Source organism: Rhea americana, unplaced genomic scaffold (genome assembly GCF_003343005.1).
Source record: "Rhea americana isolate MKP2758 unplaced genomic scaffold, rheAme1 scaffold_5, whole genome shotgun sequence".
NCBI classification, from domain to species: Eukaryota; Metazoa; Chordata; class Aves; order Rheiformes; family Rheidae; genus Rhea; species Rhea americana.
Genome location: NW_028186645.1, coordinates 13,241,074 through 13,380,081, shown reverse-complemented (window position 1 = coordinate 13,380,081; position 139,008 = coordinate 13,241,074). Strand labels below are relative to the sequence as shown.

Here is a 139,008-nt window from a genome sequence, read left to right as displayed (position 1 = left end):
CTGAGTTAAGGATATAGGTACTAGCAAGAGCAAGGGAGAAACCAGAAAGCCCTTTTTGATTATGTGTTTCAAAGATCAGTTAAAAGACTTACTTGATCTTTATTAGTTTTATGGGCATTCTCCTGTCTTTCCAGAATTCACCCAGGGCATGATTTTGCCCACAATGAATGGTGAGCATGTGGAAACAACACCTCATGTGACACTAAAAGCCGAAGAGTGCAAGGTAAACAAAACTATGTAAATGTGTTTCGGGGATCTCTAAAGAAATATGTAACATGTAAGATACTGCAGCTTACAACAACTTGTTCTGTTTATAGAATATATATTTGTATACGTGTATATAGGATATATATTCGCAATCTGTGGTGCAAGTCTTAATGTTTCTATTTGCAGCATCTAATATTTTTTAATTCAAGTGTTAAATCTGCTTTATAGACTCCAATATGGTGTAATTCCTTCTTTTCCATACAATTTTTGTTTCTCTCTTGGATATGCGATTGCTTGTTGAGGTTTGGTGGGTGGGAAAGTATGTGTGTGCTTCAGTGCTCTTTGTTTTGTTAGACCACTGCTAGCAGCAGTACAGCCATACTGCAGTCCAAATCCATAGGAGTCAAGATTCCTACTTGTAAGATCAGCTTGAGAGACACTTTCTTAACATCTCCTGAGGAGCTCTACCGGGTATTTGTTACTCAGGAGGTAAGTCCATGATTGTTCTCAGAACAGCTGCTCTTTGCACAGAAAATGCTGTTCCTGAAAGCTTTTTAAGGTGGCCTGTAGGACAGTCATGATGCATGAGAGTGGAATAAGAAAGTTGATCTATAAAACAGTTGCTTAAAGCTCCTTTTCACCCAGTTTAAAAAGAGTGCATTAATGCCAGCCAGAAGCCAATTCCAGGTGATTCTCAGCACCTGTCTGTAGGTGCATCCCTTTCAGCATGTGATCAGATCTTTTGGGATATACAGTTTTGGTGGGTTGGTTGGTTTGTTCCTTTTAAAGTTAGACGGTCTCAAAGCCAGAGAAATGCTACTTAAGGAATAGATTCCTCCCTGCACAGTACTGTGTGATTAAGAAACTAGGGATTCTTTTCTCTTGGCAAGCAAAATGCTGCTGTAGTGGCTCTAGCTTTGCTCCTTCTCACTGGAAGGGGGTTGTCTTTTCTTTTTTAATAAAGACCTTATATTATAGACTTTCTTACTCCTCCAGAAGTTGTGGAATTTTTGTAGTTAGGTGGGAGGCCTTAAGCAACAAGTTTGCAAGCAGATAATGTCAAGTAATACAGGTCTCCTCATGAATTCTTTGCAGATGGTCCAAGCTTTCACCCATGCACAAGCAGTCTTGGAGGCTGATAAAGGAGGCAAGTTTCAGTTGCTGGATGGCAGTGTCACAGGAGAATTTGTTGACCTAGTAAGTACTAGCCAGTGTTAACTCTATCTTGTCCAGGAGGGAGTGTGTTAGTTTTTGATGCATCTGTTCTGTAACAATTCTTCAATTCACTAATCCTGAATCTCTCCCTGATGCCAGGTAGTTGCATATAATCACTGCAGCTACTGAAAGTCTCCTTATTGCTGAAAGATAATATGAGTACAAGATGTTAGCTTGGGGGGAAAAAATGATTTCTAGTCCTGCATCTGTCTTGTTATTGTGTGTGGGTGGTGGTGGAAGTTGTTGTTTTTTATTATTATTATTTAATTGTGAGAGTATGGGGTGGAGCTCAGAAGCAGTGACTGACTCTTTTCCACTTTAACCCTCATGATACTGAATTCTTCTGAAAAGGGACACTACATCAGTGTTTGAGACTACTATGACAAGAATTAGTCTTCAGTGACTTCCTTGTAGCAGTATGTAATATCTGAACATGATGCACAATATTCAGAACTTACTCCTGTATTTCATGGTTGTACATGGGAGTCTGAATCTGAGATTTCCCACCTTCCTTTCTGTAAGCCCTTAACTTACATGCTTCGGATCTAGCCTGGCCTGGCTTCCTGGTAAAGGAGTGGAAAGAACAGTCAGCTTTAAGATACTGTTTTTCATGTTTTTCAAGGGATGATTGATAAGGCTTCAGATCAAGCACAGTTTTAGTTATTTTCTATTAAAAAATGCAAGGTTTGCAAGAAATACTAGTCTTCAGTCATTTATCTCTTTCATAGATCCCTGAGAAGCAACTTATTATGAAATGGAGATTTAAATCTTGGCCAGCTGGTAAGTAGTCCAAAAGTGGACTATGGTATTTTTGCAGCCCTTGCCAGTGTTCAAAGAATCAGTCTTATCTACCATACTGCCCTCCAGCTAGTGATTGGGAAGGAATGGGAGGGTGCATGCAGCACTCTAGGAGCTGCACCATTTTTATTCAAATTTCATATCCCAAATGACTAGGTCAGAGCCATGAACCACTGGTTAGGACAGCAGTGAGGGATTAGGAACAATGAAGTAGCTTGCTCTACTGCAGCTGCTTTGAGACATGAAAAGGGAGCCCTCTCCTCCCTCTGTTTCTAAGGAAGACCTGCTGCTGTCATAAATAGATCCCTCTGGGAAGGATCCTGGAGAGTATTATTTTGATTTGGTTTTTTGTTTCTCTTATGGTGTTTTTTTTTTTCTTCTTTTTTGGTGCTCTGCAAAAGGAGGAGCAGAGCAGCTCTTTGGGGCAGCTGATACTATACCATGCACTGCTGACAGATATGCTTTGGTTTCCCTAGGGCACTTTGCAACAATTACCTTGACCTTCACTGAAAAAGGTGGTGAGACAGAAGTGTGCTTGGAAGGCAAGGGCATTCCTGCCAGTGAGGAAGAAAGAACAAAGCAAGGCTGGCAGCGCTACTACTTTGAGGGCATTAAACAGACATTTGGTTATGGCGCCCATTTGTTTTAACACTGGCTGCTGGGAAGGCTCTGCTCCAAGGCTCTGCTGCACGGACTGATAAATTTCTTACCTGTCCCTTTCTAATCTTGGCCCTCTGCTTGGAAGAGTAGGATGATGGATGATAAGGAAGGCCATTGACCAGCACCACTGTTGGCCCCTAACTGCTTTGTGCACGTCTCATGCTGTAGGGGATTCTACATGTACATACTTCTATTCCTAAATAAACCTAACTTAAAAAAGAAATTTGTGTGTTCAGCTCAGCTTGAGTTCAGAGGATTGGTGGCTAGACCAAGGAAGGGATATGGCTGGAAAAACACTGATCAATGAAAAGTGATCCCAACATGATTTACTTCACTTCTGAGTGAGCAGAGAGCGTGAGTTTGATGCAGTTTTTAGTCTGAGCAGCTGCTCAGTTTCTCTCTACTTTTGATCTTCTGATAGTAAATATTTCAAATCCTTCCATTCTGAAGGAATTTAAGGCCTTGTTCAAGCTATTTCTCTTCCATTGCACATCCCCCTCTTCAACACCATCCTTTTTACACTTAGCATACTAGCCTGCTCTACAAGAATGCATATCATGTAGTTGCCCAGTGTCCGAGAAAATAAGCAAACTACAGCTAGGAAAACTCTTACCTATAAGAGAGTGTTCTAGTAAGGGTGTGGAGTCTAGGGACAACCCCAAGAACTTCAGGCCAATGCTAACTAGGCTCTCAGTGGGGGTGAGATTTGTTCTGTAAAATAAACAAGGTGCACTTCAGCTGTTCATCCTACTGGTAAGGAAGGGAAATCACATGTTTTTTCCTGCTAGTACAATTCATGGAGATTTCTTCTGTGCTGACTAAATTTCTTGCTGGAGATGGGAGAAGGGAATGGGGAAAACAGTTCCAGTGAGAAATGCCAATCTGCTTAACAGCTAGAGTGACTGAAGTGCTTAATTTTGCCTTTGAGGGATGAGCTATTTGTTGCGTTTTCTGATAGTATAGTTTAGAGTAATCTACAGAGCAGCTCTAGCTAACTAAAAGTAAGTAATGTTACTCAGTAAGAACTGGAGGTTGGTTGGTTTGTTTTTTCTTGATGGCGTGTCTTAGCTATCAGCAGAGAACTCAAGAAGACAACTTTAATGCCTATTTAAAAGGCAACTCAAGTATATTTGTTTATCAAAATAGAAATTATTTCTAGTTTTGTCCCATCATTATTCCACAGTGGTTATTCACATATTCACAGTGTGTCTGAACATAAAGTTACAGAATCACAGAATAGTTGAGGTTGGAAGGGACATTTGGAGATCACTAACTCCCTTGCTCGTGCCCAGGTTCAAGAGTGTGGCATAAAACTAAATTCTGTATTGTGTATTTATCTCTGCTGAATAGTTGGGGTTGTAAGGGACATTTGGAGATCACTAACTCCCTTGCTCAGGCAAGGTCAGTGAGAGCAGATTGTCCCAGACTATGTCTAGTTGGGTTATGAATATTTCTGAGGATGGAGACTCCATAACCTCTTTAGGCAACCTGTTACAATGTTCAACCACCGTAATGGTGGAAAAAATACTTACTTATGTTCAAGTGGATTTTCCTGTGTTTCAGTTCGTGCCCAGGTTCAAGAGAGTGGCATAAAACTAAATTCTGTATTGTGTATTTATCTCTGCTGAGCTATGGCTGAAACTGAAGTTGTATGAAGGACCAGGCACTTGTAATATGGTAGGGCTTCCCTGTGTCCATGATTCCCTCTTTTGCTAGAAAAGTGAGTGTAGGTATTTTGCAAAGATGCTTATGCGCAGATGTACTACTGTAAGCAGCTGGTAGACTGCAGGAATCTAGCATGTTATAAGCACTCTAGCATTATTTAGAGTGCATGTTTGTTTTTTCTTTAGGAAATGCTAGACAGAAATACAGAAAACCTTAAATAGCAGATTTGGCAGATTTGTTCACAGGCAAGACAAGAGCTTTGGTGTAAGTAAAGCAAAATTATTTCAAAATAGAGAAAATAAGCTCATTCTGATTTAACTTGACACAAACTTGATACCTGAATCGTAGCGTCTTCATTGTACTTTACTAGCTGTGGCAGCAGCTGGCCACACTGTGGCAGCAGTGCTCCCAGCAGGTAGATTTGCTCTGCCCCATAGCTGAGCAGAGGGCAGCAGAAAGTTGGCTGCACTAATCACCTGCTGTTGGAAGGTTGGGAAGTGGAACAGGAAAGCAGCTGAAGTGGAATTTTAATTGCTTTCCTTTCATCACAAACATGGTTTACTTTGGGCTTTCTGCTACTACTGTGATAGGACACAGTATGGCCTCTGCCAGCAGTCCACAAGCACATAGCAGTGCAGACTTAGGCTTTTGCTCACATGCAGTTTGAGAGCTGTGGTAGACATTTTCTAGCAAAACTGCCTGCCATAAGTTATGCCAGTGGTGTCACAGCTGACTCCCAGCCTTTTGAGCTGAAAATCACCAACCCCAAAACAGTAGAACAGGATGTATAGCCATGCTTTGGCTGTTCACAACAGAATGTACTGGATTAAACCACTGGTGAGTGAAGGCCTGTGCTAAAATACTTGACTGTGAACTAGCAGTTAGTCTGAGATGCTGAACATACTGGGATACGTTAGCTCCAACTGGATACAGCCGTGGTAATCTCTTGCAGTACTTCTGCTTCCTTAGTGAAGGCAATCCAAGCCTTAAGTTGTCGCATGATATGTAAACGTTCCTGTGCTGAGAGGTCAGAGGTGGTGCTATGTTAGATAGCTGGACAGTTATGAGGCATATGGACAAGTAAAGAGCAACCATCAAATGAAAAAAGCCAGAGTCAAAACAAGCAAAGCTAATAGTTCTTTGAACACACTTAACTGTTCAGGAAAGTCCCAGGTTCACTACAGGTATTATGGATGCTAAAAGTTTACATGGATTCGGAACAGGAGTGGACAAATTCCTGGAGGACAAAAACCACCAAGGGATATTAAACAGAATAACTATTGTATCTGGCGTAAGAAATCACTTTGCTACCAGATGCTGGCAGCAGAGAGATTATTTCAGGAAAGTAGCAACATATACTTGCCCTCMTCTTTACTCTTCCTTCCTATTTAGCTGCTGTTGACTGCTGTCAGAGACCGGATGCTGGTTTAGAGATCTATGATATGATTCACTTTGCCCTTCTAATGTACTTAGTAGTTATTTATGTACGTGAACCTTCAAAAGGGAAAGTGAGGTCACAAATCAGGGACTGAAATCCCCTAACCTAGGTAACTATAAAAACTATTTTGAAACATCAGCTCATCCCTACTTCAGTAACAACGTGGTAAGAATGTACAGATAAAACTAGGATAGAAATAATTGGTTATTTGCAGCATGACTGGGCTTGAGGCAGCTTACCCTAAGAGACCTACTTGGAGAACTGGAGCAATTTTAAAATTCAAAAGGATGGGAGGGAAGGAGACAGAGGGGAGAAAGGGAGAGGAGAAGTAGATAAGGGAATTAGACCAGAGATTCTAACATCAATTTGTGAAAAAATACAGAAAAAATACAATCAATAAATTTGTAAATACCAAGATAATCAGGCCATAAACAGTCAGCACCCTTGTATCAAGTGTGATTTATATCCAGTCAATCTAACTTCTTTCTTTGGCAGGGTATCTGGGCTCTATTAAGACTTTAGGCACTGCTTCCTATGATGTTTCTATTAGCAAATCAAGGAAGGCCTAATAGACTCATAATGAATCCAGTATTTTTCAGTACAGAAAACAACATAATTGATAATATAAAAATCTAACATAATTCATAGTAACAGAAGTGCTGCAAACCCTTAGAAGATGAATTTAGAATTGAAAATAATCTTGATCGAGTGGAAGAGTGATCCAGAACAAAAAAATTGTATTTGACCTTACTGAATTGTAGTTTTGCATTGAGGCAGAAGCAACCAGTAATATATATGCAAGAGGGGAAACAACAGACTTGGTAACACAATCGTAAATTACATTTAAGTTGGACAGGTTAGGGTGGATTTTCAAAGGAACATAAATTTAAAACAAAAGCTGCCTGGACAGGTTGTTTCATGTAGGCCTCATGAAGAGATCTTTCCATGTAGCATTAAGAAAGCCTCCAATGAGATTCTGTGTCTTCAGTTTAGGGCTCCATACTTCAAAAAAGACGTGAATTACTTGGAGCAAGTCCAGTGGTCTAGAAATACTGCTTATAAGGGAAGAGTGAAAGCATTGCATTTTTTTAGTCTAGAGAAGAAAAGACTAGGGGCAGGGAGGAGGGAGCACAATGATAAAATTCTGCAAATATGTGAGAGGTAGGAGCAAATAAGGAACTGCTATGCTTTCTAGGACCACTGCAGATAAGATGTAATGGTATTAAAGCAGGAAGGATTTAAATTACCGTTAAGAAAATACTTCTTCCTGCAAGAACAGTAAAGCTGAGGGATACTGTGGCATCTCCATCTTTAAGATGCCAGAGATCTTTAAGCTCAGGAGAGAGAGAGAGAGACCCATGGGTAAGGAATGATTTGCTCATGTCCCTGTGGTGGGAAGTGGTCTATGTGATTTCTTGAGGTCTCTTCTAAACCTGTTTTCTGTGGTACGTCCCCCAGTGCGTAAAGGCTATGATGCCCTGTTGGGCTTTCTCCCAGCCTTTCAGCCACCAGCCAGCCACTCCACCAGCTGCAGCCTCAGCTCCCAGCACAACCACTGCAAACCAGACCTAGCAGTGTCCAAGCTGCCACAAATCACCCGTCACCAGTGGCAGCAGAGGGTATTGCTGTGCCAGGGTGCCATGGCACCATGGCACTTCTGTCCAGGCAGGCACATTTTGTCCACCAAAAGGGGTTATGAATATCTTCTGCTGCTGAACAAACACAAGATGGAGGTGGCAACGATAGCTCACATTTTCCAGACAAGTGCTAAGCCTCCCTGCAGTTGGGCCACTGCCAGCAGAGCTCTCCCTCCCCAGGGCCTGGCCAACTGCCTGCACCATGAGGGCACATAGCTGCCTCCCAGCTCACTGGGGCTGGGGCTGGGGCAGTCATAGCAGCACCCTCATCCCCAGCAACCCAGTGTCCTAGAGATTGTATCTAATACCTCTGAATCCAGCAGCAGTGCCTTGTCCTGGTTGAGACAGGAGGTGGTGGCCTCTTGGAGAGCTCAGCATTCACTCAGCACAGTGCTGGGGCTGCTTTCCCCTCCCTGTGGGGAGCCCACAGCCTGGGAAGGTCATCACCCCTCAGACTGGGCAGTGAGGGCTTGTGCAGGAGATGGGACATGAGTTTAGGCCCTTCCTCATGCACTTTGTTGCCAGGCAAACAGAGGTGGTAGCCAGTGGGGAAAGGCACTTGTTCAGGAACCGCAGACACCCCTGGTGACAGCTAGGGTGAGAGAAAGTGGAGGGACTCCATGAGGGCACAGAGCCATGGCGGCCAGTTTGACCCTTGCCTGGAAGGGCAGGGCTGGTGCCTGTGGGGTGCCTGGTGCTCCTCGTGAAAAATAACTTTATGGCAATCAGATCCGCAGCTGGTCTGTCACTGCTGTGACTTGAAAAGGCGAAGGGCCATGTGGATGGGGCAACAGCGGGCCACACTGTGCTTCTGGTGCTCCCTCCCTCTGCCTGCACAGAAGACTTTAGCCACTGACTGGTGAAAATGAGCATAGTTTATTGCTTCTGGCACCCGTATGTGTGACCCAAGGCCTGTTGGCAGGAGACGGGACAACTGCCAGCATGGTATCTGTGCTGGGGACAGACCCTGTGTTGCTAAGGCTGTCCTTAGACTTCTCCTCTACACCTCACTATTCTAAAAAACAGCATTCCCCAGCGGTAGTAGTATCTTGCTTTGTAAATGCACTGGAAGCCTTGAAATCTGATGCTGGTTGTCCCCAGTGGCTAGCTTCCTGCTTGGCCAGTCCCACCTGATGAAGAGCATTTGGGCTGGGTGCTGCTCCCTGCCAGACCCTGCTGCAGGGTCGAGCCTGCATCTGCCCTTCCTCCATGGTCAAGCTGCTTGGGTTAGGAGCAGGGTTACTGCTGGATTGCCATGCAGTGAGAAAAGAATAGCTGAAATGCTTTCAAGGACCTGGAACAAAGTGGGAAAGGACCTGGCCAGCTGGGCTCGTCTCATGCGTTTCCAGGGGGCAGCTGTCTGTGGCATCACTGTGAAAGGAGAGTGAGACATTCCTCCTCCAACTGCAAATGCATGGGGTCCCTCTTTTTCAGTGATGGATATGCTTAGTCCCAGCCCATGAGTACATTTGGCAGGATTGCGCCAGCATGACTGCAGCATCCCCAAGGCTGCAGTTTGGCTTTGCGTCTGGTGAGGGTATCAGTGAAATGAGAACTTAGAAAGGCATGGCCTGAGAGCAGCCAGGGCCAGGAGCAGGAATGCCACTCCATGAGGAGGGAATCTCAACACGCAGGATTAAAGCATGGCTCAGGAGACGAATTCCTGTCATGAATTCCTCATGAATTCCTCGTGAATTCCTGTCATGAGTGGCTCTTAATCCAGTATATATGCTGCAGCCAGAAGGTATTGCTGAAAAACTGCAGCTCATGTAATACTGTTACACAGAGAACTTGACAGCTGTGTGGCACACTGTCCCCACCAACATGTATCTCCAGAAGGGCACAATGTGTTGCACACAATGGAGACTTTCCACAGGCCAGGAAGGCGACTGCTTGATTTCTACCTGAAAGAATTTTTTTTTTCCTTGCCAAATCTTCAGTTTTAACTCAAGGCCCACAGCCCATCACTACCATTTTTATCGCTTAAGGCTAGGCCTTGTGGTTCAGGTCTGCTCCACGGGTTTTGGCTAAACTCATCTGGTTTTATCGGCCTCTGTCTTCTCTTTCTGGAGTGGCTCATTTTGGGCCCATTTGGGCTTTATTGTGCGTTTTCCAAGAAGTAGATTCTTGGAGTAGGAGCCCTGAAAACAAACAAACAGTTAGTGAGATCCCTGCTGTTATAAACACATTCCTATGAAATCCCACATTCTCTCCTGAGATATGGGCTGCGCTCACTCTCTTTGTCCCCAGGTAGCTTAACTATGCAAGGTTCCCTTTGAAATGTCATTCACAGTAACAAGCATTGTCTACTCCCTACTCATTTGGGGCAAAGATGGAAGGTCAGCAGGGGCAAGTACATGCTGACAACATTGTGCCTAAGAAAATCTGGGCACAGATCTGTCTATGTATAAATTAACTTAGCTATGAGTCAGATGTCAGAGAACTGTTACAGCTGAGACATGTAAGCTCTTTCTTTGGCATGCTGGCAAGGTAAATCAGCCAGTCAAGAAGTCTAGGGTTTAAAGCAGACGGCAAAAATCGAGACTCTAGCTTGCTAGAAACTTACTGTGTGACCTTGGGTAATGATGTCGCCAGTTCTTAATAATAGCTCCTTTCCACACTTGCAAATTAGGATATTAATTTTTTCTGTTTCCTCTCCTTTGGCTATGGGATTTCTATAGCTCAGGAGTTTCTGGAGCAGGACTCAGCACCCAGCACAACAGGGGCCTCATCTCAGGGGATAAAGCATTAGGCCCTTTATACACAGTAGTAACTCTTGACCACCACGCCAGAGTAACAGTGGTTTTTCTTTTTTTTTTTTTTTTTTCTTTTTTTTTTTTGTGCTACTTTTTCTGCACTGCCGAGTTCAGCCCATTCCCCCCAGACTGGACTGGGATCCAAGCAACAATGTTTTTGATGTTGCAGAAAGGTAGAAGAAAGCTCAGCGTGACAAAGCATACTTCACCAAGAGGAGCTGTCTGCTCCTCCTCAGACAGGGGCCAGCAATGGTGCGAAGCAGCAGTGGAGCAGCACCATGTGTTGTACTTGTAGATAAGCCTTGACAGATGTGCAGCCAGCAGAATGAAAAAGAGCGAGAGCACGAAAGAGAAGGAGGGAAAACAGTTGGAAATAGCAAGAGCTTGGAAATAGAATTTATGCAACAATTTAACAGCAACAAAAAGTTGTGATCCCTGGAAAGCTTTGCATATCCCTCTGCTGTCATTAGCTTTTGGCTAGGGAGGCTGTAGGCAGGAAACAATTTATCAAATCATATTTCCAAGTGCAGTGATACTGTTTTTTTCACCCACTCCCATGTTCAGCACCTGCTTAAAGCAGTAAGCTCATGTAGGGTCAGCAGGCACCCAGATATTGCTTGGCTGAGTGTAGAATAAAACCTGGCTTTGAGGTTCAGTTACTTAGCACTGACCCTGATAGTCTGCTCTTAGGAGATGTTTCGTTCATTGCGACCAGACTTTTGCCTTCTTGTGGCCATGATGGAGGGCTCTGAATAATACCTTTTATCCAAAATTCTTGCAGCACTTTCTAGATGTTCCTTTGTTTCCCATTCCCAGGACATCACTTCCCGTCTTCCAGGTGCTATTAGTTTTAGTTCATCAACACCTTGCAGTTTTATCAAGTCACAAGTAGAGAAATGCCTTGTCCTAAAGAGTTTAGAGACTAACCAGAGAAAATAAGAGGTGGGGGGATGATGAGCTAAGTTAATAGACACGTGGAAAAATGATGTGGCTTGCTGAAAGTCATACAATAAAGCATTGGCAGAATAATGAAAATTAATTAGTATTTCATCTATTTGTTGTGCTGTGGGTTACGCCATCTTCAGGCCCTGGCTAGTGCACAATCTACATCCAACTACATCACCATCTTCACCTACATCTTCACCTCTCTCCGAGGCCACTTTTGGAGTGTGAAGCCTTGGGATGATTCAGAAACACAGGGAAACCAGAGGCTGCTGAAGGATAGTCCTAAAGCTAAGTACCCAAATCCCTTCAAGCCTAATGTGGCTATTCTGCACAAAACTAAAACGTGCTCACATATGTGGGGCAACAGCCATCAAGTTAGGAGCCCCATGGGATGAAGTTTCCAAGCATTACAGAGCAGATATAAACTGGTAACAAAAATGTTTATTTTTAAGAGATGTCTATAATATATTTATTTGGGGGGGATGAAAGGGCAGAGGAGTAAGGGCTCTATATTCAGTTTACACACACACATCTCAACAGCATAATCCTTATCTCCCAGCATCACTTGCACCTGTTCTTAAACTATCATCAACATCACCACAAACAATAAATATTGTGTATGAATGAACCAGAAAATTTAATGTGCTAGGACTGAGCAAAGCACTTGGAAAGAATACCAACGTTCCGCACCACCTCACAATTGAAGGCTTTGGGATTTGAATCACTATTATTAAAGCAATTGAAAGTAGCCTTATTGTTCTCCTTCTCCGCTTTCTTCTGACTGGGAATGGGAGTATCAGAAAGTCACCAGGTCAGGAAAATCAGATTCCTCTGAGCCTTAATGATAAGCTGGAAATTGCCATCTGCAACATTCAGAAATTTCTGCATCTCTCTGCTATTGAAGTTTGCTTGGCACCATCAATTGCAAACGGTAGGAGAAGGAAGCAAATCCACCAGGGTTCTTGCAATACAGCTGTGGCTAGAGTGCCAAAGTATGCAGCATTAAACATGGTGTCATCCCTCTCAAACAAATCAAAACTTTCTGGCAACATTCATTTCAGTTCCCAACTAAATGACAACGGCAGCACATACATATTAAATAAAGTGCTTTATTGGAGAGTCAGATAAAGAATTCTTCTCTATGAATTTTTGTAGGAATAAAATACATTTTATATATATTAAACATATAAAATAATAAACTTAAGGAGTGGAAACTAAGAGATTCATCACTTAAATAGCAGTGAACTGGACAGAATCTTTGATGGGATACAAAAATAAATGCTCGCTTCGTCTCTACTTTTTTTATGGTGCTCTGCAAAGCCTCCTAGCATGTAAGGTGCTTGTGTGAGGAACAACACTGCTTCTTGTTTCTCATGCTTCAGTTTATGCCTGTGTCTTCCAAACCACAGAGACAACGAGGCAGAATAACCACTTGGCTTTCAACCAGGTTTTAATGGGGGCTCACTGTAAGAAAGTTTTCTACCTACTCTTAGACAGGAATAGCATTTGTTACAAAAATTATTGTTTCATTTTTAGGGAGTACGTTGATTGACATATTCAGTATAAACAGGGAGAGGGTGCAATTCCTGTGTAACTGTCCTTATTATAAGAGGACTTCCTCTGAGACCAGCCAGTGTAAAGAGATTGGTTGACCTACTGAAAGTCTTTCCAGAAAGACTTTATTTGCAGAGATCCTGCTTCCATGTGTAGGTCCAATATTGGACCCATGTTTAATGAGAGGTTATTTTAAAGAAGTCTAGATATTGATTCAAGACAAACTTGTCTGAGAGTCCTCTGTTGTTAGTGATAGCATTTGAAATGGGAGAAGAAATATGAGGATGCTCTACTGGATGACAAACGATAACAAGCTCAGCCTTCCATAGCCTCAGCCACTCAATCTGTCAGCTTCCTGTACAAATGTCTCCATGTCTTCTTCAGTAAGCCCCCTTGCACATGCATGTGATAAGCTCCCAGAACCAAGCTGTTCAATCACTGCCATCCCCTCATTACCACCTCCTTGTAAACTCCCTCTTTACAGGAAACTAGTCAAAAAATGACCACTTGGGCTAGGGAGCATGTAATGGTCACTGATATTTAATAGAATCTAGGTCTCCATCCATGCTTATTTGGTTATATCTTCTCATTCTTTGCATGATACTTGTCATCTAAAACTGCATGCTTTGGGGAAAAGCACTGTGCCTACTTACATTCTGATAGCACCCGTAACTTGTGTCTGCGGCTGAGTTGTGTACTAGCTAAAAGAGAACAGTTTAGTGACAATTTCATAAATGCTTTTGTTTTACCAGCAATGGAGTCCTATGCACTGATGACCGAGGATGCAATATTCTGTAAATAACAAAGGCAAAAGGATCAACAGATACAAGATAGTCCCAGAAAGACTCCCTGTAGCTTGGATATTTCCTGATCCAGGAGAAAGTTGTTCAAATGAGGATAGAAATTTCACAGACCAATCAATCTTCTGAACCTAGATAGATGCCATTGCATTTAACAGAATTCTGCAGAAAAATATGGAGTAACCAACTACCTTGGTTAAAGTCTTTAATCTAGAACTAATTCCAGCCTTCTTTATTTTTGCTTGATTTCCTCTTTTATTTTTTCTGCTGCATAAAGTTTGCTAAATGGAATCTGTGAACAGTTTTTGCCAGGTTTAGCTACACAATGATGTCCAAAGATTAAGATGTTCAGCCTTGTTTCTCTGTGGGAAGTTTGGGAGCTTTGAACCTTATTTCCCAAATGTACTGGAAGAAAACTGCCAAGGACCTGCGAAAAGCTGGAAACCCCAGGTAAGACCAAAGTGGCAATAAAGTGTCATATTTGTGACTTGCAGACTCCAAGAATTAATGACATCTTTGTTAGTGTACGCACATCTTCCTCAGTCGGAGCCACTTTTGACTCTCCTGTGACACTAGCTCTTCTACGTTCTACTCTTCACCTTTCCATCACAGGTGAGCAAAGAAAATGGCACGGTTCTGTGTGCAGAGCTGGTAACTGCTCTAGGGCTATTCCAGCTGCACAGGACACAACCACCTCGGGAAGAAGAATATACACAGGTGAAGAATGATCCACTACAATGGGATAAGATGGAAGAATGGGGAAAATTGAGGCTATCCAGAAAGCTTTCTTATTGCTCAGGGTAGGGGAGGAAATAAACAACTTCATTCCTTTCCTTGCTCCTGCACCTGGCATTGCATTGAGAAAATTGTCCCGTATACAGAGACTGACAGTAGATGCTAGGCAGAAGCAGCCCAAGTGAGACAGGCACACCTCAGCCAAGCAGGAAGGCTTAAGCATGACATGGTGTGACTACAGCTTGCTTTTTGGGGGCTGCCTCTTATTAGAGATCTGGGCAAATTCATCACAGAGAAAGGCCAGAGTGCTGAACAGTAGACTGGAAATGCAGTAACATTTTGTGCTCGCAGTAGTGAGTGGTTTGTTCCCATCACTATGGGGAACTGGTCCCTGAGGTCTAATGAGAGTAGAAGACAGCTAATATGGGCATTACAGTAGCCCCCAGCTGTCTCTGCTGCCACATGCTTTTGCAGGTATGTGGCATGTTGACTAAAAGGAATGAGTTTGAGGTCAAATCTCTGCTCCCCAGAATCATCCATGAGAATGCAGGATGAGCTGTAGTAGCCTGGAGTGTGTCCCAGCCATGGGCAGGCTGGTGAGAGTCCTGCTTGGGGCTGACTTGTAAAGGTGAGTGGAAACTCTAGGACCTGAGCCCTGAGCTGCCCCAGTTAAGGAAAACACAAGCTCCAAGTGAGCTACTGTGTTGTAAGACTAACATTCATTGAGTGGCCAGGTGGGCATCTCAGACTCAAAGAGAAGCACCAGGGCATAAACTGTGCTGGAGAGGGAGGCAGCCTTGATAGGGCAACCTCCAAGCAGCAACAGGGGATGTAGTTCATCTGCTCCCTTTAACCAAAACACTGTGGTATTGCTTTTTTCTTTCATAGCCAAAACTGCTGTGGAAGGTCATCTTGCACCTGGTCCTATGCACCTTCAGGAGCTCATGAAACCCTCTTAGACCTCTCCCTTTTCCTTCCCAATTGTGAATGCAAAAAGCAGAGAAGAGGGGAGGCCCCTGCTCTACATATTGCTGGGGAACAGCCCTGCATCTCCTAGGAGGGTCCACTCCAAGTTTTAGAATAGAGTCAGTACATGCCAAGGCTGGTATACAGGCATGACCAAGCAGATCCTTCTTGCACCCAGCCAACTCCTCAGATGTAGTGTGAAACCAACATGAACTGAAGCCGTTTTACACTGCAGAGCCTTAGCTTACAGGTGGCATTGAAAAAAATCATAGAGAATGCTTTAGAAGAAGTAAATGGGGGTAACCCACCTTCCACTTTACACTCATCACTGCCTCCCATTCCCTCCAGCTCCCCCCTGTCCAGGCTAGAGATCTAGCTGGGCTCTGTGCTACCCACAGGGAAGCAATGGTGTGAGATCTGCCTCCCGCATAGCACAGCAGGGATCACCCAGTAATAAACTCCTTCACCTTTGAAAATCAGAAAGGAACTGATGCACCCTTCTGAAAGGACAAAATGGATGGTAAATCCTCTGCCTGGCACCAGCAACGAGCCTGTGAGCAGGACCTGGAGCTTTGCCAGACTGCTGCATTCCCAGGAAAGGGATACACAAGGGATGACAGCTATTACAGCCTGGGCTGTGGTAGGAGCCACCAGCTGCTGGGGGCTCACCTGAGGGTGCATGGGAGACCTGCTGCTTTGTGGCTCCCCTGAGCATGGCAAGTGGCTAGTACTCCTTGGCCTCCTGCAACTGGGAGAGGTACTCCTCCTCAGCAGGATTGTCAGCACACTGCTGCCCATTGTTGGGAGGCCGCACAGCATGGTACCGGCTCCAGTCTCCCTTGCAGAGGATCCAAGGTAGCATGTCCACTTTGTAGTGCAGCTCTGGGGAAAACTCAGTGCTAATGAGGTTGGGGACACCAGCCCCTTTGCCCCGGGTGATGAGACGGGTGTGATCATCGTAGCAGCAGTGCTGGGCAGCAAGTGTGGTGCTGTCCAAGGAGAGCATGGAGCGCAGGCAGAAGCGGGCTGTGGGCTTGTAGATGTCCAGGCGCTCCTTGGGCCCACTGGCATCCCGCCAACGGAAACTCTTGCCCTGGCGCTCATCCTGCAGGTTCACAGCACTGTAAATGGCCTCCAGTGGGTAGGAGCAGGGGCAGCTGGGCAAATCTGTCAGCACCTTGCTCAGGTACTTGGTGAGGAAGTCGCTTTTGCAGTTCAGCCACTTCTCACAGCTGTCCACATCTGGTGGAGAAGCACCAAAACACCAAAATAGTAAGAGTATGATCAACCAGCCTAGCTCTGTATCCAGCCAGCATTTGCCATTTGCCTGCAATTAGACAAGCTAGCAGCCACTAGAAAGAAGCTACCACGCTACTTGATAGAGCAGGTGCTGAGGGAGGCTGGCCAGAAACATCATCTTGCTCCACCCTCAAGGGCAGTGACAGACCAAGAAGGAGCTTCCCTCCAGAGCAGAGAGTTGCCCCTAGCAGGGGACTCTGCCCAGTGCACCCACTGTTTGTCGCTACTGGAGGTAGGCTGGCAGTGTCAGCACCACAAGTAAGATTCAGGAGGGCACATGGCAAGTTAGTTTCAACTAGCACACCATAAAATAGGACTGTAAGGTAAATGGTATCCCAACATGACTAGCTACAACACAGCTGAGTTTATATGTAGCAGTGAAAAGACTGATTCTCATACCAGATCTGGGAGCCCTTGATCAGAGCACTCTGAGCTAGCCAGCTACATCTCCCATAGGGTTTTACACAGAAAGCACCCAGGCCCTGATTACGAGGAAGAAGCAAAGGCTGACCTGAGTTAAACAGCTCTGTTGTATTGTCACTTTTAAAAGGAGTCTCCTCTGTGGGGAAGGCCACTTCTCCCTCTGCTCCTTGAGAGAGAAAAGACAAAGTAAAGGGCCAGGATGAACACCAGGTAGGGTGACAGGGTCTTTTTTTTTTTACTCCATAAAGGTAGCAGATGCTGTCCATCTTTTAACCTCTTCTCTCCTTCGTGCCTTTGATGACACTGTCCTGTGCACGGAAGGTCCAACAGGAAGACATGCAGGACAGCCTATGCTAAAAGGGTCTAATACTGTGGGTTACACAAAGCCCAATGGATAGAGCTGGCTCACAGACAGCAAGAGGGCAGACTTCAAGCTCGCCTTGCTTCATGATCTATGGGCTATGGAGCTCCACCTGTTCTTAGTAGAAATGAGTCATCGTTTTCATTAACCAAGACCACAGTAAATATAACTAGTTCTTGAAGCATGAACAGTGTGCCCAGGAGAAGAGGAATATGGCATTTTAATTCTGGAGAGGGCAAAAATTATGGGGGCTGGTGTGTACATTTCTTGAATAAGCATCCCATTGTTACCTGTTAACAAGAGATCTCCCTGAGCCAGATGCAGCCTGTGCCCTGCGTAACCCTCCCTCCCCATCCCAGCAGAAAGCCCAGTCTGCCCTGCCATGACACGTGGACCACCAGCCCTGCACAGGGGCTTGGATGGCATCCAACAGATAAAGACTGAGGCTCACCAGGGCAGCGTGGCAGGTCACACGTCCTCGACTCTGTCGCTGTGCAGGCGTAGCCGCAAGACCGGGTCCTTTTCTGATTGCCACTGCCACAGGTGAGGCTGCAAGGGGACCAAGGGCTCCATTCCTCTTCATCTTCATAGTCTAGGAGAGGCAGAGAGCAGTGAATCTTGTGTAAAGCCTCAACAGGATAGGAGCCTGGAGCCACTCATGGTCCCTGGGCCACGCTCAGACCTGTCTTGTCCCTGAGATGCTTTTTAGAGGCAAGCAGGGCCAGTGCTGCCTGGGGCATCCGGATGGACCCTGAGGTATCCTGCCAAGTGATATCAAGAGCCAAACATGCCTTCACTAGCAACCCAGGAAAGCAACCTCAGAGCTTTGACTGCCAGGCTTTGCCACCAGCCCCATGACTCTCCTTAAAGCTGCAATTCTATCTTCAATAAATATTGTCTCAAAGCCAAGTCCTCGCTCTTGGACTTGCTGTAGGAAGTAATCAGGATTCCCACATAGTGGAGATGGCTGGAACCCTTGCTCGGTTGTGGTCTGAGTCTGGGAATATATTTGCAGTATAGGATTCACTCCTTCCCCTGCTGTTGCAGGGAGAAGTCAGACAGGAGGCATAGGAAGAAGCACTGATGTAAAAACCAGACTTTTAGTTTCTGTGGCTTTGCTCATGGCCTTACTGTTCCAGTAGGGCATCACTGCCTGCTCATCCTCTTCCTCACTGTACCTGCCCAAAGGACTGGCCATGACAGTTAAACAAACCGGCTGGTTGTGCACTCTTAGGTGAGAAACTCAAGGTGGGAGTTACTATGCTCCCAGGCCTCTCCACCCGCCCAAGACCAAGCACCTGATATTCTGCAGCTCCACTCCCCGGATATGTCCAAGCTGCAGCAAAGGCTTCAGGCACTGATGTAATCTCAGAAAGCTGCTTCAATGATAGTGACACTTGCCACTAAACATTTATACTTTTTTTTCTAGTCTGAATGTGCCCTCGCTAGAATCTGCACTCAGATCTGATTACATGCAAGGGACATCCCCACCATGACGCTGGCATTTTTGGCTGCCCACAGGATCAGGTGGATGCTGGGGTTGCTCCCCAGGTACTTGCTTATTTTTTAAACAGCCATTGAGCACCAGCATGTTCTGATCTTCTCTGCAAGGATGCTGGTCCCTCCTGTCACTGTTGGCTTGCTGTGAAGTACCTGGGAAATACTGACTGCTGTGCCTTTCCTAGCAGCACAGGGAGAGCTGTAGTCAGGCTGGGCAGGTGAGAACAGAGGTCTGCAGGGTGGCTGCTGGCTGCATGGGGCTTAAGGGGACTCACCGTAATTATATTTTTCCTTAAAGATCCAGTTCTTCTGCCTGGGCCACTGCTGGTCCCAGTCATCTCCCACTCCACTTAACATGGACTCTTCCTCCTCATACTCTGCCATGTAATCTTCTTCTTCCTCCTCTTCATCTTCTTCCTCTTCGCTGTCCCTTACATCTAGGTTGTTATCCTCTTCTTCCTCAATGGGGTCAGTGTACTCCCAGAAGAGGGGCCAGAAGAGGTCTTTGTGGGATAACCACCCAGAGGATGTCAGGGACCAGTCATTGCTCGTCTCCTTCAACAAGTCCATCTCCATCTCAGCCTGAGGATCATCTACCACTTCAATGGTCACCTGAGAAATAAGACACAGGCAGGGCAGTTAGCCAGGGCACAGCTGACTGCCCAGCTGCTGGACATTCCCTGAAGCAGGGAGAAATATTCCAGTCTGTGCATTGACTCCTGGCCTGAGAGATCAAAATTGCTTTGGTCTATGGAACTAGTGCAATGAATGTGATAGGTCTCACTCACCTGGAGGGACTGAGGAGGAGCAGAGTGGGAGGCACTGACTGCAGCATCTCAGTAGTTTGGCAAAGGTTTCTGGTGGTCACCAAAACAGTAGAGAGTAAGCACTTAGATACATACGCAGAAATGGAGAGACTGTCCTCTTAGGGACTTCTACTCCTGCTCTACGGAGAGGGGCTCTGGAGGGCAGGGAGAATGACCATGAATAAACTCCTTCTGCAAGGAGCTTATTTATCAGTGCCAGTTATTTGCACGTAAGAGATATTTATAAAGATACACGGCAGCAGCCACATGGAGTCCAGGAAATGGACTCCTGCTCAAAAAAGCATTCCTGTTAGGAAATCAAACAAGGCAATAAGGGAGCACAAGCAATGACTGGCTCACAGCACCCCATGGCCTGCTCAGGCCCACTCCCCACCTGGATATTTGGGTTCTGGGCACTCAGATCGACGTTGGCCAGCCCCGGTAAGCTCTGCAGGTCCAATACAAAGGGCAGGTTCTCCTCCTGGCCAGCACCGCTGGGCTGGGGCACCGCCACACTCCTCACAGCCTGTTGAACAGCCCAGCGGCGCCTGTGCTGCTGTAGGCCAGCCTGCCCGCTCTGCCTCAAGCCCCATGCCTTGCCCAATGTGGGCTGCTCCTTGTCCCTGGCCAAACGGGGATCAGACGAGGCAGATACCTGGACAGGGAAGAGACAGTGAGGACAGGTCCCCAGACATCTCCTTCAGGGTGGCAGTGCTGGGAGCAAACAGCTGCCCAGCGAAGGCAGCAGGTAGGAGCATACACACATATATGCCAGGGCCCACTTGTGCTCCCAGCGGGGGTTGCAGCGCGACCAGGCCAGTAGCAGCTGGATGAACCCTGACAAATGGAATAGCTCGTGCCAAGTTCCCACGATACTCGTTTCTGCACTGAACGTGCACTGGCGTGAAAGGGTGCAAGTCAAAGGGACAGCAGGCTTTAGTGCATCYGAGAAATCGGAGACGGCTGGTAAAGCCTCCCCCCACCATAGTCAGGGCCAAGGCAAGGCTGTCCCCAAGATTTGCAGGGCCCTAAGCCTCAACATTCAGAGTGGAGGGGCCCAAATCCACAGCATCTCCACAAGCAGCTGCTGTTTCTGGCTGCTCAGCTGAAAACCTCTTTGTTCCCAAGTTCTTGCCCCTTGCACCAGCTCAGGCAAGAGCTGTGGGATTAAGGAAGAGAGTGGAGCAACCCTCCCCATGAGGGATGCAAAGAGACATTTCTACCTGCAATTAGAGCCAGATGGGTCAAGGAAGGACTCCACTCCCTTTCATCCTGATCACTGGAGCACTTCAAAGGCAGCTGGAGCCAGGCCAGGCTCTCATGAGCACACACAGAGGCCTGTCTGCTAGCCCTGTGCCTGCACATCAAAGCTCTGCTGCCTGCATCCCCCTCCCCCAGGGAAGGGAAAAGAGCAGCAGGGACACTGCTGGTCTGAGCAGAGCAGAGTTGGATGTGGGGAAAGGACTGTGACAGACTTTAACAGATGGACCCTGAAGAGAGGGCTGTGGGAAGAGAGGGGAAGTTGCACTGCCCAGGAAGAGCCTTTGAAGCTGCCGTCTCTCCATAGCAGGGAGGACTTCCTCCAGCATTGACAAGCAACAGAAAGTTGGCAGAGTTGGACCCCTCTGCCTGCCCCTTCCCCTTCCACTCCTTTGCCTTCCCTGAACCCTTGTCTAAAACCATGCAGAAAGATGCCCAGCTCTGTGCCAGCCCTTCTGCCACTGGTCTCTCTGCTTCAGCCTATTGCCAGATCTCCCTGTTCTCCCTCTTATGCCCAAGGGCACCCTGGCTGGAAGCAAAAAGGACCCTGGAAGAAGGCAAAACAGCAAGGAGAACAGACCAGACAAGCTCTGCAAGTCAAGAAGACCACCTTTGCCCTATGGGTAGACCTACCATACTCCAGGGTGCCCTGACCCCTCCATGCTGCCCTGGAGTGCATCTCAAGCCAGAAGAGCTCAGGATGGGTTGCACTGGGGCAGAAAAACAATGGCTAGTGAGGAGGAAGAGATTTTATCTAATCTGTCATGGATCAGGGTCACCACCCCACCTTGACTTGCTGGACAGCAGTATGCCCTGGCCCCTACCCAGCCCCAGTGCAAGTTAGTCTGAGCAACCCTGTCGTAATAAGGTGCTGGTACCTCCTTGGCTCCCAGAGCTTGACTTCACTGCAGGGAGATGAGTAAGGAGGAGGCCTTGCTTTGGTGAATGGGAATGTGGTGATGGGGTGTGGGTCTGGCCACTCCTGAGGATATCTGACCATGGAGACTCTCAGGATGCCATCCTGGAGGTAAGCAGGCTGCCTAGCTCTGAGCAGCTCACAAGCATGGTGTTACAAGTCTGCTCCCTCTTAAAGGCCTCCAGTCCCATCTGGCTTTCCAGGAACATGGGAATGTAAACTAGGCCATATCCCGCACAGCCAGATACGTGTTTTGCTAGCACTAGCCACAGGACACTGGTCACTAGTGGTAGCTTTGCGTCCAGCTGCATGTGGCACTCCAGACTGTGCCAAACTCAAACTCTGTATGAGGGAATGCCCTACAATGCTGGCATTCATGGATAATTTGCAAGGAGCCTAACAAGACTGGGTAAGTTCATTTCACAGACAACCCCGATTTTATGCACATGGAAACTGAGGTCTGAGAAATAAGATTTGAGTTCACTCAAAGATCTCACAGTGATAGAGCCAGGAATGGACACCAAGTCTCCAAAATTACACTCAGTGCCCAATTCAGATTGTATACCCAAACATATTCAGGAAATTCAGAGTACTATTCTCACAGGGAAAATACAACCTGCTGCAGAGGAATTGGCTGAGAGAGTGTTGCAGTGTAAATAGCACTTTCTCTGCATCCAAATCCTCTGGAAGCACAAAGGCCCCTCAGGGTGTTCACTCTTGATGGCCCCACTTCTACTGCTGTGACCTCCAGCAATCTGGACTTCTGGCAAGGAGTTGTTTGTTCACTATCTGCTTCCACAGCCAGCTGCCCAGCTGTTGCCCCCAGCCCCAAAATGGCATTGTTATCTGAATCTTAGCAAGGAGCTTGACTGAGGGATGCTCCTTGCCCTTTACTGCATGTGCAACAGCCACTGAAAAGATAACAGCACCCGTGCAGACTCTGCAATACAAGGTCTCATGAGCATAGCTCTTTCAGTAATGGTCACTACACTATGCAATCCAGCTCTTCCCCAACACTATCATGTGCTTCGCTCTGAGGCTTCTCTTGGTTAAGATTTGGCCCTAAATCAAAAGATGTTCCTCATGATCAATTTCCCACACTACGCCCTGCCCCAGCCAACTAAGTTATCTTCTTGAACTGTGGATTGCATCCAGGTCTTACAAGGCCCAGCAAACTCTCCCATTCACTGCACTCACTGCATCATGATCCRTACTCACTGCATTGTGCTTACTGCACTGCCGACACATTGCTCCTTGCTGAGGAGCTCCCACCAATGACACAGACAGCCCCCCAGAGGCTTGCACCACCGCCATACAATACCAATTCTCTTCTCAGTCCTACATAAGGAACAGCTGGATAAAGCCGTCAAGCCTTGAACTAAACTATTACAGTGCATTAGCTAATGAAAAAGAAAAGTTTGCCTGTCTAGAGTGAAAATGGTATTTCTTTGCTCTGGGGCTCAGGGGAAAGAACGCATTTGCTGAGACCACTGGCTCCGAGTCTTTTGGTCCAGCAGAGTCCTCTCTGGTCTAAGCATGTGTCCCACTGCCTGTTCTCAGTAGGCATCCCAAAGCCCACTCTCAGTCAATTGGTCAGTCAGCTGGTACAACCGTATACATGCAAACTGCAAACAAAGCAAGCCTCGTCATCAGTAAACCATGGCAAACCTAGCAGTCAGCAGCTCTCATCTGTCTACCACTGGGAAGCATTTTTCCCATCAAACATCAGAAGCAGAAAGCATAGTGTCTGGAATTCATCAGTATCTCATGCCTGCTTCCCAATTCTAGCCTTTTTCTGCAACCAGCCAGCATCGAGAAAAAAAAAAAAAAAAAAGAAAAAAAAAAAAAACTGAGCAGGTAATTCCACTAGCCCAGCACCAGCTCCTTCTACACACACTTGATGAGCACATCAATATGCTAACTGGCTTGGAACAAAGATTTTATGGGGTTGGAACTCAGCTTTCCAGAACTCTAGAAGAACTTGTGGTTTCTATTTGCAAAAATCATGCTTAAACTGAAGACAACAAAATCCAAACACTCTGATCACACCTGCCTTCCTACTATTCCTGAATCCTTTCTGAATAGTCCCAGGCTATACTGCATATAGGACTATCTAAACCCTTTTGGGCACAAACTCAGCAAAGACATTAGGAAGTAGAAGAAACTGAATAGCAATTCACCCCAGTGTTGTGCCTGCTTTATATATGACAACATGGAATACGGGAAAGAGGAGGGAGAGTCCACACCTAATCGCTAAAGACTAAAAGCTGATGTTTTTCCATTTCTAGTCCATACACATTAAATGACACAAATGACATTGAAGTCATTTGGAAATCTGCAGGTGATTAAGAGAGCAGAAGAAATTCAAGGAATAAAAAGACTTTGCCAGTGATAGATTTGTAGAATTCAATCTATTGTTGAAAAGATAAAGCAATGACTTGATTTCCCAGTTCTTTAAGGAAATGACCTGACAGGCACCAGAGATTCTTTAATCCAGAACAGAAGCACATAATGGGAACCAACATTTATGAGTCAAAATGCAACAAATTCAACTGAGAAATATGAATCATGTTTTTTAATTCTGCAGGTGATTAACCATAGGAGTAAGCTAACAAGGAAAGTGCAACATCTCTTGTGGAGACAGTCAAATGCAAGTTACTGGGCTTAACAAATATGTACAACATCTGTGCTATGGAGGATATTGGAGGATCTAATGATTTCTTCTGGTCTTAAAATCTGCAACTTGGCTATAAACTTGTCTAAGACTCTAAACCAAACCTTTGTTAAGCAAGTAAAATTCAGCTTTTACATAAAAATGATTAGAGATGTCAGACATCAGATTCCACAGCAATTTAAAGCCTGGGAACATCAATAAATCAGTCCTGCATGCTGTTTTCCTATGACAATCGAAACCACAACTTCTCTGCTGCCACCAAAACCAAAAATATTCTTTGCCTCCAGCACATTCTTCAGTATCATCCTGGAGTCTGTGCACTAGTGGTGCAGAGTAAGCACTGCTATGTAACAAGCTCGGTGCAGCAGCTTCCACCCGTACCCTACCTTGAGCCAATTAGTGAGAACATAAACTCATTTAGCTTGAACCAAATGGGTTTGTGCACGCAGGAGTCAGATCAGAGGCAATATTCAGGTTGTACTTTGGGCTCGTTAACACTGCAATAAAAAAATGACATATCTGCTAACGGCCAGTGCAGCACTGTGGGATATAATTATAAGGAATGTGGTTTTGGTGCTTAATGACTATTGCTCATGTTTTATTTCCTTGGAACATAGTTTTGAAACAAGAACCTAGCCAGAAGAACTATTTCTTTTTTGTATATTCAGTTGAGTCTATGTCTTCCTACGCTTCCCTCAAGCTCTCTCCAATATTTTAAAATGCCTTGCAATTTGTAGCAAATCTGCCCACTTACAAATTAGCCAACTATAAAACAGAAAACATTTTTCCCCCTCTACATTCACCTAGATAAGCTGCAATGATTAGGAGTAAATTCTCAAAAAAGAAAATTTTCTTTGAATTGAAACCAAACGAGACTAATTCCAGAACAGAGTTTTATTATAAAGCTACTGGCATAGAGAGGCATTGGTTGTTTGCTTCAGCCTGGCTGGTGGTGGCAGCTCTCTGGCTTCAGTCAGATCATTTATAGAAAGATTCAGAAGAGTTTTCACTGGTAGGAGTGGGGGAAATGTGGAGATTATTCCAGTGCTAATAAGTAACAATGTTGACAGTCTTTAAAAGAATGGAAAATTCCAGCATTAAACAGCAGAGTAATCAGCAGGAACCAATTCAGTGTGCTGCTCTCTGTCCCCCTTCCATAGCACTGGGAATGTCTCAGGTTGATGACCCCATGACAGACACTGCTAAAAGAAATGTCTTTTTTAGCCCAGCCAACTGAGACTGCTTTAACCTCCAGAGTTTGATTCTCACGCCTAATAATCTGTTCACCGGCACAGTCTTCAGCTAGATGGAAAAGCAACTGGCTGCACATGAGGGAAGTGACCTCCACTATCAATTAACTCATTGCCTGTTTAATAGATTTTCCAGAACTGTGCCAAAACATAATTTGCTGCTAGTGGCATCAAAGCAGGGTGGACACATAAGAGAAAATTGGGAAAGCAAAGATGCTATCCTGTGCTTGTTATTGGCAGAGCTCCTTAGCTACAATCCCAACAGTCAGAAACAACATCTTTTGACTTATAAATGAGAGATATAATAGGAGTCATCACTCAAGGTTTTCACAAAGGAGCTCTGGTAGCTCCTTTGGCAAATTAAGGCATCAGACACCTCCAGTGCCCACTTCTGCACTTGGTTACACTTCTATTAGTGAAGGGGGCTTCAGTGCAGGTCCAGCACTGGCAATAGTATTAGCTCCATTCCTATGGGCATGGTCAAGGTGACTTCCACTGCAAACTGCCTGACACCGAAGGGTGCCGACACAGTCATTGTCTGTCAGTCCAGCCTTCTGCTGCAAAGCCCAAAAGAGAAAATCAGACTATGTACATCTGGATTAACTCTAGGGCTGCCTGGACTCCTGAGCACACCTAGCTGAGAAGCACCACCAGACAGGCAGGAATCACACAAGGACAAATTGCTAGGTCCAGCAGAGACCAATAAGAAACCACAAAAGCCCCTTCTGACCAGGACCTGTCCCTGATACTGGAAAGTCCCCTTCAGTGCAAAAAGCCAGCTTGTCAAAGAGAGAGATTTGGTCACAGCAAAGAGCAGGACCAGTATCTCTCAATTGCTGGGTCTTCACCAGTCCAGCTAAGGATCAACTGGCATACAAGTTTGGGTCTTTATTAATTTTAAATGAAGACCTGAACAACTTCCTTTATTTTTTGAAAGAGTTCTTCAAGTACTCATGGAATAGATATCACTTGTATGCAACAGTCCTGTTTATTATAGACTGGTGGGAGCTGGCAGTAAACTGTGAGTGGTGGAGATAACTATTACACCTTCAGGACTGTAATTTTCATGCAGTTATCAGAACACTTCAGAACATATGGAATCATCCTCTTTTCTAAATAGTCTATTCCACTTGTCTTGAAAAAGGACCTGCAGGTGTCAATATCAAGGAATTCCTCATTTTTCACATTTATTTTCACATTTGTGACAATTTTAATCACAAAATGCTTTCCATGGTCTATAACTACATTGCTTCCCAGATACAACCATATTTGRTGCAGAAGACACCACAGAACAGAGAAACAACAGTGTGCAGCACTGGGAAAGGAGGAAGGACACAGCATGGTTAGCTTTGTGTAAAACTGAAACTGGGGCAGCTGGCTGAGTGGCCGTGAGTGCTCCTTGCCACACATCCCATCTGCACAGCCTGCCCTCTCACGTCTAGCACCCTTTGCAGCAGGCACTCCTGCAGGTGCACAGCCAGATAGCTTGCTCTTGCCATCCTCAGACAATTTCCCAGGATACTTGTGACTCAAGCAGGACAACTAAGTGTCTAGTGGCTCTTCAGCTATTTTGATGCATTGTTGTTGCCCTCCTCAATGTCACAAACAGGTGCTTCTCTACCATAAATGTCTTCTAACTCCTTGCCCAAGGTCTCTCACATAGCCAGGGGCAAGGCCAGAGAGAGAGCCCATGCCATTCGCATGAAAGTAGCCTTCCAGGAAGGTTCCCCAAAAGCTGCCACCACTCTGTTTCTGCTCCTGACATGCTGCCCAGGACAGACTGCTCTGCCTCCCACTCTGAATAAACAGTAGGTTGTCACAGAAAAGGGAAGGCATCTATTTAGCAGCACAACAGCATCCCAGAGAAGCACCCTGGGTTCCACAGCCCTGTCCTTCCCCACAATGTGAGATTGTGCTCAAACACTGAGGTTTGGGGGCTAACCCTTGGCAGGTCCTGCCTGCTGAAAGAGAGAAGCACTGAACGCAGCAGCTTCCGAGGACAAAGTGGCTGTGAGCTTGGACCCAGGCACCTGGCGCCTCCTGCACACCACCCATTTCCCTGCAGAGGCAGCAGATGCACACCCATATCCTCCTATGCTCTCTGGCACAATCTCCACTAGGGCACATGCTTTCTGTTAACATAGTTGTTATAATACACATAAAATCTTAAGGCATCTGACTGAGTTGCTGTTAACTTGTTCCAGCTCTAAACCACACGTGCTTTAGTAACCATTAACTTGTTTTAGCTACTGATACACATTTGTTCACCTGTACACCGTAACCTTTCAGTTGCTCCAGCTGCTGCTACCATCGCAGCTCAGGCAAAATTGTGAAAGGAAGAAAATCCAAACACAGCAAAGCAAGCGCCCCTGTTCCCTCCACCCCCCTCTCCCCTTTCCAAACAACTTGCCGTCATTCCTGTGAAGCTGTCTGGATTTCTTTTTCTCAAAGAGAGTAATCGGAGGAACCAGACCAAAGTCTGCCACCCCAACCTACTGGAAGATGTTGAAGTGAGGAATGGGGAGGGGGGAATGCACGGCAGGTGAGACAGCTGGGTGGCCCTACTCCCCTTGCCCAAGCACTGCATGCCAGCTGCACCGGGAGAGTCATGGGCTTGTTTTGCAGTGGCAGCAAGACACTCTGTAACCCTGGCCTCCTTAAACTCACCAGCAATGCCACAAAGTGCACAGAATGGGTGCTCCCCAGCAGGCTTAAGGACCACAGTAAGGAAAGGCTGGGGAGGAACACTTCCAGGATGTGGTTGTCCTTGGGAGCAGGGCATGGCAGCTGCTGGGAGAAGCCAAGGCAAGAGTGGAAGCACAGGGCCAAGTGAAGGGACGAGCTGCATTTCTGTAGCTGGGGTTCTGATGCTTTTCAGATAAACCAGAGGTATATCCATCAGGGATTGCTTCAACAAAATGGGTGCCCAAGTTGGTCCCAGAGCAACTCTGTGCCCTGCAGGAAAGGGATCCAGGCATCTCTTGGCCTCTGCATCTCTACTTTCCAGGAGAGCAAGACTAGGGACATTTCACAGAAATCAGCCCCCTTGTCCCCTAGGCATTTAATCTGCAGCTCCCTAGCAATGACTGGCAGAGCAGAACAAGCTCAGCCTCTCTCTGCATCAGCTCCTCAGTGCCTTCCAATGGCCTGGCAGACAAGCTGGCATCGGCAGGGTGATGTCCTTGTAGGAGCCCTGCTACCTTGACTGTAACCTCGGCATTTAAGCAGCTATACCATAGGAGAAGGCCTTCCAGAGATACACTTTTCACAGCTGCTGAAGGCTTTGATGACAACCAGATGAAAAAGACCAGCACGTTAAGGTTTATCCTCCCCATGCCCTTGTGGCTACCACCTCCTTCACAGGCTAAAGCAACTCCCAGGGTCATTTTGAAGCCTCTTCATGGACATAGTCCCCTCAGTGGATGCCCCCATGTGATCACCCATGGTATGTTCAGGATAAAAGCACATGAGCAGCTGCCTTGTGCTGCCAAGTCTCCTCTCCAGTCAGGTGATGGGATTTAATGACTCCTTTCTGTCAGCATGTTGTGAAGAAAGGGATGCCAGGGTAAGGAAACCCTTCCCCTCTGGCTCCAGCCTGTGCTATTTTTAACTCCTTTGTTCATGAGCTTTTTGAGGATAGTTTCTACTATATCCAAGTGCCTCAGAAAAAATACCTTTTTTCTTACCAAATGAGAATCTGACACTTTCAGGGGTGCAGAGACAAGCCCAAAGTCAGAGATAAGCTAAGGTTCTCTCTAGAAGGAGAACTCTGCTTCCCCAACACCTTAGTCCCCACTGATACCTCCTTTATATTTTGGCATAATTTTCCAGCTGGACCTTAGCTGTAACCCCAGGACAGTGACAGCTCTGGGGGCTACAGCTAAGATCTTGCTTCTCATTCAAGTCTTAACGATTAAAAACAAATGATACATTTCAGTAAAACTTTAAAACGTTTTCCTCTTAGTCACTCCCAGAATGGGAGTTGTGCTTCCCACATGCTTCTCAATGGGGTGTACCTGGATATCTAACTCAGCACTTTCTCCTCAGCCACATTTCCAACACCAGAACCCCAGCCCACCCTGAGGGCCCAGAAGGAGAAGCACAAGGTTCCCCAGGGTAAGCTCAATAGCTGAGGTGTCATCTCAGGCACTGGGGAAGCCAAACTCCTCCTGAGACTCCAGCTGATGCTGACAGGCAGCTGCCAGACTCCAGTGCCCACATACCTTTTGCACCTCCCCCATCACCTTTTTGGCAGGCGTGCAGTGAGACACTCCACTAATGCTCCCTGGGAAAGAAGATTTGGTTGCTCCCTTAAGGGGAGCTTTGATTTTTAAGCCAGCTTAACTGTGCAATATACCTACAGTGTTGCCAGGATTGGGCGGGAGGGGAAGAAGGGAAGGCAGACATGAAGATATCTGTACAAAATCTTGTCTTACTGGAGATATCACACAGAGTGGCACACTGGGTTTTTGGCTGAGAGGTTGTGGAAGCCACTGCAAACCAAAGGGATGGAAGGCACCATAGTGCTCAGAAGAAAGCCTTGGAGGGGATGCAGACTCTCTGGCTATACCACCAGGAGTAATTGTAGGGGCTGGCTGGCTGCAGAAGCAGAGGGGGAGAGAGAAGAGCCCTTGGCAGTGTTATCTCAGAGAGATGAAGAGGTGCTGACCCTCTGCTCAGGGGACACTACTGGCCCACCCCACAAATACTTGTTATTCATCCCTCTGCACTCTACCATTTAAAGATGTCATGCCACTGCTTGGGCTGGCTGAGGCATTTGGAAGGCAGCATACCTTTGACATGTGCCATGCTCTCCCCTGCCTTGTATGTGACAAAAGCAACGTGCCTTGGATCCTGAGGCTCGGGATGTGTTCCTAGTCTTGCCTCACACCTTAAGTACTGTGCTCCAGATAAGGCCCAGCAGATCATGCCAGCTAACTACTTCTAATCCAAGGGAAGATAAACCTACTTCTCCCAGCTTACCTCCTCTGCCCTGCATGCAGTACTACTGCCTGGCTTTTTGCAGTTGGCTCCTGGCCTCACTCTCAACTAGTAATGCTGGAGACCAGCAGAAGGCAGCAATAATCAAATTTACTGCATTTTGTTCCCTTTGAAGCTTTATCCTTCTGCTGGAGACTGAAGAAAACAACTTACAGTCCAAGTGTTGTTGCCTCTCACACCAAGAGCCACTTGCAACCCTGAGGCATGGAATCACCAGCCTTTTAGCCTTTTCATGTCTTAAGCTAAGCAGCTTCTTAGACAAATCCAAAGAGTCCCTACACACATGGAACTCACAAGAACAGAGCAACTCTGACACATACCATGCAGGTTGATTTCTACAGCTGGCTATGTAAAAGTATCATAGAATCATAGAATCAGTAAGGTTGGAAGAGACCTCTGGAGATCATCTAGTCCAACCTCCCTGCTCAGCAGGGTCACCAAGAGTATGTTAGACAGGGTTGCATCCAGGCGGGCCTTGAATATCTCCAGAGAAGGAGACTCCACAGCCTCTCTGGGCAACCTCTTTCAGTGCTCTGTCACTCTGACAGTGAAGAAATTCCCCCTCACATTCAGGTGGAACTTCCTGTGCTTCAATTTCTGCCCCTTGCTTCTTGTCCTGTCACACAGGACAACTGAAAAGAGTTTGTCCTCGTCCCCTTGACACCCTCCCTTCAGGTACTTATACACATTGATAAGATCCCCCCTCAGTCTTCTCTTCCCCAGGCTGAAGAGGTCCAGCTCTCGCAGTAATCCAATAACCAATGAAGGTTCCCTGCAAAAATGTTCTGTTAACAAAAAAAGACAAAAAAACAAAAAAAAAAGGAAAAAAAGTCCTTACAGGTTTCAGTCTGAAACAGAAATATTTTCACATACAAACACTGCTGCAATCAATTCCCTGCTTCTTGGCTGTAATTTTCAGTATTTTCGATAAAAACAGAGTCTCTGGGCAACAAAACCTGCTTTGGAGGAGATCAACAGCACAGTCCACCTTGCTGTCATGACTAGCTTAGATGATTCTCAGGCTTCCTTATGGGAGAGGTGGTTGGGTGTCTTATTCAGGATCTATTCTCAGTGAAAGAACATTCATTCATATAATATGAAACAAAAGATTCCTGGTTTTCACTCCCCACGCCCAAGACACTGCCAAGAGCAGGGCAGATTTTGTTCCCCAGAACACTCCCCACATTGCCTTGCTTGTGTGCCTCAAATTGGCACGGAGGAGGCATGGCTGGAGGCACAGCAAGTCTCCCAGCCTGGTTTACATTTAAAGGGAAGATCATCCTGCCTTGTGCTCACCTGGTGTTTCAGCTGCTGGAAGGATAGCACAGAGGGAAGTATTGGTTACTGCCGACCACAAGTGAAACAGAGGTGAGAGTCCTTCCTAAAGAGCACCTTGCTTATTGACAATGGCTTTTCCCGTTGGAAATCCAAAGAGCCAAGCAATGCCCTGTGGGGCAATTTATGCCTAATCTCTTCCCCTTACATGTGCCTTTTACAGGATCCCCTTTGATTCTGACAATAGAAACTCAGACCTATTTGTGCAGTGAAAAGGGAAGAAGACCCCTTGTTCACAGGTTCCCTACACTCAGCTCCCCATTGTTTTTGCTCCTGACTCAGCCCCAGGGTGGGAGAGTTTCCAGTTGTGTTGGCTAAGATAATTTGGCACTCCTCAAAAGGAAATTTCTACAAAGGAGGCGCATAAAGAGCCCCTTTCAGAGTGGAAGGATGCTTCAGTGCATGTTTTGTACCCACAAATCCAATCTCCACCAAGGACAAAGCCAGAGACAAGAACGCTTAATTTCTGAAGAAATGAAAAGGTAAATAGCACATCTGTAGGCAAAATGACTCTGCTACTGCCACAACCTATAGCAGTCCCCTCCAGTGGGAACATCTGCCCACTCATGCCCAGGTGAGCCCTTGCAGGAAGAATGGCTTCATGAAAAGGGAGCTCCTGGGGAAAGCCAGGAAAGATTTGGGAGCTGTGAGGTGACATCAAGGTAGGCCCTCCCCACAGGCCTCAGCACTGCAGTGACCATGTACCCACTACTCCAGTGCTCCCAGTGCCAGAGTCTTCTCATGCACTGGCCAGATGATGTCAGGGTCCCCAAGTGACAGGGCTACCCCAGTTACAGTCTCCTGGCAATCCACCACTATGAAATTCTCCATTGGGCCCACCTGACTTTTCCTTTTAACTCCTTTGACTCTACTCTCCTTGGACTGCCTTCACTCCCCATTTTCTAGTAACTCAGCAACGTTGTACATTTGAAATACATTTGTATTATGAGACCTCCTAACTCAGAAATTTGAGGAATGTGCTTAATATTTTTATCTAAATTGTTTTAATACAGTAGTGCAACTCTGAGGTTCAGTATGATTACAAAAATTTCTCATTTAATTTTGAATAGAGGAAAAGTGTTTGCTTTAAATGATTACATTAAAACAGGTCAACTTTATGTAATTGTTTAATCATTTTAATTGCCTATCTACTCTTTCATTTCTATATTTTGTCTCCAGACCTGCTTCATTCTACCCACATCTGTATGGCATTATCCATAATGTAACCAATATTCCAGATGTGGTTGCACTGCTGCCATAGAGACAGGGCCTATCAGCTTCGCAACATGAACCATCTGTGCATATGACCCAAAAATCACTCTGGCTACTTTTTTTATTATTATTATTATTTTTAAACCACCACACTGTTTTGCTTGTATTGTTTACTCTAGTTCAAACAGGGCACGGCTACTCCAAAATCTCCAAAATGCATATGCACCAAAATTTCCTCCTAAAACACAGCCACTGCATGTTGGTAATTATGTTACAATAGCTACAATTTTATCTCTGCTGTGTGCATCCTTCAGGGCATAAAAGACAGAAATATGAATGCAAGCACTAACAGACCCCAAGGCAAATCATTTCTTATTTGTGTTTAACCTCCACTCTCAAACATTTACCTACAAACTTACTTTATGTTTGTATTTCTCCAAGAAGAAAATGTCCCAGGGCAAAGGCACTGCTGTGTAAGTGCTGTAACGCAGTCTTTGCCCAATCACTCAATGCTCCCTATTCAGAATCAATTACAGACCCCCTATTCTGAATCATTTACTGACAACAGCACTCGTTTCCCATTCTATTATAGACATCAGATAAACAAGGGCCTGAGACAGCCCTGTAGCGCCCTGTCCAAATTCAAAACATGGCATTTTTCACTATCCTTTGCTTGTGGCCTCTTCTGGATTTTTTCAGCTAGACTTTACAAGATACTAATCAAATGTTTCATCAGTTCCTATAGGTGTTTTTGTGTAAATTAGCGTCAGTCATAGTGCCCTGACATTGATAATAATTAATTGTATTCTGCCTAAAATCCTCCCCCTTCAAACTGCCAGAAGATACAGAAACAAACAGATCCAAATACGACTGAGGGCTGCACTGGCCCATTCTAATGCTGAGGGGAACTCCCACTAACTCTGCAACTGGGATACGATATTTTTCGAGATTTCAAGCCTAAGTTCTTATTCTGTCTGCAGCCAAACAGCCTGAGCACGTTCTGTCTGGCATTCTTCTGGTAAACAAAGAAGCATCTACACTTATGCTTTAAGTTTCTCCAGAAAAGTACATCATCAGCATACTATGAACTATCAGTGCAACAGCATGTAGCATCTACAGCAGTCTGGTTTTCATCTGTTTCTTCCACACTCCAAACAAAACTATTACCAAATTTAACTAGTGATGCTTAGCCTTAATACAACCTGTGCCCTCTTTTCCTTTTGCTCATTGGCCAAGTTTTAAGTGCTGCAGGTGTACTTTCAATGTTTGCTCCCTTTATCTTATACTGGAATGGAGTTCACGTGCTTGATAGGAGCTGCCGGCATCACTCCTGTGTGGATCAGCATTGAATTTTGAAAATAACTAGCAGAGAGGTAAATCCCCTGCCCCCCATAACATGCCTATCACTCAGTACATTTGTTATTAGTCTGACCAACCTGCTAGCTCAAACCTACTTCTTTTCACCAAGTATTGCCAGCAAGCAATTGCCCTGGCCTAATCAATCTCATATTGTTATTTTTTACAGTATTCTTTTTACTTACTTTCTAGCAGTAGCATTCTTACAAATAGTATTTTAAAAACACAGCTCTGTCTGAACCATTTTTTTTCTAGAGAAAAGTTCTAGAAGAAAATAGCTTGCCTTAACCATTCTCCTGTTACTGTTCTCACTTATTAAAACCCTTCCTTCTATTTCCATGCTTGCTTTTGTTTCTTCCCCATTTGCCTTTCTTCCATTCCCATCAGGTTTACCCATTTGTTCCCAGATCTAACAAGCCCCTCATCACCTGCCAAAGTTTTCCCTTCCCTAATCCCAGCTGTACAAGCACAGACCTCCTAAATCCAAGCTCGGCAGGATACAGCTCTCAGAGGAGAGGCATAGTGCAGGGACCTTTACTGAGTCCTGCAGCCTTTGGAAACTACAGAGGCAGCCTGCAGGGATGATCTGAACAGTGCAGGCTGCTGGATGAAAACAGAGCATGACCACTCTGGAATCTACCCTAGGCTCATCTCAGCGTGAAGGATGGATGGTGGCTGAAGTCTGTCATGTCTTATTTTTGTAGTGGAGTTTCTGAGTTCCTAGTAAGCCACAAACCTTGCTAATTTTACTGTAGGTCAGGTTATGCCTGGACTCCTCTTTCTTACGAGGGATATTGCCCCCTGGAGGTAAAAGATATTCCTGTGTGTTGAGTCACTGCATTTAGCCCGTCTCACAGCATTTAAAACAGCATGGCATGCCCCTTTTCCTGCAACATCTGTGCAAAGCAAAAATGTGGGGCTATATCAAAATCTGGGAGGTGGGGAAGGGACTCTGCCCCTCTATGAGCAAAGAGACAACCCAGAGAAGGATGGACACAAACCCACAGCTCTCCCCACATGGGGCCCATCTGTGGATGATACATGCTGGATGCGTGTTCCTCCGGAGAGGTACAACTGACCCCAACGAGTCCTGAGGCCAACCCAGACAGCAGGCTCCCTTCCTTGGCCTTCGCACCCTCTTCCTTTTCATGCCAAAGGGCTAGGGGGAGCTCCACAACCTCACGGCTGTCACTGGCGTCCAGGGCTCCCACAGCACCCTGTTCTGCCCCACCAGAGGTGACCCAGGGTGGTGGTGCCCCTTGGTGAGGAGGGAGCCTACCCCAGCATCCTCCCTGGCTCCCGAGGGGATCTTCATCCTCCCCCAGAGACCCACCGCGCCGGCTCCTTACCTCTGCCAGCCTGGAGCTGTGCTCCATGAGGCTACTCTTGCGCTGCTTCCTCACGGGCAGCCCTCTCACCGCAGTCAGGCAAGTGGTCAGAAAGACAAAGCCTAGAATAAGCACAACTTTCCCTCTAATCCAAGACATCTCTCCCTCCCTTCCCTCCCTCTCGCCCCACCTCGCACACACAAGGCACGCACACCCTCCCCACTACAGTCGAATATTGCAAAGTCAGTCCCTTAAGGAGAAAGGGAGTGGAGCAAGGCAAAGCCGCGCGAAGAGCACAGGTCGCTGCGGCGGGCGGCGGCTGGCCGCGCCGGGCTGGCGAGCGGGCAGGGGCTGCGGCAGCGTCTGCCCGCCTGCTCTGCTCCCTCTGATCTCTCTTGCAGTTTGCTGAGCACGTTTCGGTTTCGCTGCTCTCCCCAGGCTCGCCTCCCGGTGCCACTGATGCTGAAGGATAACTCTGAAAAGCTTCGCAAGTGTGTGTATGTGGGGGGGTAATTCTCCTCCCCACTACCCTTTCTAATCCTTCTGTCAATCTGATTTCTTTTTCTCCTCTTCTCCTCCTCCACCAGAGTCCCCTGATTGCGCCGAGTCTCTTCGGGCAACTCCAGACACCACTGTGTGCCTGCCCCACGGCAACTCCCCGCCTTTAGCCAGCAAAACGCTCTTTTTTTGCATGAGACGCGATCAAGCCCCTTCTGGGCGAGCAGCTCTGGCCACGGCCCCGCACGCCCTAGCCTCGCCGAGGAGCTCTTGGCGGTGCCAGACTTCCCCCTTTCTCCCACCAAACACTTCCCCCTCCGGGGCTCAGCCGGCCGCTCCTCCCCTCCCGGGCAGTGCACAGCCCGGGCCGCCGCAAGCCTCTCCCTGGCTGTGCCTCGCGGGTCGCTGCCCCTCTCGCATGGCGGGCCCGACCCAGTCCGGCGGGCTTTTTGTTCCACTCCTCGTGCAGCGCCCCTGTGCCGCGGCTCGCCTCCCCGGCGCCAGCCTGGCACGGGCTCGCAGCACCGGACGCCTTCCTCTGCGCGGGTGCCGCCGCAGGAGCCCTGCAGCAGCGCCCTCTCGCCGCAGCTCCGGGCCTGGCGCGCGCACCCGCCCGCTCTGCCGCAGGCTCCGCAGCGCCCTGGTCCTGGCGACGCCTCACAGCGCCCGGCCGCGGCTGCGGTCGCAACGACGTGGGCAGGAGGGTGCCGCCCGCACCAGCATGAATGAGCAAGCGGTGCATGAATGAAGCCGTGAGCACAGTAGAGCCGCGGCAGGCCGCGAGCGAGCAGGCGGAAGAGCACTGCACACGCGGCGGAGGAAGGGAAGGGGGAGCGGTGCGGTGCCTTCAAAGCAGGGAGAAACGCTTGGTTTTGCGAGACCAGTCTGCCTTCGCCTTTCCGGGCTAGAACTAAGGGCTGGGGCTCATGGTGCTGCTGAACATGGCAGGCTGCAAGGGAGTGGGGCTGCACCACCAGGAACGAGACTCCGGGGCTGGAGCAGCCCCACTGGAGAGAGGGATGGAGCAGCTTCCACCTGGCATAGCCTTGCGCCAAGCAGAAACAGGGTTCTGCTATGGCATCAAAGCGCCAGCTGTTCCTGCACTGCAGGAGCAAGTTTCTGTCCCTTGAAGTAAGTCTTGATTCGTTAACTAGCTCTCTCCTGCTTGCAACATCTTTTCTAGCCCTCAAAGAAACATAGTGTATGTATTAATTAGCAGCCTAGTAAGCATCTTTCCCAGGGTCTTCACAGGAGGTAATCAGCTTTCAAATTAGTGAAAAACACCAAAAGGCACGCTTTGAGGGGGAAAGAAGCCAATATTGACATAGATTGGGAAAACAGATGCCCAGCAGGGCAAAAGTCACGAGCCAATTCATGCACCCACGGGTGAAAACAGTACTTGAACCTCTTTATTCAAATACCAAAATCTGGTTTATGCAAACTTAGGGCTGAGATGAACAGAAGGGAATATTTAAAACAAGCCACAGACTGCAAGCATGTCTTGCAGCATTTCATGAGCAGCATGACAGCTGATAACAGTCTGACACTCAGAGTACTGGTGGAAATCCACTTCGACAGCATTGAAGGCCAGCAACCCACCTTCTGCAAAGAGCCAGCCTTATGGGCTAGCAGAGAATCCACTTCCTGACCTCTGAAACAGGCTAGACTTTTAGCCAGCCATTCCAATATGAAACTCTATTTTGAGGGAGGGCTTTTTTTGGGCACAAATCTCATTAGCATTAAGAAAAATCACAATGTAACAATGGCTTTTTTTTTGAATTCTTTATTATGCAGAACATAGAATACATTTGAATGGATTTTTTCCAAGCAGTTTTTCTTTTTTTTTTAACATGCATTGTTACCTTTTTAAAGCCAATGGATGGTAATCCATTTATGTTTTCCCTGCCCACAGAGCATCCAGAGCATCCAACTTCACGTTAATTCTGAGTGTAAAAAAAAAATTACAATTTTACTGGCATAAAATATTATGTGAGGAGAGGAGCACATTTAAAAATTTTATCTAAAATGCTTTATCTACAAAAAAATCCAATATATATGTACATTATAGCAACACAGAGGCATAGGAATACAGCACAATTTAAGACTTAGTGCTGTGACTTGGTGGTAAATCTGCCCAGGGCCTGTGGAAATGAGGGCCACCATTGGCTTTGGCGCTGCTAGCCTAAAGCCTCAAGCTCCAGTGGTACTCTGGCCTCTCTCAAACAGTTCTGAAGTTAATGCTGGAGCTGCATTTAACTTAATATACCATTAGGGGGTAGCAGAAATACTGTCTGAGCAGGCTAAGATTTGCCTCCCCCTCCCCCCCCCCAAAAAAAAGAGCGAGAGCGAGCGAGCGAGAGAGAGAGAGAGAGAGAGAGAGAGAGAGAGGGAGAGGGAGAGGGAGAGGGAGAGGGAGAGAACCATTATAGTTTTCAGATGGTTTAATGCATGTTTCACCTAGCCATGGGTATTTCTGGGTATTACTGCTGAGGAAATTAATTCGTTACCTATCACTGCTTCCAAACTCCCTGACTCTCTCAGTAAATCTGCTTTCAGCAGCCTTGGAACAAGTTACCAATCCTTGCTACACAGGAGCATGGGTACAGAGAACTGTACTATTTTTGGCCTTCACATGCAGATGCCTCTTCTGCTCTTTAAACAGCTGATAGCCAAGGTCAAGCACAAACTGAGCTGAACCCATCCCTCCCAACAAAACAGCAGTACGTACTGCTTAATTAAGAGCACAGAATATCTGTGGGTTAAAATCTACTGCATTCTTCAGGGTCAGTTTTAATTTCAATTCTTCATACCAAGAGTCACAGTTTAAGGTCTTCAACACACACCACAATACAGTTATCTTTTCCTCCTTCACCCAATCCCTTCTGGAGATGTAAACAGAACAGCTCCAATCTTTGCACTAAACACTTCTCTTTTTAGTGAAAGATGAAGCTTCATACTTCAAATAAACACACTGTGAGTATGCTTTAGAGCTTTAGATTCACATCCAATTTTTTGAACAGGAAAACAACTTGCAAGTCTGGGAATATTTACAGGGATACAAGCCATTACAATGTTATCTGAGTTTTTTTCTTTTTCCTCTTTCGAAACTATGTCAAAATTATATAGGTCATGACTGCTGCTTTTCCCAAACAATGATTCAATACCACTTGGGTGCCAGGTCTAGTGCTGAAGCCAGCAATTTACCCAGTGAGGGGTCATACTAGGCATTCACAGGCAGCCCAGTGCTTCACTCATATTAGAACAGACTGCAGGTACCTTAAGTCTCCATATAGCAGTTTCAGCCCACATGGACACCTGCATGCTTGGCTCCATCACAGGCTGAGCATAAACTGTAGTAATTTAGACTGAGCACATTGTGTATCGGACTAAATCTCCACAAGTTTTATTTAATGTGATGCAGCAAGGGGGCTTACACACAGCACTCCAAATACAACGCTGCAAGATGTTCTTTTGGATGAAAGGGACAACTCGTGGCTTTTCTCCAACCCTTCCTATAATCTGTATGAATGGATAATACGGTTTCTATATGAAAAAACTGCAATAAGCCAAATACTTTTCCAAAGATATAAAAAAATGAAAATTTGCATAGAAAGATAAGAAATGTTTGTCTGCTTCGTGTGGAAAAGTTTTATAGAAGTGTCCCTCTGAGCATGTAAAGTTGCATTCCTATTAAAAGGATCCTTGTTCCAGTACACATGAAAGATCCCTATATAGCTGAAAATAATTTATGATCAACTGCCCCTTTTCTCCATCTCTGCTATATCAGGAAGCTAGGTTTCCTTCATCCAAACAGCACAGGGCTGGATCACTAATTTCACTGGAACACTCCCCTTTCCTGCAGTTCTGAGAGCGGGTACCACTTCTGTACTCTGAGAGGAAACAGCAAAAGAAGGATAAATGATTTAATTCCTTCACTGAATGACTTCATTACACTGAAGTGTTTGGTCAAATCACTCCCCAGTCGTTGTCTAAAGCAGAAGCATGCTACACTGGTAGCTCAAGAGCCAGAACAACTCCTTAAGGATACTCCTTTGAGAGAGAAAAATATAGGAACTAAATAAATAGTGTTAAATACACCATATACACAGATACTATATATGAAGTTTGTGTCTGTGTGAAAAAAAGCCCTCCATATTTGGATACAGAAAAACAAAACAAAACAAAACAAAACACAACTTTGTTTCCATCCTGCCAAAGGATTAAAGAGAAATTATGAATCAGGCTACTTAACACAAACGTCTCCTACTTGAAGAAGCCAGTTTCTAACAAGAAGCAGATCTCCCACTCTTCACTGATGCTCAATAATAGGAGCTTCTCTATTTTCTTAAAGAGTAAAAATGTGGTCACCAGGCTTAAACTAGAATGATTATAAACTTTTCACTCAGCTCAGCACAGTCAAAATCTTGCTTGCTAAGTTCTTCAGAGAGGTACTGGGAAGGTGACGACTGTATGTTTATGAATGAGTTTAGCCTGTATACAGTATGATGCAAAATGCTTTGTTCAAGCACAGCCTTCATTTTCTTTTCAGCTTTGTGTCTCTTAAGACATCCCAGGAGTCATTTTCAATTAGAAGTTCCCAGAAAAGTTGTCAGGGACTGAAGTCTTATTTCTTAAGCAGCTTCTCTTCCTGTTTAATCTCTCAAGACTGGTTCTTTCATTTGCTTCTACCGCCAGGATTAAAAGGAGATGGTTTATAGCCAGTTTGTAACTGTAAAAATCTGCAATTTGTTCCACGCACCTTTGCCACCAGTCTTGCCTCATATAATACAATAATGCACTACCCTTTAGTTGTGGAAACCAAGTTTTTCGGTAAATATGAAAAGATTTTCCTGAGTTTCATGCTCAGTGAATTACTAACTTAAAAGTGCTAAATCTCAGACTCATAACTTACTACACTTTCAGAAGCAATAGGGACTGGTGTTTAGCAAAACAGGTTCCCCTTGAGTAGGGAAAGAAGGCAGGAGGAAATGCTTCCCCAAATGGATGTGGCAGGGCTGAAATGTAACCAAGCACTCTGCAAATGCTACTAACTGCCTGAGTGATTTCTGAAATGTCTTAGCAACTGAGAATTCAGTTATATGCAAGCAGCGTGACACAGCAGAAAGATACTAAATGGTAAAAGTTTAGCGTAAACACAGTCTCTGCAAACAAATGCAAGGGGAATCCCGGAAGATACCAATCATTTTAAAACACTGACAATCAATCATTTTGAAACATTGATAATTTCAGAAATGTTTTATAGCAGTTAACCAAATTACTGATATATAGCCAGCCTTTCTTTCTCCCATCTAAAGACAAGCTGCCCAGAACTAAATTCCAGAAATAAGATTAGGACTCAAGAGTTGTAGAATATAAGACAGCCACCTCTAACTTAGTATGTCACACTTTTCAAACTGACTGACCACACAGCAGACACAGCCACTGTACATTTGAGAATGCTCAAAATAGCTCTGCGCTGACCCATGCCTATGCCTATGCCTCTGCATTGGTTCCTTTTGTCAGCTCTCAAACTCTTTCCCGATCCTGCTGGAATGTTAGAAGTTGTCCTGGGCAGAGTGCAGATGAGGAGGGTCAAACTGACAAGGTAAGCTCAGTTAATTGCAGTTTATTCTATGGCTGAACAAATGAGATCACTCCATACCTATCAAGGTTGGAAATGCAGGTTATACACTTTCTAGATTGTGCACACATTTTGCTCCAGAAGACTAACAAATCAACATTAGTGGACTGACTAAATCAGAAACAGTTATCCTGACCTAATTTAAAAATAGCCAGTTTTATTTTTTCTCATCTAATTAAATTTCTGAACTGCAAAGGTAAAAATGGAATCAGTGTTTTGAAGTTCACTTAACTAAAACACATGAAGATAGATATTCTATAAAATAGAAGACAATTCTGCTTTAATTCACAAAATGTATTTGCAGAACTCTTTGGTTCTAGTGACTAAAGAGTTCCATCCCTGTTAGCTGCAGAGTGAACATAAACAAATTTTTAAAATAAATTTTTTTGCAGCACCAGGCATTGTTTTGAACTGCACTCTGCTTTAAGATGAGGAATTTGTTTAAAACACTCCACTGTCACCTACAAAAAGTATGACTAACTGAACTGTACAGCTAGCCAAAACCAAATTAACTTTCATGCTTCACAATGCTGAAATATTGCTGTCTTTGCAAAAAATTCACATGTCCAAGGTAAACATACAGGAACCAACAACACTGCAACTGACCCTTGCTGTAAACGTTTTGTTTCCTCTTCAAGATCCATTCTGCTTGCTGAAAGAATTCAAGATGCAATGACTAAGTAGCAGAACAGCTCTTATATGTGCTAAAGCAAAGGTGTCTAAAGCGTCTGTTCTATACTCAATGCAATTGTGAGCACATTCTCTCTTCGGGGAAAGCCTAGAAAGACATGCAGCTACCAATTGAGAGATTTTGTTGGTTACCTAAAAAAAATATGTATGATACAAGACCCAGGCTGTCTATACTGTTTGCATAAAAGCCTTGCACTGTGAGGCCAATGAAGAACATTTCTAATATGACAAAGTAGAGTGAATTAGTGTGGCGAAGGGTAGCAATCATTCTTTCACAGATTTGCATGAAGTAAGTGGTTTTCCTAGTAGTCATCCATTGCATAGCCCTGAGTTTTGTGTGGTTCTGATCTTACAAAGAAGCACAAGGCTTGTTATGGTTTATTTGATTCCAAGAATATCCTTCTAATAACTATTAGTTACCAGATACACTTGTTAATGTTTTTTATGATAGTTTCAAAGCAGAAGATAAATTCATCTGTAGATAAAAAGCAAAATTCACCGAACCCACTTAGAAACAAAACTGAAGTATGTTAGAAGGAAAACAAAACTCAGCCTATGAAAAAAATCTCTCCATCTTCAAAATCAGGAGACAATCTGGTACCCATACTGCRAAGGGAAAGAGGCTAGAGTCCCAGAAGACTTTCTGTTTGTGGCTTACAAAACTAAATAATGTTTGGGAACAATGGTCCTGTCAGTGACTTGTCAACAGCACATTTATTTTAAAAAGGCTAAAGTTTTAAACACAAGTAACTGCAAAAGAAAAAAGCTTTGGTTGATTATCCATCTTGTTAAATATGTTAAAGTTAGCAATCAACAGTTTCTCTAGGAGTTCCAGAATGAACAGACAGGTCAGCTCGCTCCTTACTGGGAAGGTCAGACACCTAGCAGTGACACTGGAAATGCTGCCGTGCCAGCATCACACATTACAACATCTCAGCCAGCATTAGGAAGGCTAATGGTGGATACAAAGTCTGATCTGTTCACCCACAGCCAACTAGGGTTGCTGTGAATTCATTGTGACAAATAAATAAAAAAGCAAAAAGCATTAAGGAAAAAAAAAAAAAAGCCAAGCACCTCTAGGGCCAGACCCTGAAGACACAGGAATCAAAGCTTTTGTTTCCTCTCCCTATTTACAAAATGCCGTTTAGAGCTGATGTGGCCACTTCAGTATTGTAGGGAAATGTCTTTTATGCTAAGCAGTCATAAGCGTGTTGTTCATGGGCTCTGTGGCCTGAGTGCCACAGTGTGTCCCACTGGGTGCATTCTTCCCACCAAGGCACATGGAGGAAGTTCAGTCTTCTGTTTCTTCATATGTAGTCTCATCAAATGGTCGGTCCAAGAGAGGTACCAACCGATGACGGGAATATTTCAGTTGCAAAAGGTCCCCAACTTCATTGATTTCTTTTAAAGCCTAAGAAAGAGACCACAGTGTTTCAGCAGAGGAAACATGCAAGAAAATTAACAGCACATTTTCCTTTTTGCATGTCTACAGACAGTGATCTTACCTGAATAAGATTTTACCATATGAGAAGCCCTTAGCTTCAAAGGTACATTGAATTTGCTTTAATTTTAGCAGCCAGAAGTCTCAAGATCAAGTGATAAGCACTGCTCACTTAACTAAGCCCTCTGTATCCACCTGACTACTCCAATCCCAAGGCAAGAATATCACATCCAGCAACACTAGCTCAAATTTTACTGTTATCTCAAATACAACCATGACCATTCATAGGCAGATTGACCATACATTCCTGTCTTCTTGGAGGTTTATAAAGCTGAAGCGGAGAAGATGTATTTAGAGGTTTAACTCCTCTGTATGGTTCATTCCAGTATGAAAACAAAATGTATGCATGCTGGAATACTATCTGTGAACTACTGAATTTTAATTGCAAGACAGTTAAAAGCAACACACATTATTGGGCTAACAGGTTTTATTGGTGCATTTGTTTTATCTGTAATTGGTTAACTACAGATGCTTGTATAGAACTAGAGCAGCAAGCTCTGTATCATAAATAATGTTGCATGGGAGATTCTTTCCACTATATCCAAGGAAAGCACAAAGCAGTTCCCAGGGTGGGATCCCAAGCTTTCTATCCCTAGAAAGCAAGTTTCACTGACTGCAGTCACCACAAAGGCGGCACTTAGAGGATTGATAGCCCAGAATACTGCTAGTAAACTAAAATCTTTTACCATTATGTCCAAAAGGCAAGTCATACAAAGTTACTAGGGATCAAACATCTGCTAGCCTGTAAAAGAGATGTTAAAATCCCTGCTCAGACAATCACACTTTGCATTCTCTTTGAGCAGAGACTGGTTTACCACAGAGTTTGTTGAAAATCAAATCCTAAGCTGCAGTTTCTTTGCAGAACAATTCTGCAGCAAGGTTCAAAACAAGCAAGTCACTGCTGTCAAATTTGCAACAGTATGTGATGCTAATCACCTTATATATGGCAAGTGACAAAGAGATGAGTTCAGAAGATGAATTCCAAGTTCAATGCGATTTTTGAACTCAAAGGCTGGCATTTTGCCCTCCTTTGAATTTAAAGTTTGTTCAGATAGATACACTCAGCTTTTCTTCAGAATGCCACTAATTCAACATTAATGCTCCAGTTTTAACACGTTCTGGGTCAAATGCCTGTCTCTTGAGAATAGTTGGCAGACAGGGGTTAATATCCCTACATGCTTTTCCTTCCTGGATGGATAGTTCAAGTCTTTGTTTCTTTAAACAATGGCTCCTCAAGTTTGTTATATCTGGCAGCAAGAATCTCTGCACTCTAAAATCTGGGGGAATGACAAGTCTAGAAGTTGGACTTCAGTAAAAACAACAAAAAAAAGTGTGGGCATGCTTTACTAGAGCTTTAAGTAAAGACTACATATGGAAACAATTTAAGGTTGAATTTGTGTTGAAAGATTCTGTTAACTGTTATTCTTGAACTCAGATTTAGGATTTTATTAATTTAAAACAAAATGGACCATGTGATTAGCAAAGACTACAAAGGAAATGGCACTGGTGAACTCTGACTTCAGGAGAGTGTAATGTATTTTTCAACACTGAAAAGAAAGCACCAGCCCACAGGGATGTAGGTTATAAGGAACTTCACTCTGATCTTGAGCCAAATATTTTCAGGCAAGGAAGTTTTATTTACATAAAACAGTGAAAACTGTAACTGAGAACTGCTCCCCATCATGTGAGTTCATTTAATAAGAACAAGGAAGCATTACAAATACCACCATTTACAAGTTGAGTTTCTCTCCACCATGCTCCAAACCTAGATGAAGTCTGTATAGAAAAATGCCAAGATAACAGCACTAGCTAGCATCCAGGCATGCACAGACAGGCTACCCAGTTCTCTTCTCTAGTACTGACTTTTAAAAGCCCTCTCCAGTTTTATTCATTTCACTTTTTCTCCTAGCCATTATGGCCACAATCACCAGAGAGATCAGTTCTGATGGTTGGCTTAATTATTGACTGTTTGAAACCAATCCTTCTTCACTACATCAAAAGAGAACACAAGAAATTGTCTGCACAACAAGGACCTGCTCCTTATTAACTCCACTTGCCAGTGCTCTGGGTGCAGAGTACACAGCTGTTTTGAACTTCAAAGTGGATTACGCTAATTTGGAATAAAGCTGCTACATGCCAAGTAAATCAGGATTCGTTCATTTATTTTGAAATTCGTAACTCATTTTATCCTGGATTAATTTTCCTCAGGTAGATATGCCCTGGTATATTAAATGAGCATTTCTCTTGATTTAGAGCATTTAGCACCTACAGAAGTGCTAAAGAAATGAATCTTTACAGTCAAAGCAAATGCACAAAACCTGAAACATTTTATGGGAGGCTGAAAGACTTGTAAATAGCATGACAGGAAAAGAGCTTTTTTAAGCAGAGCAATAAAAGTTACAGATTGKTTTTGGAAGGGAACAAACAGTACTTTATAAACACTCTGTGAAAGACCTTAGCTAAGAGAGAAGAAAGAATCCAGCCGACACCAAGACTCTGTGGTTGCTCATGCGATGTCAGAGCATATCAGGTTTGTACAGCTTAAGTTGTGGCTGTACATAACTTGCTCTATTTGCAGCAATATGACGTAAAAGATTTCAATTTCCCTTCCCCCCCCTCCTTCCCATTCATTTCTCCATGTCCACCTAGAAGTTACTGCTTCCTCATCTGTGTCCATGCATTCGTTTCTATTACCATGCTCTAAGAGAAAATCTATGATACTATTCATTTTATGTCAGGGTAGGAGGGAAAAGAGAGGGCCCACTCTGTACTTTCTGAATTTTATTTAGAACAGAAACTATTGAATTGAGATAATTCAGGGAAGATTAACAGGACAAGTAGCTGTGAAGGAACTCCTGAAACAGTCTGTTGCTGGAGTGCTGAGGCAGAATCTCTCAGGTCTTACAAGGCAGAAATAACACAGAAGCAGCAAGAACAGCACTGCAGATACATGACTGGGTATTTAACTGTAACAGAACTACACTAGACATACATTACCAAACTCCACATTCTATCGACTTACTGATTTTCCTAACGAGATTGACATCAAAAAGGCCTACTTTCAGCTGTTGATTTAAAAGTTCAGTGGCAGTGAAGTGCAAGAAGGTTGAATCTTGTTTTTTGAAAGATGTTAGTAAACATCTGCTTACATGCAAACTCATATGTGCTGTTCCTCTGCTGAAATGTTACCACCCAATCATACTAGACACTTTTGATAAAACAAATCTAACTGTACTCCATCTGAAACTGTTACATCCTCATTACAGCAGCCATCAGGGCAGCTGAGTGAACCATTCCTGTGTTTAAATATTCTTGTTTTCACTAATACTGTAGAGAAGTGATCTGGAATGTCCTTGCCATCCTTCTTTCTTCCCTCTACCCCAATCACCCTTGTTCTTCAACAAAAGCGTAAGAGGGTACTCTAAACAGTTTCTCAGCCAATTCAGGTAACTCCAGCTGCAGCATTCCCTAGTTTTGTCCTGAGCTACTTTCTGTGGTTCAATGTGAGGGGAAAAAAGTCACCAACTGATTCTGTTGGTCACTGAGGTACTTCCTAGGAGAAACAGGAAGTGGTAACTCCAAATCACAAAGTAGTTAGTTTGGATCTCTGGAGATCCAAAGACCCATTGGTAAGATCCCCCCGAGCCTTCTCCTTCTCCAGGCTAAACTGACCCAACTCTCTTAGCCTCTCCTCATGTGACAGATGCTCCAGTCCCTTAATCATTTTTGTGGCCCTTTGCTGGACTTGTTCCAGTAAATCCATCTGTCTTGTACCACGGAGCTCAGCACTGGACACTGCACAACAGAGGTGGCTTCAGTAGTACTGAGGGGAGGTGAAGGATAACCTCCCTTGACCTGCTGGCAACACTCTTCCTAGGACACTGCCTAGGATACTGTTGGCCTTCTTTGTTGCAAGGGCATAATGCTGGTTCATGCCCAATTTGCTGTCCATGAGGACCCCCAGCTCCTTCTCTCCTTCTCTAGTCAGTCAGTCCCAAGCCTGTACTGGTGCATGGGGTTATTCGTCTCCAGATGCAGAACTTGGTATTTTTCTTTGTTGAACTTCATGAGATTCTCATCTGCCCATTTCTCCAGCCTGCTGAGGTCCCTCTGAATAGCAACACAATCATTTGGTGTGTCAATCACTCTTCCAAGTTTTGCACTATTGGCAAACCTGCTGAGGGTGCAGCATCTCATTGCCTAGGTCATTAATGAAGATGTTAAACAGTACTGGCCCCAGTATCAACCCCTGGAAGACACCATTAGTGGCTGAACCCAGCTGGAATTCATGCCACCCCTTTGAGCCTTTTCTCAGTTCACCCAGTTAAATCCATCTCACCATCCACTCTTCTAGTCCACACTTCTTCAGTTTGTCTGTGAGGATGTTACGTGAGGCACTGTCAAAAGCCCTTCTGAAGTCAAAATAAACAGCATCCACTGCTCTTCCCACATCCATCGAATCAGTCATTTCATTGTAGAAAGCTAGCAGGTTGGTCATGCACGATTCCCCCTTTGTAAATCCATGCTGACTACTCCTAATCACTTTCTTGTACATAATATGTTTATTCCAAACATATATTTATTCCAAGTGTATTATGTTTGGAAATAGTTTCCAGTATTATTTGTTCCATCATCTGCCCAGAGATCAAGGTGAGGCTGCTCAGTCAGTTGTTCCCCAGATCCTCATTCTTGTCCTTGAAAACAGGAGTGACATTTCCTTCGAGTCCTTAAAAGTCTCTTCTGATCACCATAACCTTTCAAAGATAATCAAGTTGCCTTGCAATGCATAGGTTAGTTTCCTCAGCACTCACAGATCCTTTCCATTCATGCCCCATGGACTTGTGCATGTCCATGTTGTTTAAATATTCTCTAATTTGATCCTCCTCCACTGAGAACAAGTCTTCGTTGCTGCAGATCTTCCTACTGATCTCAGGGCCTGGGCTTCCTTAAGGCAAGTCTCATCAGTAAAGACTGAGACAACAAAGACATTGAATGACCTTTGTCACCAGGTCCGATTCAGAAGCAGGCCTGTAAATTCCCTCCTCTTTCTTCTACAGCTATTCTCCTTGCAAAGGCCCCTCTTGTTGCCTTTCATTTCCCTCACCAGATTGTTGAGGGCTTCCCTAACTTTGGCCTTCCTAACCCCAACCCTGCATGTTCGGACAGTGTTTCTGTATTCCTTCTGGGTCACCTGTCCTTGCTTCTACGTCTTATGTACTTCTTTTTTGTTTTAGTTATGTCAGGAGCTCCTTGTTCATCCATGCAGGCATCCATGCAACACCTTTAATTAATTTCCTGCACATCAGGGTGGACCATTCTCAAGCTTGGCAGAGGTAAATCCTTGAAAATCAACAAGCTTTCCTGAATTCCTCTTCCTTCCAGGACCATATTCCCTGGGATTCTTCCACGCAGATCTCTGAAGAGGCCAAAGCGTGCTCTCCTGAATTCCAGCATTATGACTCTGTCTAGTATAGGTTCTGAGTCACAGAATAGCAAAGCATGAAAAAGCATAATGAAGAACTTTGACACAGCCTAGGACAGCCCATGTGTATGTCTAATCAAAGAAAACACAAAAATAAATGTAATTACCACACTAAAACGTAGTAAGGACAATCAGACAATCATATAATCCCCAGGCAACTGGATTTGTCAAAGAGTAGAATTCCATCTTTAAATGTTAAGGCAGCATCTCCTAACTAAAATTCCCTTAAAGGGGACTGTCATTCCCATTGGAACAGGCTAACTGCAGAGAGGAGTCAGGAAGTCACTGCAGATGGCAGAACTGAAATAGTAGTCTTTGGAATAAAATTTGTCATAGGTAGGTCACATGCTGAAGTCTGCACTGGGTCTTGAGAAGAACTTTTTTTATATATACACACACACACACACACATACACATACATATTATTTATATAAAACTTTTGCATCCAAGGTCAGAAGGAGCAGAATTATTCTCCTTCTCAAAGATTCAGTTCTAGAAGTCCAATTGAGTCTTTTAAAAGCTAAAAAGAATTGTCTCAAAGGAATGAGACTGCCTCTTGGGTCATTTAAAATGGGAAGAGAAAGTCCCTGAGATTTACTGTAGGCAGTCATCCTCCATCATCAGGGTAAAGATCAGGTAGATCTGGAGTCATTGCCCGCTTTCCTACAGAAGGCTTTGAACATTCAGTTCAGTTAGTTTGTGCACCAAACATAGAACCAGTCTACAAAAAAAGAGACAACTGTTATCTCTGTTTATAGAAGGCATGAGCAAGAGGGAGACAAGACGAAATACTTACTGTATCAAGTATATCTTTGGTATGAGCTGCAGATAAACAGAATCTGGCTCTGGATTCAATGATTGGGGTTGCAGGGAAGCCCACAACCACTACACCAATGTTCCGCTTCAGCATCTCACGCCCAAATGCACTGCCAGAGAAAGCAAGGAACAACGTGAGACAGGTATCAAAGTGCAGACAAAGCAGCAACAGCCTGAAGGTTGGTACGTTAATTCATACAGGCCTTTGATGAAACAAGCCTGTAAGACTGCAGCTCAAAGATGCTAGTGCTTTCTTTCAGAGGTAGAATACCTGTTCACAAAAGCCTTTTCTTGTTCAGCCCTGTGGTGGTCTTCCTAGGAAGATTCCACTATATTAAGTTTTAACAAAGATGAAAGATTATATGTGGCAGGATCTGGTCTTTTTAGTAGGCAGTTTGGATTTGTAACTTAAGCGTGAGAATCTTTCTGATAGGAAACAGGGACTTAGGCTCAGAAGTTTGACTCTACAAGGAATTCCCCGCTGCTGCTCACCCCCAAAGCAGATACTCTTGCAGTTACAAAGTTTGTTTTCATTAATTTAATTAGGGTAGGTTGTAGAGTCACAGGAAGCCAAGCTGAGTTAGAAGAGGACTAAAGATGTTTTGAAGTGCTGAAAACGAAGCTACTTCTTGATAGTATTATGAGTGCCTAAATATGCTTTCCAAGTTTGAAGGTGTTGGCTGAGCACTGCATTATACATGAACACTGTAAAAAACAGCTACCAAAGCCAAGCTGTCCTTGAAATCAAGCTTTTGTTTAACATTGAAAAAAAAAAAAGAAATTAATGTATACACTTATCTTACTTGTAGAATTTTAGCCTTAATTATTCACACAGCAGTCTACAATTCTATAAGCATATATAAAGCAGTATGATACAGTTCTTCTAGTATTTGCAATAACAATACCTAAGCTATTAAACTCAGACCATTTAACAAATTTCAAACTTGGGATTCATCAATACAGTTTATTCTTGTCCTACTTCTCTCCTGCTTTTTTTTTGTTTTTTCTCCAGAGTTCATTGGTGAAAGTGTTGGCTGCTTCTGATCCTACAGTTGCTTGAAAAATTCCTCTAGTAACGCTCTTATGTGAAGGAATAATTTCCACTGAATTTCAGCTTCCCTTTAGTACATATATGCATTTTATATTTCAATGAAACAGAAAAGCTTTTAAAACATGGAACATAGTGTTAAAATTACTTCTCTGAAGAGCTTTGCCAGTACCTTAAGCTACAAGCCTGATTCTTTCTTGACCACTTACATAAGTTTCCATGTTTTATAAGACTCTGTAACATCCATAAAAGCAAAAAGTAAGACGATATTTTCTTTCAGGTAAATCTTGTTGTAGAGTCCCATCTTTCAAATAAATGGATCAGAAATTTTCCTGTTAAACCTACCCAATTTTTGCTGGCATGTACAGCATAAGAGGCACAACAGGGGAATCTTCATTTCCATAGATGATAAAGCCCATCTCTTTCAGTCGTCTTCTAAAATACCTTGTGTTCTCTGCTAGCTGCTGTACACACTCTTTCCCTAGAAAGAAAATAAAAGACCATGAACACAGTAGTTATACATCAAGCATAACTGCAACACAAGACCTTCAGCTACAGTACAGAATGAGTGCTCCTTTTGTGCTTATGGGAATGTTAACTGCAAAATGAAATGCAATGGAATTTGGAGTTTCTTCTTCATCAGTGTAATTAAAGTTAATTATTCATTTTCTGATTAGGCTGTAACTGAATAGACTAAGGCAAGTATAATCTTCAAGTGCAACCATTCTCTGGTTTTATCGTCAGTTACATTTGTATCCAGATATAACTTGCAAAACAGTATAGTTACCTACTTTAAATGAGAACGTTCTCAATACCTCAAAATTCACTAGTAACTGCATCTGAAATAAGAGTTTGCTTGCCTTTTGCATGATTAACGAAGAAATACTGAATCAGCTGATGATGTCTAGCACATACGTTCTTGATCTGTACTGATCAAAGATATGGAAGATACTACTTTCCTCCTTGGATCTGCTTGCTGAACTGATCATGTGGCTGCTCCCTAAGCCTTTTCAGTTAAATCGAGCTGGTTTAAATTAAATAGATTACTTTTGATAATCCAGCTTGCTTCACACAAGCAGTAATAGCCAATTTACTATGTGTTCAGCCAATTCTGTATTGAATTTTTGTATGCATGGCAAAACTAGCACACATGATATTAGATCAGTAAAAGTTAAATACACCAGCTATTTAGATACCCATAGAAATACCTCTTTACAGCTAATTTTAATTCTAGTTTAATATAGAACATCATATATATTTCTGTACTGCCTAGAAAAAGTTTCACATCATCTTACTTAAGCAGGTACCATAGAGTTCAGGATCCTGCGTGGAGGAAGCAAGGCAGTAAGTAGGATCACAACCCTATACTTCAGGAGAGCAGACTTTGGCCTCTTCAGCAACCTACTTGGAGAAATCCCATCGGTTAAGACCCTAAAGGAAGGGAGGTCCAGGAGAGCTGGCTAGTATTCAAGCGTCACTTCCTCCAAGCTCAAGATCGGTGCATCCCAAGGAGAAAGAAGTCCAGTAAAGGGTGCAGGAGACCTGCGTGGATGAACAAGGAGCTCCTGGCAAAAGTCAAACAGAAGACGAAAGTACACAGAATGTAGAAGAGGGGACAGGCCACTTGGGAGGAATATACAAATACTGTCAGAGTATGCAGGGGTGTGGCAAGGAAGGCTAAGGTCCATTTGGAATTAAATCTGGCAGGAGATGTCAAGGACAAGCAGGGCTTCTTCAGATACATCAGTAGCAAGAGGAAGACTAGGGAAAATGTGGGCCCACTGCTGAATGGGGCAGGGGCCCTGGTTATGAAGGATGCAGAGAAGGCAGAGTTAGTGAATGCCTTCTCTGCTTCAGTCTTTACTGCTAAGGGCAGCCCTCATGAATCCCAGAGCCTGGAGACGAGAGAGAAAGTCTGGAGACAGGAAGACTTTCCTTTGGTTGAGGAGGACTGGGTTAGAGATCTTTTGGGCAAACCTGACATTCACAAATCCATGGGCCCTGATGGGATGCACCTGTGGGTGCTAAGGGAGCTGGCAGATGTTGCTGCTAGGCCACTCTCCATCTTTGGAAGGTCATGGAGAAATGGAGAGGTGCTTGAGGACTGGAAGAAAGCCAGTGTCACTCCAGTCTTCCAAAAGGGCAAGGAGGAGGACCCAGGCAACTACAGGCCGGTGAGCCTCACCTCCATCCCTGGAAAGGTGATGGAACAGCTCATCCTGGATGTCATCTCCAAGCATATGGAGGAAAAGGTGATCAGCAGTAGTCACTGGATTCACCAAGGGGAAATCATGCCTAACACAACCTGATAACCTTCTATGATGGAATGACTGGCTGGGGAGATGAGGGGAGAGCAGTGGACATCGTGTACCTTGACTTCAGTAAGGTTTTGGACGCTGTCTCCCATAACAGCCTCCTAGGCAAGCTCAGGAAGTGTGGGTTAGATGAGTGGACTGTGGGGTGGGTTGAGAACTGGCTGAAAGGGAGAGCTCAGAGGGTTGTCATCAGTGGCACAAGTCTAGCTGGAGGCCTGTGGCTAGGGGCGTTCCCCAGGGCTCAGTACTGGATCCCATCCTGTTCAACTTGTTCATCAGTGACCTGGATGTAGGGACAGAGTGCCTCCTCAGCAAGTTTGCTGACGATACTAAGCTGGGAAAAGTAGCTGATACCCCAGAGCGCTGTGCTGCCAGAGAGACCTGGACAGAGTGGAGAGTTGGGCAGAGAGGAACCTCCTGAGGTTCACCAAGGGCAAGTGCAGAGTCCTGCACCTAGGGAAAAACAACCCTAGGCACTAGTACAAGCTGGGGGCTGACCTGCTGGAAAGCAGCTCTGCAGAGAAGGACCTGGGAGTGCTGGTGGACAGCAAGTTGACCATGAGCCAGCAATTTGCCCTTGTGGCCAGGAAGGCCAATGGTATCCTGGGGTGCATTAGGATGTTGCCTCCTGTTGGCAACCTCTGTTGCCAGCAGGTTGAGGGAGGTGATCCTGCCCCTCTACTCAGCCCTGGGGAGGCCTCATCTCAAGTACTGCGTCCAGTTCTGGGCTCCCCAGAACAAGAGAGACATGGAGCTACTGGAGAGAGTCCAGTGTAGGGCTATAAAGATGATTAGGGGAATGGAGCATCTCTCCGATAGGAAAGGCTGCAAGAGCTGGGCCTGTTTAGCCTGGGGAAGAGAAGACTGAGGGGGGATCTTATCAATGTGTATAAGTACCTGAAAGGAGGGTGTCAAGGGGATGAGGCCATACTCTTTCCAGTTGTCCCGTGTGACAGGACAAGAGGCAATGGGCACAAACTGAACCACAGGAAGTTCCGCCTGAACGTTAGGAGGAATGTCTTCACTGTGAGAGTGATGGAGCACTGGAAGAGGTTGCCCAGAGAGGTTGTGGAGTCTCCTTCTCTGGAGATATTCAAAGCCTGTCTGGATGCAACCCTGTCTAACATGCTCTAGGTGACCCTGCTTGAGCAGAGAGGTTGGACTAGATGATCTCCAGAGGTCCCTTTCAACCCCAACCATTCTGTGAGTCTGTAATAATTATGCATATCTGATAAGTTGATTCTTTAATGAGTTTAGGAGAATAAGCACTATGCCACTGATGAAAGTATGATAAGTAACATTTAGTATGGCTTATCCTAGATTAATTTCCTGTCTCTGGTCCACAAAGTATTTTTTGGATAACTGATAATTCAAACACTGTCTTTTCCACAAATAATTCACATACTGAAGCATTAAATATAAAGCAGTGCTGATCTATGCCACACAGGGAAGTTAGCTGCCAGGTATTAATTACCTTCTTTTAAAGTTGTAGATGACATAGGGTGATTTACCAAAGGGAACACCAGGCCTCAAAGAAACACCCACATAACTATGCTCTAGACCAGAACAAATGCAATTTTCTTTAAGAACCTATATAGTTTTCCTAGCCAAGAGTATCAGACATTCCACCCACACCATGCAATCAAAGAGAAAGCATATGAAAAAAAAGATAAAACCTGTTAAGCTTGTAAAACTTAAGTCTGTCATTAGGGCGCGTGAGTAGGCATTCTTAATTGCCCTCACTGCCACTTAAGACATTTTTTTCTTTTCTCTTCCATTAACATCATTATTTCTTAATTTCCACCTCCTCTCTAGAGTTTCTGCAGAAGTTTAATTCCTCTTCCCTCAAAACATAGTAATATTTCAGAAGGGGGAAAAAAAAGCACAAGCATCTCATGCTTATGAAACGTAATTTGTAATTGTCTCGCATTAAAGCGGATCCTCTTGCTGAGACTCAGCTTTTTTCTCTGCTTTAAAACAAGATATTTAGTTTTTTTTTTAAATGCCCCAAACTGCAAAATAAGGCTAAAGGAAAAGAAAAGCAAGCCTACTCTACGACACTAGGGAGAGTGGGCCGAATTCGTTACTTACATTTCTAACACTGAAGCAGTCAGCAAAAACAGAAGTGTCCAAGGACAGCTTGAAAGAGCAAACTACAGGCAGAAAGAAAATGCTATTATGATAACTTCTGAGAAAGCTGTACTCACTTATCTCTATGCAGAAATGCACAGCTTCTGACAACATTTTGATCAGTGGTTTATAATCCCCTCAATATGAGCATTAAATTTCACTACTGTGAAAGCAGTAAGGCAACATACACAGTTGGCTACAACTGCTGTGACCAGCCCTCTCCCATGACTGCAAATGCAGCTTCTCCCATACCACACAAGATGAAGTTTAACGGTGCATCAAGCAGCAGAGGGAACTTCAGTATCTTAACAGTTTTTTCACCTATATGCTCACACTCTTTCCAAATTGCTGGAAGCCTTTTGGGCTAAAGATTGTGCAGCAACCTTAACTTGTAGTTGGCAACTTCTTCATAATCTTCCCTAAATTCTTTCCTATGAAAAGAGTTTATGATTCTAAATATATCCTTATAGATGGAAGAATGCTTTGAAACGTGAACAAGTCCCACATGCAAGCCTCTCAGTTCTCTTTAGGGACATCATCACCTTTTACAGCAACAGATAGATTTGAAAGAAACTTGTATTCTTCAGATTTGCAGGCTCAGAAGCTGGTCTGCTTTAACTCTGCTCCAGAACCATCCATCAGATGTATTACTTCTCTAAAAATTTGTTATCATGACAGAATTACCAGGAACTTGAAAACATATTCTGTGATGTCTTCTCACTACCAGTGTGTCATTACCACCTTCTGAAGAGAACTGTAGTTGCAGTGAAGCTAAGCATTCAGGAATCAAAACAGAATTAGGCAGGAGTTACTTATCCTCTACTTTCACTTCTGAACAACTCCTCTCCTATTCACTTCAACATATTTAGTCTCCTACTCCAATATACAATCCTGAACTTGTGATTCCACATGCTATTTGAACAGGGTTTACAAGATTACGCAAAAAGCGCGCACACAGTCTTTTAAATCTTGGATTCATTCATCTAAAGACTTAAAGATGTATTTTACAATGTTGCTTTGAAAAGTGATGCCTGAGCAACGAAATCAGAACTATACACTCAAGCTTCACTTGTTGGCAAATAAACATTCCAGTTCAATGGAAAGTATTTCTCATGAGGTATCTATCATGAAGTTGTTATAGCTTTAAGATTAGTTAATAGAACAATGTGTTCTACACATTAGCACTTCTACTCTTGTGGTCTTAATTTTTTGTTGCCTACATGATTAATAAGGCCAGACTTACCAATTTCATGCCTCTACTGAAGGTAAGGAGGAATTTCTTCACTGTGAGAGTGACAGAGCACTGAAACAGGTTGCCCAGAGAGGTTGTGGAGTCTCCTTCTCTGGAGATATTCAAAGCCTGTCTGGATGCAACCCTGTCTAATACGCTCTAGGTGACCATGCTTGAGCAGGGGGGGTGGACTAGATGATCTCCAGAAGTCCCTTTCAACCCTACTGATTCTATGGGACTGTATATACTAATTGAAGGTTTCTAGGTTTAGTTTCAGTTATTAAATGGAAGATTTAGAATAAAGAGAAAACTCTTGACATGAACAGATTTCTATTTAGTACATGTAAAATTATTCTACTCATGACATTTTTATTGCCACAAGTACTTAGTCTCTCAATAACAGCTCAAGCTCTAATACAATGGAATGTCATCAGTTCCAGTTGTTATTATGTGATTAACAAAATAAAATACTTACTAGCAGGGATTTGTAAGAAATCTATAAGAATTTGTGAAGATGCGCTATGATAAGAGCATATAGCCTCTGAAGAGATTCAGTATGCAACTAGTAAGAAGAAGGCTTTGTCAAAAAGATCAGCTGTCATATAGTAAAGACTTCTAAATCTCCAGCAAGATGACAATTAGAGCAAGTTAATCTAAATATCAAATCCTTAGGCATATCTGAGATAACAACACTTCATTATTTTTTTTTCACAAGGCTTACTTTCAATCTGAGATGTATTTTTTCACATTTGGTTTTTCAAGCCAGTCTCACCTTACAAATTGCTGCCAGTGCAGAGGTATCAGAAAGAAGTAGCATTATACCACCTGTTGACAGATGTGCCAGCCAGTGTTTCTCTTGGTATAGGTTATTTCAGTCAAGGAAAGGTGTTTACCCTGGAATAAGTTCACGCTAACAAAAATCCCCCTAGATCTGCTCATGCAAGCGCAACCTCAGCAGGAGTACTTTGCTACAAAGGCTATCCATTCTGTAATACTGTTTACCTGGGTAGGTCTCTTACCATCCACTTTCCAGATAGCAATAATCTAGTGAATTTAATCAGCCTTCTTCCTCCCTTGTACAACACTTTCCTCAAGGTAACAGAAGTTAATCATTCATACATGAATACTTTTTCTGGTCTTTCTTGGCAAAAATTTAAGCTAACTTAGGTTAGCTTAAGGTACGCAGGGAAATGAGAATGCTAATGGGGATTATACTAGCTAGTACATGGGTGAGTGCGTGTGTGCACATGCCAAAATACCAAATAAAATACCAAAGCAGTAGATCTCAACCTACTTCCTCAGGGAACAATACTGAAAGGCCCTTTATAACCCTAGCAGTAGCTTTTACCCAACCTACAAGCCAACCCTTTTTTTCCCCCAGTGGTTTCTACTGAGAAAACATAAAAGAAAATAAAAATGCTTGGAGAATGAAAATTTTATTCTAAATTATGTACAGATATCACACCATTTAGAATACTTTTCATATTTTATTGTTTAAGTTGCAAGGATAAAATGGCTGCAAACGTACCCCATCTACTTCCTCTAAAGTTTGCATTCATGAATATTGCACTGCTGCCAATATCTGCAATAAGAATTTTAAATCCTTTACTTCAGATGCCATGTGTATATTTTCATTACAGATCTTGAAAAAAGTATCTAGATGCCATTTTATAATGTCACTGAAGATTACAGAATGTAATATTAAGATGTAAAGATCAATATACTATTTTTGCAGAGTTTTACATTCTAAAGCATCAGTTCACATAGGTACATGTCAAAACAATGAGAAACTTAAAAAACACAATTAGAGTCATCTCTTAATTCAGTTCTACAAACACCTATTACTATTTAATAGCTAAAACTCTAGTGTTCAGGCAAACTGCTTAAAAGAAGGGAGCAGCTCATTGGATTTTTCCAAGCTCTCCTGGCTGCATCAAGTTTAAAATAAAGTAAAAAACATGAACTATGCTTTTTGGTAACAGCCTGAGAACACTAGAAAGACAGAGCTGCTTCCACTAGGGGCCACTGCTACACAAAGGGAGATTGTAGCCATGCTCAGGTTCTGCAGCTTGCATCCTGAGCTGGATGCCAGAAAGCAGCTGCAGAAGAATCTGCATCACCATATTATGTTAGATCCCTGCTTAATTCAGTCAGAACTCAAGTACTAAAGAACTGCTGATGGGGGAGGACAGTTATTTTTTTTTATCCTTCTGACACACTTGCATGTTCCTCAAGTTCACCATGCAGAAGTTAAATTACAAATAATGTAGAAGGCATTACAAGACCTATCTGTGCCTTTTTTAAGCACACAGGAAAGCATGAACTAGGAAATCAAAAAACCATCGAGAGTTCATGTTGGTTGGCCATATGGCAGCAGGAGCATTAGCAACAATTCTGGGGAATAGGGTAACTGGCTTGGCTCATAACTATTCTAACCATTCTAATGTTGAACCCATGCCCATGGCTTTTCAACAAGACTGTGTGCGGAAGACTTGCATGGATTTCATGAAAGTACTGAGTATGGAGCCAACGTGTAGGAGAGAACAAAAAAAAATGTTTTAAAATAGAGAACAAAATAGTTAAAACTAATTTAAAAATTTGCCAATAGTGAAGTCAAGCAATTCCTGAATAGGAAAAGGAGAAATAAAGATTTATGGCTGATGTTATTGGCACTGAAAGGTCTCTAAGAAACAAAGTATGTTAGTAAGTGTCCATCATTGCACTTGTTATCAAACTGAATAGTTCCATGCCAAAAAACAGCTGGGTGCATGCATTGTGTACTCATGAAATCTATATATACTGGTGAGATTGAAGGATTCTGCTTATTCCAAAATCCAGAGGAATACTTTGTACTTTCTGATTTTGTTTGCAACTACCAGCTGCATGCAGAAAACTCCAAGTCAGTCCATCCCTATCACAAACTTCAGTATTAAGAGATTAAAGTTACAATATTAAGAGATCAAGCCTCTCTCTTGATGCAACTGGAAAGATACGATCTGTCAAATAACAACAATTTAAAATATATAGCCTTAAAGAGGATTTTAAAAAAAAACTTCAGTTGAGTATGTAATGGAGGCACTTTACCAGATGATCTTACTAATTGTTTAAAACAAACCCACACACCACATTTTATTATTCTATTAATAAAAACTTGATGTTGATGACTATAAAAAACTTTGATTAATCAGACTGCACATACTCACAAAATATCACAATGACAGTCGTTTGATATCTTTGTAGATGTCAAGACAACATTTTTATTAATAGGGTAGTCTCATTTCTTGGTACTCCCTTGATCTGTGTGCCATTTGAACTGCATATTCTTTACAGCAGAGAGTACCTCTATACAACACTGAGCACAACAGGGTTCTAGCTCCTGTCTAAAGTTTTCAGAGATGTAACACAGATGTTACCAAAAATATGGTAATAAAATCAGTTTAAAATGATTGCTCACTCATATACAACCATGACAGTGTTAAAATTATTTGATTGGCTGCCATTGTTTGCCTCAAATAGCAGACTGTTCATTATGTGAGCTGAGGAACTTAAGTAAGATTCAGGTGCAAAGCAGACCCATATGAACAAACATTTTAAGGTGTTAAGTAAAAGCAATATTAAAAACAACAGATCTAAACTGAGCCAATGTTTGCCAAACTACAGAAGAGAGCTTTTCTACAGCCAAGTCTCTCTTCTAAGACTCTGAAAACTCAGGCTTTAAAGAGGTAGAGGGACAGACCAGTGCTACTGGTATCACAACCACAAAAAACTTAAGACATAATAAGCGACCATCCTGCCTCCAAACTGGCCAATACTGGCTGCTAAAAGACACCAGCTTAAAACCGGCCTAAACCAAATATTTAGTAATAGTCACAAATAAACAAACTGAGTAAGCTTCATTAATCAGAGATGTTTATAAATGGTGTAACTTGGAATTTATTAACCTTTAAAGTGAGACTATAAATGTTATCTTATTGCCTAGACTCTGTCATTTTTATACAAATGAACAGCTAACAAAAAGCAGTTGTGTCTGACGGAAGAGCTCTAGAGCTAGCACATGGGTATAACTCCAGGTGTAACACATTTTATTGACCTACCATGTAGCAGATCATGATTCACATATTCTTCAGCTGGGCAACTGAACTTAAGGGCTCTCTACCACTGCCAACCGCACTTACTTATTTCTCCATATAGTTAATTAGACACCCCAGTGGTTAAAGCATATCCAAACTACTTAAGCATTCCTATCCAAGGAAGCAGCAGTGAGAAGCATCTAATGTGCCAAGTTTCAGCATGGAATAAGAGGGGCTAAAAAGATTCTGCACGTTGAAGTTACAAGAAAGAAGATGACTTGCTAATAAGCAAATTCATTAAATGTTTGGTCCATATGTATATTTAATCCTCTCAGTGCACATACACTACCAGCAAGCAACTTTTACATTTCCTTATTTGCAATTGGCACAATTATATTCCAACCTCTATCTTTCCCAGCGTCACTGAAGCAAAGTTAGAGTGTTCAACGTAATATAAAGTCCTTTATATCCTCTCAACTATGGAATTCAATAAGGAATCTTTGACAGAGAGATAAATACGCATGAGAACAGCACATCCTTAAGTATTTACGTTTCCTAAGAATAATTCATGTACACATTCATAGTACAGAAGACTCCAAGCAGCCCCTGTCATCCACAATGACCTAACAAAGAGTTCAGGTCTTTAAAGAGTGTAAATGAAGGGCTGTTTCATCAAATGCAGCATCATTACTGGAGGCTGCATCAGTGGCAGAGATTTTTGAAGCAACTGTGTCTGAAACATCAGGCAACTGACCTGCAGTTAACAGCAAGACATTTTTAGTTAGTTCAGGCTACGTCAGAATATTTTAGCAGAACATGCTTCCACCAGTAGAGGCAGATCTGCTGCAGTCAATCCCAATGGTCAGTGAACAGGCTGCAGCCACTGGTCCCATCTACTGATAAACCAATTGTTTTGGACAAAACTTTCTTGCTATCCATTGTGGGAAGTAAAAAGTCAGCCCTGAAGTACAAAGCTTAAACCAAAAATGTAAGAAGATAATATCCTGACTTGAGTGAAACCCAAATATCTTCAGGGAAAAAGAAATGACTACTAAAAGATATCACTCATTCAGAAAAGGCATGAACCAAAAAAGGCATCCTTATAGAAGGGCAGAGAAACACACACACAGATACCTCATCAGGGTAACTAATGGGAATTAAACTAGGAACTTGCTTTAGAGAAAAGTTTTTTCCCTGTGGGAAATATCTTGATTAGACTGCCTTGAAATTTCAGGACCATATGGTCACTGCATGTGAAGAAGGGCTTCTCAAACATGGAGAGCCAAGACAGGCAAGGAATCTATCTAGCCAGTGACTGGACTTGAAAGACAGTAACCAAACAGCTACTCCAGAACTGCTGAGCTAGGGAGATGTAGCAGCTGGCTGAGTCCAGGCATAAAACATTCTACTTTGCAAGATAAAATTGTTCCATTGAATCTTGCCTGTTTATCTTGCCTACACATCTTTTATAATGGTAGCAGTTACAGATGTGAGCAGCATTGAGCTGGGGATAGAGGGTGCCAGAGCTTTGATGATCAGCTCCAGAGTTCTACACAATCAGATCCAGAAACATCTCATACATCTACAGTCTGTCCAAGAAATGAAGTGTCCAAATCACATCTTGCACAGATGATGGCTCCTGAAACATTCACTCTGCAACTTTCACTCATGCTCCAACAGTGTTAAGCTGACAAAAAACAAATGTGGGTAAACTTGAATCCTCAAGCAAAGAAGAAACAGTGGCAAACTCTACTGGACAATGCCAAATTACCCAAGCAAAGGAAACAACTAAGAAATGGAAGCTAAGGATGTGAACTTTTGTGCCTCTGTACCGCTAGGGACAAAAGGATGATGCTAGTTATCCATTCAGGCCACAGTTAACAAGAAGTCTATCCAGCCCAGTCCATGGCACTTTCACTTCAGGGAGCACAGGGATGGAGCAAAGCAGATCAACTTCCTGGATAAGACAGGGGAAAAATATGGCAAAACTCTCAGAAATCTATGACAGCTATTTTTCCTGCAGCCAAAACCTAAGACTAGTGTTCTGCGCTCATGCTCAGTTTAAGATTTGTATAAGAAAGGACCAAGTGACACAGAAAAGCAATACAGTACTACAGTTGTGCCCAAACCTCTAAGATGAGGCCACAGTCAGTACCACACAGGAAGAGCAGTGTGTGATGCCAGTTTCCAAGTTCAGAAGTTATAAAAGTACTGATATTATAGGAAGCACTCATGTTGGGAAAAGTAGGCATTCATACAGCTTCATATAGACAAGAAACACACTTCAGGTGTAATTCTGTGAGAAAGGAAGCACTAAAAATTCCTCTTTTGAAAGCCACAACAGCTGAGTAGCAGCACTCCTACATTTGTCTTCAATTCTTCCTGTACGGACTGGACCACCATCACCAACTTCAAATCTGAGGCTGTCAGGTCTATGATTTAGAGAAGCTGGCAAAATAACCTGGAGGTCTTGAGGCCATCTTCAGAGATACGTGAAAACGCTTCTTACAAGCCTGGAGTTTAATTTTTAGAAATGCTGTGTTTCTCTGTGTACCAGGCTGCAATACCTGGAGTGCCCACTCATCACTGGAACGATGCCTGTTCAAAACATCAGCTCTTGAAACACTAACGTTTTGGCAACACTAAATTCTCCATGACAGTGTAAAAACAGAAAACAACAATAAATAAAACAAACTTAAAGAACTTTGTGAAAATTCACAAAGCTCAAAGAGGAACAAGTTAAAGAGCAGCCCCAAGCTGCAAAGGAGTGGATTCTCCTGATCCCACTTCGGAAAGAGAATCAAACACTCATTTTAAAAATATATATAATTTTATATATATATATATTATTTTATATATATATATATATAATATATTAGTCTTAAGATTTCTCAAAGCAATTTCAAACAAATTACTTGCTTGAACATTATTTAAGTAAAAGCCTTCTACATAGAATAACCAATATATTTTAATATCATCTTAAAAAACATGCTAGTACTCTTGCCCATTATGTACCATTCCCTTTCAGGGAAGCAATATTGTCATAGCTCCCAGCTGCTGAGTCTAATTCCACCAAGACTCATGAATTTAGCTCTGAGGGTACCCAGTTCAATTCACTGGTGCTTGAATAAAGGTTACGTAAAGGCCAATAACTTGGACATTTTCCCTCTTAGAAGTTACAAAAATGGAAACATTGTTGCAAGAAATTCACAGAATGTGCTGCATGTAGTTTCCATGCAGGTTAGGAAAAACTTAGAAAGTTAAAATTCCACAGCTAGCCACCTACCTGAGAACTAAAGCAAACAACCTGCCCCTCCTCCTCCCCAACCTTAATTCTGCCTTTGTATACAGGCCTCTTACAAGACTCCAAAGTCTGATGATGCTCAATTACAGTATGTTCAATATATTCAGGTACAATATGACATTTAATTGTAATAATATAGCAACACTAGCATACAAAATCTTGAACAGTTTATTCAATTTTAAACTTGCAAACTGAATTACCTTTACAAGCTAATCTCCAAAACCCTTTGACTATTTTAACTACTCAGTTTTGGTGGCAGAGTATTGTGGTTTCCTCACCCACAAAAAGGTCAAACCCTTGGTGTAATTCAGGGGAAACAAGAAAATCACTAAAACAAGTTTAGCTGATCACATACATGTCCTGTATATGTTAATAAGCATTTGCTAAACCTGCCATAGTGACCTTTACAATATGATTAGATTTACGGTACAATTTAAATGGGACAACTAGTAAGGCAATGAACACAACAATAAATAAAATTAGGTAGTGTGTCATTTCAGTTGGAGTTGTGGAAGATAAATACAGTGAAAATTTTATTTCAAGTTATCCTTAAAAACTTATCTTTTTAAGCACTTTTACAGAGAGGTTAGGATAAGTTGGCTTTAGAAGGGAAATCAGTTAAAGATTCAACACATTATTTCCTTCTCTCAACTCCTACACTACATCTGTACTCTCTTTAACAGAGATTGTAAAAGAAATACTTGCAATGTTTTTAACCTTGATCATTTCAATAATGTGCTTTATAGCACAATCCTATAAACAGCTGTAGAGATGAGACTAAGTGACAGAAACCTTTAAGCTTGTTAGCTAGCCAAAGAAAGCACATCACTAAGCATGACTGAAACTGGTCCCCCATCCCCTATATACCTGGCTGCCCAATGGACCTATGTTATCTTTGTAAGTTCTCAGTTCCCTGCAGGAAATATAGGAGTTTGCACGGTTATAGGAGTTTGATGCTGGTGGGATTACCCCAAAACCCTTCAAAAATGTGTCTGTATCCCTGAACATGAAGTGTACTGATCTTCCTTTGTCAGAATGGTAAACAGACATCTACAGTGTATGTTGGCTGATGAAGGAAAGTTGCACAAGGTAGGTAACCAGTCTTGACGATTCTCATCTGTAGAAATATGTCCTGTCCACTTCCACTTCCTTTCCCTCTACACTGTACTGTACAGCATTTAAGGCTGTCACAGATTTTCTCTTTAGCTGGTGCTGAGATGCATGGTATTCAGAAGCCTGTTTAGGCAATCTAAGAGTTACCTAGACTCTTCATTTCAGTCTCATTGTGCATTACAGACAAATCATTTGAATGCTGTGCAGTCCTAAAGAGCTGGAAAGATATCCACAGAATGTAGGAGGAGCTCTACAGGTTTATTATACTTTGTGTCAAAATATAAAATGCCCCAAGATACTAAAATAAAGAATGCTCTTGCTGCATGAGATACTGTTCTACCTTTTAGTTTTCAAAAACTCCTACACTTACCCTTTTAAATCTTTGATAATTCCTGAAGTTATCTAAAGTCATCATTTATTAGATACAGAAAGCAGCCCAAATGACCTACATTAATTCAGTTCTATCTTGTGTTTTCTGCCACCATCTGAACAGAATAAAATTTCCAGTCTATCATTTTGACAGAACAATAAGTGAGCAGTTTGCAATTTTTGCTCATTAACATGCTGTACAGAAGAGATACGAGGCATCTGGCCTAAATGGCTTGAAGCTGCCAAGAGTTTGCACACAAAATGCGAAGGCCAGAGCTGCCAAACCTCCAAATAATAACATATCCGCTTCCTATATATCCTGGCAGCCAAAGAGCAAGTCAAACTTGCCAGAATATTTTTCTCATTATGCATAAAATGTTCTGCTGAATTTTAGTAACAACTCAACGTGGCTTCAGAGTTATTTTAACTGGTGGCCAATCCCTACATGAATGTCCAAACTGCCTAGCCACAGAAATAACAAGCATAGCAAAGCAAAATTCAAAGTGCTTTTTCTTAACATTTAAATCTAAGCTAAATGTTATTCATGTCACATGGCAAATATAACACCAAGAACTCCAGCTCTAAAAATAGAAATGGTAGGAAAGTAAGAACTAGCAATGAGTGGTATCACTGCTACCTTTGCCAAAGTGAGAAAGCTTAAAATGCTTTGAACAGTTAACTGATGATGCTTCACAGCATCTACTTCACAAAAAGTGAAGCAACAAAAAGCAACAGAATTCAACAAGAAAAAGCTTCAGTCTGGAATTGCTTTTTTTTTTTTTTCAAATAAAGTAAATACAAAAAGTACATGGATAAAATTTCTAAAGCAATAATAGTTATGCCCAGCAAGAGAATTTAGAATCACATTCTGAAATAAAACAAAATCTGACAGGGGAATTCAACAAACATTCTCAGCAAATCAGACACTACAGTCCAAGTCTTATATTCAATACTTGCCACTCACAATCATTTAACCCTGTTTTAGAATGGAGTTAGAATTTTGACATTATGAGAACCCAAACTGTCTCTCCCCTCCAAAACCCTTGCAGACATTTTTGTTTAACAAACATCATTCACTTAGGTGATTTGTTTTGCTAGGGCACAGACAGAAGTCTGAATGTATCCATAATTAAACAGGTTAGAAGAAGCAGTAATGTTTTGGCTGGGACAGCAAGAGAAAGAAGTAGCTGCCAGAGGAACCAATTAGCTAGCTAACTACCTAGTATCACTCTGTTTTAATTATAGATGCAAACTGACTACTTGGCAAGTTTTCAGAAAAGGAACCTACCTCCCAAAGCTACAGCAACCAATGATTTTAAGTATTACCATCCCATGAGAAGAAAAACTTACGATAACATGCACTTTAACAGCTGGGTGAGAGCTACAGTAATAGTCCTTGAGTGGTAAAGCACTATAAATGGTGCCAGTTACACCTGAAACACACAAGATAGTGACCCTCAACAAATTAGAGGAGTTAACTTTTGTTGCAAATTTATCTGCTGAAGAATGTCATGCACTATTTTGCTTTCCGAAAGTTTCCTTCAGAGGTATATCTAAACAGATGTAAAAGAGGCAAAAATCTAGTACTTTGTGTACAAGGACAGAGAGGTAAGCCATTGTCATAAATGAGATATTTCTTATTTTCTACCAATCTGGATGTGAAGCTTTTCAGTCATCTGCTGCTACAAAAGAGCTGCAGCCTCTCCAGGGCCATGTAACTTACTGCAATCAGATGGCATGTTGTCAGTAAAGGAGGGGCTGCTATCATGCCAGGACAGAGCAATTACTTTCCCTTTGAACAGATGACAATGTTTTTATTGAAAGCCTAGAGCTGTTTAATGCAACTTCCCATCTGTCAGACTCCTACTGTGAGTCTAGTGAATCCTGGAGTTGCACAGAAGTGAGACCATTTGTTAAAAACATAGCACAAATTGCTCATAATGGGCATTGATGATATGCAATTAAAAAAAAATAAACAAACATGCATTCTGAATCTTCTTTAAAAACTGTTTACACAGGCCTTTTCCATCACAAGTTTTACAGGGAAGATAGATATACCGTATTTAGCTTCAGGACACAGATGGCACTAGACAAACCAGACCACTGTTACATTTTCATTGTTTTGGCATGTACCTCTTCTGGGTCTGCATTATTGCATCTCAAAACAAGGAGTAGCAACATTTGCTCTTGGAGGAAAACTAATAAGCAAAGGTTGTAAAACACAGAGAATTAAAGGCCAGCTAGTAAGAGAAGCCAGAGGAGAACCCAAAGTTTTCCATCTTTTCCAGACCAAAAAACTACTAGGCTGACATACCTCTGAGATATCCGGAACCTCATCCCCACAATACTTGATACTGGAGTAACTCAGAGAATTAGATCTTGCAGTGTAATTAAACAGGTTACACAGTCATATACAGTGCAAGCAAATGGTACCTTCACTTTGATGCAAAAATGCTGGATAAATTAAACTATATATTAAATAGCCTCCAGAACTTCAAACTGCCAAATTAAATGCAGCAATTATTTGAACACTTAAAGTTTTTTTTTCTGAGTCTGTTTCCAAACCAAATTTTGACTTTCAGCTTCCCTTTCTTTCAACAATAAATATTTAATGAAGTGGTTTCCTCTCTTCACAACAGCAGAACATTTTGTTCATCTTTGAAAGCCAGAATAACTATCAAGCCTGGAAAATTAAAGGTGAGCTGCAAGTCCAAGTATGACTGTTTTCAGGAGTTGCATATAAAATCAGAACAGAATGAAAATGTTTATGTTGTTTCACATCTAGGATGGTAACACAAAATCTGTTGAAAGTGAATAAAAGATGAGTTAGCCCAGCTTACTGCTGAGTGATCCTCTACCAAGACCAAATTAGCGCCTTTATTCTTCATGCAGCAGTTGCCCAAGGAATGCTACTCAGATTTTATTTCATCTTAAATGTGAATTACAATATTAGGAGAAAAAATATTTTAAAATATTTTTAAAAGCATGATAAAGAATAAAACATTTGAAAGGTATCTGAAATTTTGCATGTCTCTTAACTGACTTTTACTTCCACTCATCAGCTCCACTCTGTAGCTGCTGGCTTACCACTCAGAAGACTCCAAGTAATCAAAAAGGGCAAAAGACAAAGTATAAAACCCCTTATTCCTCAAAGAGGCACAGCTAAGTGTACAAACAAAGCTCCACAGGGAAAGAATAACTTTTCTCTTCTGTACGAGCAGAGTAGCTCTTACCTTGCAATAGCCGTGTCCATCCCCACCAGAATTTAGCAAACCTCACTGAAAAATCTTGGTTGGTTTTCTTAGTGAAGACATCTAGTATGGGCATAATGCAGTAGAGACAACAATTAAAGAGTTCCCATGGAGACAAAGATATAGCTCTATTTTTACTAAGGCTTAATCTCTTCTCAGCGTTTGAGCATTTCTTGTACCTTGCACAGTAGCCCACAAGGAGATTTTGCTGGCTGTCTGCAAGTTCACAGAGGCAGGCAAGCAGCAACTCGGACTAAGTGCCTAAAGGGGCACACGAAAGACATTTCCAAGGTCCTTTCAAGGTAATGGTCATTGTTTCTGTCTTCAGACACATGCCTGTTACATATTCTCATCTTGATAATGAATTATCTATACTGTTCTTGTTTTGTATAATATTGTTCCAACTCTTCTGTATTACACAGTCTACTACCAAATCTTCTGTTTAGATCTCCACCAGTTATAAAGCATTAGTGCTGCCACTGCTATCTTAATGAAGAAGCAGCAAAATTTATGCATTGCATTGTCAGTAACCAGACAATATGTCAATCAACCAAAGGTCACTGGAACCATTTGTCCCCACAAAAAGACATCTGCATTGGGGTGTCATTAAATGAAACAAAGGAAAAAATAACTCACAAGGCACCAGTAGTGAACTTTGCTGAGCTTTATAAAACAAACTTCAGTACAGTCGTGGGAAGTTCAGATTTTAAGGCTTCATTTAGTGTGCTATATCATAAATTCACAAACTAGCACCAGGTATTTTCAGCAATGTAACTGATGCCTTATCCAATAACTCATCCTTGAAATTAGTCTATGTATCATTTTAAATCTCTCTCCTTTACACTAGGAGCAACATGTGTCTTCAGTACAGCTGAAAGACAGTACTATTTGTAATTTAATGTAGAAACATTTCAGCTGTCGTAATACCAGCATCATTCCTATGCAAGTCTAACATTTGAAACATGCAATGCATTTATCTCTTAAGTGTGTACGCTGTTCTGTCCTTTCATAGGGTCCTTTTGATTGCCTGTAATGCAAGCTGATGCATTGCCCATAATATCCTCTCCCACACATTTTCTCAGGCTGCTGGAGAGATTATTAGCCCTCTGAATTCAGAGCTTTTTAATCAGACCATTTCTTCATTCTACAAGAGACCATACAAACTTCTGGTGTTCACAGCTAAAGGGACATCAACCACCTGTTCTGGCTGCAAGCAACTCAGCAAAATGCATATATTTATACACATGAGCATTTTAACAAGGTATTAAGAGCCACAGTGTTGTTAGCACAGTAATCCTCACAAGTTTTAAACATAAACTGCAGAGTTTTCCTCTTGATTTTAAAAGTTGCACTTTACCTCTGTACAGATAAGACAGTGACATGCAACACGGATATTGATCCATTATAATCCCAGACTCTTTGTGTAATAATTACAGGAAGCAATTGATAACCTCAGGTAGTCTTTGAAGTCTGCACAGCAGGTACACTTAGAGAACAGAGAGGGATTATTTGGCAGAACATACATTCTCTTAGGGTTGCCTCCACAGAAGTGCTGCTGGACTGATTCTTCTGTCAAAACATGAAAATACCTGAGCAGCCAAAATCCTTTGAGGTTAGAGACAACATTCAAGGACTGTAGTGAAACAGACTTTGCACATCTGAGTGTTATCTAAGCCTAACATATAAAAACTGTCAAAAGCCAAAAGCATTACTTTTCAGAAGTCTGAATAACAAATCAGCTAGTACTGTATATATAAAAAAAGAAAACTCAAACTATGCAGCTATGCTGTTTAGAAAGCAAATCATAATTCTTACTTACACAAGCTTTTATCTTATGTAAGAGAGCACGTACGCTAAAATGAAATGCTTACATTTTTAACTGTGAGCAACCCACTGACTTTAAAGTTACAAAAACTACCAAATAGTAGATCCATATTGTGTAAGTAATCCATATGAGTTAACCATCTAAACGAGAACCTCATTGCAAAGCAGAATGCCGCAAACTTGTAATTTATTCTAAGAACTCAGGCTGAAGGGATGCTAAAGCATAATATAGTCTTGTCATTTCTCTGTATATTCAAAATACATTGCATACAAAAAAATTCTTGCCTTCTAGAGCCTCAGGAAAGGACTTCCTGTCAACAAGACTGTTGTTACCAGATTTCTTAATGACTATTAGAGTTAAGTTCAGCTGTTGGAGTGCCTTTTTATCATTTTTTCAGCAGCAACAATGATCTACCAGGTTAAAATCAGGCACTGCAAAAATAATGACTAACTCTATTTTAAAGCATGCACAATGTARAATGCTCATGTGTTCAATGCTACTCTTTATAGAAAATTAACCTAGACATAAGTTGGAGAATTTGATGTCTTTGCTCAAAGAGGATCTTGTCTAAGGCCAAAGAAAATCATTGCCTGCTGTGAACAGCCATCAGAGACACAAAGGCCTCTTTCCACTTGAAGTGGTATTCAAGATACTGCTTGGTTTGATAGAGCTGATCAAAAGTTATCCATCAACACTATTTTACCACACACACACAAAACAGTGTGTGTGTGAAAACGTGTGTAAGTAAAATAAGACCGAATATAAAACTATTTCATATGCAAAGGATTGCACAGTTCCTCATGAGACCAACAACTCATGGTCTTGTACCTAATTAGACTTCTCTCTTCTGGTATGTTCAAAGACCTGTAGAACATGCTGTAATGAGACACTAGTCTGATGAAGGGACTCAGCACAGAAGATCTGTCATCCCCCATAAGACACCACAGTTAACTTTTCACACAGAGCTGTTTTCAGTGGTTGAACTCCTGCTGAAAGAAACTCAAGTTCTCTTTAGAATATTATACCTGAATAGAATAGCTATATAGATAGGACCAAATAACTGTCCTGTAAGAGAAAGCAAGAGCAATACTATACTACTAGCTCAGTTTTACTCTGACATGGGCCAAGGGATCTGCTGAGGAACAGCAGTATTGCCTCTTTATTTTTTATTTCATTTTATTTTTTGTACAGGAGAGAATCAAGGAAGTTTGCTAAATATAAGAAATAGGGATAAAAATTTTCATAATTGTTTACTTTCATATTTAATTTATGTCCATGTTTAATTATAACTAGTTCACCAGATCTGCATTATTGTCACGGAGGGGACTTGGGGGGAGAGAAGGGGAGGGGAGCGAGAGAGATGTGTGCTCACCAGACTACTCTTTTGAACTCATCATAGCATCTCCACCACCAAAGTCAGAAACATGAAAAAAACTAATGCAGTTTCAAGAGAACTTGATTTGCCAAGTTAATGGGATTCTAGAGAAAATAAGGTATTTTAAAGCTTTTATTTTCTTTTTTTATTACGATACCTTGGACATCAGAATGCAAAAAGTACATCTTTGCTCTTAAAATCTCAAGAATAAGACAAAGCATCAGTGAAGAAGAGATGGAAGGAAACAGATTCAAATCTTTGTACAATGCAAGTAGACTGGCAGGCCTTCATGACAGAATGAAAAGTCAAAGAGCAGGAACATCAGGAATACACACAAATACCACATTTCTTTACAAACTAAGGAATGTGCAAGCTTCAGCAACGCATGTTATAAAAGTGATGTTTATAATCTACTTCCATGGAAACAGTTCAGTAGCTTTACAACATAGTAACGAGTGTGAGCTATATTTACCATCTGTTTTAAGCCAACTGTTTTTCTACAATGGAAGTTAGTATCAAAGCTAACTATTCTTTTGGATTTTAAATTACAATGTGAGTAAGAAAGAAAAAATGTTGTTTGTCTGTGTATTACAAGAGAAGATCATGAAAGGTGTAGCCTCTTCATACTTCAGTCAGGACATGTTGCAAATAACTTAGCTGAAGCTAGGTGACCACTAACATTACTAACTGCCTATCCTAATTGCAAGATATCACAAAAACATAAAATACTTGACAGAACCAGAGAGGCTTTCACCTCCAGCTGAATACCTTATTGTAAGAACAGCAAGTAAGTCCACTTCCATGTTTAAGACAATTACAGTAAATATGCAAGAATAACAAAAAGGAAATGTTCAATATAAAACACCTATTCAATTTCAGCTTAAGTGTGTGAAGAAAAGAAAGTGACAACTTTCTTATAAAGTCTTCCATCGCTGCAGCATGTTTACAGTGGTAGCATAAAATCTCCTCTCAAGGTACCCACCTCAAAAAGATAAAAGGCAAATAATATCTATTGTACTAGCATATATAGTTAGCATGGGTTCTGCCATGCTAACATTGTTATATTGGAAGACATCCCATACTATACAGCCTAGATGTTCTCCACACATACCACTAGCTTGCTAGAAACATTGTAGTAAGCCACACTTCCTTTCCATCTAAAAGTATACCAAAAAGCTGTAACGCACATTTAAATACATCTACCACCATAGTTTTTCCAGGAATACTCAAAATGCTCCAGTTAAACAGGCCTGCTCTACACAGATAATGACCTACATAACAAAAGCCATGGCCTCAACCAATACATAAGGGCACAATTACCAGGGTCAGTGGCTTTTTTTTTCTTTAATTTTCTCCAAGGGGAGACAGGGGGGGAAGACCAAAAAGATATCCAAGTGCTCACATTTATAAGCAATTATTTTGCTACTCCAGCAATTGGTCTTTGAGATGCTAGCTTCTCTGTGGAGAAGCTTGCCTTAAAATCAAATTTTTGACTACACTGTTTTTCAAGTTTCACATCAAACCTGTAGAGAAGTACAAGGCTCTACAACACCTTAACCCTTCTCCTGTTCTGAAACTCAAAGCCAGTTCATCCAGACAGAACTTGTACATCAAGCAGAATGAGATTGAAACAGTTCTTCAGTACAGATTAATTGCAAATGACTTCGCAAAAACCCTCTCCCTCATTCCTCCACCAGTTGACAGAAGAAAAGAAGTTGCAGCTGCATCAGCCATTTTACTGTTTTTAACTATGAAATCAGATGGGAAGTACATAAGTCCAAAAACCAGCATTTGACAAAAGTCGGTGGATCAATCACATTCCATGTCACCACCTTAAAAATTTGCATCATCATTCCTGAAGCAATCAGAATAACACTTGAATTCCAGCAAAGCAAGGCTTAATATTCAGCAGAAGAAATATATTAGTCATCTATAGTGTCCAGCTATGGTTAGAAATAGCCAGTAATCAGTTTAGTCTAAAAAGATACAGATACAGAGCTAGTACACTCAGTCTCAGAACATTGAGCAAGACTGGGGCAGGGATGGGAGGTGTTCAAGTATCCTTTCCTTTGAACAACTTCTTTGAGAGATTTCAGTCATAAATACTAGAGTATACTCTTCTGATCAAAATGAAGATAAGCCAGCTTTATAGCAAAGCAACGCCAGGAGCATTCTGAAATAGCCTCCATGAGCTTGACAATCATAATGAGATCCTACACAAGAGTAAGCTCACCAGTTACTGATGCTGTAAGATATTATGAGAATAGTTTTATTTTTGTCCTAGCAATCTGAAAATCCAGGAAAAAAAATGGTGGATGGACCACTTCTACTAACATTTTTTTTTTTTGGTAAGAGATAATACAGAGAATCAACGGATTAGTCTTAAATATCCACTTTTCCTCAGTAGTATTAGACTTAGTCTCACAGGATAGAGCACAGTAGCTTCCAAAGTGTTTTTCTCCAACAGATTTTAACATAGATCCCAAAGCTGCTACAGACTTCACCTAATAGAACTGACAACTGGAGAGGCAAAACATTGTGAGCAGGTACATTCTCCTTATTAATCTGCCCTGGAATTAAGTAATTTATTATTGCCACTAGGAAGGAGCTCTTTATATGGAGAAGTTAATGTACGAAGCCACTGAGAATTTAAAGGTAGAATCATAGAGTCAGTAAGGCTGGAAGGGACCTCTGGAGATCATCTAGTCCAACTCCCCTGCTCAAGAAGGGTCACCTACAGCATGTTAGACAGGGTTGCATCCAGGCGGGTTTTGAACATCTCCAGAGAAGGAGACTCCACAACCTCTCTGGGCAACCTGTTCCAGTGCTCTGTCACTCTCACAGTGAAGAGCACCTGAATCTTTCACAGAACATAATTCCATCTTTTTGGTGAAAAGCTTGATCCATTTACATAAGAGGTCCTGTACAATATCTCAGATCACAGAATCACAGAATGGTTGAGGTTGGAAACAACCTCTGGAGATCATCTAGTCCAAACCCCTGCTCAAGCACGGTCACCTAGAAAAGGTGCTCAGGATTGTGTCTAGATGGCTTTTGAGTATCTCCAAGGAAGGAGATGACACAACCTCTCTGAGCAACCTGTTTCAGTGCTCAGTCACCCTCACAGTAAATAAGTCTTTCCTTATGATCAGACGGAACTTCCTGTGTTTCAGTTTGTGCTCAGGTGCTCTCATCTTCTCACTGAGCACCACTGAAAAGAGTCTGGCCCCAGATGCCCTCCCTTCAGATACTTAGACACATTGATAAGATCCCCCCTCGGTCTTCTCTTCTCCAGGCTAAACAGGCCCAGCTCTACCAGCCTTGCCTCAAAGGGAGGTGATCCAGTCCTCTAATCACCTTTGTAGCCCTGCACTGGACTCTCTCCAGTAGCTCCATGTCTCTCTTGTATTGGAGAGCCTAGAACTGCACAGAGTACTCCAGATAAGGCCTTACCAGGGCTGAGCAGAACGGCAGAATCATCTCTCAACATGCTCACAACACTTTTCCTGATGCACCCCAGGATACCATTGCCCTTTCGGTCCACAAGAGCACATTTCTGGCTCATGGCCAACTCACCATCCACCAGCACTCCCTGGGCCTTCTCCGCAGAGTTGCTTTCCAGCAAAGCAGATCAGCCCTCAGCCTGCATTAGTGCATGGTGTCATTCCTCCCTAGGTGCAAGACCTCGTACTTCCCTTTTTTGAACTTAATGAGGTTCTCTAATTCTCAGCAAGCTTGCTGAGAGTACATTCTGTCCCTTAATCCAGGCTATTAGCGAATACATTGAACAATATTGGATCCAGTGCTGACCTTGGGAGACATCATTAGCTACAGGCCTCCCACTTGACTTTGCACTACTGATCACAACCCTTTGAGCTCTGCCATACAGATCTCTCCTTTGATGTCAAAGATGCTTGTAGCAAGAAATTCAGCTCACAAAGCTATTTGATTACAATCAAAGAAAACTTGCAGCCATGTTAGAGTTACTCATATCTGCCTGTAAATCTGTTATGCCAGCCATATTTGTTCTTCTCTGGTGATTTCTCAGATTTACCCAGAAACTCTGCAGTACTTTCAGCAGGAAGGATGTTTAGCTTTTCCATGTTAGTAAGTTGTATTTGGCAAGCAACACCTGGTAGCCTGCCACCTGGAACTACAGTGAGGAAGAAGAGTAGACTTTGTGCCTGAAAAAGGCCCAAACCCTGGAGGCCTTGTCTTTGCTGTGACTTTCATAGACTTGCTTTTCCTGTACTGCTGTATTTTCCAAGGAACCTGAAAAGATCAAAGCTGTGCCTGTAAAACTCACAATTGTCTCCAAAATGCTAAGTCCTGAACAAAGGAAGTTACCTCTGAGGAATATAGCAATAACCTAAAAGAAGTAGAGAGATTGTTTTCAGTAAAGATTGGAGGCACTTAACTTTTTGCTTCCAACTCTTGGTATAAGAAGTTGTTAGGACATCTTACAAGCTGGCAGCCAACACGAACTTGCTAAGTATGCATCAACTGTAATCTTTCCCCCACATTGTCAGTCTTTTATCTACTTCTTTTTCACTAAGCAGCAGTACTAACTAAGCACTAATAAAAGCTCACTCATAACAGCAAGAAGCTCTGCAGATTGACTTAAACTGTTCTTGACAAGGTAAATTGGCTTGAGCCGAACCCTACTGTTGAAGCTAAACTTCAACAGAACCTGAACAATCTCACTTAAAGTTGTCTCAGATCTCCCCACTAGTCACTTGCTTTCAAAACATACATTAATTAGCATGCACATTTTTCAGACAGCTGCTTCCTTCAGAGATGAAATCTGTCCTATCTAAGGAAAAGCATTAATTTGAGGACACAAGGAAACATCTTTACACCAGTAAAAATTAAAATGCACATGTTACATTGTGTTAGATTAACTGTACTCATATGAAACGGATGGCATGGACTGACCAGGTGCCAGTCACATTTTATATCAGAATCCAATAAAATAGGCAAAGATACTGGTCCGAGATCCCTGTAGGCTCATGTACCTGCTCACAAGTCCACAGAGAGGGAGTTAATTACAAACTTTTGCTTGTTTCCAAAGAAACTAGAAACAATTACATTATATGCACTTCACAGAATGAAATTTTGCCATGTGTCTTTAAATTGCAGATACTACTGTGATACTGATTTAAGTTTTTATATGTAGAAAATTGTTTCAGTTACCACAGGTGGTGGTGCTTAAATGAGCCATTCAGGTATTTCCAAAACTTCTTTTTTAGCACATTACAAACCACGTTAGGAACCATCAACTCACTTTTATGCTCCCAAAGACAAAACGCACCTCACCTCATATGCTTTTACTTTTGTTCAAATTACTTACTTTAGCATTCATATTGCCTTATGAGCATCTTAGAAAAACTGCTGCTAACAACATGCTAGATAGATGCTCCCCAGTATTTTTTCCTTTCTGGATATAAGCAGCACACTAGAAACATGCAGTAGAAAGGTGGTATGTCAAATATTATTGAAAGTACAAAGCAACCCACACATTTAAATCAAATGTAATATAAGAAATGAAGAAAAACAAAAATACTTCAGTGAAGCCACATTCCTAAATGGTATTTCTCCTTTGACAGATCAGTGTTGAGGCTATGCAAATCTGGGATGACAGCTCACACCTGAATAGAAATAGGGAGAGTTGGAAAAGAGTTACAAGAACAAGGTGGGTGTTATAAAGCTTTATGAGCTCTTACATAAACACTGCTATGTTGATTAAACTACAGAAGAGGACCTGAAGAATTCTGGCATTCCAATGCAAAACAAAGGATACAGCTCCTTTAACATTTGTAAACAATCTTCAAAGCACCAAAGGCTGGAAGAGTTCTCTCCCCCAGCCTGGTTAAAGCAACTTTTCTGGAGACCTGCCATGCTCTATGGGAGGAAGGTAGGGGAGCAGCAACAAGCTGGATTTAAAAGAACCCCAGCTGGAAGTACAAATACAGAGTGTGATGTTTAAAACTGTCAGTCCCCTGGGGAGAAGCAGGAAACTCTCTTTATGACCCCCAGAGTATTTGTTTTTCCAACAGTTCTCCAGCTCAGCTTGAGATTCTCAAGGGCAGCAACAAAAAAAGTTTTTGCTTTGCTCAAATTAGTTTTGATTGGTCTCTAGGTTCCCAATGTGATAATTTAACACCTCATTAACAAATGTATTATTAGAGGAAATTCAAATGAATTGATTTTTAATGCTAACTGAATGTTTTCAACTCAGCCTACACAAGGAGTTTTTATTCTCTTTTCAAGCATATAGCAGCCACTACTACCATTTGTGGATCTACTACACACAATGACAAGGTACAAACTGCATTTATAAATATGGTAGGAATTACTTAAAATTCAATAGCCATGTGATAAGATGTAGGCTATTCCTTCATTGCTACTGACATTTTACATCTGCATATACATCTGACTTATCTTTAGAAGGAAAACAGGAATTTTACAAAATAATCAACTTGAAGAAACCTACTAAACATGAGGCAGATTATTTAACTATTGAGGTCATATCTCTCTACTTGAGGGCCTGACTAACCACACAGAGGTTAATACACTAATTGTAACTCTTCTCTGCTAGAATTTAAGCAGGCCAGGCTTAGCATTGTTTCCAACATGTTTCTCCTCATGCATATTAATAGAATATCAATGACACTGTCTTCTAAACAGCTGAATCAGTCTCAGTTCTCTACCAACACAGCTATACATTCTTACTCTCTGTTGTCTATAATTAGTTTAACTACCTTTTCTGATACAAATCACAAGTTTGTTGCACATAGCAATATCAAGACTAGAAATCTAGTTCTGTTTTGTTTGTTTTGTTGTACTGTTATGATGGACTAATTGTAATCAGCTACTAGTTCTTCACAACTGAGCCCCTCAAATAAGACAAATACTTATCAAACTATGTGCAGCTGACTAAGCTTCAAAGATTAGTTACGCACTTCTCATATAACAGCGAGGCTGGCCTATGCCACTATCACCTCCACTGCTTGCAACATTAAAACTTTGTAGGAAAATTCTTGCTTTGCATGCAGTCTTCAAGGCAAAAGTCAAATTAAAAATTTAAGTGTCACCTTGTGCAAAGTTTCTCCACAACTTTTGCTAAAGATATACATACCATTTTAGTACAGCACTGTGATTGGGTGTGGGATATTTGGCTCCTGAAAGCAATGAAGTTGTTACAAGCATCAACATGTGTAATGATACTAAGTGAATACCAATGGACCTGGAAGGAAGTAGTTCACCTCTTTTACAAGTCATTAACACACTGTCCATTTTAGTTTAAAGTCAGAACACTCCTAGATTTAAGGCTCAACTTAAAAATTTAATACACAGGACAGCAGGCTACAAGTTTCCGAAGGAGGTTAATCTTTCCAGGTACAATCACTCCATGAAACAATCCTAGGAAGAGATCAACCTCCCTAGACCTGTTCCTCTTGCGTGTTTTGATTTATCAATGTTGCAGTACAATAACTGACAATTTACTCCCTTTTGCCCTCAGCAATATTATCAATGACAACGAACAGGCTCAGTCCTGAATTGCAATGATATTAACAGGACTCCAGTTGCCCAGAATTTATCCCTAGCTATTCTCTAAGTGGCAGAAAGGAGCCAACAGGTTCTCAGCCCTAGAGCGTTTGAAACGGTGGAAGATCCAGCTTTCAAATCAAACTGAACCACTGATTCTCAAGAAGTCATTGGGACAGGATAAGTAGTTGGTATTGTGAATCCTGACAGTGTGTAATATACCGGGAGTCCTTGACGAACACCAAGCTGACTCACTTTCCCACAGTTTCAATAAATTCAAACAACTCAAACACTGTATGAACACAGCAAGTCTCCAGAGTCCCATTCTAGGAAAGATTTTGTCATCCTTGAGTATACTGACTGTGACCCCAAAGAAGACTGCTTATTGTGTCATTTTTATTACTGTCAAAAAATAAGCCCCCTCCCTTAAAAAAAAAAATCTACAAAGCTATCTGAAGTGAACTGATCTTTGTGACTAAACAGAGAGGAAGAGATACATCCACTGAACTGCTGTCAAACATCTGCAATACTTCTTCACAATTCAACCATAAAGACTATGAAGGTTAAACTTAGCTCCAAAAATTTATTCCTGTGGAAAGTAGCCTACTCCTCCCTCCTCTCACCCTACTCTCCTTCAGTAAATCCAAATGTGATATAGGAGATATCCATGTATGTCATCACTGGAGAGTTCCCATAAGACATGTTACATGCTTAGTATGTTCACCACTCAAGGCCTATTTTTTTGCAGAAATGTTCAAAGCGATCAGAAATCAAATATGTTTCATCAAGACTGCATGATGGTCTTCTAGCCAATTACACTTAAAAATAACACAAAGCAATATCAGATAGAGATGCAGCATTGGACTATTAACGTAATTTTGAAAAGTAATAATGGAAGCTCTACTTCCAAGAGCCAGTACGTGGCCCTGCCATGACTTTGACAGATGGACTAGTTTTTGTAGCCTGGATCAAAGAGAAAGCAGTATTTGTATTCATGATTCAGTATGTTCCCATAAGTATGTCCTTAGAGATACTGGGGCTTGCTAGTTCCTTCTGTGCATCAAAAATACCTAGAACCAACTGATTAGTTTGAACAGAAATCAAGATGCTAAAGAAACCATCATCTCAACTTTGGCAGCATGTTTGTGTGTTATCCAATCATTGCTATACTATGTTTTCTGCAAACAGCCATTCAGCTTTTCATAGCATCTGCATTTTGTCTGTGCCACCTCTTACTAATATTCTATTTAATTATCAGCAGCTTACTAGAAAGATTTGAAAGGAGATATTTCCTTTTAAAAAAAAAAAACTTATGTAGAGTTTTACTAACTACAATGCCCTATGTTGTAAGTTTAGGGCCTCCAGATGTTTCATCAGATTGAGAAATCCACTGAATATAGGAGAGAATTAACTTATTCTTGCAAAATACAAAACAACTCCCCAACTTTGTTTCTCAAAAACTAATCCCTTACTACTTACTGCCCAACTACAGGCCATCTCAATCTGACTTTATTATTTCCACAGAGGTTTGACATCAGGGAAGACAACTTCTACAAGTAGTACATGGGGAACAGAAACAAGCAGACAAAAAAAAAACATAAGCCTAGAAAGCAAGCATTCTTGGAGCCATTAAAAGATTTAGCTGTGCCTCAAAACACAGAATTGGAAGCAAGCAGTCTACTGTTCTAACTCCATCAACTCTTTTGCCCTTTCAGAAATCATTATCCTACTTCAGTTTTCTTTCACTCATTAATTAGGCTTTACTACTACATTAAGAGCAGTAGGATGCTTACCAGATGTTTGCCAGTGACCCAATTTGACACTATTTCTCTACTTGTTTGCCTTCTACAGCTAGCACCTCTCACCAGCATCATTCTATTTCAGACTTGCTTGTAATCAGAGCAATTAGAGACAGTGGCCTTTTAGAGCCCCACCCATAATCCCACAGAATCCAAACAGAAGTTGTTCTGCCAAAGAATTAAGCAAGGAAAAAAAACTTGTCACGCTATCACTAAGCAGCTGTTCAATCCTCACAACTGAATTTTAGCCAACTTCACCCAAAGAACAAGTCTATAAAGTAATACTACCTTTAAAGACTTAAGCAAATAATGATGTGCAACAGGGAATAAGTACTGTGCAAAAAAAAAAAAAAAGAGCAGAAAAGCACTTTCCGGCAGGGATCATCCTATCATGTGCTTATCCTAGTGAGGGTTGGCTTAGATGCTTAGACAGTAACACTTTCATGAGAGCTGCAGAAATGCTTCTGAGTATGTCTGGACAGGACTGGCTATCCAGTCATTGCATTTAGCACTTCTGAAAGGCACCTAAATTCACTGAGAAATCTGAAGTATACAGACTTTCTTGAAGTAAGTATTTTGGGCATTTGAAAGCTATGTTATTTTGCAATATAAAGAGTAGCTAGGAATTCTGACACTTTAACACTGAATTAGAATATAGCTTGACACGCATTTAAGTAACACAACAACAACAAAGCCTTCTTTAGTTGAAAGTTATATTTTGCCAGATTCATTCCTAATCTAGTTTGCTTTTCAACTCTTGAGTGTTTCTGCTGGCCTAATGGCAGGAAAACAGTCTGAAGTGGAAGTTGCTTTCATTCTCATGGCTTGAAGGTGTATCAAACTATAGTCTCACAAAGGGGCAAAACTGCCTTAGTTTGAATGTTCAAGATAGAAATCAGTTACATATGCCTTACCTCTCACTTCATTAAGCAAAACAGATACTGGAAGAAACCCAACACAAGCAATGCTTGACCAGACCACACACTGTGGCAAATAACTAGCTAAAGAGAGTTCAAATAGTTTTAAGAAGCCAGTAAGACCCAACCCACTGGACCAGCTTTTCATGTAGTTTGGAACTAGGTTAGTATCTCTTCTGGGAGAGCAACTGGGGACAACCCTTGGCAGATAAAGGTAACTCACATGGACCACTCTGGAGTGCTCAAGGCTATATCATACATACAAACACTGCTGCTTGTGGGTACTTGTCACCTTTCTGACTAACTTCTGTTTACAGCCACTATCAATTGCTACTGCTGAAACTAACTATTCTCAGATAACGTAAGCAAACAGAATTAAAGCAGTTATAACATAAGAATTCCCGAATTATTTGTCCAGTAAATTTTTTCACCACAGCAGTTATCTTTCAGGTTAGTTGTCAGATGAGTCATGTTCAAAAGCAAATGTGGTTCTTCAGTAAACACCGCCACCTTGTGGCCCGATGCCTGAAACTCCTGGAGTCAGTATATTTACAGGTTTGAATTCAATGAGATTCTGAACCAAAAGCCCCAGACAGATCCTGAGTAAACTACACTGTCACACTGTATAAGCTAAAGAACTTGCACAGAGAGCAAAGTATCCTATGTGTGAAGTGCTGTACCATTTCAGTTTTAAGACAGCCTCTGTTTGTGATACATCAGCTATACACTAAATACTGTAACTAAAAAGTAACTACCTAACTACTTACCAGGCAAAACAGACACACAAATTTGAATTCTGGACTTTGTATCAAGAGTAGCATAGATTTCCCCTTTCTAATTTCTGTCACCAAAAAAAAAAGAATCAACAGAGCTGAATATGCTGAATACCTTCCTCAGGTGTATTACTCCTGCTTACCTTACCTTAAAAACTGCCTCTTGCTTTCAGAGGGAAAAGAGATTTCAAAAACATTCCCATGTTTACTTCTAACTGAATCGGCAAATAGCAAATTATACTAGAGATGAAAAATCAGAATCCTGTAGTAACCAGGCAGGACTGTAAAATATACAAAAAATACTCTTAAAGCAGTCTAAAAAGTGGAGCAAATGACAAATTAGGACAGAAGAGGACGAAAAAGAGGGAGGCTAGAAGAGCTAAATGCAGAATTAAAAAAAAATATATATATATATATATTAGACTATATTCTGTCTTATATAAGGCTAAGATGACTTACCTCTAGCTGGAATTTCCTTATACTGTTATTAGGCTGACCTCCCAGGTAGGACAACCACGGTATCTGATAAGTAAACTGGCTCGTTGCTCCAGAAATTCCAAGTTCACATGAACTAACAGATAATTACGAATGCATCCATTGAATAAATTTTCTGCCAAAGCCATAAATAGGTTCTGTTTGGCTTTTCACCTTCCACATGCTTAACATTAGAAAGACTCACCAAAAGTTGAACCATCTTCACCCATAATACACTTCATGGAGGTGATGATCTGCTCCACAACAGGAGGTGACAGTGATGCTGCATACACAGCACTGTGAGAATATGTCCTGAGGTAATCAATTAATTCCTAGCAAAACACAAGAGGCAATCAGACATTGCCCTACCAGTACTCACAGGAACACTATATTGTAGCACCCTAATCACACAATAAAACGTGTCACTGCAGCAAGCCTTTTTCAAAGTCTCCCGGAGTTGTCTAAGTAGCTCAAGAATTGATTTTACAGTGTAAATAATAAATGCTTGAAGTGCAGACAGTAGGGACATGACAACCCTGCCTTCTGTGTCACAGAGGAAGAATGCATGATCAAAGACAAATGGCTAAGGTTGACTTGTTTTGCCAACATCAGCACTGTAATGCAAACACCTTGTTGCAATTCTCAAGCTGTGTGCAGGTCATACTTCAAGAGTGTTTATTATAGAGCAGGATTATACAACAAATGAAATAGTGAGGAGTAGGACTCAGAGGTGCTTAGGTATCACATTCAGTATAACTGTTTCCCCACAAAAGTCATCGAACGAGGCACAGGTCACAAGATTTACTCATGTTTATCAGCAAAATATAAATAAAGCAGCAGGTATCATCTAGGAGTATAAGAACATAAGCCTACCACTCCTGCATTTGCCTGTTAAACATACCTGCTACATTTGTTACAGGATAAAGGCAGGTCATATGGAACGAAGGACAAACATATCACAGGTCTAGGCTGCTTGATGCAACAGAATCATTCTATAATACTCAGACCACTTCAGTAAAATACTGTAAGACATACCTGGACAAATTGTTTTCTGCTACTATGAAATTAATAGGACAGCCCTGTAAATAGCACAAGGTGGAAACCATATTTTAGGAATGTGTGCAAGTGTTTAATCTTATGTTGCTGTCTGCTTGGAGTCAGAGCTAAATTAAAGGAGGTTCTAAAGTGGCTTTCAAATAACCCAGCCAGGAAGATTTAATGCCTGCTTCGGAAGCAATCCCTCAAACACAGTAGCTGAAATACAGTTGTGAAAGACTGTTCACTGATTCAGCTTGCACCAGCAGAGTTAGACCCACTAGTTCAATACTTGTGGGGGGGTGGGGGGGGAATTGTACAGTGCTTTTTTGGGGGGAAGATGTCAGAGTCATTTTAAACCAACTGCAGTAAACTCAAAGGAACATCTGCAAAATCCATCCCCAAAAGGATGCGCTATAGTAATTGTCACTTTTTGTATCTAAAGCACTATGGTCCAGGCAAGCAAATGGTAGAATTTTATCTTGAAATAAATAAATAATCTGTGGGGTACACTTCAAAATATGAGAAAGGAGACACATGCAATTGTCTATATCCCCTCCTAAAAGAGGATTTTGACAAGGGCAACACTTTCTGTCAGTACCTTCCATTAGGAGATAAGAAGGGTCAGTACCCAGAAAACAAGAGGGAAGAACTATCTTTCTAGAAAGCAAAGTCTACAAGTCCAGTAAGAATCAGCTTCACCAAGCTTACTTAGGAACTGGATCTTCTTACAGAAGAGGCTGAAAAACTTCAGTTTTTGGAGTTCTTCCTGTTAGACTCATTAAAAGGTAACATTAAGAAATCCTTGCTTCCTTGCTCTTAGCAGTTCCTAAAAAGATACTATGCCACTACCTTACATTCAACAAACTGAGCTCATCACTGACCATATGGGAATTATGAGGAACTTTCCTAGACTAGGCTTCTCTGCATTGCACAGACTTTCACTGTACTAAACAGTATGTAAAATTATGAAACAAACAGACATCAGGGCAACTCAAGAAACAGAAGAACTTTGAAATGCTTAGTGAAGCATTCCACCATGAACCTGAAAGGGTCATGAGATTTCCAGCTTTTTACCTTCTTGCCTCCAATGTATCCTCCAGCAGCTCCAAAGCTTTTGGTAAATGTTCCCATCATGACATCCACATCTTCAGGATTGAGTCCAAAATACTCCACTACACCCCGGCCACTGGGACCCAAAGCACCTATACTATGAGCCTCATCAAGGTATAGGTAGGATTTGTACTTCTTCTTAAGGGCAATCACTTCAGGCAAACGCACTATGGATCCCTCCATACTGTTGGAAAACAGAAGTTTTGAGTTGATTTAATTGTTGTAGCCTCTTTATAGAATCCAAAGTCAAACTTTCCCTTCACTTCCTTTCAGTGATTATGGCCACTTGCGAAGTTTGTTATACATATCACTGTTTGCAGAGAGATGGAAGGTAACTCCTCTTTGCACTTAGTGTCCAGACCTCCGTATTCTACATGTTTAACATCTCTGGGATACTGACTAAACAGTAGCAGGAACACTGAGTCAAGGCAAAGAAATGTCTTCAGGGATGATTTTGTACACAAACTAACACTTCCACTCTCATATCAGTGTTTTTCCTGACATCATCTCATCTATCATTTTTAGGTCTAAGAGCTGATGATAGTAGTACTCCAAAACACCCCATTTTTGTGCTGAAAGTCACCACCACTTCAATGCTTAACACAGCTATGCCTATGACATACTCCTACTCACCCTCAGAAAAACCATTTGATCTGCACACTTCCATTCTCATGAGTACGACTGAGTAAGCAGAGAAAGAATGGGACAAAATTTAAAACCTCAGCTCCGATATAAATAATAATTTAGATTAATTCATTTTTGGAACCTGAGCAGGATGTGGGAAGAATTATGGAAGTGCCAGGTGCAGCTACAGTACTAGCAACAGAAAGTCCAGGATGCGAGACATATATAGCTCAATTTAATTCTCAGATATCATATCCATGGAATAACTTAATTTGATTTGACAAAGGAACTGAAATGCAAAGCAGCTAGATCTCTCTTAGAGGGTTTTGGCAATATAAAGAACAACTTGTACCTGTATATTCCTTCCACCAGGATAAGGATTTTCTTCCAGGGCCTTCGTGTACGAGGTTGCCCATATACAATAGCATCTTTGAGCAGCTTCTCCAGGCTTTGCATATCTGCACCAGAAATCACTGTTAGATGGTACAAAACAGCTTGAACTTTGATATGACTAAAGACAGGAACACCCACAAAAGCACAAACTGCTCCAGTGTGGAGGTCAGACAACAATAAGTCAGTGAATATGGGCTATATCTTCATCTAGCTACAGGCCCACAAGTGAGATTAAAGGAAATTGGTAACTGTGTGAACTCTGAGGAGGAATTCGATCATTAAAAGCACAAATTAGAGCATCAGGCACAAACAGAAAATCAGAAGGAGACTAAGAAAAAAAAAAAAGAAGAAAGGGAAAGAAAGGTGACTCTAGTAGGAAGCAGGTAAGCAACAGGGAGCAAGAGTGTCCTTCTGGATAGAAAAAAGGCCAAAAAAGAGTAAATACACTCAATGACGAATAGAAGGCAGTGCAGAATAAGACAGGGAACAAGTGTTTATTTTATATTACTTTTGTCTAAAAGCTGAAGAGACTGGAGCAGTGGAATAGAAAGTTACTAAGCAATAAAAGCAGAAAAAGACTGATCTGTGAAAAAAGTTTAAGTTTCGTGGCTACCATCAATGCAGGGGAGCAGATATCACAGTCAAAAAGGAAAAAAGAAGAGCCAGTGTAGGAATGGGGACAAAGCTCAGCATACCAGACATAAACAGAAGAAATAGTAGCAGTGTATTCTGAATCTTTACTAGCTTTGAGCACTTGACATGACTTTAAAATGAAAGAAAGAGTAATGTGAGCAAATACATGCATGAAGTCAATTCTGAAAATCATCTGAAGAAAGGAGCAGAGATAGGAATAACTAACTCTCAAAAACTAAAATTCTGAGCAAGAGAGATAAAAACACTAGGATACAACAAGGAGCACAAACAAACATGAAGAGAGGATTAATAGACAAGAGTAATTCTGCCAGCAAAAGGAACTGAAAATCAGAGCGCTAAACAGGTCAGTTAAGAGATTGTTAGAAGACAGCTGATGCACAGAAAAAGACAAAGACGGAGAAGTCAGCAGAGTGTCTATCTCCAAACAACCTCTCAAGAGAGGAAGGGGCAGTTTACTGTAGAACACCAGAATAGACACTTCTGCTCTGGTCCATCAAGAAAGAGAAAAAGACTGGGAGCTAGACCTAATCTTAATAGCAAGGACAAAATGCAGAATGAGGTAGGAAAAAGAAAAAAATATGGAGCAAGAATTTTTAAGAGGATCTCTCATTTTGTTCCATGGTTTTCTAAAAATCAGAATGTGAATGAACCCATCAACATTCCAGGGAAATGAAATGAATTAAAGTAGCATTGAGTAAAAAAGGAGTAGGACTCTGGACACGTATGTAAGTCAAGGGGCCGTACATTATTTTGATAGGCTAAATCTGTAGCCTGCATTTTGCCTTCCTCTATCTCATGCTGCTTTTTCCAGCTTCTAATCTGCCAGTCCATTTACGAGATTTTCACAGCACCCCTCCAAACCTTACTTCACTAGTTTGTACCCCGCTCCCACAGACCTCCTAATCTTCCTCATCATACCAGAGCTTCTGAGCCATTCTCATCAAACACAGAGCTACATCTGCTACCATTACTTCTGCTATAAATTTTATTGAGATTCTTCAACTGTAAGCATCAGGAAGACGAACAAAAGCACCATCATACTAAGATGGATTATCGTTCATCAGTCATATCACATGCTCAGCAGAACAAGTGGCTTTAATGCTGTCACTTAATAGTTACAGGGCACAACTCCACAACTGCCTTATTTCAGCCTTCTAGGATTCTAGTTCCACCACATCCTCCCCAATCTCTCCATAAAGAGCACATTTGGATTCTCATTTCTGATGTCAATATTCTTTGAAATTCTGGAAGTGGATGCACTGTTCAGAATCATGCTTATACAAATGCAGAAGTTGAATACAAAGCTTTTCTGATCTGGGCCATCAGTGAAGAGGTGCTGCAATGAAGACAGATGAAGAACAAAAATAAAAAAATCAAATGTTACTGCTAAACTCTACACTTCTTTCAAGAAAACTATTCAGAGAACAAGAGAAGATACAAAAGAAACAAGAAATGCAACAGAGGATCCACTATCAAGCAGGACAAGGGAATGAAAAGATTTGCAGCCACCCTTACTTTGCTGGTACTTTGCTCTCCTCAAAGAGAGCAAGAGAGTCATTGTGACCTCTGAAAATACTACTATAAAAAAAGTATTCAGGAGCAGCTGAAGAATGCAGTTAGTGGCTTTACTAGTTAAGGACAACCAGATACCCCTTTCACTGAGAATAAAAAAAGGAAACTCTCAGTATTTTAATCTGAAGATTATTCTAAACACCTCCTTTGTAGGAAGCTGAAACTAACCAAGTGAAAATTCCAAATATTTCTTTCCAAAGAACACTACCCAAGCAATTCAGTGCAATCAATCTGTGCTGCATGCCCTGAAATCCTCTTTGTACTACACCATAGTACAATCAATGCATGGCTGTCTAGCATGGCTGTGACATGCAAATTCTTATGTTTTTGTTAATATAAGATCATATCAGCATTTGGTCCTAAATTTGCCCCCAAACTGTAATCTAGACCACTACAAGACTGCATTACCATTTGACATGGCTTGTCACAAGAATCTAATGGTGCTGAGCTACCCAAGTAATGCAAAGGCATGTTAGAACATTAGTGTCGCTAAACCTCTCTGAGAGCAGTATGTTCTTCTTTCATATGCAGAGATGTGAGACAGCATAGCATCAGGATAAAAAATGTTGTTAGCTGAGAATGAACACATTAAACAGTCTCCAGTCCAAGGTTTGCTACTACATTAACATCTTGGTAGTAACAGTCTTCTGACTCTTTGGGTAACCAGCAATTTATTTCCTTATAAGAAATTTAATTTCCAGCTATTAGAAAATAGAAGAGATTGTATCTGAACTATAGCACCTGCAGAAAGGCAGAGTCCCCCATCTGATACTTACTGTTGTGCTTAAAGATTCGAATAGTTGCTCCTGACAGTCTTGCACCAAGCACTAGTGATGCATGATTCAGTTCATCACTCAAAATCAGACAGCCCTGGATTAGAAGAGCAAAGAGAAAGATATTGAAAAGGTTACATTTCACAGTGAAGTATAGAATACCTTTCAACATCAAACTGCTTACAGGTCATTAAAAAAAAAAGAAATAAGTAGTTTAAGCTGTAAGTTCTATATTAAAAAATCCAATAAAAACACAGCTAATCACGCTAAGACATACTTTGTAGTCTTAGGCTGGCAAATAAAAACCCCATAGCTGTTAATTTGAAGAACTACCTCTCTCTCAGAGAAAAAATAAAAAATAAAAATCCTGTACTGCTAAGTAAAATAGAGAGCAGAGTAGTCACTGTTCACTCAGTAAGTCTACAGTGTTGCTAAGAAACAAAATTCTGGTCACCCAAGTCTTAGATTAATGACCTAATCACTAAGTTGTACTGTTCCGTACATTAGTCCTCTGTAAACACATGGATTTACTCAGTGGTTACCTCCTGATTTTCTTTAAAGATAAATAAAGTATGAAGTATTCTGTAGATAGAGTTAACATACAGGAGATATTGAGCAGGAAACAAAACTGAAGACGGCTTCAGTTTTGAAGCTTTTAGAAGCCCTTAAATATTATATAAATTTTGTTTACCTTTATAAAGAAAAAGAAAATATATCCTTAGACAAATACCAAACTGGGACATGTCTGCTTTGAGAGCAGCAGTGTTCCAGGCCAACAGCTGATATGTTGGACATTCATTGCACAGCACTGCTTCTGTGGTCTACCAATTCAGGAATGCATATTGTGGGATCCTGGGCTGCATTAGGAAGAGTGTTGCCAGCAGGTCGAGGAAGGTGATCCTGCCCCTCTACTCAGCCATGGTGAGGCCTCATCTCAAGTACTGTGTCCAGTTCTGGGCTCCCCAGAACAAGAGAGACATGGAGCTACTGGGGAGAGTCCAGCATAGGGCTATAAAGATGATCAGAGGGCTGGCGCATCTGCCCTATGAGGAACGGCTGTGAGAGCTGGGCCTGTTTAGCCTAGAGAAGAGAAGACTGAGGGGGGATCTTATCAATGTGTATAAGTACCTGAAGGGAGGGTGTCAAGGGGATGAGGCCATACTCTTCAGTTGTCCCATGTGACAGGACAAGAGGCAATGGGCACAAACTGACCCACAGGAAGTTCCACCTGAACGTGAGGGGGAATTTCTTCACTGTGAGAGTGATGGAGCACTGGAACAGGTTGTGGAGTCTCCTTCTCTGGAGATATTCAAGGCCTGCCTGGATGCAACCCTGTCTAACATGCTGTAGGTGACCTGACTGAGCAGGGAGGTTGGACTAGATGATCTTCAGAGGTCCCTTCCAACCTTTTTGATTCTATGATTCTATGATAAACTTGTTAAAAAAGGGTAATATTTCTGTATCACCTTGGCTCCTACTACCATGCAAACCACTGCAACTCTAGAAGTGACCTTGATAAGTAAAAAATCTAGAGAGCGTATCAAGGTAGGGAAGATGTGACACTAAATGCTTGGTCCCTCTATGTTTCTCATGACACATTAGTGGAGGGAAGATTCAAGAACATTTCTTCTCCGCAGCGGAAGATACTAGGAGGGACTGTGAAAGGTAATGCCTACAGTTACACAAGGAAGTGCATCAGACAACAGGAGTATTCTCCCTACAATAAAAGAAATTTTGCAGTAGAATCACATTGTACATAGAAATGTTTTACATCCTTTTCTTGGAAAGCTTGAGACTGGTTCTCCCCAGGAACTGCACTAAATCTGAAGTGTTCAAACTGGTGTTACAAGAGAGATTCACACCGCATATTTCAGAGACTTTGGTGAAATAAGAATGAACATCCCAAACTAATATTTGCTCTTTGGAACTACTAACCACAACGAGGATTAAGTATATTGCAACACAGTGCTTTGCTTCTCAAATGCTGTTAGACACTACTATATCAAAATCTGAACATAATAATCCAGTATTAGTTGTCCTCTTAAATGGTAGGAAGTAAGAAGTGATAGAAAAAAGTAAATTACTAGTCTAGAAGAAACTTTCCCATAAAAATAAGTGAGAGAGCTTGGCAGAAAAAGAATTTAAGAACAAAAGGATAAGCAGTCTATTTTCACCATTCTGTAACAGGAGGGGACATTCCATAAGATAAAAGAGATTAATTTAAACCTGAAGAGGAAGTAGAAAATCTAATATTGCCTGCCTCTAGAGAGAGCAAAGATCAGAGAAAATACTTTCAGCACAGCAATTGCTGATAATCCAAAACTGAGGAGCTGCTACTACAATGATAATACTTTGGTTGCATTTATCAGTCTTCTCAAACTTAAGTTTGAGAGAGTAACACTAATTAGAGACAACACTGCCAGTATCAAAAAGAGATAACGCCAATGAAGATGAGACCATGTGAGTCCAACAAAGCAGCCATGGAAACTGAAGTGAAAACCATGTTTTACTATGAAGTGCTCCATATGAACTGTGTAATTAAGTCCTGAGCACTTAATTTCACAAACTGACTACATATAGAAGTTCATTCACTGTTGCTCTAAATCCATTATCTAACCTCTGTCAGTCTGACGCTATGATGAAAAGCCCTCTGCTAAAGGCTGTACAGAAGGTCGCTCTTAGATAATTAAGTAATTATATTAACAGTACTTATTCCAAAATAGGCAAGTTTGAGAATCTAACTTCCCTCTAAACTGTCTAAAAACTTCTGACCTTCTGAATCCCCATATCTCACATTATCTGTGGTCTACATTCTGCAAACTTGGCAACGACTGTACTGTGCAGCCAAGAACTTGACTGTCAACAATGGGTCTCTCCAGCTGAAAATTACCAGGTACAGAAAGACCTGGTTTTAGTCACGCTTTAACAGTGCTGAAATGCAACCTTCAGTCTATACCAACTATAGCTGTTTTGTGTACCTACTTAGTAGAAGCTCCTGTTGACAAGGCATAGTGAACAAAGATCAACTGGGTAATGCTGATGAAGCTTTTGAATTTTTTTTGCTGGCAATGGTGACCAGACTATGGGGTAGACTTGGATCCTAGGATAATCAAGTCATAGCTGCTGCTGTTAAAAGAGGGTTAAGTAGCAACGAAAGCTAAATACCTAAGGATTTTATAGAGGAAAAGGGGAACAGATGGTCACGTACTACATATATGTGAACAGCTTTACTACTTGTATTTTAAGCTAAGTAATTATGATGCAAGAACCCATCACTGATTATCAAAATAACTCCTTCTGGTCAAGTGCAGTAGCCATTTACAAATACATTTGCCAAAACTCCGAAAATGCATGTTCTAAGAAGATTTGTACCTCAAATGTAGATAGAACAGACAGATACAAACAACAGTGAGCTGAGAGCTCAAGAGTTTAATCAAGCAGGGGATCTATGATCTATAGGCTTCACTGAGGATTCTTTATTAAAGCCTTGCCAAATAGGCTGTGCACACACAGCTACCATATTCTGGGTGGTGCTAGAATTCAGAATTGATTTATGTGAGTCCTTCCTTATTTGAAGATAGAAAAAGATGAAAAGTGCAATAAAAAAAAGCAATGTTAGGCAGCCAGAAATAGCATTTAGTTAGTATTCACCATTGTAAAACTGTTCACTAACAACAGCTGTTATCTTCAGAAAAGGCCATGTTTTGTTTGGGGAAGTCACCTGAGTATAAGGGCAATTCTAGTGTTATGAGGTAGAAACTTATTATTATTTACTTAAAGCACACAAAAATTAAGTATGCTTATCACTAACAGTTCAGACTTGCTATAATCAATTTGAATATGAAAAAAAAGTTATTTTATTACATATGTAAGTTATGTATATGGAAATAGGTATGTTATGTGTCCTGGAATGCACCGTTAAGACTCTCAATGTATGTAAAAACAGTTAAAGTTCAAATGTAGCAACTATGAAAGTGAGTGAGGTGTCTCAAAAGTATTTTGGTATGCTATTAAAGACAATACATTGGATCTACATACACAGAAAAAAAAGTTTTGAGTTACTGTGTAGTAATGGGCAATTTCTATCTACTAAAACAGGTAGAACACTCAGATAGTCAAAAGTATGTTTAACCAGACTTGTGAATTCAGGATCTCACAAAAATCATGAATCATTTTTCTAATTAAGAGAAACCAGGGAAAGGTAAGAAGACAAAGAGCAAAAGATGTAAACTGGTCACATCATCAATGTTGTTCAAAAATATAGCATTATGGAGCTATTTAACTCCAGAAAGACTAGATCTGACACACTTAGTTCCTCTCCGGCATCTGATTCAAAAATAATCATCATTATGGAAAGCATCTGACATATTTAAAATTCAACAGACCAAGACAAAAGAGCCACGAAGCAGATGGCATTTGTAACTCTGAAGGAGCACTATGAGAAGTGGGAAGAGAGACTACAGCTACTGAAGAAGGCGATCATTAAGAGAAAACATTATTGGAAAGAACTAGGTGGATATTTTATGAACTGTAGATACAACAAGTGGAAGAACTTAGAAAATGATCTGAGCAAGTGGAAAAATAAAGTGAATAAAGGGTAAATAATTCAGTACACAGGGATAAAAAATTCCAATATGCTTGTAGCACGAGGCTAACAGGGAATCATCTTCAAAGACAGCAAACAGTCCCAGTACTTACACTATTTCATTCTAAGCAAGAGAAAACATGTATTTTGTATCAGAAGATTAAAAAGAGTTCTCTTTCATTTCATTTTCCACTTACTAAATACCACAGTTCACACGGTGTACTGTTTTATGGGGCACACAGTAAAGATAACCAAGTCCTTACATTTGACCTTCCATTTTTCAAATAGTTTTGGAGGAATACATTCCTAGCAGAAAAGACTTCTCAGATGTCCCTCAAAGATGATAAATTTTGTATGTATCACATGCAATTCAGCTTATCAGCACATCCCACTGAGACAGTCACTTCTTAGTGTCTTAAGAGCATCAAAATACCTTCAGCTAATTACGCCTGAGAAAGCAAGCCATAACATTCTATGTTCTACCCTAGGAAGAGGGCAAAAGCATTACTGGTCTCCAGGATCTTGTTTTCCCCAAAGATTTAGGCCCAAAATAGAAATGCATACTGTGACCTATAGTTTCCAGACAGAGTATTGGCAGGGGCTGTCAGTGAAGAAAAGCAAAAACAAAGAAGTGGCTTCTGGAAAACCATACAAGCAGAATCTTTGTTACATGTATTTTTACCAATGACTTAAGCCATACCTTGCCAACTAAAGCAGGAATGTTCATAGAGTTGGTCGCAAACCCCATTCCATATGCCATTGCAGATTCCACACCTAGGAACCTGGCAATTAGTTTTTCCAGCTCCTCGTGTTTGTCCAAGTTTCCTGTATATAAAACAAATAAGAAATCCAGAGTGAAGAGAAACTTCCCTTATTGCTGTATTCTGCTTGTATATCGCTGTATATTGCTTCTATTCTACAAGAAGCTTTTCAGCAACCAGGCTGTTCTTTGTTCAAAGTCCCATCCAAAAAAAAAGAAAAAAAAGAAAAAAAGAAAACTGAAAAACAAATGAGTCAGCTGCTATGCTGTATAAATTAAACCCAGTAAGTCAACTTATCTTCACTCAAGTCAACTTATCTTCACTCAGGGACAACTTCTTGATCGCTTAGGCTAAAGTTCAAAAGCTAGAATAAGTAATGTTTAAAAGAAGCCAGAGGTCAGATTACAAACTTCAAAGCACACATTCTAGGAACATCTGATCTCACTCCAACTTACCCATCTCCTGTCTAGTGCTGCACACTCCAGCGCCATACCGAGACAGAACTTTAGCTGCTGCTTCTTGGCAAGCCCCAGTATTCTGTGCAAATCCAAGATAGTTGTAGGAACCCATATTAATAATATCCTTTATCACTCTCCCAGTGTACCTTTATTTAAAAACAAACAAACAAAAAACAAAACAAGTTAAGACACCAGAAATTGTAAAACCAGCTATACAGGAAGATTCTTATTTCAGCTTCCTAGAAGAAAATGCTGAAATGGTAGAAACCAATACCATCAACTATTAAAGTTTTTTTCTTTTCTTTTTTTTTTTTTTTTTTTTTTTTTTTTTTATGATCCTCACAATCAAACTGAAATAATCAGTGAAAAAAGTGTTCACCCCACGTTGTGGTCTCAAACTGAGGATAGAAGCTAGTGCCTACAACAGTTTACATTAAAAGATACATCTGCTATCATTTAACATTGCTTGAGACTTCTCAAAACATTTGTTGTTTCCCTGGCATGTTCCTCCTCCACTCCAGAAATATATAACTTTCTTTCCAATTACAGAATTGGATCTCTAGATCAATTAACTTGGCAGCCTTGTGAGCAGGATATCCTCTAACCACAGAAAGGAAATACATCTGGTACTGCTGTGCTAATAATATGTGACAAGAAGATTAATGAAGAAGTTTAGCAAAAAAAAGTTTGGTTTATTGTTTTGCATATGAAAGCCAAGCTGAGACATGACTAATTTCACAAAGTATTCTGCTGCAAATCTCTTCATATTAAACCTTGTGGTGTGTCAATCTCAATTTTAACAATCCTTGAACTTGGACTTCTGTTTTCTCCACAGTTTATTTCAGTCCTGACTCAAAGTAATCATGCTAAGTTCAGTTTCAGGCAACAACACTTACTCTAAGTGCAGAGATTTGATTCTAAAGCAGCTCAAAAAATTACAAAAAGTCATGCCATTCAGAGCATCTATTCCAGGTTCTAGTCATCTCACACAGAAACATTAATGCTGCTATAAAAGTCTGCCCATGAAATGCTAACCCAGTCAGGAGCACTGAAAAACATTAATACTCAAAAGACTACATGAAAATAATTATTTTGGTGGTCAGATGGGTTTCAAAACAGCAAAAAATCATTAATTCATGTCTGAAACAAACATGATTCACAACTTCTTTAACTGCACAGGCTTCAATCTGCTCGTAAACAATCCCTACTTAAAGACAGCCATTGGAAGCCTTTTTTCCAATTTTGACTCACATGAACGTCCAGTTATAGTCATAGGAAACTCTCTCCATCATGTCTACTTTGGCCCCTGGCACACTGCAGATTGGTCTGTTCCAGCTGTCTCGAATGCGCATGTAGAGGTTTCTGTTGTAGAAATTTTCAAAGTCCTGGTACAATGGGACAAAGTCCTGAAACACATCAGAAGTACCCCAAGAAAAATGAAGATATACTCCCAGTTTGCTGTAATATAAGGAGAATGAGTTGTTTGTTGTATCAATGAGTAATATACAGATGAGGAAAGAAGAAAATGCAATAAAAAATTAAGAGCTCTTCAGTCTCAGTCCTGAAACCAATTCCACCTAAAGTGTTTCCAAGTCCAGTATTATTACTGCTGGAAGTTCATGCTAGTGCAAAATTGCTTGACAGTGAGACAGAAGCAAAACTGAACAATAGGAACCTATTACTGTGAAGTCTATCTGCCAAATGTGATTTTGAGGCTTTCTCAAGTTCCAAATCTACCAAGCCCCCAAGGTTTCCTCACTAGTCCAATTCCTGCAGAACAAAAAAAAGCCTACTGAAAAAGAGGCCATTTTTTCCTTGTTACTTTTCAGTCAAACCTTAAGTAACTCAAGGATCTAAAAAGCTCTCAGCCACAAACAGAAAAAAAAATCACTGCATTAGGTCATGCATTAAGTTAGAAAGTCTCAAAGAAGTCTAAAAAAAATGGGGGAGGGAGGTGTCAAACCAATACGGAAACTGAATTGAGAGCTCCTAGTGATGGAATGAGGCCTTCTCTGAGCTCCAGACTAGAACTTGGAAAATCTGGGCTCTCTTTATAGCTCTATTATCAATTTGATGGGTATTCTCATCAGGACATTTTTGGGTAGTAGAGGAGAGCATCCATCCAGAAAATAGGCAACGATTCCATTTGTTGAATGCATGGATGTATAGTCCTTGCAAGAGATCATCGAATCACAGAATCAGTAAGGTTGGAACAGACCTCTGGAGATCATCTAGTTCAACCTCCCTGCTCAAGTAGGGTCACCTACAGCATGTTAGACAGGGTTGCATCCAGGCAGGTCTTGAATATCTCCAGAGAAGGAGACCTTCAGAGTTGAAGAATTAAAAACAAGGGAATGTGCAATGGGTTTTTAGCATCAGACTGCATGCACTGCTTTACTGAATTACACAAAGAATTTGGAAACTGAGGTGCTCTGCTATTTTTTATTCTATATAAAAAGAAATATATTTAATATAGCAGTATTAGTATTATCATAGAGGTTATCTGTAGAATAAATTTGTATGTTCAGAATCCGAATGATTAAGCTACATTATAGCACCTCTCTCCTTCACAGTTTATCATTGCTCAAGTGCCACAGGATTTCTTTGTATGAGCATTTCCTGAATTCTAGCTTTCTTTCTTATATTCTGCAGGACTATCTTGAATGGAGAACACAAGAACATAGCTGTGACAATAAGAACATCTAAGCACTGAAAAATATTTTTTATGGTCTAGTCACAACATTCAGAATTCATGAGATTTCCTTAATATTATTCAATTAGAAGGAAGTTTGACATTCAGTAATGGTAAGAATGCATAATGCATTTGCTACTGTTGCAAAAAATGCCCTTTTAATGATCTACAAAAGGAAAAAAAACCCAGGATTTATGTCAAAGTTATGGGCCAGTGCAGCATTTCTTCCAGTTTTTCCATAACAGGAATCAAAACGTGGAAAGGGCAATTGATTTTTGGTGATTGGATAATAAGGAGAATATTTTTCTGATACTGATTTTCAGATTTTAGGATACTTGACTCAGTGGTACAAAGTTGGGAGCATTTATGCCAGGTTTTAAATATTAATTGCAATAAATGGGCATTGACAAGCTTTTTCTTACAATGCTCAATGGGAGGAAGAGGGGTATTTTGTTTTTTTGTTTTTGTCTTCCTATTTTAATGACTTAACAACATTGCCCTTTCAGTTTGGAATAAAGGAACTATCTAGGCCCATGCCTTTGCATCTTCTTACCYGAAGCTGCACAGGAAAGATGGAACTTCAACATTAACTTCTAAGTAAACATACTTGCACCCTAAATCCCCTTCCAATCTGCATAATGATGCGCAAAAAAGGCACAATGATACTCTTTTTCACCATTTTATCTACAGTAAAATAAACCAAACCTAGCCAGAGATCCTTTCCAGGGAATCACAAGGATGTCCTTTCTCAGCAAAGAAAGGCAGCAGGAACAAGATTTCTGTGAGGTAAGATGCACTGAAAGGCAACCATTTCTTCCGTTTCTTCTTCTTTTATCTAATTATAGCTTGGTCTTATTTCACACTTATGTGCTGTGTCTTCTCTATAGGTCCTCTGCCAATGAAACTCAACAGGAGTAGTCAGTCAGCTAACACAAAGCTCTAATCATCTAGACAATCACTGGTTTCTGAAGTAGGTACACAGCTCTACCCTTCTTTAACTTCAGCACCTCATGTTATCCCAGGCAGAAGATGGGTACAAGACTGAATCACTAACAAGTGGGTGAGAATGACAGAGCACTGGAACAGGTTGATCAGAGAGGCTGTGGGGTCTCCTTCTCTGGAGATATTCAAAACCCACTTGGATGTGATTCTGTCCAACATGTTCTAGGTCACCCTGCTCGAGCAGGGGGGGTTGGACTAGATGATCTCCAGAGGTCCCTTCCAACCTCAACCATTCTGTGATTCTGTGGGTTATATTCACAAAGCATAAAAGCATCTTTGCTTTTTTTGGTATTGACAAACATTTGACATTTTCCTTCACATATGAAAAATTACATAGCTACATATGCATAAGAGTACTTGTAACACCTATGTAATAAGACCACCCTAATCCATGACACAGAATCCAAGAAATTATGCACAAGTCTCTGAAAGCCTCTCCTGCAGCATTTTTAAGGAGGTAGGGCAAGTGAAAAGGTTAAAAAAAAATCCCTGACACATCAGATACTTTTAACAAGTACAAATCCCTCAAGTGCTGAGTATCTCAAAGACTCAAATTAGACTTAACTAATTACAACGCTTCTTAATCATCCTTGCATAAGAATTCAGCTTTGCGGGAGTTACTCAAGCGATTAGCTATGCAGGAAGTCAACTGAGACTTTAGCCAAGGTTTTGGCTAGGAGAGGAGCCTGGAAATGAGTCATTGTACCAACTCAAGCAGGTACGCCTGGGCTGATACAACCCAATTTCACCTCAGGTTACTTATCAGATAGAGCATGTTTGATTTTGAAACTCAGGCTGACAAAGCAGGAAGAGGAACAAGCTCAACTAGTGAGATACAGATAATCACTCACAATATGGTGACACTACCAAGAGATACAACACAAGTATCACAAGGAACCTTACAAGCCAACAACATAAATCTAAGTTTAAAGAGATTTGACTGTGGAACAGTTATCATAAGGAAAAAGGTGTCTTACAAGTCAACAGAAATTTAAGGACTATATTATGGATAAGAGAATTTTCTTACTATTTCATGTGGAGCCATAGCGCTGTGTTGCAAATGTCCTATCTACACTGCTGGAAGCAATCACTGTTACGTTTAAATAGCTTTAGAGCTTATTATTATTTTTCTATCCTATCTCATCCTATTTCAGATCCAACATTCTTTCTAGCCACAACAGACTAAGGATATCAGCCTTAGATAGAACAACAGTTTAATTTGGAGAAAAAATACCCTGGGAGTAAGCTGATTCTTTGAATAGTATTCAAAGTTACCACCTAGTCAAATGCTTGCAAAGTATATACTGTTTCCAAAAGAGGAAGCAAAAGCAATCTGTTCTTTCATCTGAATCCTTACGAACATGAAGCTAAGTAATCCTCAATAGCTTCATTCCTGCTTGTTTGAGCCCAGAACACATCTCCCAACCAGTATGGTGATGTTAGATACAGAAATTTGAAAAGTAGGCATAGCAATTTCAAGAAAGAGTGATAAAAGGGAAAGAAAATTCTCCCTTAGGGGTGCAGTACCTTAATATAGGTAATTTGAGAACCCAAGATTTCATTGTATGGCAAACGAATAATAGCACAAGTGAAGATCACGATGAGCTTTGTAACAATTAGCTTAGGGCATGGTGACGTGTAAATGCAGTAATTAAGTTGCTTATAGAGCCAAGTTTTCATGGCATTGCACCTAAGCAAACAAATGGTGCCATGAGCATCAGCAGTACTTATCTGCAATTCACATAATGCATTCCATGATAATATAAAACTGACTCTGAATGGAAACCAAGAAGGCAACTACAACAAATCTCAAGCTTCTAAAAGGAAGTAGAAAGACCAGTTCAATTTCACTGCTACGTGAGTCAGGGAAAAAGAAAAGGAAAAAAGAAAAAAAGAAAAGGAGCAATGGCTGTGGGTAGCCTTTACATCCTCAGTAGACCAATGATGAGCTATATAGATGCTAAAGACAACATTGAGCAAAACACTGCAGGCTGCCACCCCTAAAATACTCCTACAGCTGAATCCCTGTGAACAACTGTTTGAAGACCCCATCGCCTAGAAACATGTAAGCAAACTACTGAGCAAGAGGTCTGTTAAAGAGTTAGGTCCCCATTTGGAAAATCGCGTCTGTACACAAAATATATAAGACAATTAATATGCAAATGAGACTGAAAAAAGGTAAAAAATGTTCTTAATTCTGCCAATAAATCTGTAAAATCCACATCATATCTTAACTACACTGCTACTGAAAAGGTTAACACTAGGCATTGAGTTAATCTGGGTAAGGTTAAATTGATACTGGGGTAATTATAAATTACCACTTATTCACTTATTCATGTCTAAAACAGATTGATAATGTGCTACACAACACTGGTTTCCAGGAAAAGTCTAGTTAGATATATTTTAAATTAAGCCAAAAACCATTAAAAAACCTACTTCTTGGAAATCAGTATTAGCACAGGCTAATACTTTTCATTCTTTTGTGTTCCACTGGTGGTGAAATCTACAGTGATTAACTCCAAAGCACTGCTTTGTAATAAGTTTCAAGGACCTTACCCACTGTCAGAGACAGCTCGGTATAATCCCATCGGAAAGTCTGCTCTATAAATCAGTTTGGCCACTTTCATTTGCTAGTTCTGGTGCGCAAACTAAGACCACACTGTTAAGTGACAAACAATTTGAAGAAGGATTTGTTCTACTAAACAACTGCCCTCCAAAATGCACAAATACTGCCTTTTTTTTTTTAATACTGTACTCTGGATCTAAGTTTAGGCTATGCTTTTGATTGCAATTCCCTTCAGAAATACAACACAGAAAATCCACATATTTCTATTCCATGACTTCTATGACAAGTTCATTCAGTGCTTTATGAAATACTTGTACTATGTAATCTAGTTTTGTTCACAAAGCAGGTTGTTATACACTATTCATCTACACAGCTACTGCCAATATTTGCTTTTCACTTTCCTTCTAAGTAATCCATGAACTACTTCAGAAAGCTAAAGCTAACCCTTTTGCTTGATATTTAAGAAAATCATAATTATCTGGCTGGTTGTTTATAATTTGAAGAATAAAAATGTCACACTGAGGTCACAATCTGCCAGACACTACTCCAGGGCAACTGCAGGGCTCTTCTGATTTACATGCAAGTGCAAGTTTTAAGCCTGTTCTACAAACTAATATCCATATTCTCTTCCCTAAAAGATCATTGGGAAGTTAGCCAGCAGCTGAAGAGATTCAAACATTTGAAAGTCACGACAAACTGTTCTGAAAACAAATCACTGAGCGTCCCCTTACACGAAAATAAAGCCTCGTTTCCACACTAGATATACTATAAAGTGCTCTCAATAGTTCTTTTACAGGCAAACAGAGCCTGAAGCACTAAAATGTGAGCATAAGTACTGTATGCTCTAGACCTCATGTGATCACTTTCCTATTCTTCATATATTGGAAACAGCTGTTCCAATCTAACCACTGGAAACATGATTTAAATTTAATGAAGCACATTAGCCTGGGATTTCATCAACATCAACTTTTTTAAACAGGATTTTCTGCTCTTCATTCTTATACCATATTAACTGACCCACTTGTCACATTCGACAGCTAATAGAACCTCTTGATAAAAAACACTTCTTCCTAAATCTATCCACAATGGTTTTACATACAAAATAAAGACAGAATACAAGTATCTCTTCCCTCCAAGTCATGACCAACACACACAACCTTAAAGGGTTTCAGTTCATCTGCAAGTACAGGCAGGAAGTATACTTGTTAAACAAATATCTTTCAGGGGAAGATGCAATATTAAAACTAGTTTATAAAAATTTTCAAGGCTAGTCTTCTTTTTAGAACTAGAATGGTCAGTAGCTAAACAAACTCTATGTTCCAGTGCGCAGTGTGACAGTATATGGAGTCTAATTTCAACACTGTATTTCCAAATTGGACCTACTGCCCAAGATCTTCCTTTTGCACCCCTTCATGTAAGAGTCATGGCTGCTTTTACAGAAAAGGACCACCATGAGCAGTCTCACACCTTACAATAGTAACAAAACAAAACAGAACAGTAACAAAACAATTGTTTTTCAAAGCAGAGATAGAATCTGTGAAACACTGTTTAAGAAAAATACAGGAATGACAGTTCAGAGCAATAGACCTAATTTGCTCCAAAATTTCAGTTACCCATTCTTAATCCTCAATTCAAGTACTGTGAGTACAGGCCAGTATTTCACCCTTTATTCTAATATCTAAGTCTTGGTAGATTTCTTCATCTCTTTGACTTTTCTGATTCTTTTCCATATCAATTTCTTTTATATAGAGAAAAATACAAAGGGGTCATATTCTCACATGACACAAACCAGAGCAGGTCAACCGCAATTAATGAACACAGCACGTTAGAAGTTAAGATTTAGCTAGAAATCCTTATTTGGATAGTGTAGCTATTATGAGGGATCCAAGATTTTACTTCCCAACTCCAGAAGTTGGTTTTGGAGACAGCGTAAGTTTAACTTCTGCACTTTTAACTAATATAAAATACGTATTCTTTATTAAATTCCAGTGAGGATGTTTCTATCCACCTGATGGTGCTTGATGCTACTGTGAAATAATTTTAGGTATCAGTTTGCTGCATTTTAGCTTATCTACCATAATTTGACAAGCACTTTAACCTAATGCTGCCTCCAAAAGAAGTTGTTCTTCCTCCTCCTCCCCCTCACCTCTCCTTCCCACCCTTGGTTATTTGTTTGCATTCTTGAGCTGCCACCCCCCACTCCTTTTTCTGCAATTACTTATGTGGCTGCGTGCAGAAACCAGCAATTGAAAAACAACCAATCTTGAAGTTTTATAAGCCAGATCAGTTCCCCAGAGTGGCAAGGAAAAACAGAACCCCAATCAGCAAGAATAAGCCAACTCGCCCCACCTTCAGAGCAGACTTCACTGTTATTTACACTGTACTAAGAGGGCTCACACTAAGAATTAACAGAGAACAGCTACTGAGCTGCAGGTTTAGATGGTAGCTCTCTTCACAGTAATTCCTGTAGGGAGTAAAGACCTCTAAACATAGATTAAGACAATTCAAAATCAGGATTATCTACTCCAAAACAGTTTCTGAAACAGGCAAGACTCTTCATCTTATTATTAATTATTCATAAAAAACAATGGGTATGGAATCAGTACATCTAATTACTCACTGGCTAACCTGCTAGCGTCTTGAACGCCCTATGAATTTAAAACATCCAGCTGTGCTCTGGTTCTCACTCACAAGGTTTTCTTTGCAACTACTTAGTAATACGCTTCCTCTTCAAAACACAGACAAAGCTACCAGAACAGCATTAGACTGCCTCCCACTGCTGTCAAACTCAAATTAGATCCTTTGACAAGCATTTCTTTCGCTGATTTTGCTGGCTTATGCACTTTGCCTCTCCCAAACCGTTGTTACAGCAACTGAAGCATCTCTTGCCATGTGGATATAACTTTGATGCAGCATTGTGTGCAGCATCGCGGTGAACCAGATCAGGGGACTGCTCTAATACAACAAAAAGAAATGTTAGTTTGGTTAGTTTAACCACACAGCAGTACTAATATCACTAATGGGAGCAGTCTAAATGCAGGGAAAATCTGAAAAAAAAAAAAAAAAAAAAAGAAATCAGCATACTGCTCCACAAAGAAACGCCCAAACTAACTATAGTCCATATAGTCCAGCCATATCATTTCCCATGGAGCATTGATATTTCTCAGTGGTTACCTTCTGTTCCTCTCTTTCTGTTGCATTTTGACACTTCTCAATCTTCCACTGTCGCAAGAAATCTCGCAGGTATCCAAACAGAGTGAGAACACCATAGCCTACATAGGTCAGCACAGCAACCAGCATTGGTGTTTCTTCAAAGGCTTCATTGAAAGGCTTTTTGTATAATCCTCCATTGTGCACAATATGATGAATCTAAAGCAAAAGTTTAAAGAGAGACAGTCATGAGATTTTCATTCAAGAAACATGGAATGGGCATTTCAGAGTAGTCTCTGGTGTACTGTGACCTGTTACGAGCTTTGGATTCCCCTTGCCCAGTTCAAAGTACTTCTGGCTGGACTCAAACATTACTGACAAATACCATCAGCCTCCACAGACAAGGATGCTGCGATAAAGACTCCTTTAGTTTCAATGTAATGAAAGTCACAGTTACCAGTTCAGTGCAGCTGAATCTAACATTTCATTCAAGTTCCTTAGTTAGCTAAGTTATATAGATATCATTGCTAAAATTCAGGCCACTTCCAATGAAAAAATTGCCTGTTTCCTTTTAACAAGAACCAGGTAGACAGAAAGAACAGAACAGCGAGGCTTCCCAGGCTCACTTTAGAAACAGAAGAATTAGAACTGAGGAATAATTTCATTAAGCTAAACGATGTATTATCGGGATTATGAAAACTGAAAAACTAACTGAAAAATACCAAAATGTACTCAACTTTGGAAGCCTGTATGACTGTAGCAAAACAAGTATAACTTACATGTCATCATAGCTTTAGCCTAAAGATGCTGCCAAAAATACTGCACTCGTAAGTTGGGCATGATGCCACAGACAAAAAAGTCATCGTATATACACAGTCTGAACATTGCATATGTTTGCACACAGAACAAGCAAATCTTTCTGCACAAAATCCACAATAAAAGTAATCTCGTTACTTAAATACTTGCCAAAGGCTGATCAAGACTATCTCCTGAAGGCAAGAACTTGATTAGTGGTATAACAAACATGCATGCCCTCCTCAGGTATGATTCTCATAATGCAAAATATTTGTGACTAATACATAAAAACTTCTGCAGTCATAAAGAAAGAGCTCACTCAACATAATTTTGGCATAGTTTTAATTAGATGCTTATTCAAGGAAACTAAATTAAAAGATTCAGATCTCAGAATTCAATGTATGAAAAGAAAGAAACAATCATTAGATGCAAATTGCTATCTGCATTCTTAAAACTTACAGAAGAGCTATTTACATCTGTGAAAGAACAAAGCCCAAGACAATCCCCCTATCTCTAACATCAAAAGCAACAACAAGGTTTACTGCTTTCAGGATTAGATTAACTTTTGCCAGTATTATCTGGTTTACAAAAAGAAGTACATATTAGGTAATTTAAGTAGATTGAGCCTATCTTTTGGCATTCAGTTTCCACTATACTGTGGTACCCAAATATATTATGAAGGACGTTGCCAGATGTGAATGGGGTAACTTGAAAATAAGCATGAAACTAAGATAACATTCTTCAGTAAATGCCTATAATATTAATAACACCACCCTGAAACAAGGGCTAGGACAAGGACACATTTAGGATATTGCTCAGTTTTCACTGCAGTTCATAGCCAGATACAATAGGAAACATTTTTTAAATATTCTACCCAGTAAAGAAACATCAACTCCTAGAAAAGAGGTTGATCATAAGTATGTCAAGAAAGGACAATAACTAATAATTAATGAGGGAGTGGGGGCTGGCAGACAGAGCAAAACAAGTTTTTCTTCCATAACACCCATGTTGTCATCTCAAGATAGATCAAAAAGGAAGTCAGAGCTGACGAATCAATAAATAAAGCCCACACGCTTGCCTTACCAGAGCCTGAATTATATGGAAACTGATGCTTGTTCACCTCAGATGCCAGTGAAATTCCATTATTTCAAGACTGGCATTAATACCATGAAAATAATTTGGAGGGGGGGGGGGATCGAGGGTTTGTTCTCAGGACAAAATTATGCTGTAGTTATATGGTCACTAATTGAGTATGAACTGCAACACCACCTTCTTGCAGCTATTCATTTCCATCTCTGCCCTTCTGCCAGCACAAGCACCCAGATAGCTACACAGCAAAGTTCCAACCAGAATGGTTCCTCAATTTAGTCAAAACACGGTTGTGCAGACACTAGAATCAGTCAAGTGTGCAGACAAAACACTAAAGGTAGAGTGGGACCACATCTTTTAGCAGCAGCATGTACTCAGGCCAGATGTAAATGACTAACTTGCTGTGCTTTGAGGCTAGTTTTAAGATTGGAGAAGTTTTAAGGACATACTGACTACAGCAATGGCTTAAATTAGAAAATTATCATGCTTGGAACAGGAGTACAAACACTTTGTTACCACATCTCAACTGAGAGCAATTTAAAACATTAAAGAAAGCCACAATTTCATATTATGTTTTCTTCAGGAACAGCACCAACCAAAGAACTTCCCCGTCTTTCCCACTCACTCCCACTTTGAGCCATCTGTATTGCTCTTTGGCTTATACAACTGAAGTTAAATCTGATTTTCAGCACAGCACCTCTCCAATACTGAACTTATCCAGGTGGAAATACAACAATTTCAAGACGACACATATATATCTACATGTAGTCTTAATCAGAAAAATAATCAAAGTACACTGATTTTTTATGTCTTTAGAGAAGCCTCTGCTCATGACAAATCCTATACTAGAACAAAAATTGAACATATTCCATACTGTCAAAACCAACATTTTAGCACGAAAGGCCCTTTCAAGAATTTCTGTATTGATCCAACACATACCCAAATCAATTCCATCTCTTTAGTTTTCTTCTACCAAGGTGATATACATTCTTTTACTCTTATGTCATCTGTTCCATAAGCTGAAAAGCTACTGCACATTCATATTTGAATTAAATGTTAAAGAAATACTCTGAATGCAATTCCACAGACTTTTCATGAAGCATGAGATGACTATAAATACACTCTAGTACTGCCTGTAGAACGGAATTTGTTAGACAGATTTTAGACACAAGCCTGCTTGTTTTCTCAAGAATGCTTATTTATCTACATACTAGCCTTCAAATGAAGGCTTGCATACTTTCAGCTCTAAGCCAGCTACAAAGGAGCAGCAAGTTCTATTTCAGAGACCAAGAAAGAGATGGGGGTACTGTTAAGTGAGTCACTTCCTTTTCTGAAGGAAAGCATGCAAGGTTAAGACGTTTATGATTTCAACAAATAAGTCTTATCATAACGCATGGTTATTATCATAACCATGACCTTTGAACCAGAATATACTGCATAAGTGGAGATGACAAAGAAAAGTTCAAAGAAAAGTTCACCTAATTGTGGAGTTCAAAAAGTGGAAAAAGCAGGTATATGTTCACATGTCCCCAGGGAAGTCTAGCTATAAGTGATTATTCCCAATATGTATGTACACAAAAAAAAAGCACCATTATATTAAGAAATTCAACCGTAAGAGAAAAGTTAGAGCACCAGCCAACTGTTTATAGAAGGAGACCAACATCATTCCAGATCAGCTACAGGTAACGATTATGTTGGCCCAAGTTTTGGAGGGAACAAATCACTTACAACAGTACTGTAACCATTACTGAAGCAGTATCATCATATAGTTACAACTACAAAGAACTGCATTTGCAGTCTATGTAGAACACATCAGGGAATCTAACTATAATTTTCCAGACAGTTCCAATTCACCAGACATCAAAAAATTTTCTGAAGATTTAGTTTAACCTAAAAGCCAGAATCATTAAAACTTGCATGATAACATCTCTGATATAAGTAGAGGATGGGATTGCGGATGTATGCACATATAGCACAAGTATGTCTAAGCTGATATTCTTACATATTTACTGCACAAAGTTATACTTTAAACAGTACTTTGGCCTCCAGATAGCATCAGATTTTTCAGGGCTTTAAGGTCAGTTGCCAGCTCTCCACAGAAGGAAAGGGTATTTTTGCCTATTCTGAATTTTTCAAATACTTTAATGACATACATGGGAAATATCTCATGTAATACTCTTATACCACCATCTTTTGCAGTTTTCCTGCATGACTGTTGGTGACCTGACATGAAGGACAGTACTGTTCAATCTACTTAAAAATAGTTCTCATTTCAGCCACCCCACCAAGCATACATTCACACTAGGGACATATCTAATCTACTGACTACAACCTCTGCTATCTTACCAGATGTGCAGATCACTCCTTCACTATAGCATTAAAAAAAAATCTAATTTAAACAGCAGTTAGCAGCAACTTTGTTCTTACTAATATCCTTCACCACTTTTCCTTTCCTAAATTCATGCAGCAGGATTTTCAGAGAAGGACCACCATGTCACACCTTCTCATGGACTTGCAAAGTAAAGTGAAACCAGCAAACAGGGTTTTAGAGTTAACTATTCTTTCACTGCCAGGAGAGACATAAAGCAGGCCACATATGAAGCTGACATTACTCTGAATCTGAATTTCTTTTCGTTAAAAACTTATTTCCTCAAAGCTGATTGAAAAAACAGCTTAAGATATTGTTATGCCTGTGTCACTAGTCAGCTTGAGTAAGAACCCTTTCTAAGTGGGGTCAGTACAGTAGAAAAAAAGTAGATATAAAAGAGCACACAGAAACCATACACTCTCAGACTGAGGCTCTGACAACATAGTTTACTTTCAAAAGCACTAGTGAAGAAGTTTTTTGAGAAAACATGAGACAAGCTTGAACACAGAAACATTTACAGGCACTGTTATAGACAATAGAAGCAGGATTTACCACAGGAATCTTCTACATAAAGTTGCTTATTAAAAATTTCTGCCACATTTTGGCACAGCTTGTACAGCAGGAGAGAAGATGCTACATGTGCAACTCTGAGTTAAGTCCACAATAAAAAGTTAATTTTGGTGCTACCCTGAGAAAACTAAAATGCATTGTACTAAAAGGACTGTTCTATTTCTTGCTTCCAGAAGAACAAAATCAGCTGAAAATGGCATACATCATGTAAAGACCTTCACAAGATTTAGTCTGGAACACCACTTTGCTAAATTCTTAATAAAAGTCAGTGGCTTCTCATTGCCGCATACCACACACATTACAGAAATGTTATCAGAAGCTCTGTGACTTTTTTTTTTTTTCCGATACAATACATGGAAGACTGCTTCCAAAAGTTATTTGCTTTTTTGTCAGATTCCTAGGAATAAATGGAAAGATATGATATACAGCTCTGCTCTTAAAAGTGGTCACATTTACTAGAAAGTACTATGGGAATCATCACTAAAAGAAACTATAAGAGTAAAGCAAGTATTCCACAAAAGCCGCTACTTCTATGGTGTTCTGTATTTTCAGTAATTTTACTACCACGTCCAACGCTTTCTTGTGCCTCTTTGTTCTTAAACTTCAAATCTTGAACAGGTGCATGGGTAAAAGGATCAACATGCCTTTAATAATAAAATCAAGAATGAACTGATTTGAATCACATTTTGAATTTTCAAAAATGACAAGAGTGAAAATCTGTTTTGTAAAGTATGTTTAACATTCCTACATATTTGTACAATTTGTTTTCCTAATTATTTTTCTTTTGGTAGGTATAACCAAATGTTTTCATTTGCAACTTATTTCCAACAGATTTGGTACTGTCTTTTGCTAAATAAAATGCACTTGTGGTAACCACACGCAAACAGAATATATCTTCATAAACGTTCACAGTTTAAATGCATTCTTTTGTTTACTAGTGAATGATTCAATTAAGTGTGTGGAATTGTTTTTGTTTTGTATTTTGCTTGTGATTTGTACAGAACTACATTCAGCTGACAGTTTGAATCCTAAAGACAAGTTTTTTTTGATACTTTGCCTTAAAGTACCTTAAATAACTTCTGGAATATTTATCTAGTATGTTCAATTGATTTAAGGTATACAGCATTGCAATAAGGAACGCTTTAAACACATTTAGTTAAGTGTGCAGTTACAAGGAAGATTTTCGTAGCAAGTTAGCACTAGTTTAGTGCTTCTCTCAAATAGGCCAATCTCTGGCTCTCAGCTACCTTTGAAAGTGTTCCTCAAGTACTTTAGAACTCACTGTCATTGTTTTCACAGATATTAAAACCCACCACTTTCTAAACTTTTCAACTGCTACTTTCGCAACTGCAAGTGGCCTTCAGAAATACTCTTTTCAAAAAAATAGTTTTTTCCAGAAGTGATTTCTTAACTCTGTTAATGAATACTGGTAGTTATGCCCCCATCTTCAAGGAAACTTTCAATGTTCTATGCTCCTGCAAACGAAAGTGAAGCCAACAAACAATTAAGACACAGCCTTTTTGTCAATGAATTGAAAGCATAGCATTTAAGAAAACACAAATAGCTTTTGTTGTACAATTGAGGCTGAAAAATACAATGTATTACAAGATATGACAAATCAATCAAGTAGTTACACTCTAATAGAAAAGGAACTTGCACACATTTCTAACAACTATAGCATTTATGTCTTAACATCAGCTAAATTTGAGATGGCATCCCCAGTATAACTGGGAGAATTAAACAAACATTTTATTCAAAGTGACTTCTCAGCTGCATATGTTCAGATTTAAGAGAAAGCAGCCATATTAAGAGCTACTAGAGATTTTTTTTTTAAATACCACTACAGAGACACAAATTTTCAGGAACAAGTACAACACTGACACTACACCTACTAATTTAATACAATGGCCAGATAAAAATGCTGTGTAGCGATTCCTTACACAAAGGCTTATAGCATTTTGTAATTAAACTTGGCATTGGAAAAGTACCCTCATGCACAGGTAAGTTTTTTTTCCAGAAATTTAGTTTTGTCAATTAAAACATCTGAAAAAGACTGCAGCCTTTTCTAGGTCAGCCAATTTTCTACTCACTTTGGCTTTGTGTTATTCATGCAATAAATACAGTCAATCAAAAAGACAAGCAAGATGTAGAAAGCAATTTCTTTATTCAGGTCTGATGCAAACCTCAGAATACACACTTCAAACCGTGACGGCATACATTTTTAGAAGGGTTCAAGGATTAAACACTGAGATCTTTAACTTGGACAAACTCTCTTGCAATCCATGAGTTTATCTGTGTTGATAAGTAATTATCTAGGTTGGAAGGGACCACCAGAGGCCAGCTAGCTGACCACCAGCTCAAAGCAGGTCTAATTAGAGCAGGTTGCTCAGGGCCACATCCAGCTGAGTCTTGAACACCTCCAAGGATGGAGGTTCCACAATTTCTCTGGACAACTTTGTCTAGTATTTGACCACCTTCTTGGTAAATTCATTTTTCCTTAGATCTAATCAGAATTTCCCATTTTAAAACTTATGCCCATTGCCTCTCATCCTATTGCTGCATGCTTCCAAGGAGAGTCTGGCCCCATCTTTTCCATATCCTCCAAGCAGCTAGAAGTAGACGACAATAAGGTCTCCCTTGAGCCTTCTCCTCCTAAGCCTGAGCAAACCAAGGTCTCTCAGCCTCTTCTTGTACCTCACATGCTCCAGCCCTCTAAGCATCTTAGTGGCCCTCTGCTGAACTTGTGGATTCAACTGGATATGTCAATATCTTTCTGGTACTGGAGAGCTCAAAACTGGACACAGTATTCAAGATGTGGTCTCACAAGTGAATAGAGTAGAAGGATCACCTCCTTGTGAATAGGTTCTTGAGATTTAATTGTTTAGGACCAAAGTTTTTCTTTTTATCAGAAGTATTTGCATCATATAAGTTTGCATATAGATTCAAAAAAACACAATTCTGTACTCAAATTCCACTGCATGCCAGTAGATAGGCCAGTTATTTTAAATGTACTAATTTAAAATCTTTACCTTAGCTTAACCTTTATCTCTAATAAGAGCGTATTCATCGCATCACCGCTTTACTTAACTCATCGTAATGACAGAAAGTTGTCCATGATCTATTGCATTCATTTTCGTAAATGTGTTCTCCCAAAGAAATCACATTCAACCTGATTCCAGGAAAAGTCTCTACAAAACCAAAATGAATATAGCATTCCACTGCACCCTGAAGCATCTCATGAGATGCACCTACAAATAAGATTGCTATCTATAAAAATGAAACAGGAAAAAAAATCACAGAACTGTACAAATTGTTTTTAGCATATGGACACCACAACTGCTACAAAAAATATTCTGCCCATTTTAACAGCTGTAAGAATTCAGGACTTGTGACAATTTTAAAGAAATGCAAATCCTACAGCCCTTCTTCTTCTTCTTGAAGAAACTACACCTTCTCCTCCTGAAGTAGTAGTATGAAACCTAGTTTGGCAAAGCAATAAATTATCTGCAATAAATTATCTAGAAACTGCTATACTGTGGTATCTGAAGTCCTTCTAGAAATTTCAAGGAATTTTAAATTTGTTTATATGATTCCCTTTGGTACATAACTGCACAGCAGTGACTTGGAAACACTATGCACAACAGGAATTAAGAACCTGGGATCTCAAAATCTATATTACAATTACTTTGTTTACTTCGAGTCTTTCCTCCTCAATTTCTAAAAGCATAGCAGAAGCCATGTTAAGGTGAGAAGCTTAATTAGAGAGTCCAAAAAAAAATACCACATTACTGAAAAACTGTTCATAATAATGGGTAGACTCCAGTAAGTTAAAATGAAAAATAAGGGCACCTTGATCTATTAAATATGTCCTCATCTCCTTATTTTATGTAACATGAAGATTTTTTTTTTTTCAAATGCAGTCTTAGAAAACCATTAGCTGGTTGCTTTAGAGCAAAACTCTCCAAAGGAGAAATATATTTCAGGTTAATATTGCATTGCAGAAAGAAAAAGCAATTTTTTCTGCATCAAGACAAGTGTCTTGATAGATCCTAAAAATTATTTTTCTATCAAACTCACTTAACTCTCTCCAACAGACCAGATATAAATAAAAAGCAAAATTATGCACAATTCAGAAAGGTAACTTTGTTGTTCTTTTATTTAGATTTGCTTCCTTTCTTCTGATTGTGTCATTTCCTCATGTCATGACTATATCCTTGGTGATGTCAGGCCTTAATCTTAAACACTGGGGTACTAAACTGAAACATTAAATCAGTTTTGAACCCATCTACAGATTACTACTTTTTCTATTTCTGCAATCTCTTAATTATACATAGAGTCAGGAATAAATTATTTATTTTTCTTCAATATCCCACAATTTTTTAATTGCTAGATGTTTTTTCAATCTATTTTAATAAAGGTGCTGAAAGTGACATTGCTGCATTCACTGAATTTGAATCTCAAGAGATTAACTGTTAGCAGAATCACAAAGAAACCTGAACCTTTGCCATGAAAGCAGAAAAAAGAACCATTATTTTTCTCAGTACTTCAACACGGTGGTTTTTCTACCTGCTGAAACCCTAATTTCAAATTATTACTTTCCTAGCCTCTGATGATACTTTCATTGATCTCCAAGGTAGCCAAAGTCAGCTAGACTACTTTGCATTCCACAGACATCTTCACTTGCAGATTTTAAAGTGTTGTGTGTGGCATGTACCTATGTATAAATAGCTACAAATAAGTATAAATACATAAATACAGGTACATGCAAATATATAACATACATGGTGAGAATTAACATGTTTCCCTTCCTTTCYTGTGTAAAGGAACAACTAAAGAACCAACCAAAAAGAACAACTAAAATTCCAAGGCCAGAAAGCCTAAGTGGCCAAATCCGAGATATTTCAGTGACCACACCTTTCACAGCACTAAGCCCCCATCACCAACACTATGCGAAAAAAGCTGTAAACAGGTAGTACACCTAAACAGTTAGGAGATTTAAGTCTTTTAAGGCTATTACATTTAAATTTTGAAAGTTACTGATTTGGTCCATGTAAAGTGTTGGAGAAAAGAACACAAGACTCTGGCTATAAACCTCTGTCTGACCAGCAAATAGATGAGAGAAAGATCCAAAACTCTGTCATACTCCTTTTGTATCCTTGGATAATGTTACTTCAACTTTGGATTTTTGCTAAGCTCTCTCATTATCCATTCTCCAACAAGCCTTGCTCCTTCTATGGGTATTCATCCCAAATTCCTGGGGACTTGCAAGACACATTCAAAAGTAATTGCACAGATATGCTACTAAATGAATATAATTCCTCAATTATTTAATTTTTTTCTTAAAGCTTCCTTAGTTTGAGGGTGGTAGCTCTTATATTTACATACTGCATTTCCCATTATGTCTTCCAAATACACAGCTGAACAAAATCCTCATGGAAAAGTTTTCCACACTCTGCTTTTCCTTTTTTTTTTTTTTAATTTATTTTTCTCTTTTTTTTTAGGCAGAAAAACATAATTGCATTTAGATCTGTGCGAAGACTGGGGGGGGGAGGGGAAGGAGGAAGTGAGGAGGTCAATGCTTCAGCCCAGTACAAAGATTTATAGCTAAGGTTTTTTGGACCACTGTGCTTGGTGTGTGCAAGGCAAGAGAACCAGTGCCATAGTTTCCTTAATTAAAAAAAACAGATTGCGCTGACACTGTTGCTAATTGTTCACTCCCGGTACTGTGCTATCTCCTTCTGTGTGTCAGGACAAGACTACAAGTGCCCATAAAAGAATGAAGTTTGGTATATGACCTAGCTTAAAGTTAACTCGAGGGGGGGGGGGGGAGTTTAGTTTTAGCCTCCATCTGTTCTCAATCTGATTTGCTCAAGTGGCTGCACACAATTACACTAGAAAAACAGAAGGTGCAGCACAGCAGCAAAACCAAGGAGCTGCAGGAGGGCTGACAATAGAGGAATGCTTTTTTAAGGAGCAGTACCAGCTTTAAACATACAAAAAAGCACTACTTATTCTGTATCACTGGGATTTCCCTTCTGAGAGTCCATTAAGTATCCTGTATTATAACACAAAGATTTTGCATTCTGTGAGAAGCAACTGGAAACACACACACTTGATTCATAAGCTGTTAACAGAGCAAGGTGGCAAGTGCTGCATCAGCTAACTCTCCTGCAGAAGGGAGTCCCTATCCCAGGTTAGTTTTAACTGCAGTACTACACATTACACATGTAACAACGAAACAGTGGCTAAAATCGTTTCTTCTAAACGCAGACCACTACATTACGTTGCAGCCAAGTTTACTCTAACTGGCTACTGCTAACAGAAACCTCACACTAAGCGCTCTGTGGCGACTCCAGAGCCGAACGGTTCCTGTCAGTCACCAGCTACGAGTATGCCCCGCGCAGCGGCGTCGACCTCGCCTCCTCCCCCCTGCCGCAAGCGCTCGGGCCCCGACGGTTTCGGGGAACACTGCTAAAAACTGCGCGCCGCAGGGCTGGGCCAGGTCAACCGCGCGGCGCCCCACAAGCCTGCCTGACTCTCGGCAGGGGCACCGTCAGCCACCTGCTGAGAGGCTCCTGCCGCCGCGGCTCGGCCCCAGTGCCGGGAGCCGCCGTCAGCCCGGCCGCTTCCCGCGCCGCCCCGCCGCGCACACCTGGGTGTCGGGCGCGGGCAGGCCGCGTACGTAGCCATTGCGGAGAGCGCCGTGGGCCGTGCCGCTGCAGCCGTTAGCACGGAGCTGGGCGCCCGGCTCCACTGCGGGCCACTCCATCCTCCAGCTCCAGCCGCCTCGCTCCACAGCCCCCACCCTGTCGCGCCGCACCGGATACACGGCCCCACTGCCTCAGCCAATCGCCGGCGGAGACGTCACACCCAGGGGCAGGCTGGGGTCGGAGTCGATAGGGAGAAGACGGGGCCCGAAGGACGAGGCCCAATGAGAGCGCTGCATGCTTGCAAGAGGGAAGGGAGAGAGGAGAAGGAAGGAGCCTGCCCAACTACGAAGCCTAAAGTTCAGAGGAAGGTGGAGCTAGAGGGTTAAAGCTGTCCAATCATCTAGCTAACAGCTAAAGAGAAAGGGGGAGAAGGGGACGAGCTAGCCAATCATGGAGCAAGATGAAAGGAGAGGTTGCGTAGACCGTGRGCTCTACCCAATGAGAAGAGGGAAGAGCAGGGCGGTGGTTGCGGCGGTAGCCAATGGGTAGGCTCGCGGGGCCCATGTTCCGTCTTGTGGGGCATGACGGGAAGTTCTGCAACGGTCATGCTAATAGGCGCGGTAGTGCTGCCTGGGGCTGCCACTGAAAGCGAACAGCTCTCAACACTCTCTGGCTTTGGGGATCCCTTGTTACTGCTTGCTCTGAGCCGAGCAGTGGAGGCGCAATGGAGTTCCCAGCAGCGGGGAGTGCTGAGGCAGGCAGCGAGCTTCGCACTGGTCCGGCAGGGGTTGAAATTGAGGGGTTCGTGTCACTTCCGTCGCAGGCTGTCCTTGGTGGGGTCCTGACATGTTTTGTAAAAGACAGATAACCCGAGCAGGGATCTGATGGGAGACTGCTGGAGTGACATGCTGTAATCAACGTGTAAAGTCAGACTTAATCGCTGTGACGCCCTTTGCTGCCTGGGATCGGCTTAGAAGGGATGTATCTTGGCTTTCATCTGCCTGGCCAATACAGGCCCTGACTGGGAAACCCTACAGAGAGGCTCCAGGTAGAATTTAAGTCAGAAGCATTTAAATTTGGACTTAAAAGATAAGTGTATATTTGAATACTATGCGGCATGCAGAGCTATGATATCTGTAGTTGCCAGTCTGTTAGCTCTACCTGCAGCTGTGTTTAAAAATCACTTTGTGTTTGGCTGTAAATTTGACTGTTTTATGACTCAGTTTGGAAGTATTTATTGTGTCCAAAGACTAGGCAGACTAAGCGCCCTGTTTAGTTCAGGGGTAAATCTTACCAATCCTAATTAGTAAAGTTTGGGTTACCAAGCATCACACATACCATGCCAGAAAAAAGGTGGCTTGCAAACCAAAAAGCATCTATACTTGAGCCCTGGCTCAAACTTTCCTAGCTATGAAAGAAGGAGTGGCAAGGGGAAGGCATCAAGAGGTTTCTGTAAGTTCCCTGACTGTTAATTGAACATTTGTTTTTGTCTTATTTCATCCTCCTCCCAAAATTGTAGAAAACAAGTAGCCAAACATGTTTAAGCACCTACTGATAAGATGGAAGAGTCTGACCTGTGATTCCTCCTGGTAATTGAGAAGCCATGGTGTTTCGTAGAATTCAATGTGTGAAAAACGGAATAAGTCCCAGTTAACACAGTGGGAAGATAACAGGTTTAAGCAGATGAATTTGAGAGGAAAAGCTCAGTTTGCTGCTGCTGTTGATGGTTATTTTTCTGTACTATGCTCAAATCTCAAAGCATCTGTTATGAATTTCAATGGAAGGTTGATATGAGCATGAATTCATTAACAAAAGTTAATTAAGTATTCTGAAAAGTCTTTCCCCCCCCCTCTTTTTTCCAGTCCTCAGGAAGACTTAGGAGACCATGAGACCATCTCAGGTGGTTTCAACCTATTTGTAGGCTGCAATATGCTGCCAATATACTTCATATCTCTGGCCACCTTTGGGCAAGAGAACTTATTCAAGGCAATAAGTAGGATCACAACCCTATACTTCAGGAGAGCAGACTTTGGCCTCTTCAGCGACCTACTTGGAGAAATCCCATCGGTTAAGACCCTAAAGGAAGGGAGGTCCAGGAGAGCTGGCTAGTATTCAAGCGTCACTTCCTCCAAGCTCAAGATCGGTGCATCCCAAGGAGAAAGAAGTCCAGTAAAGGGTGCAGGAGACCTGCGTGGATGAACAAGGAGCTCCTGGCAAAAGTCAAACAGAAGACGAAAGTACACAGAATGTAGAAGAGGGGACAGGCCACTTGGGAGGAATATACAAATACTGTCAGAGTATGCAGGGGTGTGGCAAGGAAGGCTAAGGTCCATTTGGAATTAAATCTGGCAGGAGATGTCAAGGACAAGCAGGGCTTCTTCAGATACATCAGTAGCAAGAGGAAGACTAGGGAAAATGTGGGCCCACTGCTGAATGGGGCAGGGGCCCTGGTTATGAAGGATGCAGAGAAGGCAGAGTTAGTGAATGCCTTCTCTGCTTCAGTCTTTACTGCTAAGGGCAGCCCTCATGAATCCCAGAGCCTGGAGACGAGAGAGAAAGTCTGGAGACAGGAAGACTTTCCTTTGGTTGAGGAGGACTGGGTTAGAGATCTTTTGGGCAAACCTGACATTCACAAATCCATGGGCCCTGATGGGATGCACCTGTGGGTGCTAAGGGAGCTGGCAGATGTTGCTGCTAGGCCACTCTCCATCTTTGGAAGGTCATGGAGAAATGGAGAGGTGCTTGAGGACTGGAAGAAAGCCAGTGTCACTCCAGTCTTCCAAAAGGGCAAGGAGGAGGACCCAGGCAACTACAGGCCGGTGAGCCTCACCTCCATCCCTGGAAAGGTGATGGAACAGCTCATCCTGGATGTCATCTCCAAGCATATGGAGGAAAAGAAGGTGATCAGGAGTAGTCAGCATGGATTCACCAAGGGGAAATCCTGCTTAACCAATCTGATAGCCTTCTATGATGGAATGACTGGCTGGGGAGATGAGGGGAGAGCAGTGGACATCGTGTACCTTGACTTCAGCAAGGCTTTTGACACCGTCTCCCATAAYAGCCTCCTAAATAAAAATCGGGAAGTGTGGGTTAGATGAGTGGACTGTGGGGTGGGTTGAGAACTGGCTGAAAGGGAGAGCTCAGAGGGTTGTGATCAGTGGCGTGGAGTCTAGCTGGAGGCCTGTGGCTAGTGTGGTGTCCCCCAGGGCTCAGTACTGGGTCCCRTCCTGTTCAGCTTGTTCATCAGTGACTTGGATGAGGGCACAGAGTGCCTCCTCAGCAAGTTTGCTGGGGATACCAAGCTGGGAGGAGTGGCTGACACACCTGAGGGCTGTTCTGCCATTCAGAGAGACTTGGACAGAGTGGAGAGTTGGGCAGAGAGGAACCTCCTGAGGTTCACCAAGGGCAAGTGCAGAGTCCTGTACCTAGGGAGGAATAACCCTAGGCACCAGTATAAGCTGCAGGCTGACCTTCTGGAGAGCAGCTCTGCAGAGAAGGACCTTGGAGTGCTGGTGGACAGCAAGTTGACCATGAGCCAGCAATGTGCCCTTGTGTCCAGGAAGGCCAATGGTATCCTGGGGTGCGTTAGGAAGAGTGCTGCCAGCAGGTCGAGGGAGGTGATCCTGCCCCTCTACTCAGCCCTGGGGAGGCCTCATCTCAAGTACTGTGTCCAGTTCTGGGMTCCCCAGAACAAGAGAGACATGGAGCTACTGGAGAGACTGCACTGTAGGGCTACCAAGATGATCAGAGGAGTGGAGCATCTGCCCTATGAGGAATGGCTGTGAGAGCTGGGCCTGTTTAGCCTGGAGAAGAGAAGACTGAGGGGGGATCTTATCAATGTCTGTAAGTACCTGAAGGGAGAGTGTCAAGGGGATGGGGCTAAAGTCTTTTCAGTAATGCAATGGGACAGGACAAGAGGCAACAGGCACAAACTGACCCACAGGAAGTTCCACCTGAATGTTAGGAGGAATGTCTTCACTGTGAGAGTGATGTCGCACTGGAACAGGTTGCCCAGAGAGGTTGTGGAGTCTCCTTCTCTGGAAGTATTCAAAACCCGCCTGGATGCAACCCTGTCTAACATGCTGTAGGTGACCCTGCTTGAGCAGAGAGGTTGGACTAGATGACCTCCAGAGGTCCCTTCCAAACTCAGCCATTGTGTGGTTCTGTGTGACTTTTTGTAATGATGAAGGCTCGGGGTAACAAGAAGTTCAGGTTGGGTGCTAGACCATTCAGGTTAAAGGAGAGCTGTGTGAGGCCTTACATCTTTTTTGCTGTCTATGGACACCCCCTTATCTTGTCTGCTGCTAAAGCAGGTATGAATGTGTCTGGGAAATACTCTTTCTTTACTTGGTTTCAGTATGCAGTGAGACATGGTCAGCTACGATTGGATTGACTGTGTCCCCTCTTTCATATTACAAAGCAGGGAGCATGAGGCAGACTGAAGTTGCTAGGAAGAAGGTAGTGATCAGAGCAACAAACAGCTGTGTTCAACATCTGGGAGCTTGTGGCACATGGATTTGCTTCGGTGTACATGCAGTTAAGAGTGCTGCTGGGGAAGAAGCACAGGGACCTGCTGAACTGTTGCTTTTGAGCTTTTCCTGGATAAGGAAGGAGAGGGCTCTTGCAGACTGAAGGACTGAGGAAATGAAATAGAGGATAATGAATGAAAAATAAAAATGAATGAGCAAGTGAAAGAGGAGTGTAGTAGGGGACCCTATAATGTAGAATTTGTTTTTGCTCCTGCTACCATAGTTGGCTGTAGATATTTTCTTCCTGGCTCCCCTACCTTTGAACAGAATGGCTTGCATTATACTGACCAATAGGAATCAGCTGTGTGCCATGGGGTGCAAATGGTCCACTCACAGGGTGTGTGAGGCAGTGCCTTATACTTACTGCCTATCTGCATACATGGCAGCTTCAGGTACTGGTGCTTTCTTTTTCATGAGGATAAGCCACTTTAGCTGCCAGGCACTGGATAGCACTGCAGTGTTATCTGTTGAATTTAGAAAGCCTCAAACCCTTCCATGTGTAGGTACCTGCAGACTAGTTACCTCATCCTGTTGTTAAACCCAACTAGTCTAACACATACAATGCAGTCGTTTCATTTTGGTTTAGAAAAGACAAGAAATAAAAAAAAGTGACTTCTGTGATTCTATAACTTGCCAATTAACTCCTATAGGACTGGGCAGTCCCACACAACAGTTGCAGCAGTTCCTTGCATGCTGACAGGACCCACCTACCCTCAGCATGTTACCAGTGTTATTGTAACAATGGTATCTGAGGGGCACCTGGCCCCTTCTGCCACACAACAGTTGCAGCAGTTCCTTGCATGCTGACAGGACCCACCTACCCTCAGCATGTTACCAGTGTTATTGTAACAATGGTATCTGAGGGGCACCTGGCCCCTTCTGCCATGGCGTGGGAGGCAGGGCAGGCAAGGCCACACTCACTGTGGGGCTGCTGTGACAAAAAAGTCCAGGGCACACATGGAGTCAGGCCCCAGTGCAGGGGTGCCATTCTTGGCACAGCTGCTGCCACAGCAGCACTAAGCATATCCTACAGAGCTCCTGGAGTTGCACTTGTGGGCAGCTGTGATGTGGCTCTGTGTGACATGCAGAACACCTACATATACAGGTGAGTGCAGCTTGTACCTCCAGCTATAAAACTGCAGCAGAGCTAAATAAACCCAGAACAGCAAATTTCCTGTTCTAGATTTCTTTTTAGGTCTCAACAATGCTGTTCATGTGAGCTGCCAGAGCAAACAGCCTTCCTTACTCAGAACTGAATGCAGGAAAGAACTGTGTCAGAAAGACAAATGCGTTGAAAGGAAGAGCAGACCATGAGTAACAAGTCAAATTGGCAGGAATTGCTGCATAGAAGGGGCATATCAACTGATAGCTTATATCACTGATGTGAGTCAATGCATGCTGTCTCTAACACCTGTAGATTCAGGAATCAGAGTAGAGTTGTAAAGTTTGAAGACAGCAGAAGGCAGATTCAGCAATGGGGTAACCAGTGGGACAGAGAAATACAGGAGAAAAGTTTCCTATAGTTAACTTGATCTGGGAAAACTATCCTGTCAAAAATGGAGAATTTGATCCTTCCATGTAATTTGCTTTCTGCCTATATTTGTTCTGTAGTTTAGCAGAGCAGGAGAAACAGGTTTGGGAATGAGTGATTGAGGTGGAATGGCTTATTTTGTCATCAATCTTGGCTTATGTTGACTTTTGTTAATGGAACACCTGACACAGTATGTGGTCAAGATGGAGGAGTATTGGCAGAATGGTGGTGAACTTAGTATGTGATGACTTGGGCAGTAGTGCCTGGGAACAGGATAATCTCAGTAGCTCCTGATCTTTTATCTGCTCACTGTGATATGTTGTATATCTGTGCTCCTTCAGTTCCTGTGTCTGTCCTTCATGGATGTTCAGCATCGCTGCTGCCTGCTGACATTCAGTTTGGTGAATGAAGAAGCAGAGTAGTGGAAACTTTCTTTAGATCTCAGCTTCAGTTAGGCTACTTTTGACAGTGAGGCCTATTTATTATGATTGGGATATCTGGATCAGCCATAAGCAGGATGAGGGGCTATCCATTAAATATTTTTTTGATGCTTGTCTTGGAGCAAATCTGAATAGTCCGGGAAATGAACAGGACCATTTTAATCTCCATTCTTACAGTGCTTCCTGCATCTAAACAGGCCTGTCTCCTGGATTCAGGGCTTTCTGGAACATTTATTATTAGCCCCTTTCTCTCAAACATATTTGACTCTGCATAATTGACATGATGGCTTTCCTATTTAATGACAAACTCATTTGTCACTACTAGTTTTGAAACTGAAGAAGGTCCTAGTGTTGTAACCTGTGACCAGGTCCTGTGCCATCTCTGCTACTCATGTTGGATGATACCATCTTAATTAACATTGTCTTAATCCAAAAATGAAGCTACTGGAAACCATTACCTTCCCTCTCCCCTTCCCATGCAGGATGAAGTGAAAGGCTACATCTGTGCAGTATAAACAAAGGCCTAATTTACATGTAAATGACTGTTACTACTGTAGCAGCAGAGTTGTACCTGTGAAGCCCTCCTTGTGTGCTGGCAGTTTATGTCAGCAGGATAGGGCTCTCTTTCTGATGGAACTTTTCCAAGTACTATTAGCTATATCAGCAAAAACACTGAATAACAATATAACTGTGTCTGTGTTAGGACCTAGAGCCCTGTAACATTTTGATTTCTATCTTTTGTTTAGTTATTTGTATACTTCTGAGCTTTGGCCTCAAAACTCTGGCACTATGGAAGCAAACCCCAAACCTTTCTCCTCATCACTACACTGGCAAAGGGTTTCAGAGCAGATGTGAACACACTATCAATGGCTGCAGAGGACTCTGAGGAACACTGGTTGTTGTGGAATGACCAACTACCCTACAGTCCCAGACTGTGTAGGCTTCATGAGATGCAAAGGAAGGGAGGAGGGGGAGAAGGAGGTTTACTGCATGACTCCACAACTTGTTTCAAAATCAAAATTTACTACACAAGTTACAATGGTATAAAGCAACAATTCTTTTTAATGGAACCTTAGCTCAACTAGACTACTTATTTTCTAATTATGCTAAAAATTATGCTAATGGTAACTGCTTAGTAAACAAAGCTAGCTAATTTATACTAATTGTAACTGTCCAAATAAAGGAGCTAGGCAAATCAGTTCTGACTGATCTTACCCACTGTTATCTTAGTGGCCAACTGTACACTCAATCCCAGGGAAGTAACTGCAAGAGGGTGTCCCTGTCCTGAGGGGTTTTGCAGATTGGCAGACCTGCTGTCACCTGCAAAGAGACCAGGATGGCCTCTGGGGCCAACCTATTTTTACCCTTCAGGGGAAGGTGGAGTTGTTAGGCTAATCGCACTTCTCTTCACACAGTTGCATTCCCTAGATCTTGGCTGCTGCAGGGTTCAGCTCCCCTCCATCTTTGTTATGATGGTGGCACTCACGGTGATGGGCAGGGGAGGGGAGGGAGGGATGGCCAAACACCCTCAAGGGCAGGCTAGCTGCCCTTAGCCCTCTTCAGCACTGAAGAAAGGAGTTTGAGTGATTGTGAATGACTGGTTTACTCTTGCAGTTGTGGTCCCAAGGAAAGATCCCATAGCTTGAGTAAGAAGCAGTTAATTCCAGTCATTACAGTGATTAACACTGCCCCAGCAGTGAGAGCAGGTGTTATCTCTCAAGGTCCTGGCAGAAGGAGATAGTTCCAGACTACCCTAATTAACACTGCCCCAGCTGTGAGAGGAGGCTTTGTTTCTCAAGATTCTGGCACCCAAGTAGGCCTTATCTGAAAGTCTTGACAAAGGGAGGCCTTTCAGAGTGTGAGGCACAGGAATGCAGACTACTTGTAACTAGCAGCAGATCAAAACAGGGGGGAGGGAGGAGCTAGGAGCATCCCCTCACACACTGGTAAAGGTCACTGAGCCTGACAAAGTGAGATCAGGCTGCTATGGGTAACTTCAAGGAGGACCACAATTGCTTCTGCTTTTTCTGACAATATTGTTGGTGCTGCAAAGGATAGGATATGTTCTGCCTTATTCACCTTGTCTTGCATAAAGACCAGGACTAAAAGGGCCTGTAGGCCCCTGCACTAATGATAGGGGAATGGAAGAGTGTGTTCCACATGGTCTCCATACACTGTCACCTCAGTGGCTGTGTCTGCCTCCTTTATGAAGAGCTGTGCAACAGCCTCTCATCTACTGTACATGTGGGAATTGCAGTTCTTTTGTCCTTCACTATGTCTTTCTCTTATGCAGCCACTGCCCCGTGTCCCCCAGCTCTCCTGCTTGAACTCTTTGGGCCTTCTTAGCCTCAAAATCTCTGCCTGTGAGGACTGTGGCATAATGTAATTTTAGTTAGCTACAAACCCCCCTGAGCTCTTAGCGCAAGCCTGTTGTGATACAGGAAGAGACATGCAAAGAATCAGTGATCTTTGGACGTGCCTTGCCTTAAGGGAAATAAATCCCAACTCCTCACAAAGCCGTTTTGCATTAAAGAGCTGCCAAATTGGCTGCAGTGCAGAAGGTGGTTGAGTGGCAAAGGATGAAGTGAGCAGGAATTACCTGGCTTTCAGATAAGGCAGTCTGGCAGAGTGCTTGATCAGTCAAGGAATTGGTGGCAGCAAGCACTGTTACTAAGTGGGGGAGATGGGACCAGGCATTTATTTTGTCCTCTGTGTAGAGAAAGTAAGTAGGGCCACAGTACTGACTTGAAGACATCTCTATTGATAGCCTTCATTTTCATCCCTAACTAAAGCTATTACAAAGGTGGCACATGAGAAGAGAGCATCTTGTAGAGAACAGGAGAGAGAGGGGGGACAAGGAGACATCTGAATAACCTAGTGCCTGAGTAGAGACCAAACCTTAGATTGAAGATAGAAGGAAGGAGCAGTTTGTCCCTAGGTATCAAGTACACTTTTGCAGTTTTTCATTCTTCCTTTCTCCTCTTCTGCTCAAAAAAAAAAAAAAAAAAAAAAAAAGGAATACTTAAGAATACTTAAGAAAATGAGTTGACAAAATACATGACTGGAGGTGCTTTTGTTTTATTCAGTTTTCTACTTGCAGGGTGAGACGGTTCAATTCACTGATCCAACAAGAAAAATGATTAGTTTTCTTTTGGATCAGTGAACTGAACCAACTGACTTGGTGGCTAGAGGAAGGAGGCTCCAGAGCTGCTGTAAGAATAAACTACCTCTCCTGTGAAGCAAATGCTCCTTAATTACAAATCCTGTATTTGGGGTGATGGGAGCACAGAGGGAAATGGCTATTTGAATCAGCTCAATCCAGAGAAAATAGTGCTAGAAATAGTACTGGAGATCTGGAAAGGCTGATTGTCTCTTCTTTTGATAAGAAGTTTGCTGGACATTATTATTTGGATAAGAAAGAAAGAGAGGCTTTGTCATACTCTGCAATGTATACAGAAAAAGGTGGAGAAATTGAACTGATTCATTAACTACTCCTAACTTGAATAGTTAGAAACTTTTAATTCAAAATCAAAGTAAGTAGAAGCCATGCCTAAGCTGGGAAAGGAAAGATGTCAGAGGCTGTGTCCTGCCATAGAGGAATCTGCCCCAGGACCAGGGATGGATGTTTGGGCTTCCATTATGTCATGCCTCATGCAGGACACATGCTGAGGACTCAGAAGTTGCCTTGGCTGCTGATGCAGCTTGCGTTGATCTGGAGCAGCTGAACTGCTTGCACTCTCAAAAAACCACTGTTCTGGAAAAGTGTGAGGCAGCTACTGGAAATACCATTATTCCCTGGAAAATCACAACTTCAGTGAAGGTGCTGAAGACCTGGATGTCTGGATGCTGTATCAGGCATGGCCATAAGAGGGAAGTGTGTGCTCAAGCATTAGGTAGCTTCCTCTGGGCTGGAGCAGCACTGGCTGGGTGGGCTGTGGGCTCTGCGGGCAGCATTCACTCTGGCCTGGACCCATCTACTGTGCAGGGCTAAAAGAAGGCCTGTGCCTTTGAAGTAACTAAGCTCAGTCACAGTCAGAGATGCAGGTAGCAAGGATGAGAGTGGAGAGAAAGAAAGGAGCAGAGATTGGAACAAGAATTGCATTGTTTAGATCCCTGTGGCTTCTCAAATCTAGGGGAGGATGAGGTGTGCAGTCCTGACCAATACTAGGAGGAAAGGGACCATGTTCACCAGAGGCACTGGGCAGCCAGGTGGAGAGATCTCATGTCAGTCATATCCTTAGGAACGTAGGTTAAATCACTGGTCACATTAGCTGACCATCATGCTTGGATCAGGGAAGTCGGGATTGAGGATACTGAATCTGGATCATTTTTAGGAGAGGTATGGGGAAGGGTTGAAGAGGAGAGTTGAGGTGAGCAGGGGGTACTTGAGAAGGATCTACAAGGAAGAAAATGGGCCCAAGAGGATATGGGCTGGCATCCCTGCTGGCTCTCTAAAGGAAACCTTTTTGCCTGAGGCAGTTCTCAGAGCATTTTGTAGGCCATGTGCATAGAGCACACAAGCCATGTAGCAGAACCAAGCAGCGCTTGGTTACTGGCAACCCTTCAGGGTCCAGGGGTAGCTGTCACCCTAATGAGATGAGCTGCCCCTGATAGTCTGCTTTTCCTAACTGCTTGTTAAAACTCACCATTGCACAAGGCAGAAAAGGATAACTGTCCGAAGTGATATGGAAGCCTTGGGCCCTAGCAAGTCTGAGCCTGATAGGCCCTGTTACCTGGAATTACTGTGTACATATGGCTGAGGAGTTTGTATTTCACCTGGCTGGGGAGAGGCCTGTACCCACCACAGTAACATGGCCCAAGCTCTAACCCCACCAGCCTGACGTGACAGGGGTACCTCTGGAGACACACCCATGTTGTGTTTGGTGGCATTGGTGAGAGCTGAGTTTGATCTGTATGTGTGGAATGACACCTGATTGGTGTGTAGAAGAGGGGGTAGGGACTCAGCTCATGCTTTTTGTTTGCACTACTCTTCCTATGCTATGACATTGGTCATTGCTGTTCTGTGCCTCTGTTTCCGTGCTATCAGTAGGGAGTTGAGTCCTCCTCCAGGGATCCATAGGGTGCTTTGAGGAGAAATGGCATCAAAACTGACTTCCTACGATTACCTGCCAAGAAATTTGAGCAGCAGGTCCAGCTAGGAGGGCCAAAGGACCTGCCCACCCGCTTCTCATGAGTTCACAATGCCGAGAATGGCACAGTCATCTCTGTACATAACTGTTTCTCAGGGACATTTTTTTCCCTCAAAAGGCAGAAGCAGAGGAAAGCAAACGAGACAAAGCTGAACTTACTTCTTGTTCATGCCACAGTATCTGAACAAAATGCATCTAAGAAAAAAATGCACAAAAACTATAGACAGCTTTTGTGGCAAGGCTGCAGGAGATAGGCAGTGTTTGGTTCTTGGAGGCTCACTGAACATGCACTGATTCTGTGCTTCTACAGCATCTTATGTCTGTGTAGCAGAGGGACACAGCTGTAGGAGCAGAGACTGCAAGCCTGACTGATTGTTTAGAGGAATTTGGGATGTGGCTGGAAGAGAACTGAGGGAATGTGTGTTGCTCAACACATGCATGTTGTGATCATATATGGGGAAGGAGGATGTTGCAGAGCAGGGTGTGTAGTGTCTCCATGCCCTGTGTGGTGGCTAGGTGCAGGGTGTTGCTGTGTGTATGCATATGTGTACAGCGTGCTGCCTGTGCTATGCAGAAGACAGATGTACCCGCAATGGCTGCATATAATGTCACAAGAGGTTACTTTGCAGTTAAATGGTGAAGCATTACCATGGCAACTGTGCTCTCCTCTGCTCCCTGCCAGATGCCAGGCTCCCAGGCAATAATGTTTGTACGCTCTTTTGAAAGCTCCAGACTCACTTTCCCTCTCTTGATGATTGGTGAGAGCTGTGCTGACCCCTTTGCAGACAGAGGGTGTGGTAAACCCCAGGAATGATGTAGTTTTTGCACACTCCATCTTTAGGGAAGAAGAGGTTTCCTGTCTGGTTGCCTCCTACACTAGCGGCTGGTGCAGTGCAAAGACAAAAGGCTGAGATCTGAATTGCTGCAATAATCTGTGGTTCTAGGTCCATGCATTTATAAGCAGTGAAGTTTGAGCCAGTTGCCAGTCATTAGGCATGTGCTGTGTATGGGCAGAGCACTGCCTTGCTGGAGGACCTTGCCTCTGCGCTGCAAATGAGATGTGCAAAGGAGCATCACAGTGAACAACTTCAACCTTAACTTCACCAGGAGGGAAACTGCTTGGAGCTCAATATTGATAGGTACTGCAAGACTCCAACAGATAGGCATAAGGCAAATGTGCATCTAAGGCATAATACCTCTTTGCAGTAGTGTATTCACACTCAGTTGCTGCTCACAGAGTATATTTTCTGTTCTTGCTGAGTTGTGTCAGATCATGCTGTAGCCCCTGGCAGAGAAAATATAACTCCAGGGCAGAAGGGCCAAGATGCATTCTTCAGAGACCTTATTCTTTTCATCAACTCCCTAGGAATAGTGCTCAGTGGTCTGTGAGGCCATATAAATCATACTGTCTCTCCTGTGCTCTCAGTTAAAGGTTGGGGAGAGGGCTGCTGGTGATCTATGGGAAAATGGAAGAGCAAAGGCTTTTTGGCCTGAAGTGTTTGGAAATGCTTCGTTTGGGGGGGGGGGGACACTGGTGTATACTGCATAGACCTATGTGCAAAAACTGGAAAAAAGCCATTGGCACTCTTGTCCTGCAGGCTGAAGTGCCACAGGAGATTGGAGAGGTGCCATAGACCAGCATAGCAGTTCATCACATCCCTTCTGCTGCACTAGAACATTGCAGACATACAGGATACAGCTAGAGATGAAGGTTCAGTGCTCTTCCTCACTGATGTACCTACTGCAGCATCTTTCCTTTAGTAGTCACTTTTTCCCTTTAAGGGCTTTTGTTTAAAGCACAGAAAGGCATTCTAGACACTGACAAACAGGTGGTATTGCCACCTTGCAGGGGGCTGGCAAAAGAACAAGTAGCTGCATTTTGGTTGGAAACAATCTCTACACAGCAGAGTTTTGCTAATTTACACTGTCATGAAGTCTCGTTCAAACCATATTTTTGAATGAAAAAGCAAGAAAATGAGGCAAAATAGATCTGGGTGTATTCCAGGAGATGGTTAAATTTTTCATAGTGCTAACATATACCAGTATGTGTGCTGTGAACAGCTCATCATAAAAATACATCATGGGAGGCTTTTGCTATTTATTCTTGGCTGAGCAATGACCTTGTCTATTAGATTTCAATTAACCAAATCCATGACTAATGCTTTTTCTCTCCAGCTTTTCTGCTGCAGAAAACAGTATTTGATGAAGCAAACTCCGAGTGCTTGCATGCTTACTCTCCATATGGGAACCACAGTTACTAGACTTCATAAAATGTGAAAAATAGGATTTCTGCGTGAATTCCAGGGAAAAGAGGTATTTAAAAATCCTTGGAGGCAGAGTTTGCTGGCTTCAGCATGGAACAGCCTCTGCTGTTCTTGAACAATGTACGTTGTGGAGGCCAGAGAGAAGCAGTGAGTAGGCAGTAGAGATCAAATAGAACAAGCCACATCTTCACTTCTTCATACTTGCTCACCTGGGATCCTTTAACCTTCCTTTAACTTTTCTCCTATCATTTTGTTCTAGGAGAAGGGAAGAACTGCCAGTGGGCTAGACAGTGATAGCAATAAGACCGTGCAAGACTTGCCTTGCTGCATAAGACCCCTGTGCAAACTAGAGGATGTCTGCAGAATGGTTCCAGTTTCAGCCCAGGTGAATGCTGAAGCATCAAAGCATTGTGCCAAGCCCAAATCTGTCTTGGAGGGCAATCACAGCACTGGGCCAGGAAGGGCTTGGAGGAGATCATGGGACAAATACTCCCATATTGCTTGTGTTTGACACTCAGCAGCAGCTGGCAATAGCAGGAGCAGCCACAGAAACAGTTGTAGGGGAACAGTGCTTCTGCCTCTGAGAAATGAGGGTGGGAGGTTAGAGGGAAGGAAGAGCTCTTTCTACCAGCTAATTACGCATGCTGCCTTCTGTTGGGATTCAGGCAAGAATTCTGTGGCAGAAACTCAGCTACAGAGACAAAGGAAGCAGCAGAAAGAGGATTGATTTTGTTGCACTTGTCCTGTAGCACACTGCTTGGAGGCAAGAGGAAGAGTGAGAAAAATGGATTGAGGATGAAGACACACTACCTGCTACCAACTGCCAGCCCTGCAGGGAGCAAAAGAGACATTATTTTGTTGCCCACTTTGTGATTAGGATTTGATGGTGCAAAGACAGTGTGAAGTGTAGGTCTTATGCATGGTGGAACAAAACTGCTGCTTCTAAAGGGCCTGCAGCACATTTTCAGCTGTCTGGGCTAGAAGGGGCTTATTTGCATGCAGTATTCAGCTGCATACAGGATGATTACAGATTATTTGCAGTGGTAGGGGCTAAATTCTTTCCCACCTCATCACAGACACCTCATAATCAGCTCTTTTGCAAAATCAAGTCTCATCATGGCAATGAGAACAGTCAAACTCAAAACCATCATTACAAGCATAGTGCCATTCTCTGAGAGACCTTCCAGGTGCTAGCTGTAGTTGACAAAAAGTCAGACTGATACCTGGCTTCAGTCTTAGAGGAACGCTGTCTGGAAAGCCAAGGGCAAAAATGTCAATGCATACAGAAGTGTGCTGACTGGAGTGGCAGAAAGGTATACCTAGACTTGATCAGGTATACTTGATCTCTGCCACTGGGATAAGGTTAAGTCAGTGACAGAATAATTCTCTCCATTTTAGGAAAGATGGAACATGCTGTGCAGTAACTGAGGATGATAAGGGTGTTAAATCTTGGCCTAGTCCTAAATTTAGCCTATGGTTGTTCCCTCTTTTCTGCCTACATTGGCTGTGAGCAGTGGTGCTTTTTCTTCTTCCTTAGCGGGAACAATTTTTAAACATGACTTTTTCATTACCACTACTAACTTCACAGCCCACTCAAGTTTACTTTTGTGCAAGTGCATCCCTTGATTCCTAGCTCCACAATCCCAAGATTTGCTTAAGAAAGCATCCGTGTATGAACCAATGAGTCTTTCTAAAGTTGAAATTCAGTATGAAAACAAAGATGACACCAAAGCTTCACAAACAACCAATCCCTCTTCTTGAACTGATCGTTTTTAAGCAAGAACAGGATGAACAAGATCCTTAAGCTTTGAAGGATGAGTCTCCTTTTCAGGCTATATGTGCTCTCCTCTGGCTCCTCCATCATTTCAAAATGAATAGCTATCTCTGATTGCCCCCCCCCCTTCAGATCCTGCTCTTTGCTATCTCAGTTTTAATTTGCCACAGCAAAATTGCAGTCATTTTTTTCCCATCCTAATTAAGAAACCTATCGATTAAGGAGAAAGAAAACAAAACCAAAACCTTCTTATCTAAGCCCCTAGCACAGAACAGAGACAGAAATGATTGGTGAGAAGATCAGTTTCACAAAGCTAAGGCCTTTATTGATTCTTCTGGCCTTCCTCAATAAATGCAGAATTAGTTTTAAATTCACCTGTGTGTAAAATGCTGACTTCCCAACATCAGAGAATAAAGAAGCAATATGTCTTTGAGTCTTTCAATTTTATATGTGTAGTTTCAAAAAAAAAAAATGTTCAAGAGCATGTTTCATTTTATCTCACCTTACCTCTAATTCAGTTTCCCCACCTTTTGATATAAATTTGAATTGCTCCCAAATTTCCAGGGGATAATGGTCCTGACTTATGTTTTGGAAATGTTTTTAGATTTGTGCATGAAAGAGATTTAAAAAGCTGAGTCACAGGCAAATGGCTCCCTCCAGCTCAACCAACAGCACTGAACTCTGAGTTAAGAAAAAGAGCGCTCAATGACAGTAATGGAGGGCTCAGCCTGGAAGAGGACACTCAACAGCAACAACATAGGACAATGTCAGAGACAGGATAGTCCTCTCTGGCTTCCTCTAGGAAAATGAGATGAGAGATGCCTCCAAAGGGCATCCTGTTTTATCTGAGGGAAGAAATCATAGAATCACAGAATCAGTAAGGTTGGAAGGAACCTCTGGAGATCATCTAGTCCAACCTCCCTGCTCAAGCAGGGTCACCTACAGCATGTTAGACAGGGTTGCATCCAGGCGGGCCTGGAGTATCTCCAGAGAAGGAGACTCCACAATCTCTCTGGGCAACCTGTTCCAGTGCGACATCACTCTCACAGTGAAGACATTCCCCCTAACATTCAGGTGGAACTTCCTGTGGGTCAGTTTGTGCCCATTGCCTCTTGTCCTGTCACACGGGACAACTGAAAAGAGTTCCTGTCCTGTCCCCTTGACACCCTCTCTTCAGGTACTTATAGACATTGATAAGATCCCCCCTCAGTCTTCTCTTCYCCAGGCTAAACAGGCCCAGCTCTCACAGCCATTCCTCATAGGGCAGATGCTCCACTCCTCTGATCATCTTGGTAGCCCTACAGTGCAGTCTCTCCAGTAGCTCCATGTCTCTCTTGTTCTGGGGATCCCAGAACTGGACACAGTACTTGAGATGAGGCCTCCCCAGGGCTGAGTAGAGGGGCAGGATCACCTCCCTCGACCTGCTGGCAGCACTCTTCCTAACGCACCCCAGGATACCATTGGCCTTCCTGGACACAAGGGCACATTGCTGGCTCATGGTCAACTTGCTGTCCACCAGCACTCCMAGGTCCTTCTCTGCAGAGCTGCTCTCCAGAAGGTCAGCCTGCAGCTTATACTGGTGCCTAGGGTTATTCCTCCCTAGGTACAGGACTCTGCACTTGCCCTTGGTGAACCTCAGGAGGTTCCTCTCTGCCCAACTCTCCACTCTGTCCAAGTCTCTCTGAATGGCAGAACAGCCCTCAGGTGTGTCAGCCACTCCTCCCAGCTTGGTATCCCCAGCAAACTTGCTGAGGAGGCACTCTGTGCCCTCATCCAAGTCACTGATGAACAAGCTGAACAGGACGGGACCCAGTACTGAGCCCTGGGGGACACCACACTAGCCACAGGCCTCCAGCTAGACTCCACGCCACTGATCACAACCCTCTGAGCTCTCCCTTTCAGCCAGTTCTCAACCCACCCCACAGTCCACTCATCTAACCCACACTTCCCGATTTTTATTTAGGAGGCTATTATGGGAGACGGTGTCAAAAGCCTTGCTGAAGTCAAGGTACACGATGTCCACTGCTCTCCCCTCGTCTACACAGCCAGTCATTCCATCATAGAAGGCTATCAGATTGGTTAAGCAGGATTTCCCCTTGGTGAATCCATGCTGACTACTCCTGATCACCTTCTTTTCCTCCTTATGTCTGGAGATGGCACCCAGGATGAGCTGTTCCATCACCTTTCCAGGAATGGAGGTGAGGCTGACTGGCCTATAGTTGCCTGGGTCCTCCTYCTTGCCCTTCTTGAAGACTGGAGTGACACTGGCTTTCTTCCAATCCTCAGGCACCTGTCCAGTTCTCCATGACCTTCCAAAGATGGAGAGCAGCCTAGCAGCAACATCTGCCAGCTCCCTCAGTACCTATGGCTGCATCCCAGCAGGGCCCATGGATTTGTGGATGTATAGCCTGCCCAGAAGGTCTCCAATCCTATCCTCCTCAACCAAAAAGGGAAGTCTTCCCTTTTCTGGGCTTTTTCCCCTCATGTCCAGGCTGCAGGATTCATGAGGGCTGCCCTTAGCAGTGAAGACTGAAGCARAGAAGGCATTCAGTCACTCTGCCTTCTCTGTATCCCTTGTCACCGGGGCCCTTGCCCCATTCAGTAGCGGGCCCACATTTTCCCTAGTCCTCCTCTTGCTGCTGATGTATTTGAAGAAGTCCTTCCTGTTATCCTTAACATCCCTTGCAAGATCAATTCCAACTGGGCCTTAGCCTTCCTCACAGCATCTCTACATACTCTGACTGCATTCCTATATTCCTCCCAATTAGCCTGTCCCCTCTTTTACATTCTGTGTACTTTCTTCTTCTGTCTGAATTTGGCCAAGAGCTCCTTGCTCACCCATGCAGGTCTCCTGCCCCTTTTGCTGCACTTCTTACTCATAGGGATGCACCGCTCTCGACCTTGGAGGAAGTGATGCTTGAATACTCTCCAGCTCTCCTGGACCCCCTGTTCTCTCTAGGGCCTTAACCCATGAGATTCCTCCAAGCAGGTCTCTGAAGAGCCGAAAGTCTGCTCTCCTGAAGTCCAGGATTGCAATCCTGCTTGTTGCCTTACTTCTTTCCTGCAGGATCCTGAACTCCACCATCTCATGGTCACTGCAGCCAAGGCTGCCCCCAACCTTCACATCTCTAACCAGTCCCTCTCTGTTGGTAAGGACAAGGTCCACCAGGACACTCTTCCTTGTAGGCTCCTCCACCATTTGTGACAAGAAATCTCTCTTCTGCAGCATTACAGACAATACTCCCTCCTTCCTCATCCCCCTGGGCAGTGGAAGTATCAGCTACCTTCTGTGATGCCTGTGCACAAGCCCTGGATGGGAATCAAAATCAGATCTTGCTCCCTGCCATCCTCCAGACATTTACTTTTATCATCTTGAAGAGATAAGCATTTACCAGATTAACCTGTTTGGAGTCTCTGTGCATGGCCAAATCCTCCTAGGATGATCATACACTTATAACAGCAGGAACTGAAGGGGGAGGATGCACACTAGATTTAAATTGCTCTGATATTCCAGAGTGTTCCTCTCTCTACCAGGACCCCAGGATCAAAATACCTCAGAGCAGGACCTGCTAGAAAAGTCTAGACAAAAAATGCATTAAAGGCACAAAAATAGGCTTTTGAGCCTGGTTTTCTAAAGAAATAAGGATTACATTCTCATGTTTTGTGTATGTGTACGAAGAAGCCAGTAGTTAGGGAACACGTAGTGTTTTCTAAATTGATAAATAATCTTTTCTTCTCACCTATGTCACAGCAAAACAAAAGCAGTGGTTTTGTGAGCAGCAGGATCAATGAACCCTGGTTCCCTATGGATTTATGTTCCTAAAAAATTGTGCCCTCTCACTGAAGCTGTTCTTCTAGCTGAGCGCTTATAAGTGTTTTTCTCCTATGTGCTCTCACCAGTGTTTAATACATATGCACTGTGGCCTTTTCCCAAATCAGGGCATTTATAGAGTCTCTTTCCTCTTACCTGGCTACCTACTAAACCCACAGGAACTAAATTGGCTGTGAAACTTACGTTGCCAATCAAATCTAATTGAAATGGACCAACAATATGCTTTAAAGTGACTGGACAGGAATGTGAGGGCATGCAGTCTCTTTTCCATGTTAAATCCACCAAGCTTCAGATGCGATGTGGACAATGGGAATGGCTGACATGAATAGATGAAGACAAAGCCAAGTTCTTGTCTGCACTCTGAACTAAGATGCAGCCAGCTTCAACCTGGACTTGAAGCTACAGCAGTGGGATGCTCTGCAGCCAGCTATGTGTTCCCTAACTACTGGCTTCCTTATGTAGCTCAGCAGAATATGTAGCATAGGCAGAGGAGCTTAGGTCCATCTTAGGTGAATCTGTAGAAATAGCTGATGTGGAACAGTGAGGAAAAATGTCAAGTAGCTCTCAAAGAATGGAAAAATACCTAAAACCAGAACCATCCTGGCAGGAGACACAACTCTAGGGCGTGCCTTGCCAGTAAGTTACTGTCTGGTTGCAATGCAGGGGGTGTTTTGGGCACTACTTGGCAGTCCAGTTTGTAACAACTTCTCCAGCACAGCACTCTAAGAGGACTGAAAATGATGAGTTACACAAATAGTTTCCTCTTCTGCCTCCAATACTCAACCCACTGTGCTTTGATTCTGATTTATCTGAAGATTTTATTTTCCCTTTACTCTAGATTATTTAAAACTCAGTAATTGTTTACAATCTGTTGGACAGTTAGTTGTATCTATACATCACATAATGAACAGAATACATGTGGTAAACAACATTCTTCGTTTCCAGGTGGCCTTCAATTAAACACATCATTACCTTCCTGGAACCAGCTACTACATTAATTTTCTTGCAGAGTGAGCCTAGATGACTTCCTCTTCCCCTTCTCTCATCTGTACATGGTGGGGCATCCTAGAGGACTGCTTCCTATGGCACTGATGCAATTTTATGCTTGTGGCCTCTGGGCAGCAATTCCTTTAGAGGAATTAAAAGCTGCAGAGATTATCTTAGCATGCACCTATATGAACACAAACAAGTATTTGTGGTACATACAGATAAAAAAAAAAAAACTATCAGGACTATGAAAAAGCTTCCTGTGTCACTGCAAACCTAAACAGATTAGGTACAAGTGCAATAACCTGAAAACTGCTTAGATTAGGTCAATGGTTCCCAACCATTCTTTCTCAATGAAAAATTAGTAGAATTCTGTATATCACTCTATCTACCCTATTGCTCTTGCTCCCTTCTCAGCCTGTTGTTGCCTTTTCAAAATCAAATTCTTGGAGCACAATTCACTGAGCCTGCAAAAGTCCTTCAGTTTGCTCATTTGTACTCCACTCTTCACCTCTAACATGGTCACAGAATCAGTATTCAAGTTAGACTGGAAATTCTACCCTATTATACTTGTTCCTGTTCATACCTAGATTTTTTTCCTGAGTCATTTCTGGGTCATGGACTTCTAATTTAATGGGTGTCTGGTACTGAATTAGATCAGTGGTGTATCTCAGTCACAAATTTAACAATAAGATAACAAATTTAATTGCAGGTCAGTAACTCAGCAAATTCTCAGCTCAGCCACTATCTAAATACACAACTTTAATAGCCACTGGATCCTTCCCAGGTCCCATTCCTATCAGTAGCTTGTAGCATTTACTGCAATTTCAAACTGCACAGGTATGAACAGTATGGTTTCTTGTCCTTGAATAACAAAAACAGCTGAATCATGGAATAAATAATTGCTTGGCATTTGTCGTATGTTTCTAGGCAAGACATTAAGAAAGAAAGAAGATAGACTTAAACCTCAGCAGGCTGTGAAGGAACCAGATGCATTTGGCTCATGATCACCTATCTACATGAATGACCTTCTCTAGTCTTCAGTAGTGAGTGAGTAGGCAGATTTCTGCTGTACTCTGAGCTGAGAATATTAAGTCTACCTTCTCATGGTTAAGAAAACATATATTCTCCCTCTCCTTTCAGGTGTTGCTTAGGAAGTTTTGCTATTTTCTAGACTTACTCAAACAGTCAACATTCCCTTCTGCTCCAGTCACATTGTGATCTCTCTCTACAACAGTATTCATTCTTCCAAGGTCATCTGTAAATACACCAGGCCTATAACACAGAAAGGAGAGATTTCTGGCATAGAATATGAGGTATGAAACACTTACCTGATTATTTTAGTTTTAAAATTTACTGGAGCTCACTGCAGTACTGTATATGG

At 42.0% G+C, this 139,008-nt stretch overlaps 3 protein-coding genes across 4 annotated transcripts in view; 1 reads left to right on the top strand and 2 right to left on the bottom strand.

The window, feature by feature from the left end:
- The window catches only part of AHSA1 (activator of HSP90 ATPase activity 1), a 6,283-nt gene extending 3,180 nt beyond the window's left edge, over positions 1 to 3,103 (top strand). Inside the window, exons 5-9 of the mRNA XM_085317619.1 lie at positions 135 to 223; positions 562 to 696; positions 1,303 to 1,404; positions 2,151 to 2,202; positions 2,697 to 3,103. Of these exons, the coding sequence (XP_085173745.1) occupies positions 135 to 223; positions 562 to 696; positions 1,303 to 1,404; positions 2,151 to 2,202; positions 2,697 to 2,869 (551 nt within the window). The 3' untranslated portion in view covers positions 2,870 to 3,103. The remainder of the gene's footprint in view (positions 1 to 134; positions 224 to 561; positions 697 to 1,302; positions 1,405 to 2,150; positions 2,203 to 2,696) is intronic.
- The window catches only part of ISM2 (isthmin 2), a 38,307-nt gene extending 2,037 nt beyond the window's left edge, over positions 1 to 36,270 (bottom strand). Inside the window, exons 1-6 of one of the 2 annotated variants that reach the window (XR_014897382.1) lie at positions 36,119 to 36,270; positions 20,160 to 20,420; positions 19,235 to 19,571; positions 17,911 to 18,051; positions 17,187 to 17,264; positions 16,046 to 16,618 (exon numbers count right to left, since the gene is read on the bottom strand). Coding sequence is in view for 1 of the 2 variants with exons in the window: in XM_085317618.1 (XP_085173744.1) it covers positions 16,101 to 16,618; positions 17,187 to 17,264; positions 17,911 to 18,051; positions 19,235 to 19,571; positions 20,160 to 20,420; positions 36,119 to 36,256 (1,473 nt within the window). In the remaining variant the exon portion in view is untranslated. Of the gene's footprint in view, positions 1 to 12,412; positions 16,619 to 17,186; positions 17,265 to 17,910; positions 18,052 to 19,234; positions 19,572 to 20,159; positions 20,421 to 36,118 lie in introns of those variants that run through there. The other variant, XM_085317618.1, reaches the window with a different exon arrangement.
- A 5,384-nt stretch (positions 36,271 to 41,654) lies between these two features.
- Positions 41,655 to 117,354, bottom strand: SPTLC2 (serine palmitoyltransferase long chain base subunit 2). The gene is made up of 12 exons (XM_085317617.1): positions 117,120 to 117,354; positions 105,670 to 105,864; positions 97,487 to 97,641; positions 96,233 to 96,381; positions 95,717 to 95,841; positions 90,435 to 90,528; positions 87,392 to 87,497; positions 86,380 to 86,599; positions 84,473 to 84,599; positions 52,119 to 52,254; positions 50,706 to 50,835; positions 41,655 to 44,337 (listed from the first exon to the last, which is right to left on the bottom strand). Exons 1-12 carry the CDS (start codon positions 117,234 to 117,236, stop codon positions 44,218 to 44,220), a joined length of 1,674 nt encoding a protein of 557 aa, XP_085173743.1. The 5' UTR covers positions 117,237 to 117,354; the 3' UTR covers positions 41,655 to 44,217.
- Between the last annotated feature and the right edge of the window lie 21,654 nt (positions 117,355 to 139,008).

What these genes read in the sequence shown, in the direction of transcription:
- SPTLC2 (XM_085317617.1), bottom strand. Translation starts at nt 117,236, where the DNA reads ATGGAGTGGCCCGCAGTGGAGCCGGGCGCCCAGCTCCGTGCTAACGGC. An exon ending in CAGCACTAGACAGGAGATGG is followed by an intron (nt 95,842 to 96,232) that starts GTAAGTTGGAGT and finishes TTTTATATACAG; the next exon opens with GAAACTTGGACAAACACGAG. An exon ending in TGAAGATGGTTCAACTTTTG is followed by an intron (nt 52,255 to 84,472) that starts GTGAGTCTTTCT and finishes TTTTCTTTCTAG; the next exon opens with GGAAAGAGTGTGTACAGCAG.